Genomic DNA, 144179 nt, shown 5'->3' on the forward strand with positions numbered 1-144179 from the left:
TCTTACATACAAAACTCGATAGAGGTGTTTGACAAAGCAACACTTTAATCTGAGTTTGTACCCCACCCTGAGCAGAGGGGACCAGATGGGGGCAGGGAAGGGTAGCTGTGGAGACAATGGTTGTAGAGATTGGAGATATGGGTAGTTGCAAAGGAAGGTGCTAGCTGGAAACAGGTAAGACAGAGATAATGGGCAGATGGAACCAAATGGTTCGCAAATAGGAGAATGAGTAGGAAAAGTATGTGAGAGACAGGAAGATGGAATTCGATGTGAAGGGGGTCCCTCATTTATCTCGTTCCACTTTTCATTTCAAATCAATTCAAATTCAAGTTTATTGTCATTGGCATCCTACCTCAGGCTGTAAATGCCATTAAAATTAACATTTTAAGATTCAATATTCAAGGTTGCTTAATGTCATTCCTGTACGCAAGTGTGAAGGAGAACAAAATAATTGTCATTCCGGATCCAATGCTTTCCAAAAAGAAACACAAAGGACAAAGATCATAATAATATTTTTTTAAAACGCCCACAATGAATATAAATACTTAAGATAGAAAAAGGTGCTAGGCTGCACGTATGGTGACTGACAGTAAATAATAAAGGCTTGCTTGTGTTTATAATAAAGTAGTGTCGAGTTAGTGGATGGAGGTGTTGATCAGCCTTACCGCTTGGGGAAAGTAATTACCTTGAGTCTGGTGGTCCTGCTATTGATCCTCCTTGATGGGAATGTGACAAACAGTCCATGAGCAGGGTGGATGGGATCCTTCACGATGTTACTAGCTCTTTTCCGGCCCCTTTCTGTATATGTTTCCTTGATGGCAGGTAGGCTGGTGCTGGTGATGCACTGGGAAGTTTTGACTAGCTGTTGTAAAGCCTTCCTGTCTGATACTGTGCAGCTTTTGTCAGAAGCATAACAAAGAGAAATGTAAGGGGCGGTATGGCAGTGTAGCGGTTAGCGCAACACATTACAGCACCAACTGCAAGAGTGGGGTTCCATTCCCACTGCTGTCTGTAAGGAACCTGTAGGTTTTCCCCATGACTGTGTGCATCTCCTCCTGGTGTTCTGGTTTCCTCCCACAGTGAGTTGTCGGCATGCTGAGTTGGCACAGGAATCATCACAACACTTGTGGGGTTCCCAGCACAATCCTCACTGATCTGATTTGTCGCTGTCCTGTGGGTGTATCTTATCCTGATTTTGAAAGTCGCCTCCATCGTGATTGGTTAGTTTAGAAACTGCAGCTGCTTTCCCAATTGAATAGTTGCGTGGTGTCCAGTTTCAAATATTCTGGGTATATAGACAGCACATGTGAAAGGTTCTCTCTCTCTCTTTGTTTAAGGTAAGCAGTGCAAATGCTCTCTGCGGTACGCTCTGCTCGTGCTTTTAGCTAAGTATATTTGATGAATATTCAGCTTTGTAGTGTCTGTAACTTGGGGAACATGAATGTTTCGTCAAATTTTTACTGCTTGTGAATAAATGATTAATATACTTATTTGATGTCCATGCTTTCTGTCTCACTTGCCAAACCTGCAAACCTGATTCAACATAACATTTGCAAATGGCATATTTCACTGTATTTTTAATAAATTGAAATTAATATAAGTTATACATCACTTAAACAACAAAACAAACAAAATCAAAATAATGATGTTAAGGCAAGTTGAGGGAGAAAAAAGAAATGGGGTATAAGATAGTATTAGAGTTCTTTTCAAGTTAGTTCAAGAACATGATGACTGCTGTTGAACCTTGAGGTGTGAGTCTTCAGTCTCCTTGCTTATTTAATTATTTCATTACAATCACCCACGTGTTGAAAAAAGAGGTAAGGGGGAGAATTGCAGTGCCCAATTTAAGGACATTACACAAACAAATAAGCAAATCTTGGACCATATGAATTTCATTATAAAGCTTTTTATTTTGAAGATCTGAAAAGAGTGAAAAGAGAATGTGTTCTTCTTATAAATAAGAGAGGAGCAAAGGGCCTTTGGGTATTTAAGATTTTGTTTGTCCGATGTTCAGCTATTGACTGTTCAGCCTTGAATACATGACTATTTGACTCTTCTTATTTAATGCTCATTTTAGCAGAACAATATTACATAAACAGAAGGCTTCAGACAGAGCAGTACTTGAATGATCAGGAAAAGAAATGTCAATTTCTTAATTTTTAGTTTTATTGCCCTTGAGCTTAGATTTTATTATTTCAATTTCAAGTTCAGTTTATTGTCATTCAACTGTACACATGTACGGTTCAAATGAAATAACATTCCTCCACAGTGCATATCACACGGAAACATCCACACACAACACATAAAGTAATATTATCACAAACAAATTAATAATAAATAAGGTGCATTTACGATACAAGTTAAAAAGTGAACAGTATAACACTACTGGCTCTTCATACATGATGAGACCTGGGAGGTGGCAGGGAGCTCAGTAGCCTTACAGCCTGGGGGAACAAGCTGTTTCCCATCCTGTCATAGAGATTTTTGAACTGATGGGAGGAATTATAGACAATGCTCAGTGCATTGTCTACGTACCCAGTGTTCCAGATAAATATTTCTAATGGTTGGAAGAGAAACTCCAATAATCCTCTCAGCCGTCCTCACAATTCTTTGGAGGGATTTGCCATCAGATGCCTTGCAATTCCCATACCAAACGGTGATGCAGCTGGTCAGGACACTTTCAGACGTATTTCCCAGAAACATATATGCTTTCAGTGTGTAATAGAACAGGAAATATGCTGGAAATCATTCCCATCAAATCTCGGCTATTGTGTGCACCATTCAAGCTCCTTGAAAATGAGAGCTTTATCTTAGCATAGAAATTCAAGTGGGAACATCTAGAGTTCTTCGAGTTTGAAAATGAAGGAGATAAGTGCAACAGTGCTTGAGTTTAAACAGGTGTAAAGAATCAATTAATTTAAAATACCATTAGAAAGTTGAATACTTAGATTTATATGTGATTATCCATCAATCAATCAAATTTTTTTTCTTCCGTTTTATATCTGCTGCTAGCAAATTTCTCCAGGACTTTGGATAGAGAACCAATAAATGTTTTTTTTATTGATGAGAGGGCACTGATGTGTAATAAAGAGATACCATGTCCAGTAACAATAACTGTCAGGTAAAGCATTGATCTCAGTCCAGTCTCCATTCGGGCATGTGATGATTTATGAATATCTTTTCATCTATTGTTGTAGAAAACTGCTCTGTCCATAGTCAACTCATGCACAACCATCAACTCCTCTTCAATTGCATAAAACCAGATGAATCAAGCTTTTGGTCATTTTGCATTTTCCTGCAGACTTGTGTTAGAAATTACATTTACTCTGCTTTTTATGGGCACGATGCGTGCCTACAGAGGTGAGGTGTGGAGGTTTTGCTGGATGCTCGCTGTGCAGAACCCATTCTCTCCTTGGAATTACAGGGGTTGCAAAGAAAAGAGCCACCAGGACCATCACAGAGGCTGCTGAGCGAGCCTCCACATGTTTATGGATCAAGAGGTGTGACCTATGAACCAATGTTGCTGTGATACAAGCCAGGGCCTGATCAGCCCTGGATGGGTCGCCTGGGCAAGGGTTTCTGATTTTGAAAGACCCGAAACACCCGAAACCCCAGGTTGCGTCACTGATCATGTGTCCAGTGCATCCTAGGATGTATCTCAGTTTCACCCTCATTCAATTGTTATCTATCAAATCTTGGTTCCCTTTTCAAAGGTTACTTCAGAATACAGTGGATATAATCAAAAGATGACTTTGGAGAATTTTATTGGGTTTTAGTATTGTTAATGTGTTCGATGCACTGGAATGAATAATATGTCGCTGGAGAGAACACAACTGATATTGTGTAAAAGGGTTAACAATACTTTTACTAGTGTCCCAAATGGAGTACTCAGCGGTCCAGCAGCATCCGTGAAATGAGAAGTTTTCAAGTCTGAATACAGATGCTGGGCCTAAAGTGTTAATTGTTTTTTTTCTTTTTCTGGAATTTTAAACAGATCTTATACTGCAGTTATAAATAACACATATGGTCACAGTGCCTTTACACCTACTCGTAAGTTGTTTTTATCTCAGGAAATTAAGGTTGGGATATCTGTACAACATGCACACGTTGAATGAACAGAATAGAATGAAAGTCTTCTGCACTGATGTCACTTACATCAGAAAACAAAGCAGCCACAAATATGAACGGGGTCATTTAATCTAACCACATCCACCACAACTGTCTTGCCATCTCTGCGCATTTTGAGGTCAGTGAATCCAAATCAATTACACTGATGCATTTTTCTTTGTTCAAAATGCTTGTATAATCATTCGTTGCTCCAGGTTTTGCACTGAGCCTAAGCAAAATGGAACCAAACACTGCAAACAGAAAACTTGCATGTTGTGTATGACTTAAAATATATGGACTCAAAATGTAAAGACTTTGAAATCTTTGACGATGAATAGATAAATAGAGAAAAATCAAAGTGAAGACACAATTGAGTCTTTTCACTAATAATTCTCCAGGTGTAGCTCATGAAGTAGGTAGTGTGAAATAAAATGGTTCGGTGGAGATGGCCCTATTTATCAAAATCAGGTGGGCAGTGCCGGGCAATTCTGGATGCCATAAGGCAGCTGAACAGTAGTGAAAGCCTATAGATTCAAATGAATTTCTGCTTCTGTCTACACAAATGCTGCCTGACTGATTAGGTATTTAGTCTTATGTCAGATGCCCAACAACTGCATTGCTGTGGTTTTGTTTTACTCAATTAAGTTGTTCAGAGTCCACAGGCATTTTCCTTTGGCACATGCATTGCCTTCATTCACAAAAAGCTGCCTCGAGATACTGGACATGATGGACAGGTACAGCATTAAATGAGTCAGAGCTTCTTTCCAATCATGAAGCATTAGTCATCTTCCTATACTGCAAATAGACAGCTTTAGTAGACTCCCCATTAATGCTCCCCAATTCTTCCTTCACTACATTGGCGACTGCATTGGTGAACCCATGCTGAGCTCATTAACTTCATGAACTTTGCCTCCAATTTCCACACAGCCCTTAAATTAACTGGGTCCATTTCTGAAACCTCCCATTCCATTTTTGATCTCTCAGTCTTCTCTGGAAACAAAATGTCGACCGACATCTTTTATAAACCTACTGATTCCCATGGCTATTTTGACAATACCTCTTCTCAACTTGTCTCCCGTTAAAATGATATTCCCTTCTCTCAGTTCTTTCACCTCCAGCACTTCTGATTCTAGGAGATCAGAGCTGACCTCCTTCTTCAAAGAAAGGGGTTTCTCCTCCTCCACCATTGATGCTGCTCTCACTCTCATCTCCTCCATTTCCCAAACATCCGCACCTACCCCACTTTCCTGCCGCCTAAACAATGATAGAGTTCCTCTTGTCCTTACTTACCACTCCATGAACCTCCACATTCAACACACCATTCTCCACAACTTCCACCATTTGCAAAGGATCCTACCACCCAACACAACTTTACGTCCTCCCCCCACTCTCCACTTACTGCAGGGATCACTCCCACTGTGGTTCCCTTTTGTCTATCCCCATTAATCTCCCTCCTGGCACATAATCCTGCAAGCAGCCAAAGTGCTATACCTGCCCATATACTACCTCCCTCATCTCCATTCAGGACCTCATGAATATCAATTTCTCTTCTGGCAAAAAAAATGTATCCTTCCTTCTCCACTCTTATTCCATTTCCCACTCTGGGCCTCTTAACTCTTCTCTACCTGCCCATCACCACCCCCTGGTGCCCATCCTCCTTCCCTTCTCTTATGATCCACTCTCTTCTTCTATCAGATTCATTTATCTCCAACCCTTTACCTTTCCCACCCACCTGGCTTCACCTATCACCTTCTAGCTATCCTTCTTCCCTACTCCCAACCCCCACCCCACACCTATTTATTCTGGAATCTGCCCCTTTTTATTTCCAATCCTGAAGAAGGGTCGTGACCCAAAACATCGACTGTTTATTCATTTCCATGGATGCTGCCTGACCTGCTGAGTTCCTCCAGCATTTTGTGTATTTAGCTTTGGTAGTTTACCAGGACGTTTATGGAATGTAATGTCTAGCATCCCAACACAGTTCTAAATTTTCATGTGAATAGTGTCAATGGCTCTTTGCACAACTGGAGAGCCTTGAGTTCCTGAGAATCCAATTAGAAGCTACTTTCCTCCAATAGAAATTCAGTTCTCATTGAATGCAGAGTTCTCTTACTTCCCTAATAGAGCAGACAGCTACTAATTGTGAGACATTTCTATTATCCCCAGCAGCAGCATGGAAAAATCCAGGGGTGCAGAAAGTAACAGTGATTTTCACTTAGGTTGACATGAAGAAAGTAGTTCTGGCCCAGCTCTGCAAAGATATGCCTACAAGTTGCAATGATCTTCTGTTGGAGTTTCCATGGAGACACAATGCTCTTTGTTGAGGTAAGTGCAAAAGAACAGCACCCAAGGAGTGAAGTTGACATTCTCTTTTCTTCCTTCCCGCTCTTTTAACACAAAGGCATACTTAGGAGGCCTTTACCTCCATCTTCCTATGTTAAGGAGTGGAATCAGAGCCCACTGGTCAGGCAAGAACACATTTTTAGGTCAAAATGGTGACTTCCATAATTGCTGCATTATCTTAATATCAAACAGCTTGATTCTCCTAAACCAATTCTCCTTCCAATGAGTCACCAACAAATCAGCAAGTAATTGATATCCATTTAAACAGGGGTCTACCTGCTGTTAAATGCTGGTGTCTCGGTTGGAGTTGAATGAATGTGTTCACTGCATCACTGAGTTTTAGATAGGGCTCAGCAAGCTTGTGGTACTTGTGGATTAATTTTATTACTGTATCTGCCTACCTCCAGCATGCAAGGGTATCACACCCATTTTCACTTTTGCTAATTATAATGGTTTGCAGATAACATACTAGATGTGTGCGTGCGTGTGTGTGTGTGTGTCGTGCACATTTCTCACAAACCAGCACCTGAAGCTTCTAAGCCACACAAAACTGAGATTAATGGACAGGAATTGGTGTAGATTTACACAGAACATACAACGTACAGCTCTTTTAGCCCACAACCCTACCACCTGTTTTCCTGCCATTGATATTCCCCTACTCATGACACTCCAGTCTAAACCCTCCTAAGGAGCACTTAGCAAACCACCAAACATCCTAAACACCGAAGTGACTTTACCATACTTCCAACCATCTCTTGTAATTTCAGCAGCTTTTACACAGAACACATATTGAACCTGGAGTCATCCCACGATTTTATGATAGGATCCAATGAACATTCAAAAATAATATACCTCATGTTTGATCTGAATGTCTTCATGTTAAACAATTGTAAGCATTCACAACTAATAAAATCCGAACATGACTTCATATGAAAAGATAATGTTCAGTAATAAAACTAGAAAGGAAGATCTTTTGCACAGTGTTATTCAAACAAATTATTCCATATGCAGTGACGCATTACTCACTTTAATTCAGAAATTTGACCAAAAGCAGTTCAGAATTTGTTATGCACAAATAAATTATTTTTTTGAAAAATAAACTAAGTAAAATGTACTTTGTGGCAAAGACAAAACTACATAGTGTATGTTGGTCAACAATGTCTGATCTTGTGACTACTGATGAATGAAAACAACTAAGGTCATAAGATATATAGGAGCAGAATTAGGCCATCTGGCCTAGCGCAGCTGTTTTGCCATTTAATCATGGCTGATCCAATTTTCCACTCAGCTTTAATCTCCTGCTGCTCCCCATATCCCTTCATGCCCTGACCAATCAAGAATCTATCAACCTCTGGCTGAAATATACATCAGGACTTGGCCTCCACAGCTGCCTGTGGCAAAGAATCCGACCGATTCACCAACCGCTGCCTAAAGAAGAGTCATCCTCAGAAGTGGATAATCAGTCAGCCACGAAGAAAGCTGCAGATGCTGCAAATTCAAGCAACACACACAAAAATTGCTGGTGAACGCAGCAGGCCAGGCAGCATCTATAGGAAGAGGTATAGTCGACGTTTCAGGCCGGGACCCTTCGTCAGGACTAACTGAAAGAAGAGCTAGTAAGAGATTTAAACTTGTAGACAGCCTCAGTGTTCTTAGACCAGTCCAGTTTATTGTCAATTCGTATCCCCAGGTACTTGTAATCCTCCACCATGTCCACACTGACCCCCTGGATGGAAACAGGGGTCACCGGTACCTTAGCTCTCCTCAGGTCTACCACCAGCTCCTTAGTCTTTTTCACATTAAGCTGCAGATAATTCTGCTCACACCATGTGACAAAGTTTCCTGCCATAGCCCTGTACTCGACCTCATCTCCCTTGCTGACCCATCCAGCTATGGCAGAGTCATCCGAAAACTTCTGAAGATGACAAGACTCTGTGCAGTAGTTGAAGTCTGAGGTGTAAATGGTGAAGAGAAAGGGAGACAAGACAGTCCCCTGTGGAGCCCCAGTGCTGCTGATCACTCTGTCGGACACACAGGGTTGCAAGCACACGTACTGTGATCTGCCAGTCAGGTAATCAAGAATCCGTGACACCAGGGAAGCATCCACCTGCATCGCTGTCAGCTTCTCCCCCCGCAGAGCAGGGCGGATGGTGTTGAACGCACTGGAGAAGTCAAAAATCATGACCCCACAGAGCTTGCTGGCTTGTCCAGGTGGGCAAAGACACGGTTTAGCAGGTAGACGATGGCATCCTCAACTCCTAGTCGGGGCTGGTAGGCGAACTGGAGGGGATCTCTATTCCTAGTGGGGTGGCAGGAGGATGGGGTGAGAGCAGATGTGCGTGAAATGGGGGAGATGCGTTTTAGAGCAGAGTTGATGGTGGAGGAAGGGAAGCCTCTTTCTTTAAAAATGGAAGACATCTCCTTCATCCAGGAATGGAAAGGCTCATCCTGAGAGCAGATGCGGCGGAGACAGAGGAATTTTGAGAAGGGGATGGCATTTTTGCAAGAGACAGGGTGGGAAGAGAAATCATCCAGGTAACTGTGAGAGTCCGTAGGCTTATAGTAGACATCAGAGGAAAAGCTGTCTCCAGAGACAGAGACAGAAGGATCGAGAAAGGGAAGGGAGGTGTCGGAAACGGACCAGATAAACTTGAGGGCAGGGTGAAAGTTGGAGGCAAAGTTAATGAAGTCAACGAGCTCAGCATGCGTGCAGGAAGCACCGCCAATGCAGTTGTTGATGTAGCGAAGGAAAAGAGGGGGACAGATACCAGTATAGGCTTGGAACATGGATTGTTCCACAAAGCCTACAAAAAGGCAGGCATAGCTGGGACTCATACGGATGCCCATGGCTACACCTTTAATTTGGAGGAAGTGGGAGGAGCCAAAGGAGAAATTGTTAAGAGTAAAGACTAATTCCGCTAGACAGAGGAGAGTGGTGGTAGAGGGGAACTGGTTAGGTCTGGAATCCAAAAAGAAGTCGAGAGCTTTGAGACCTTCCTGGTGGGGGTTGGAGGTATATAGGGACAGAACATCCATGGTGAAAATAAAGCAGTGGGGGCCAGGGAACTTAAAATCATTGAAAAGATTCAAAGCGTGAGAAGTGTCATGAACATAGGTGGGAAGGGATTGAACAAGGGGGGATAAAACAGTGTTGAGGTATGCAGAAATGAGTTCAGTGGGGCAGGAGCAAGCTGAGACAATGGGTCTACCTGGGCAGGCAGGTTTGTGGATCTTGGGTAGGAGGTAGAAACTGGAAGTGCGGGGTGTGGGAACTATAAGGTTGGTAGCAGTAGATGGGAGATCCCCTGAGCGGATAAAGTCGGTGATGGTGTGGGAGACAATGGCCTGGTGCTCCTTAGTGGGGTCGTGATCGAGGGATAAAGAAAAGGAGGTATCCTCGAGTTGTCGCTGTGGCCCGGCAAGGTAGAGGTCAGTACACCAGACTACAACAGCACCCCGCTTATCGGCGGGTTTTATAGTAAGGTTAGGATTAGTGCGGAGGGAGTGGAGAGCAGAGCATTCAGGAGTGAGGCTGGAATTGGAACAAGGTGTGGTGAAGTCGGGACAATTGATGTCCCGTGGGCAGTTAGCAATAAGGAGATCCAGAGCAGGCAGAAGACCAGAGCGGAGTGTCCATGAAGAGGAGGAGGGTTGAAGACGGGAGAAGGTGTCATCGGTAGGAGTGGGAGAGTCCTTGCCAAAGCCATTTTTTATGTGAAGAATGGTTTATCCATCAGCCATTTTTTAATATGAAGAATGGTTTATTGTTATGGCGGTCAAAAGTTTTTAAGCATGAGGCCATTAGACTTGTTCTTGTTAATTGATTTTTTCTGGTGCTATTAGTATGCCACAATAACAGTTTGATTAAAAAGCACCTTCCTTCTTCTCAAAGCATTCTTCCAAAAGATTAATTACATTCAATCTTTCCTTATCAGCATTCCAAGAAAATATTAATTTTAGTGCTTTTTGAATTTCTGATGTAAGCCGAACTATGTTCTTGTCCCATATAATTGTTGCTGATTTCCCTGTGTTTATTATGTTTGAACAAATTCAGCTCTCTAACCCATTCAAAGCAACAATTTTTGCAATGGTTTGCAGTTGGGAAAAGCCAGTAAATGAGTGGACAGAATTTGGTTTGAACTGGAATGAGTAGGATGTGTTAAATTAACTTGACAGAGTATTTAACTTGGCAGAGTTTTAATTTTTAGACATTATTTTTGATTGGCTAATTGATGGCTAATGACGAGAACAAGATTAATCAGATTGTGCAAGTCGGACTCAGTGCAGTGAGAAGGCAGCTGAAAAGGACCTAGGGGGAATTGGCCCAAAATAGGATTTGACATTAAATGGTAATTAGCTTGAATGTATTTCCTGCTGCTTAAGTTTCTTGGTTTATTTGGTATACTAGCAAAGACGAAGTAAATATTGCGTGGTATTTGCTTTTGGATAGCACATACTTTTGTTGATAACTTTCAACTTTGAGGTGGCAAAGAGCTGTTGCAATAGCTGTTCATCCATTTTGTGCACTAAGTATTTTTCTGCTGGAGGACCCGCCTGATGACTGCTGGAAAGCTATAACCTTTTCAATAGTCAGATGACATTCTAGTCATGTCCTGAAGCATGCACAGAATTTCCCAATTTTTGTGAATTAAAAAAAAACACTTTGTAAGATTGTTGAAGATTTAACTATGCATGAAAATTAATCTAAAGAGACCAAAATAAGCATATATTTAACAATTATTTAGCCAATAAAAAGAAATGAGATTGAAGCAGAGTAGCTATTATGTATTAGAGTGGTCAGACTTTGGCACAGGCACAGGCTAGAACTTAAGCTTGAGAAGTTAGAGGCATAACAAGTGTAGGCAGGATGGTAGTTCGGGCAGTGTAATGGTCCTCCTGTGACATGTGGGATTTCAGGAAACCTCACAGTCTCCCTGATGACTACACTTGCAGGAAGTGCACCCGACTTCAGCTCCTGACTGGCAAGTTCAAGGAACTAGAGCTGGATCTGGATGCACTCAGGGCTATCCAGGAGACTGAAAACTTTATAGATGTGTCTTTCACTGAGGTACTCATACCCAGAATGCAGGCTTCAGATATAGATGGGTCACCACCAAGAAAAGTAAGGGTTCAATAAGCAGACAATGCAGGGTTCCCTGAGGCCATTACCCTCAGCAACAAGTATACTCCTTTGAATTCTGCTCTAGGAGATGACTTATCAAGGCACAGCGGCAGCAGCCAGACTAGTGGCACTGTAGCCAGCTCTGAGGCTCAGCGGGGAAGGATAAAGTCAGGCAGAGTGGTACTGACAGGAGACGTGATAGTTAGGGGGACAGACAGATTGTGAAAGAGAAGCTATGATGCTGTGCTGCCTCCCAAGTGCTAGGGTCTAGGATGTCTCAGAAAGGCTGCAGAAGTTTCTCAAGAGGGAGGGTGAGCAGCCGGGGATCATGGTGCTCATTGGACCAATAACATAGGTGGAACAGGGGAAGAGGTCTTACGCAGTGAGAAGAGTGAGTTAGGGAAGACTCTGAAAAGCAGGACCTCCAAGGTAGTAATTTCTGGAGTATTCCCAGTCCCATTTGCTAGTCAGGGCAAGAAAAGAATGATAGTATATATGAATCAGTGGTTGAGGAACTTGTGCAAGCATCAGAGGTTTAGATTTCTGGATCATTGGGATCTCTTCTGAGAAATATACAGCCTGTGAAAAAGAACAGGTTACAGCTGAACCCAAGGGAACCAATACTCTTGCTGGCAGGTTTGCAAGAACTGTTGGCTAGAGTTTGAACAAAGTTGGCAGGTGAATAAGAACCAAAGTGATATGGCTGAGGATGGGGCAGTTGGTATGCAAATCAATGTATACAAATCCACAGTGAAACTGAGAAAGCACAGACAGATGAGAGGGCAAAATTGCAGTCAGTGGGATGGGGTGAAGTGTAACGTGGGGGATAATCAAAAAGGTGATGAATACAGACTAAATATTTGAATGCATACAGTATATCAAATAAGGTAGATGATCTTGCAGCACAGCTAGAGATTGGCAGGTATGATGTTGTGGGTATCACTGAGACATGGCTGAAAGAAGATCATAGTTGGCAGCTAAACATCCAAGTATACACATTGTAACAAAAGGAAAGGCAGGTAGGCAGAGGGGGTGGTGAGGCTCTGTTGGTAAAAATTGAAATCAAATTCTCAGAAAAAAGTGACATCGGATCGGAAGATATAGAATCCTTGTGGGTAGAAGTAAGAAACTGAAAGAGTAAAAACACCCAGATGAGAGTTATGTACAGTCAGTCCAAACAGTAGGGTGTGAGATATAAATTTCCATGGGAAATAGAAAAGCCATGTAATAAGGCCAATAGTCATGGAGGCTTTCAATGTGCACATAGATTTGGAAAATCAGATTGATGCTGGATCCCAAGAGAGGGAATTTGTAGAATGCCTACGAGATGGCTTTTTAGAGGAGCTTGTGACAGAGTCCACTATGGGAAAGGCAATTCTAACTGACGGGAAAGCCAATTCTAACTTGGGTGTTGTGTAACAAACCAGATTTGATTGGGGAACTTAAGGTAAAGGAACTCTGAGGAGATAGTGATCATAATATGACAGAATTCACCCTGTAGTTTGAGAGGGAGAAGATAAAGTCAGAAGTATCAGTATTATAGTGGAGTAAAGGGAATTAAAGAGGCATGAGAGAGGAGCTGGCCAAAGTTGATTGAAAGGGAACACTAGCAGGGGTGATGGCAGAACAGAAATGGCTGGAGTTTCTGGGGGCAATTCCAAAGACCCTGGATAGATTCGGTGTCAAGATCTCTAAGGATCTAACCTGGTCCCAACATATCGATGTAGTCATAAAGAAGGCAAGACAGCGGCTATACTTTATTTGGAGTTTGAAGAGATTTGGCATGTCAACAAGTACACTCAAAAACTTCTATATTTGTACCGTGGAGAGCATTCTGACAGGCTGCATCACTGTCTGGTATGGAGGGGCTACTGTACAGGACAGAAAGAAGCTACAGAAGGTTATAAATCTAGTCAGCTCCATCCTGGGCACTAGCCTACAAAGTACCCAGGACATCTTTAGTGAGCGGTGTCTCAGAAAGGCAGCGTCCATTATTAAGGACCTCCAGCAACCAGGGCATGCCCTTTTCTCACTGTTACCATCAGGTAGTAGGTACAGAAGCCTGAAGGCACACACTCAGCGATTCAGGAATAGCTTCTTCCTCTCTGCTATCCAATTCCTAAATGGACATTGAAGCTTTGGACACTATCTGACTTTTTTAATATATAGTATTTCTGTTTTTGCACATTTTTAAATCCATTCAATATGCGTAACTGATTTACTTGTTTGTTTGTTAATTATTATGTTTTATTTTATTTATTATTTTTTCTCTCACCCTGCTAGATTATGTATTGCATTGAACCGCTGCTGCTATGTTAACAAATTTCACATCACATGCCAGTGATAATAAACATGATTCTGATTCTGATACATCCCAAGGATAAAGTATTATTCTAAAGAGATGACGAGGCAACCATAACTGACAATGAAAGTCAAAGACAGCATAAACATAAAGAGAGGGCATAAAATATAGCAAAAATTAGTGGGTAGTTGGAGAATTGGGAAGTTTTTAAAAACCAACAGAGGGCAGTTAAGAATCCAAAAGGAGAGAAAAGATAAAATATAAATACAAACTAGCCAATAATATTAATGAGGATTCCAAAAGTTTTTCAGATACATAAAGAGTAAAGTAGAGGATAGAGTGCATATTGGACCACTGGAAAATTATGATGGAGAGATAGTAATGTGGGACAAAGAAATAGTGGACAAACTTAATAAGTATTTTGTGTCATTTTTCACAGTGGAAGATGATAGAGTGGATTTCCTTTTGGGTAGATGATTTGTTAACACTTAAATGACTTTGGCCACCAGACTTCTATTTTAACTGTTTGACAAAAGACTGTGGATTGAGTCCACCACAATGGGCTTCCTAAAAGGTGTAAATACCAGATGTTTCTGGTGCCTGATGCTGCAGTTTTGAAGACAGTATTATCTATACATTATAAATATTAATTGTCTTCTATGTTAGCATGTAAAATTCCAAATAAATGTATTGTGGATTGAACTAAAGGCTGTGGATACCAACCCAGACAGGTTGGCGTCAGAAGGAAAGGATGAAATCCGAAGGTGTGATGTTTGTATGTAACTTCAAAAAGAAGCATTGTCTGTAACTTTTTAAAGTAGTGATTGCCTTTGTGTTTAGCATATAAATATCAAGCCCACATTTTGCTAGCAGACCTTTCTGCGGAAAGCGTCTCCATCCGTTAAGATGCCTACTATACGTTGTTGTGTCTAATAAAGAAGCTGCTTTGTATCTACCTGTAACTCTGTCCCTCTGGTAATTTCATCCATGCTACAACAGAAGATACTAGCAGTATGCCAGATAATTGAGAGTTCCAGGAGGCACAAGTGAGTGTAGTTGTTACTAAGGAGAAAGTGTTAAGGAAGTTGAAAGGTATGAAGGTAGATAAGTCATTTGGACCAGATGGACTACACCCCAGTGTTCTAAGAGGTAACTGAAAAGACTGTGGAGGCATTAGCAATGATGTCTCAAGAATCATTAGATTCTGCACTGGTTCGGAGGACAAGAACATTGCAAATGTCATTCCACTCTAAGAAGGGAGGGAGGCAGAAGGAAGGAAATTATAGGCCAATTAGTCTGACTTCAGTGGTTGGGAAGATTTGGAATCCATTTTCAAGAATGAGGTTTCAGAGTAGTTGAAGGCGCATGATAAAGTACGAAATACTGTCTGACAATTCTGTTGGAATGCTTTGAGGAAATAACAGGCAGGATAGACAAAGTAGAATCAGTGGATGTTGTGTGCTTGGATTTTCAGAAGACATTTGACATGGTGCCACACGTGAGACTGCTTTACCAGGTAACAGCCTATGGTATTACAGGAAAGATATTAGCATAGATAGCAGATTGGCTGGGGCGGCAGGGTAGCATCGTGGTTACCACAGCACTTTAGAGTACAGACAACCTGGGGTCAATTCCTGCCACTCCCTGAGAGGGTTTTGCATTCTCCCCGTGACCGTGTGGGTTTTTGGAAGAGGTTTCCTCTCACAGTCCAAAGATATACCAGTTGGTAAGTTAATTGGTTACTGTAAATTGTCCCATGATTAGGCAAGGATTATATCTGAGAATAGCAGGGTGGTGTGGCTTGAAGGGTAAGAAGGGCCTATTCTGCACTGTATCTCAATAAATAAATAAAAGTAAAGAGTCGGAATGAATGAGACCTATACTGGATGGCTGCTGGTGACAAATGGTGTTCAGCGGGATTCAGCATTGGGACCGATTCTTTTCATGTTATATGCAACGATTTGGATGATGGAATTGATGGTTTTGTGGCCAAGTTTGCAGATGATACCAAGATGCATGGAAGGACAGGTGGTGTTGAGAAAGCAGGGAGACTATGGAAGGACTTCAACAGATTGAGCAAATGGGCAAAGAAGTGGTAGATGGAATATAATGTAGAGAAGTATATGGTCATGCACTTTGGTAGAAGGAATAAGGCATAGACTATTTTCTAGACAAGGATAAAGCTTAAAAGTCAGAGAAGCAAAGAAACTTTGTAGTCCTTGTGCAGGATTCTCCCAAATCAATATAAAACCTAAAACTTTCACCAACATAAAGCTTCAACCTGAGTGTCTTATGTCTTTTCATAACTCCATCAAAGTGATCTTTGATCCTATAATATTACCCATCTGACACTTCCACCAGCTGTACAGTTCCACTTTTGAAGATAGTTGAAGTACGGTCACTTCTAGATTGAGAGTATTTGTCTCAAAAATCTACTTTGAGTGGACTTCGCAAATTCTGCCCCATCTAAGCGTAGTGCACTGAGGTAGTCCTATTCAATACTGGGAAAGATAAAATGCTCCAATACTTCTGCTTTTATATCTTTGAAGCATCATAGATCAAGAAGCAACTTTATTCACTGTATACATGTATTAGGAATTTGCTGCAATGTGTTGGCACCGCATGCCAACATTGAGCAATGATCAAGAATAAAGGATTATAAGGAATAAGTTAAAGGTTTAATTATGGATATGGAATAAAATGTACATAAATAGAGAAATATCAGCAAGTATTTAGAATGTAAGCATCATTATGAAAAGTGGTTCAATTTGTTTGCAGTGACTGAGGTAATAGAGGGGGGTGGGAGGGGCTAAGTACAATGATTGATCAGATACTGCCTGTGGAAAGAAACTTCTAAGAACATACAAAGTTTTTGTTTTAAAAACCCAGTAACACTTCTCAGAAGGGAGCTTTTGGAAAAAGCATGTTGCTGGGCAGGTAGTGTCCGCAATGGTTTTTCCTGCCTGGTTCCTTGTCCTGGACACATACAAGTCCAGTAGAGATGGTAGACTGCAGCCAGTGACTTTTTCTGCTGACCTGATGGTTCACTGTAGTGTTCGTACATTATGAGAGAACGTTGCACTGAACCAGCAGTAATGGCTGATGTGAGGATGCTCTCTATGATGGCAGGGTAGAATTTCACCAGTATGGTCTGGGGAAGATGACATCTTAACAAATGCCACAAACTGTACATCCTCTGCTAAACCTTTTTGTTAATGGAGAAAGACAGTTCTCCCACATGTGGTCCTGGAAAATAGTGAAGCCCAGGAACCTGATTGTTGAAACAATACTAACTGTAGAGTTGCTGATGATGAGTGGAAGGAGAAGAGACACGTTTCTCTTGAAGTTGATATGCATCTCCACTGCTTTGAGGGCATTCGGCTTCAAGTTGCTATGATTGCATCAGGGCACCAAGTAGCCTCTGGTGATTAGTCCAATGACAGTTGTGTTGTCCACAACCTTTATCAGTTTAACTGATGGATCACTGCAGTATAGAGAAAACAGGAGAGTGGAGAGAGCACATCCTGTGCTGACTGAGTGGGATGTGGAGATATGTTTGCCTAGTCTCATATACTGCCTCCTGTTCGAGAATAAATCTGCGATCCACTGGAAGTGGGACCTGACACATTAAGTTTGGAGAGTTTCTCTTGCAGAAGTTCAGGGATGGTAGTGCCAAAGGCTGAACTGAAAATGACAAAGTGAATCTTAACATAGGTAACGGGGAGGGGATCGAGGTGCTGTGGTATGAGATCCAGATGGACATTGACTTCACCATCCACAGATCTGTTGGCTCTTTGCAAACTGCAGGAGAACTAGAAAATTTTGAATTATGGATTTTGAGTAATTGCACAACCAGGCTTTCAAAGGTCTTCATTATAACCGATGTGAGTGCAACTGGCCTGCAGTCATTGAGTCCAGTGATGTTTGATTATTTGGGGACTGGGATAATATATTTCTTGAAATATGCTGAAACATTTCATAGTTTAGGAAACTAATTGGAAATATCTCCGATGACCATAGACAGCTGGCTAGCACAGTGTTTAAGGATATCGGGGAGACAGTCAGGGCGAGCGGCCTTCTTGGTATTTTGCTTCCCGAAAAGCCATCTTACCTCCTCTTCCTTGACAACAAAAGGTGTGGGCTGTTGCTTATGGTCTGGATGAATGTGCACTAGAGAAGGTCTTTGAAGTGTGTTCTGATTCAAATCTGCAGAAGAACTCATTTAACTGTTTTGGGGATGAATGGATCAATGAGCTACACCTGCCAATTCACCTTCACCCTCACCTCCATTAAGGGTCCCAAATAATCCTTCCTGATGAGGCAACACTTACTTGTGAATCTATTGGGGTCACCTATTGTATCTGGTGCTCCTGATGAGGCCTCCTCTGTATTGGACAGACCTAACATAAAATGGGGGACCACTTGGTCGAGAGCCTCTATTCCATCCACCAAAAGTGGAATTTCCCACTGACAAACCATTTTAATGATAAACCTCTGAAAGATGGGGTGAAGATGGTGGCGCGACGCAGCTTGCAGTAGCCACTCCAGTGAATGATATCTGTTATCTGTCAAGTAGGGTGCCGTGCACAATCCTGATTTGATGGAGACAGACTTGAGAGCATTGAGGAACATCTGGTGAAACTTCTGAAATGCCTTTTTCACTGCCGCTGTTACTGTGTGATCCAGAATCTCCGGAGGGGAAGGCCCCGAGTCCTCGGCTTTGCTTGTTGCTCAGCGGCCGGGATGGGGTCAAAGCTCTCAGCAGAGATGGTGTTTGATGCTCGGTGTCAGAGGGCTGGTCGGAGGCTCGAAGTTTTCGGACAGACTCAGAGTTGGCTGTGGTCGGGTGCTTCCTGGTGCTGCATCAGCAAGTTTGCGGCACTAGAGGTTCATGGCAGGGAGAGTTTCTCCCTTCTACCGTCTGCGTGAGAAGATGGAGCTATCGGGACTTGAGACTTTTTTACCGTGCCCATAGTTTGCTCTTTATCAAATTACGGTACTGCTTTGCACGGTTCTAACTATATGTTATAACTTTGTGGTTTTGTCAGTTTAGTCTTGGTTTGTCCTGTGTTTCTGTAATATCTTTCTGGAGGAACATTGTATCATTTTTTAATGTATGCATTTCTAAATGACAATAAACCAGGACTGAATGTCCTCATAATCTGATCTCATCTAATCTAATCTAATTCCTATCCCCATTCCTGTCAGTCCATGGCCTCCTCCTTTGCCATGATGAAACCACTGTCAGGGTGGACGATCAACACCACATATTCCATCCAGGTAATCTCCAACCAGATGGCATGAACATCAATTTCTCCTTCCGATAATCTTTTTTCTTTTCTCCTTTTCCCCTCCCTCTCTGTCTTCTTCTATTTCCCACTCTGGCCTCTTACCTCTTCTCCTCATATGGCCACCACCTCCTCCTTGTGTCCTTTCTTCATCCCTTACTCCCATAGTCCATGCTCCTCTCCTATTGGATTCCTTTTCCTCCAGTCCTTTACCTTCCCCTATCACCTTCTGGCTATTTCTCCTTCCCTCCACCCACCATTCTTTCCCCTTCCTTTCCAGTCCTGAAGAAGGGTCTTGGCCCAAAACATTGACAGTTTATTCATTTCCATAGGAGCTACCTGACCTGCTGAGTTCTTCCAGCATTTTGTGTGTGTTGAGCTGTTTTCCAGTTTGACTTGATATTGGTATTTGGCAGCTCTGATTGCTTTCTCCAGCTTTTGCTTGGTCTTTCTCAACTCTCCTTCATGTCCACTCCCAGAGATCTTCTCCGTTTTCTCCAGACACAGCTGTCCAAACTCTGAGTTGAGCCAGCACTTATTATTGATGAAACAGGTGATTGTTTCAGTGGGGATGTAGACACCTTCACAAAAGTTGATATAGGAGTTAACCGTGTCAATGTATTCATCAGTACTGTCGGCACAAGTTTTAAAGATGTTCTAATCAATGGAATCAATGCAGTCTCTTAGCATCTCCGACCATAATTTTACAACTTTATTAATGGGCTTCATCATTTTCAGTTTTTGCCTGTATGCAGGGACAAGCTGAAACATAGCATGGTCAGAATGTCCAAGGGGGCACGGGATGCAGCATGAGATTGGCATCTTTAATATCGGGTTGAATGAATGGTCCAGAATGTTACCTTTTCTTGTAGCGTATTTAATGTGTTGGTGAAAAGAGGTAAGTTCCTATTCTAAAGCAGCATTGTTAAAATTGCCCATGATAATAACAGCAGGCTTTTTCAGCCTCTGTAACTAGATCAGCAAGCATCATTGTGCCTCACGTGCTTTAGCTCCAGGGGGAATGTACATTAGATACCAGCCAAAATGATGAAAGTAAATTCTCGAGGAGAATAAAAGGGTTTGCAATTGAGAAATAGGTTTGCAATTGAGGAATACAGCTTCAATGTTAGCTGTATAAATCTGTTTAATAAATGTCACCTCTCTGCATCAACCTTGAATAATAATGAAGCGCACGCTACTGCCCTTAGTCTTTTCTCAGAGTTCAGGGATTTGAAGACGCGGTAGCTCCACAGTCAGGGATGGAATCGTTCAGCCATGTCTCTGTAATGCAATAGACTGCAGTGAGGGAGTAGCCTCTTTTGGTACTGATAAAAATTTCCAGTTTGTTAATATTCTTACTGATAAAATGAACAATGGGAAGAGATATTCCGGGTAGTGATGGCCTTAGTTCTCTTTTCCTGAATCCAACTAATACATAGCTCGCTTCCTCTGTCACCTGCTCCTCCATTTCGTAAAAGTCACATGGCAGGTGGTTTGCACGCAGGTGAGCAGAGTATTTAATAAATCAAAAACATAGGAGATTCCACAAACACTGGAAATCCCTAGTAACACACACACACAGTGCTGGAGGAACTTAGCAAGTAAGGCAGCATCTATGGAAAAGAATAAACAGTTGACATTTCGGACCAAGACTCTTCATTAGGATAAGTCAATCTGGGAATTGTGTAAAGGTGTCCAGACATTGATGGTGTATCACTGTATGTCAAATGTACAAAAGCACATCCTGAGAATAGGTGATCGATAAAGGATCACCGGATCACCTGAAACTTTAACTCAGTTTCTCTCCTGCTAGATGCTGCTTGTCTCAATGATTATTTCCTGCATTTATCATTCAGATTAGTTTCCAACAGTTTTTTAAACCTCCTCTTGTTTCATTTAAATTATGATACTTCACACTTTGGAAAGGGGACAGCAATCCATATCAGTTAAACAATGCCCATCTAGATAAGGTCTGAATTAAATTTAAATTGAATAGTTCATGTTTTGTTCCATAAACATTAGTGACTGAGTTCATGAGAAATTCAAAAGATAATGCACTCATGTTCTTTTTACCCGCCGGTGTCTGCCTATCAGTGGTAAACCTGCATTTGTGGTGCCTTAGCAAGGCGGCGTCCATGATTAAGGACCACCACCACCCAGGACCCGCCCTCTTCTCTTTGTTACCAACAGGACGGAGGTACCGAAGCCTAAAGGTGCACACTCAGTGATTTAGGAACAGCTTCTTCTCCTCTGCCATATGATTTCTAAATGGACATTGAAACCCATGAACACTACCTCATTACTTCTTTGTATTTCAGTTTTTTTAAAAAAACAAGTGGTGGTTTTTGTACTACTTATTTTAACTTAAATGTTTAATAAACATATATACTTATTGTAATTCTTTTCCTCTCTCTATTTATCATGCATTGTACTGCTGCCGTAAAATTAACAAATTTCATGACATATGCTGGTGATATTAAAAGCTGATTCTGATTCTGAAAATTAATATCAATGTTATACAACTGTGTTAACTTTAATTATCTCTGACGTGCATCTTCTGTTAGAAACCTAATATAAAAACTATGCTGAGAAGTAGACATATCACTATGCATTGACACAATAAGAGTTAGCAGGTCAAAGAAACTGTCATTCTGCTTTGCAAAGGGTGAATATTTGTTTCATTTTAGTACCTCACATGCTAGGATTTATTTCCTTTTACAACTCACAATTATGGGCCATATTTTTCAGACAAGTACCGAGATAATCGGGTTGTTAAAATTATATGTACAGTGTGTTTGTAGTAAAAAGAACAATCACATTGCAGTTGAAGTTGCAGATATGAACAACCTGTAGACTACATAACAGCATCACTCATTATCTTTTGACTTCTGAATGATGCAATAAAATATTATCAAAAATATGTGTGACAACTTGGCAGACCAATTGAAATTCGTGAATCTAATAGCTTTAATCATTTGGAGTAAATTATGACATTTATAGATCTCTCAGTGGGAGAGCATTTTGGAGGTAGTGATCAGAACTGTCTCCTTTACCATAGCGTTTGAGAGAGATAGGAGCAGACAATTTGGGAAAACATTTAATTGGGGTAGGTGGAAAATATGATGCTATTAGGCAGAAACTTGAGAGCATAAATAGCGAGCAGATGTTCTCAGGGAAATGAATGGCAGAAACGTGGCAAATGTTCAGGGATGTAGAAAATCTAGTTAGAAGAAAAGAAAGGCTTACGAAAGGTTCAAGAAACTAGGTACTGTTAGAGTTCTAGAATGAAATTAGTAGAGCTAGAAGGGGCCATGAGAAGGCCTTGATGAACAGTATTAAGGAGAACCCCAAGGCATTCTACAAGAGCAAGCGGATGAGCTGTGTGAGAATAGGACCAATCAGGCACAATGGTGGAAAAGTGTGCATGGAATCGGCGGTGGTAGCAGAGGTACATAATGAATACCTTGCTTCAGTATTCACCAGGGAAAAGGACCTTGGCAATTGTGGGGATGACTTACAGCGGACTGAAATGCTTGAGCATACAGGCATTAAGAAAGAGGATGTGCTGGAACTTTTGAAAAGCATTAAGACCATAAAACAAAGGAGCAGAAGGCGGGCATTTGGCCCATCGAGTCTGCTCCACCATTTTATCATGAGCAGATCCATAGAAACCATAGAAACTACAGCACAGAAACAGGCCTTTTGGCCCTTCTTGGCTGTGCCGAACCATTTTCTGCCTAGTCCCACTGACCTGCACACGGACCATATCCCTCCATACACCTCCCATCCATGTATCTGTCCAATTTATTCTTAAATGTTAAAAAAGAACCCGCATTTACCACCTCGTCTGGCAGCTCATTCCATACTCCCACCACTCTCCGTGTGAAGAAGCCCCCCCCCCAATGTTCCGTTTAAACTTTTCCCCCCTCACCCTAAACCCATGTCCTCTGGTTTTTTTCTCCCCTTGCCTCAGTGGAAAAATCTCCCCTCATTCTTCTACGCTCCAGGGAATAAAGTCCCAACCTATTCAACCTTTCTCTGTAACTGAGTTTCTCAAGTCCCGGCAACATCCTTGTAAACCTTCTCTGCATTCTTTCAACCTTATTTATATCCTTCTTGTAATTTGGTGACCAAAACTGAACACAATGCTCCAGATTCAGCCTCACCAATGCCTTATACAACCTCATCATAACATTCCAGCTCTTACACTCAATACTTTGATTAATAAAGGCCAATGTACCAAAAGCTCTCTTTACGACCCTATCTACCTGTGACGCCACTTTTAGGGAATTTTGTATCTGTATTCCCAGATCCCTCTGTTCCACTGCACTCCTCAGTGCCTTACCATTAACCCTGTATGTTCTACCTTGGTTTGTCCTTCCAATGTGCAATACCTCACAATTGTCAGTATTAAACTCCATCTGCCATTTTTCAGCCCATTTTTCCAGCTGGTCCAAGTCCCTCTGCAGGCTCTGAAAACCTTCCTCGTTGTCTACTACACCTCCAATCTTTGTATCATCAGCAAACTCGCTGATCCAATTTAGCACATTATCATACAGATCATTGATATAGATGACAAATAACAATGGACCCAGCACTGATCCCTGTGGCACACCACTAGTCACAGGCCTCCACTCAGAGAAGCAATTCTCTACCACCACTCTCTGGCTTCTTCCATCGAGCCAATGTCTAATCCAATTTACCACCTCTCCATGTATACCTAGCGACTGAATTTTCCTAACTAACCTCCCAACCTCCATTCTCCCATTTAGTCCCACTCCCCCACCTTCTCACCATAACCTTTGATGCCCTAGCTACTCAGATACCTATCAATCTCTGCCTTAAATACACCCAATGACTTGGCCTCCACTGCCACCCATGGAAACAAATTCCATAGATTCACCACCCTCTGGCTAAAAAATTTCTTCGCATCTCTGTTCTGAATGGGCACCCTTCAATCCTTAAGTCATGCCCTCTCGTACTAGACTCCCCCATCATGGGAAACAACTTTGCTGCATCCACTCTGTCCATGCCTTTCAACATTCGAAATGTTTCTATGAGGTCTCCCCTCATTTGTCTAAACTCCAAGGAACACAGTCCAAGAGTGGACAAACGTTGCTCATATGTTAACCCTCTAATTCCCGGAATCATTCTAGTGAATCTTGTCTGCACTCTTTCCAACGTCAGCTCATCCTTTCTTAAATAAGGAGACCAAAACTGCCCACAGTACTCCAAGTGAGGTCTCACCAGTGCCTTATAGAGCCTCAACATCACATCCCTTCTCCTATACTCTATTCCTCTAGAAATGAATGCCAACATTGAATTTGCCTTCTTCACCACTGACTCAACCTGGAGGTTAACCTTGAGGGTATCCTGTACGAGGACTCCCAAGTCTTGTTGCATCTCAGAACTTTGAATTCTCTCCTCATTTAAATAATAGTCTGCCCGTTTATTTCTTCTGCCAAAGTGCAAAATCATACACTTTCCAACATTGTATTTCATTTGCCACTTCTTTGCCCATTCTTCCAATCTATCCAAGTCTCTCTGCAGACTCTGTGTCTCCTAAGCACTACCGGCCCCTCCACATATCTTCATAACATCAGCAAACTTAGCCACAAAGCCATCTATTCTATAATCCAAATCGTTGATGTACAATGTAAAAAGAAGCGGCCCCAACACAGACCCCTGTGGAACACCACTGGTAAACCGGCAGCCAACCAGAATAGGATCCCTTTATTCCCACTCTCTGTTTCCTGCCAATCAGCCAACACCCTATCCCCGTAATTTCATCGGCTCTTATCTTGTTAAGTAGCCTTATGTGTGGCACCTTGTCAAAGGCCTTCTGAAATCCAAATATACAACATCCACTGCATCCCCCTTGTCTAGCCTACTTGTAATTTCCTCAAAAAATTGTAATAGGTTTGTCAGGCAGGATTTTCCTTTAAGGAATCCATGCTGAGTTCTGCCTATCTTGTCATATGCCTCCAGGTATTCCGTAACCTCATCCTTGACAATCGACTCCAACAACTTCCCAACCACCGATGTCAAGCCAGCAGGTCTATAATTTCCTTTTTGCTTCCTTGCCCCCTTCTTAAATAGCGGAGTGACATTTGCAATCTTCCAGTCCTCCAGAACCATGCCAGAATCTATCGACTTTTGAAAGATCACCGCTAATGCCTCCGCAATCTCCACAGCTACTTCCTTCAGAACACGAGGGTGCATTCCATCTGGTCCGGGAGATTTATCTACCTTTAGACTATTCAGCTTCCTGAGTACTTCCTCTGTCATAATTGTGACTGCGCACACTTCTCTTCCCTACCACCCTTGAGTGTCCGGTATACTGCTGATGTCTTCCTCATATACAACATACACTCGTTCAGTTCCTCTGCCATCTCCTTATCTCCCATTACAATTTCTCCAGCATCATTTTCTATTGGTCCTATATCTACTCTCACCTGTCTTTTACCCTTTATATACTTGAAAAAGTTTTTAGTATCCTCTTTGATATTATTTGCTAGCTTCCTTTCATAGTTAATCTTTTCCCTCTTAATGACCTTCTCAGTTTCTTTTTGTAAGCTTTTAAAAACTTCCCAATCCTCTGTCATCCCACTAATTTTTGCTTCCTTGTATGCCCTCTCCTTTGCTTTAACTTTGGCTTAGACTTCTCTTGTCAGCCACGGTTGCATCCTTCTTCCATTCGAAAATTTCTTCTTTTTTGGAATATACCTGTCTTGCACCTTCCTCACTTCTCGCATAAACTCCAGCCACTGCTGCTCTGCTGTCCTTCCCACCAGTGTCCCTTTCCAGTCAACTTTGACCAGTTCCTCTCTCATGCCACTGTAATTTCCTTTACTCCACTGAAATACCAACACATCAGATTTCGGCTTCTCTTTTTCAAAATTCACAGTGAACTCAATTACGTTATGATCACTGCCTCCTAGGGGTTCCTTCACCTCAATCTCTCTAATCACCTCCGGTTCATTACACAATACACAATCCAGTACAGTTGATCCCCTAATGGGCTCAACTACAAGCTGTTCTAAAAAGCCATCTCGCAGACATTCTACAAATTTTCTCTCTTGAGATCCAGTGCCAACCTGATTTTCCCAATCCACTCGCATGTTAAAATCCCCCACAATTATCATAACACTGCCCTTCTGACAAGCCTTTTCTATTTCCTGTTGTAATTTGTAGTCCACATCACTGCAGCTGTTTGGAGGCCTATATATAACTGCCATCAGGGTCCTTTTACCCCTGCGGTTTCTTAGCTCAACCTATAAAGATCCTGCACCTTCCGATCCATATCACCTCTTTCTAATGATTTAATATCATTTCTTACCAATAAAGCCACGCCTCCCCCTCTGCCTACCTTCCTATCCTTCCGATACACCGTGTATCCTTGGACGTTCAGCTCCCAGAGACATGCATCCTTTAGCCACGTTTCATTGATGGCCGCAATATCATACCTGCCAATTTGCAGGTGTACGACAAGATCATCCACCTTATTCCTTATGCTGCATGCATTTAAGTATAATACCTTAAGACCAGTATTTGGTACTTTTTGCTTTGATTTCACTGTAACTTTATTGCACTGCAACTCATCCCAATGGCTACAAATTTGCCCCATCACCTGCCTGTCTTTCCTGACATCTTTACTGCTCACTATCTTAGATTTATTTCTGTTTTCCTTTTCCTGCACTCTATCATTCTAGTTCCCATACCCCTGCCAAATTAGTTTAAACCATCCCTAACAGCTTTATTAAACCTTCCCGCCAGGATATTGGCCCCCTTCGGGTTCAGGTATAACCTGTCCATTTTGAACAGGTCATACTTCCCCCAGAAGAGAATTCAATGATCCAAGAATCTGAAGCCCTGCCCCCTGCACCAGTCTCTCAGCCACGCATTCATCTGCCTGATCCCACTATTCTTGCCCTTGCTAGCACGTGGCACAGGTAGCAAACCCGAGATTACTACCCAGGAGGTCCTGCTTCTCAGCTTCCTTCCGAACTCCCAGAAATCTCTCTTCAGGACCTCCTCCCTTGTCCTATGTATGCCATTGGTAACAACATGTACCAAGACAACTGGCTGCTCGCCCTCTCCTTTCAGAATATTCTGGACCCGATCCGAGACATCCCGTACCCTGGCACCTAGGAGGCAACACACTTTGTGGGTATCTCTATCAGGCTCACAGAATCTCCTGTCTGTTCCCCTGACTATGGAATTCCCTATGACTACTGCATTCCTCTTCTCCCTCCTTCCCTCCTGCACAACTGCACCAGGCTCAGTGCCAGAGACCCGGTCACCATGGACGTCCCCTGTCAGGTCATCCCCCTCAACAGCATCCAGAACAAGATATTTGTTGCTGAGGGGGACAGCCACAGGTTTGTTCTCCACTATCCAGGCATTTTCCTTCCCTCTCTTGACAGTCACCCAATTTTCTGACCCCTGTAGCCTAGGGATGAGTACCTCCCTGTAGCTCCTGTCTATCACCTCTTCGCTTTCCCTGATAAGCAGTAGGTCATCAAGCTGCAGCTCCAGATCCCTAACACGGTCTCTGAGGAGCTGCATCTCGGTGCACCTGGCGCAGATATGGCCATCAGGGAGGCTGGAAGTCTCCCAGGATTCCCACATCTGACACCCTGCACAAAGCACTAACCCTGTAGGCATGCTATCTAATTCTACAGCAACGAAACAGGAAAAATAAGTCTACTCACCCACTTACCTCGCCAAACAGATGAACTTTTAAAACCGTTAGCTGGTACCGTTAGCTGTGAGAGCCCTGCTGTTCCTGTCTGTCCGGCCGGCTCGTCAAGGGGGAAGAAAGAGAGTTGGTGCTTCGCTCTCGCCTCTTCCCGTTTACCGCCGAAGCCCGTTGAAGCCAAAGCCCTACACTCTGCTACCACTCACTCCACTGCCCGCTCCGAGAGCTGCCCGCTGTATAGGGTGCTCTCCTTTTTAAACTCTCCGCGCTGTCTTGTTACATCACGCGCCTGCGCAGTCTCGTCCTTCTTGCACTCGAAGAAGTTTTAAAAAAAATACCTTCCTTCAGAATTCAGCTCCCATGCCGCTCTGTTGTCCCGATCCAAAAGAAAGCCGTTGGAAGTAACCTTCCTTTTTAAACTCTCTGCGCTGTCCTGTTATGTCACGTGCCTGTGCAGTCTTGTCCTTCTTGCACTCAAAGAGGTTCTTTAAAAAAAAAACTGCCTTCCTTCAGAATTCAGCTCCCACGCCGCTCTGTTGTCCCGATCCATTAAGTCAGATAAGTCACCAGGTCCGGACAACATATACCCCAGGCTACTGTGGGAAGTGAGGGAGGAGATTGCTGAGCCCCTCGCAATGACCTATGCATCATCAATGAGGACAGGGGAAGTACCAAAGGATTGGAGGGTTGCAAATTTTGTTTCCTTGTTCAAGAAAGGGAGTGGAGATAACCCAGGAAATTAAAGACCAGTGAATCTTACTTCAGTGGATAAGTTGTTGGAGAAGATCCTGAGAGGCAGGATTTATGAGCAATTGGAGAGACATAATCTGATTAGGGATAGTCAGCATGGTTTTGTCAAGTGCCTTAGAAGCCTGACTGAATTCTTTGAGGATATAACAAAACTCATTGATGAAGGTAGAGCAGTGGATGTAGTGTATAACGATTTCAGTTAGGCATTTGATAAGGTTCCCTATGCAAGGCTTCAGGGATCAGTTCTGGGACTCCCTCTTCTTTCTGATTTTTATAAATAACCTGGATGTGGAACGGGAAGGGTGGGTTGGTAAGTTTGCTGATGATGCAAAAGTTGGTGGTGTTGTCGGAAGTCTGGAGGGTTGTCAGAGGTTACAGAGGGACATCAATAGGATGTAGATCTGGAGTGAGAAGTGGCAGATGGAGTTTGACCCAGATAAGTGTGTAGTGGTTCATTTTGGTAGGTCAAATTTGAAGACAGAATATAATATTGATGGTAAGACTCCTGGCTAGGTGGAGGAACAGAGAGATCTTGGGGTTCATGTCCAAAGGACACTCAAAGCTACTGCGCAGGTGACAGTGTTGTTAAGAAGGCCTTTGGTATGTTGGCCTTCATCAACTATGGTATTGAGTTCAAGAGCAGTGAGATAATGTTACAGCTATATACAGTACAGTGGCATGCAAAAGTTTGGGCACCCCTGGTCAAAATTTCTATTACTGTGAATAGCTAAGCAAGTAAAAGATGACCTAATTTCCAAAAGGTATAAAGTTAAAGATGACACATTTCTTTAATATTTTAAGCAAGATTACTTTTTTTATTTCCATCTTCTACAGTTTCAAAATAACAAAAAAAGGAAAAGGGCTCGAAGCAAAAGTTTGGGCACCCTGCATTAATTATCTGCATCCCTTTTAATTATATAGTTCCAGTAATATCTATAAACTGTAAATCATTTAATCATATCTGATGTATTGTCTGTTATTTGGGCAGGGTGGGGTACATCACACAGCATCCACACAAACTAATTACTCAGTTTGGTGGGGCTGAGGGCTGTTTACCTAGACGACAGCGAGCCCAGCGACCCTGAGGGTGGCAAGGGGGGCTACATTGTGTGGGCTTTTGTCCGGGATTGGGTCTACTGGTATGCTGTGTGGGTGCCCTGTTTAAATCTGTAATGTGTGTCTCTGTGGGTTATTTGCTGGTTATTGCTGTATGCGTTGTGGGTGAGGTCTTTGTTCGAGTTCGGGCTGGCATTGACGAGTTGGAGGTGGCACTCGGGGCTGTCCATGCTGTTGGGAGAGAGAGGAAAGAATGGTCTGATTTGGAGGTAGTGTCTGCGAATAAATGTTCTAGCTATGGCAGGCTCCGCCTGGCACTTGGGATAGTGTCCACCCCAAGAGGGGCGGAGGTGTGTGAGACGTGGGTGGTGCGGATCTCTCAGTTGTTAGATGAGTGGCAGTGCTCGGTTGAGGGAGAGCGACAGGGATTGGTTGAAAGTTTGATTAGGCGGGCTGGTGACGGTGTTAGAGCTGTCAGGTTCACTTACACCGTAGTGACAGCTGTCAGTTATTTGAAAGAGGGGGGAAAGTTTTCAGTGTGTCTTTTCTGGCTAGGAGGGAGGCTAAATTGCTTGCAGTGCCAGGGGGATCATTTCAGGGGATCAGCCCCTCCTTCAGTTGTTCAGCTGATCAGAGAGGTGTCGGGAAACTTAGTGGAGGCCCAGTGGGGGGAACGGCTTGCGGTCTCTAGGGAAGCACATTCCCAGCAATGTACCAATGAACTTCCGCAAGGAAAAAACCGTATTCCTGAAGGTTTAGAGGGACCACGCCCCAGGGTGTCGATATGGATAGAGGGACGCAATGCTAAAGCCATCCTCGACCCCGGGGCGCAGGTCAAGTTGTTGTACAGTTTGTTTTACAACCAGTGTCTGAAGCATTTATTCTTGACAACCACAAGGGCACCGGAGATTTTGGATACCAGTGCCAGTAGTTATCCAGAAGACAATGATTGGTTAATGACCCTGGAGTTCATGGAGGCATTGTCTGGGCACCCAGTGTGTTGAGTTGCTTCTGAGGACGTGTGTAGCAGCCTTGAGCTGGTACCGAATTTAAGCGAGACCCAGCAGTGGTACAGCCTGGGGAAAGTAGCTGAGGGTGAGACCCTCTTAGTAGATGCTCTGAACTACCACAAGGGAGGGGAGTTGACCGCTGAAGACACCTCAGTGAGAGAGACGTCGCGGCAACTGGACCCTGGCGCGATGGAAGGTGGAGGCAGCGTGTGTGCCTATTATGCGACGTGGTTTAATGTGCTGGATCTGAGGAGTGGATGTTGCCAGATCCCGAGGAGTGCGGCTGTCGAGCCGAAGACGGCCGTTATTAGTTCCCTAGGATTCTATCCGAGCCGAAAAGATGCCCAAGGGCATTTCCGGAGCCCCTGCATCCTTCCCGCGGGGCATGAGGAAGACCATGGGGGCAGTGAAGGTGTGTGGAGTTTTGACGTATGTGGATGACCGCCTAGAGCTTGGATTCGTCTGGGGGGACTATGAAGCGAGGCGAGTGGCTGATCCCGGGTGACAGAAGCGAAGTGTCAAATGTGGAGGAGTTTTTGGCCGGAGGAGTTTGGTGCAATGTGAGAAAATTGACCCGACATACCAGTTGAACTTCCTGGTGTTGGAACAGACTGTGGTGGACCTGGGGATGGAAACCTAGGTCGTCAATCTGAATGAGACACAGGGGAGAGAGGGGATTTGCACCGCTGAACTGAGTGCTCAGAAATGCCGGCCGGAGACTGAGTGCTGCACTTGTGGGACTACCATTACAGACTTGGAATTCATGCTCGTCAACGTGGAGAAGGAGCAACGGAATTCCGAGCCGATACTGCGGTCATGTGCTGATGAATTAATCCAGCGAGAAGAAACAATGACCCACCTTCGAAGGGATCAGCAGAAATTCAAGATATCGATTCAGAAAAGATTGGAAGACTTACAAATTGGGGAAGATCAAGGAAGTGTTCTGACTAGGGCCAACAGAAAACCAAGAGCCCAGGGAGGGGAGTTTGCCTACACTCCTGGGGAGGTGACGAAATGGAGGACAGATCTCAGCAAAGGGAGGCGGACACTTGAAAGGAACCTGAAGATGACTATCGCCAGTTTAAATGAAGTGGAAAAACTGAAAGTTGGTCTGGAAGACGTCATCAGGAAGAGTAAACTGGAGGCTGACCATCCTTTAACTGCTGCTTTTCAGGTCAGGGTGGAAGAAGCTGGTGGGGTAACTGCGTCCCAGATGGAGATGGCCAAGAACCCTGAGTCAGAACTGCTGAGACTGGCAAGAGTTGAAGGAGTCCCCGAAGAAGCTGACGTCTCGACCGCAGGAGGCTGAAGGGGTAGCCCCAGCTAAATGTTTCAGTTTGGAGAAACTCAAACAGCGACTACCGATTGAGGGAATGAGGACGAATACGGATACGAAGGATGATGTGCTGCACATGTGGTACATGCTGCCTTTCGCTAACTTCCCCGTGATTGAGGACAAGACCTTTGGTCCTTCTCCCACTGAGTCAGGTGTAGTGGGGAGGGCTAGCTGTGGGCAGTCTGAGTTACGGCAGGACCAGGAAGGAAAAGAAGCGGGGCCCCAGACACGGGACAGGGGGCTCTGAGCTGTAATGGTGGCCTGAGTGAGCGAGGAGTTGGCAAGCAGGCCCACGGTATTCCTAGCAACACACATCAAAGTTGCTGGTGAACGCAGCAGGCCAAGCAGCATCTACAGGAAGAGGCGCAGTCGACGTTTCAGGCCGAGACCCTTTGAAGGGTCTCGGCCTGAAACGTCGACTGCGCCTCTTCCTATAGATGCTGCTTGGCCTGCTGCGTTCACCAGCAACTTTGATGTGTGTTGCTTGAATTTCCAGCATCTGCAGAATTCCTGTTGTCCACGGTATTCCTAGTAGTGTCTGAGCCTTTTGGGATTAGATGAGGGGGTACAGAGGTCTTGGAGGGTTAAGAAGCTCCCAGATAGGTTGGCCTATGTAGCGCCCTTGGGACGGGCGTAAGGGCCATTGTTTGGGGAGCACTGTCACTGTGTATATCTGTGTATGTGTGTGTTGTGTGTCTGCAGGACTGGTTGGCAAGTTATTTAGAAGTCATAAGGACATGACTTTATTTTTGGGGGGGAGAGTGTAAGGGGGTTTTGTCTTTTATGTTACTGCGGAGGCTAATTAAAATGGCTTCTTTGTTCTGTTATACTTAGGAATGCTTCTTTGTTATGTTAAACGCTGAGAAAGTCCTTCCCGCTGGCAGTTTGTTTTGTATTCTCTATTGGTATGAGGACGAATGAACCAATTGGGATAGTTTTTATGCTTTTGGTGTATTTGAAGATACTGTATGTGCAGGGTTTTGGGGCAGAAGGCAGGAGAGAGGGACAGAGGATGAACCAGGTGCTGTGATGTCTGCTAATGAGGTTGGACCCCGAGGAGGGCGTTCGGCGAGGAGAGGAGACGGAGACGGACTCGTGTAGAGCGTCTGGTCGACCACCGTTGTTGGTGCTAGGCGGCCGGTCGAGGTGGTCCGAGGGGTCGAAGGAAGAAGAAGAAGGGTCTTGAGCTCCAACTTTGTTGTGGACAAAGAGATTGAACTTTGATAAGTGTGGCGCCTTTTATTTTCCTTTTATATTTTATTCTCTTTTAATTATATAGTTCCAGTAATATCTATAAACTGTAAATCATTTAATCATATCTGGTGTATTGTCTGTTATTTGGGCAGGGTGGGGTACATCACACAGCATCCACACAAACTAATTACCCAGTTTGGCGGGGCTGAGGGCAGTTTCCCTAGACAACAGCGAGCTGAGCGACCCTGAGGGTGGCCGGGTGGGGGGGGGGGCTACATTAGTAACACCCCCTTTGGCAAGTATCACAGCTTGCAAATGCTTTCTGTAGCCAGCTAAGAGTCTTTCAATTCTTTTTGGGGGATTTTCACCCATTCTTTCTTGCAAAAGCCTTCTAGTTCTGTGAGATTCTTGGGCCATCTTGCATGTACTGCTCTTTTGAGGTCTATCCACAGATTTTCAATGATGTTTGCGTCAGGGAACTGTGAGGGCCATGGCAAAACCTTCAGCTTGTGCCTCTTGAGGTAGTCCATTGTGGATTTTGAGGTATGTTTAGGATCATTATTCTGTTGTAGAAGCCATCCACTTTTCATCTTCAGCTTTTTTACAGACGGTGTGATGTTTGCTTCCAGAATTTGCTGGTATTTAATTGAATTCATTCTTCCCTCTACCAGTGAATTGTTCCCCGTGCCACTGGCTGCAACACAAGCCCAAAGCATGATCGATCCACTCCTGTGCTTAACAGTTGGAGAGGTGTTCTTTTCATGAAATTCGGCACCCTTTTTTCTCCAAACGTACCTTTGCTCATTGTGGCCAGAAAGTTCTATTTTAACTTCATCAGTCCACAGGACTTGTTTCCAAGTTGCATCATGCTTGTTTAGATGTTCCTTTGCGAACCTCTGATGCTGAATTTTGTGGTGAGGGCACAGGAAAGGTTTTCTTCTGATGACTCTTCCATGAAGGTCATATTTGTGCAGATGTCGCTGCACAGTAGAACAGTGCACCACCACTCCAGAGTCTGCTAAATCTTCCTGAAGGTCTTTTGCAGTCAAACAGGGGTTCTGATCTGCCTTTCTAGCAATCCTACGAGCAGTTCTCTCGGAAAGTTTCCTTGGTCTTCCAGACCTCAACTTGCCCTCCACCGTTCCTGTTAACTGCCATTTCTTAATTACGTTATGAACTGAGGAAACGGCTACCTGAAAACGCTTTGCTATCTTCTTATAGCAGACATCCCACCTCTCCCGGAAGTTCCAAGAGTCTCCCACATATTGATAGTGGCTCTCTGACACCCGCAAATTATATACAATATCCTGAAAATCCATTTTTTTTTGAGAGCAAGCGAGCAAGAGGTGGGGGAGAGAGAGAGAGAGACAGAGAGCGAGTGACAGACGTAGCGAGACAGTGACAGAGAGAGCATCCTGTTTGGTCACCCTATGTGCTAAGTAGACCTGTCAGTTTTCTCTGTGGGTAGGCTTTGCAGTCGACCTCTCTCTCTCTTTCATTGTCCATCAGTTCAGTTTAGTGTCCTGAAGCATCATGGCAGAGGGTTCCAAAAAAAGAAAATATAAAACGTACTTCACCCCAGACTACACTAAAGTGTACCCCTGCCTATTAGGGGTCAAAAATAATGACAGTGTTGCTCGCTGCACTGTTTGCAACAGTGACTTTTCTATTGCCCATGGTGGGTTAAATGACTGTAAAGGACATGTTAAGGTGAGTCCTGGATTATGTCTCAACTAATCTTGAAGGACTGGTGCCAAACTACAAAAGCTTGCCAGTTGATGAGTTCTGGGGGAAGTTGTGCAAAGTAAAATCTGTGAGCACAGGGCAGTTGAGATTCAAAGAGCTCTGCCAGTTGATGAAGCTGCTTTTGGTGCTGCCAAATTCTAATTGTGATGTAGAAAGGGCATTCAGCATAGTGTGTCACATTAAGACAGAATTCAGAAGTCAGCTGTCTCACAAAACACTTGTGAATCTGATGTCTTGCAAAATTAACAAATTCATTGACACAGACTGCGATGAGGTTGAGACTTCTGGTTCAAACCTCCCTGAAATGACGTTGAGACCTCCCTGAAATGAGGTTTTGCAGGGTGGGATCTCTGTTATAGCCTTCTCCTGTTTTGTGGGCATCATTTATTTTAAATTTCAGTGTGCTAGGCAGCTGCTTAGAGGAGCCCATGGCTGCTGATCGTTGAGACAAGGATTGAGGAGTCAAGGTATCTATAAAGCTTTGAAATTTGCATCACCTGGCCTTTCCTAACGATGATTGTGAATAAGCCATAGCCCTAACAAGCTAATTAAGGTCTGAGACCTTGGTAAAAGTTATCTAAGCGCTCAAATCTTTTGGCGTGCCCAGATTTTTCCATGGTGCTCCTTTCCTTTTTTTCACTCTAAAATTGTACAAAACAAAGATAAGTGTGAAGTGGTTCATTTTGATAGGTCAAATATGATGGCAGAATATAGTATTAATGGTAAGACTCTTGGCCGTGTTGAGGATCAGCAGGATCTTGGGGTCCGAGTCCATAGAACACTCAAAGCTGCTGCGCAGGTTGATTTTGTGGTTAAGAAGGCATATGGTGCATTGACCTTCATCAATCATGGGATTGAGATTAAGAGCCAAGAGGTAATGTTGCAGCTATATAGGACCCTGATCAAACTACACTTGGAGTACTGTAAACAACAGGAATTCTGCAGATGCTGGAAATTCAAGCAACACACATAAAAGTTGCTGGTGAACGCAGCAGGCCAGGCAGCATCTCTAGGAAGAGGTGCAGTCGACGTTTCAGACTGACGAAGGGTCTCGGCCTGAAACGTCGACTGCACCTCTTCCTTGGAGTACTGTGCTCAGTTCTGGTCGTCTCACTACAGGAAGGATGTGGAAACCATAGAAAGGGTGCAGAGGAGATTTACAAGGATGTTGCCTGGATTGGGGAGCATGTCTTATGAGAATAGGTTGAGGGAACTTGGTCTTTTCTCCCTGGAGCGATGGAGGATGAGAGGTGACCTGACAGAGGGAAGATGATGAGAGGTGTTGTTAGTGTGAATAGCCAGAGGCATTTTCTCAGGGCTGAAACGTTAACACAAGGGGGCATAGTATTTAGGTGCTTGAAAGTAGGTATGGTGGAATGTCAGAAGTGAGTTTTTCATACAGAGAGTGGTGGGTGTGTGGAATGTACTGCCAGCGGTGGGAGTAGAGGCAGATACTGTATAATAGGGTTTTTTTAAGAGACTCTTAAATAGGTACATGGAGCTTAGAAAAATAAGTGGCTATGCAGTAGGGAAATTCTGGGCAGTTTCTAAAGTAGGTTACATGGTTGGCACAACATTGTGGGCCAAAGGGCCTATAATGTGCTGTAGATTTCTATGTTCTATATTACCATAAAACAACAATAAAGTTGCCAGTTCTTCATTATTTTTAAGCAGTCTAAAGTCATACCCCATGTCATTTCCCTCACTTGAACAGAACATTTTCTCTTATCCTTCAAGCAATTTTTATTATGAATTTGGCCACTTCTGTTAAGTAAGTCAGCAGCTTAAGAGTACTTTATTAAACAACAAGAAGAATATGATACATGCTTATAATTCTTCCTCCATTCCGAAATTTAGTGGCAATTCATGTCAGCAATTGAAAATCTACCTAATGTTTTATTTTATCCTTTTGTTTTGTATCACCTTTTACTTAAGTTGGTAAATTGCACAGTGTGCCATGAAATGTAAGGCCATAAGACACTGTAGCTGAATTAGGCCATTCAGCCCATCGAGTCTGCTTCACCATTCCATCATGGTTGATTCATTATCCCTGTCAACCCTACTCTCCTGCCATCACCCTGTAACCTTTGAATTCCTTACTAATCAAGAATCTATCAACCTGCACTTTAAATATACCCAATGACTTAGCCCCCACAACTGTATGTTGCAATGAATTCCACAGATTCACCAGCCTAATATTTCAATTTTTAAAATTATTAGAGTATTGGCATAACACTATAAAGCCAAATGTAAGCTAGAATGAGCTGCCTGCACAAATTCTCAATCAGTGACTCTGAACTTCGAGTATGTCTGAAGAACAGTATAGGACTAAAAAATTATAGTGCTATTTGTCACCAGCCCCCCCCCCCCCCCGCCGCAATCATCTCAAATGTGGATACTCTCCACTGCAAGCAGACCATTAGAATCAGAATCGGAAAAGGTTTAATATCATATGTGTATATGTGTATATATATATAGTGCAAAAATAGAAATAAAAATGTAGTGAGATAGTGTTCATGGGTTCAATGTCTACTCAGAATTTGAATGGCAGAGAGGAAGAAGCTGTTCCTGAATCACTGGGTCTGTGCCTTCAGGCTTCTGGAGCTTCTTCCTGATGGTAGCAAGGAGAACAAGGCGTGACCTGGGCGATGGGAGTCCTTAATGATGGGCACCTCCTTTTTGAGGCATCGCTCCTTGAGCTGACTAAATTTACAACTCTCTGCAGCTGATTTCAATCCTTGCAGTAGCCCCCCGCCTCCCATACCAGGCGTTGAGGCAGTCAGTTAGAATGCTCTCTACAGTACATCTGTAGAAATTTGGGAATTTATTTGGTGACAAGCCAAATCTCCTCAAACTCCTAAGGAAATATAGCCACTACCGTGCCTTCTTTGTAGCTGCATCGATATATTGGGTCCAGGTTAGATCACAAGAGATGCTGACACCCAGGAACTTGAAATTCCTCGCTCTTTCCACTTCTGATCCCTCTATGAGGACTGGTATGTGTTCCCTTGTCTTACTCTTTCTGAAGTCCACAATCAGTTCTTTGCTCTTCCTGATGTTGAGTGCAAGGTTGTTGCTGTGACACCATTTAACTGGTTGATATATCTCACTTCTGTACGCCCTTTCGTCACCGTCTGAAATTCTGCCAATAATAGTTGTATCATCAGCAAATTTACAGATGCTATTTGAACTGTGCCTAGCAACACAGTCATAGGTGCAGAGAGAGTAGAGAAGTGAGCGAAGCACAAGCCCCCGAGGTTGTGCTGCTGTGTTTTCCATCCACAAGAGACATTCCAGCAATTTGATAAGGCTTCTTCTATGGCATTATCCTAAACCCGTCAGCTCCAGGTTTAGAGTCCTGACATCTCCAAACACCACTAATTTCATGATTCGCAATGGACATAGCAGTCCCTTGTTAAGACTCTATGAAAAGTGTGTGTTCACACTATAATGGTGAAGCTAATATAAACTGCATTTTTCGTTAAAATCTCAGAGAGAAATAGGGGCAGCTGCGGGGTTTAATTCCTCTTATTTTGTCAACTGTCTGACTTTAAATCATCCTTATTTATCTAAGTATCTCTTGTTAGCAGAATGAATTTTGACAGGTCATCTGTGACCTCAGTGCAACAAAATAAGGCATCAATTCACCAGAGTTGTGCATTTTACTTTACACAGGATGAATTGCCATTCTCCTGCAAGAGATGGAAGAACAGAGGAAGAAAGTCCCAAGATTACTGGGCAGCTAGTTACTCACACATCAGTCTTGTCAGCTTGGGAATGCTAGACCAGATAAGTAGTAACAACTCTCTCACACCGATGACTCCTCAGTCCTAAAGGTTGATGAGCCAATGTTAGGAACTGGATGGTTGGTCCCTCTTTTTTTTACTGGGTACTAGCACCCTCCTAAAGCACGAAACCAACACGTTCATCAGTAATCCTTAACATCTTCACTGCTCAAACATCAGGATTTCATTTGCATTGCCAGCAAGCAATCATTTACGTTCTCTCTTGCAAAAACAGAATCTGGAATATAATTCAGAACAAGAAATTCCATGACCTCATAAACTAAAGGGTTTGAACATCCTGAGTGCTTATGGTGCTCTTTGAGAAAAGTGAATCATAAGCTTTTGGAAGATCAATACTGTGTGAGTAACTACAAATTTGCTCCTGAAGGCCAAACCATTACCAGATATTTTCACTCTTTATCTCCTCCGGCTTGCCCAAGTTTAATTGTCAAAGGAATAACAGTTCACTTCTAACCAGCACTGCAGCTGCACCACACCCAGGAATAAAACATTGTGGTGAGGCACCTTCCATGTAACCTTGTGTATTTCTCCACACTTGTCTCCAGACCTGCTGAGCATTTCCAGAACTTTAAGTTTTTTCTTGCAAGTGCAATTCTTTTCACTCCATACATTTAAACAAACCAACAAAATCCCTTAAAAATAATACTGTGGGTTTTTTGCTTTGAGCAAAAGGAAAGTGGGACTGTAAGTCAAATCCCCATTCGGCTTTTCAGTGATGTCATAACTGATCTTTGACTTAATCTCAGATACCCTTTCCATTTCAGTTGCACCATATTCATTAATTTCATTGGTTAGCAAACAGTTATCGAGACTTAGGAGTAATAATTGAACATCATCAACTCTTTTTGCCGAAAGTAGATTCAGATTTCTATTTCCATTTGTGAAAGGAAACATTTTTAAGACTCCATCCCGAAAAGGCTTGGATCCAATGCTCGACTGGCTTCTTTGAATCTAATATATTTTTTCTATTTATATAACTAGCCTCACTGGAAACCAATCAAATTTCCTCTAAATTTTCTGAATGAGTCATGTCTAAATTTGTATAGTTTCTCATTGCGATATAACTTAAAATGCAGGTATCATGCTTGTAAATCTCCAATAGGTTGTTACAAGATCCGTATGTCCCTCAGAGATAGTGCTGAGAACCGAATACACACAATCAAGTACTCTACAACTCTTGTACTCAGTATTATTTATAATTATTGTTGTTATTACCGGCTGGTGGAATCAGCTTCAGACTTCGGAGTGAAGGCTCCAGAGTTTGAATCTAGCCGGCTCCCTTGCACGCTTTCCATCTGTGCTGGGTTGAGCGTCGAGTTAGCAACTCAGCCTCATAAAAATAAGAAAGCCTGCTAAAAAAAAACCGTCATGACAGCGTCCCGATGACTCCACTCAGAGCTAAGGGCTCGAAAAACAAATTGTTGTTATTACTTTGTATTTGCGCAGTTTGTCCTCTTTTGCACATTGGTTGTCTGTCTTTGCGTGTAGTTTTTCATTGATTCTATGGCATTTCTTTGTTCTACTGTGAATGTGTGCAAGAAAATGAATCTCAGGCTGACATACAGTTTATGCACTTTGATAATAAATTTACTTTGAAATTTGAAATGTCAGTATGGAAATTCCAGAAGTGATCTTCAAAGTTCAAAGTAAATTTGTTATCAAAGTACATATATGTCACCATATTCAACCCTGAGATTCATTTCCTTGCAGGCATACTCAATAAATCCAATAACTGTAATCAAATCAATGAAAGACTGCACCAATGGTGTGAATGAACAGTATGCAAAATACAACAAATCGTGCAAATACAAAAAGAAAGAAAAATAAGAAATAATAATAATAATACATAAATTAAGTATTAAATATTGAGAATATGAGTTGAAGAGTCCTTGAAAGTGAGTCCTAATATGTGAGAATAGATCAGTGACGTGGCAAGTGAAGTTGAGTGAAGTTATCCTTTCCGGTTCAAAAGCTTGAGGGGTAATACTGTTCCTGATCTGGGTGGTTTGAGTCCTGAGGCTCCTGTACCTTCTTTCTGATGGCAGCAGCAAGAAAAAAACATTGCATGGCTGGGGAGGATCTCTGATGTTGGATGCTACTTTCTTATGACAGCATTTCATGATGTGCTCAATGGTTAGGAGGGCTTTACGCATGATATACTGGGCCGAATATATTTCCTTTTATAGGATTTTCCTTTCAAAGGCAATGGTATTTCCATACTAGGCTGTGATACAGCCAGTCAATACACTCTCCACTACACATCTATAGAAGTTTGTCAAAGATTTAGATGCCAAATCTTCACAGACTCCAAAAGAAGTAGAGGTACTGCTGTGCTTTCTTCACAATTGCTCTTCCGTGCTGGGTGCAGAACAGATCCTCTGAAATAGTAACACCCAGGAGTTTAAAGTTGCTAACCCTTTACGCCTCTGAACCTCCAATGAGAACTAGCTCATGAAATACTGGATTCCCTCTTCTGAAGTCTACAATCAGTTCCTTGGTCTTACTGACATTGAGTAAGAGGTTCTTGTTTTGACTCCACTCAGCCACATATTCAATCTTCCTCCTGTATTTGATTCATCACCACATTTAATTCAGCTTATGACAATGGTGTTAACAGTAAACTTGAATATGGCATTGGATCTGTGCTTAGCTACACATTCATAGATGTGAAGCGAGTAGAGCAGGAGGGGACAGCACACAGCCTTAAGGTGCACCTGTGCTGATGGAGATCACGGGGAGATGTTGTCAATGTGAACTGAGTGGGGTCTGCAAGTGAGGATATTCAGGATCCAATTGCACAAGAAGCTATTGAGGCCAAGGTCTTGGAGCTTATTGTTGAGTTTCAAGGAGATGGTGGCATTGAATGTTGTGTTGTAGTTGATAAAAGCATCCTGATGTATGCACCTTTGCTGTCCAGATGTTCCAAGATTGAGTGAAGTGCCAATGAGATGGCATGTGCTCTGGACCTGCTACTCCGGTAGACAATCGGAGTGGATCAAAGTTGCATTTCAGGCAGAAGCTAATATGTTTCATCACCAGCCTCTCAAAACACTTGATGTGCCATTGACCTATTGTAGCGATAGGCAAATTGCAATGGGTCCAGGTCCTTGCTGAGGCAGGAGTTCAGTCTAGTCATGACCAATCTCTCAAAGCATTTCATCACTGTGGATGTAAGTGCAACTGGGCGATAGTCATCGAGGCAGGTTACCACACTTTTCTTGGGCACTGATATAATTGGAACCTGCTTGAAGTTACACACTGCTGAAGCAAGAGGTTAAAGATCTCAATGAACACAGCAGCTAGTTAGACAGCACAGGTCTTTGGTACATAGCCAGGTATCCCATCCTCATGAACTCAATAATCAGCTCCTTGGTCTTGCTGACATTGAGTGAGAGGATGTTGTGTCTCAATTCAGCCTGACTTTCAATCTCCTTCCTATATGCTACTTTGTCACCACCTTTGATTCGGCTTACAACAGAGGTGTCATCAGCAAACTTAAAAATGGCAATGGAGCTGTGCTTAGCCACGCTTCATAAAAGTAAAGCAAGGGCTTTTAACAGAAATAGTGGACACCCCATCCATTTATTTCTAGCTCGGAATTTGATCAGCTTTCTTATTTTTCTGGTCATGATCATTTGAGGATGTCCTTACATATAATTTTCAAGTTTCTTACTACATCCATCGCATTTAACTTCAGTTAACTTTTTGGTCTTTATTATTTGCCTTTTGAAGTTTATTTTCCACAGTGTTATCCCTTCAATCTTCTCAGCTTTGTGGTTTGCCTTCCTAACATAAAAAAGCTGCAGCTACAATGTAAGTGTTGCTCTGCTGTAAGACCACACACACGGTATGTATTTGAAGTGTCATCACTGTGTTTTTTCCCAGGCAGAGAAAATGAAGTTCTTCCCATGCATGTAAACATATTTGCCAAGGGTTCCTCTCATCCCCCATTAAATGCTTACAGTTAGCAGATTGAAAGAAAAAATTCTGAGGCAGCATTTAAAAAATAGTGTGTTTCTGGCTTTAATCATTATCACACTGGGAACCAAACTGATGTAAAATGATCTCCATTTGGGGATGTGTTTTCCTTCTGAAGATTTAAGTGACTTACTCCCTCAGAAATAAAAAAAAGATAGGCATTGTCCGATATGAACCATTATTTGGGAATATTTACACAAACTTTGATTTATAGAGAGACCTTGTTGTCCATGTCCTTAGTTCAGTGGAAGTGGCAGCACAAATTGATAAAGAAAATGTATAGCATGCTTGTCAACGTATTGATTTCAAGAGTGAGGAAGTTACGTTGCAGTTTTATAAAGCTCTGTAACTCAAAACATTCTGCAGACGCTGGAAATCTAATCCAATACACACCAAATGCAATGGAACTCAGAGGATCAGGAAGCATCAATGGAAATGAATTAACATTCGATGTTTAGGGCCTGATCCTGGTGAAGGGTCTCGACCTGAAATGTTGACTGTTTATTCATTTCCATGGATGCTGTTTGACCTACTGAGTTCCTCCAGCGTTTTGTGTGTGTTGTTATAAATTCTGGTTTGGCGACCTCAGCAGTACTGCATTCAGTTGTTTCTCCTTTACGGAAAGTACATATGTGGAAGCTTTGCAGAGGGTGCAAAAGAGGACGCTGCCCAGATTAGAGGGCATGTGTTATGAGGAGAGACTGCACAAACTTTGGTTGTTTCCTCTGCAGCAGCAGAGGCTGAGCGGAGACTGAAGAGAAGTTTATACAATGATGACAGTCGTTAACTGGTACATTTTTTTTCCCAGGCTGAAAATGTCCGATACAAGAAAGCACGGGTTTTAGGTGCGAGGGGTTAAAGTCAAAGGGTATGTGTAAAGCAAGTTTATTTTACACCGAGTAGTTGATGCCTGAAATCTGCTGCCAGAGGTGAGTATGTGATGTAGGAAAAATATAAAAGAGATATTGAGGAATCTCTTAGATAGGCACAGGTACATGCAGAGAATGCTTGGGGGGTGGGGGGGATGTTATTATCATTGTGTGGGAAGAAGGGACTAATTCAGTTAGGAGTTTGGTTAATTTGGCACCACATAGTTTGCAGAATGGCCTGTTCTTGTGCTGTACTGTGCTATGTTCTATGTTGTAAATACTTACTGAGATGTTCATGATCCACTTCAATCTTTTTCAGCCAGTTGGAAATTGTTATATTTTTAAGTGAACGAACACATTTCAATTTAACTAACTAATTAAATTACAGTTTCCTTTATGCCAATTATTTTTGACTTTGTATCAATAACGCAAAAGATACATAACTATGTGTTATCTAGATTGAATTTAAGCAAGATTTTGCACTTGCATGTTTTTGGTTTTGTAATGCCTTCATCATAAAGAAATTATTAAATTAAGTATTAGTATTTATCTTTGTTTAAACATTACCATTTACAACTGGCTAGAAAAAATATAACATTACAAATATAAAAGTGATGGTTTTTGTGAGTACTCACAAATGATAGTTCATTCCTCAAACTGGCAATTCTTTTCATTTGAAAGGAAACAGCAGTAGGTCACGGAAATCTTAAGAGTGCAAACTATATCTCCACATTTCCAAATTAGGTCAACACCTGGCATTATTTTATATCTGCTTGACTGCTGAAATAATAAGGATTAAAATCAGCTAAATATCTTTTGTGCATGACTGAGTCATTGCCAGTGAAATGTCAAAGACAATAAACATTTTTCTTCTTTAAAAAATGGGTTGGTTATTACAACCTGAGAAACACAAGATTAATCAGATTTGACCCAGTCAATAAGTGAACAAATTCTTCTGAGCCTAAGCACTCTACCCACGCATCAACCTACACAAATGATCAGCTGACTCATAGCCAACAATAAGAGTGCTGGTATTGCTACAGCTTATATTACTTCTGCAGAATACGTTTGCATAATAATTTTTTCCTACATCTTTCAGAACAATGAAGGCACTCCTCACTATTTCACAACTATTATAAACATAATAGTTAGACTTCTGAAACTCTCAAAATACAATTCCTATTTCAATTTTTCATTTCAAAAATATTTTGTAAAATAGCTGACAATATAATGCAACTACTAAAGACTTTTAGCTAAATAATGTACAGTACTTTAAAGAACAAAAATCATCACAAAAGATGGAAGGATGAAATATTCAACATTTCAAATTTAATTTTCATCTTCTAAGAGAAATATAAATTCAAATCTATACAAAATCATTGAAGTATTTAACAGATCTGGCACCATCTATGGAGGAAAAAGGCGGGAGGAGAGAGAGCAGCGCACCGTGCGTGCACAGCGCTCCGGTGAAAAATGATATTGTATCCATTAAATAGGGGCCGTGGACAATTCTGGTTTGATGGAGAGGGACGTGAATGCACAGAGGAACATCTGGAGAAATTTCTGAAATGCTCATTCGCTGCTGTCGTTACTGCGTGGTCAGGAATCTTTCGGAAGGTAGGCCTCAAAATCCCCGGCTTTGCCTGCTGTTGGTGACCGAGGTTGAGGTCGAATCGTTCGGACAGCGATGGCGCTCAGTACTTGGTGTCGGAGAGCTGATTAGAGCTCAAAGTTTTCGGATGATTCAGAGTCAGACTGTGGTCGACATGGCAGGGAGAGTTCTTCCTTCTCCCGTCTGCATGAGATGTGTGACATTTGAGAGACTTTGAACTTTTACTGTGATCATGGACTTCTTCATCAAGTTATGGTATTGTTGCACTGTTGTAACCATATGTTATAATTATGTGGTTTTGTCAGTTTTTTTCAGTGGTCTGTCCTGTATTTTGTGATATCACACCGAAGGAAATATTGTATCATTTCTTAAAGCATGCATTACTAAATGACAATAAAAGAGGACTACGTGTCTTCATATTCTAAAAAATGTACAGTTGACGGCTTAGGCCAAGCACGTTCAGTAGGACTGAAAGAGAAGAGGACAGAAGCCAGAATAAAAGGATAGGGGGAGTTTGTCATTGAGCCTACTAGGGGATCAGCTATACTGGATTGGGTGTTATGTAATGAACCGGAGGTGATCAGGGAGCTTAAGGTAAAAGAAACATTAGGAGGCAGTGATCACAATATGATTGAGTTCAACTTGAAATTTAAAAGGGAGAAAGTAAAGTCCAACGTAGCAGTACTTCAGTGGAGGAAAGAAAATTACAATGGTTTAAGAAGAGAGTTGGCCAAAGTAAATTGGAAGGAGATGCGGGCAGGAATGACAGCAGAGGAGCAATGGCTTGAGTTTCTGGGAATAATCAGGAAGGTGCAGGATAGATGTATTCCAAAAACAAAGATATACTCAGATGGCAAAATAATACAACTGTGGCTGACAAGGAAAGTCAAAGCTAATGTAAAAGCAAAAGAGAGAGTATGCAACAGAGCAAAAATTAGTGAGAACATAGATGATTGGAAAGCTTTTAAAGCCCTACAGAGAGCAACTAAGAGAATCATTAGGAGGGAAAAGATGAAATATGAAAGCAAGCTAGCAAGCAATATCAAAGTGGGCAATAAAATCTTCCTCAATTATATAAAAAATAAAAAGGAGATGAGAGTGGGTATAGGACTGTTAGAAATTGAGGCTAGAGAAATAATAATAGGGTACAAGGAAACGGCGGTGAACTAAATGAGTATTTCACATCAGTAAACAACAGGAATTCTGCAGATGCTGGAAATTCAAGCAACGCACATAAAAGTTGCTGGTGAACGCAGCAGGCCAGGCAGCATCTCTAGGAAGAGGTGCAGTCGACGTTTCAGACCGAGACCCTTCGTCAGGACTAACTGAAGGAAGAGTGAGTAAGGGATTTGAAAGTTGGAGGGGGAGGGGGAGATCCAAAATGATAGGAGAAGACAGGAGGGGGAAGGATGGAGCCAAGAGCTGGACAGGTGATAGGCAAAAGGGATACGAGAGGATCATGGGACAGGACGTCCGGGGAGAAAGACAAGGAGGTGGGGGGGGTCCCAGAGGATGGGCAAGGGGTATATTCAGAGGGACAGAGGGAGAAAAAGGAGAGTGAGAGAAAGAATGTGTGTATAAAAATAAGTAACAGATGGGGAATGAGGGGCCGGTGGGGAACCAGCGGAAGCCAGAGAAGTCGATGTTCATGCCATCAGGTTGGAGGCTACCCAGACGGAATATAAGGTGTTGTTCTTCCAAGCTGAGTGCGGCCCCATCTCTACTGCAGAGGAGGCCGTGGACAGACACGTCAGAATGGGAATGGGACGCGGAATCAAAATGTGTGGCCACTGGGAGATTCTGCTTTCTCCGGCGGACAGAGCGTAGGTGTTCAGCAAAGCGGTCTCCCAGTCTGCGTCGGGTCTCGCCAACATATACAAGGCCACACCGGGAGCACTGGACACAGTATATCACCCCAGCCGACTCACAGGTGAAGTGTTGCCTCACCTGGAAGGACCGTTTGGGGCCTTGAATGGTGGTAAGGGAGGAAGTGTAAAGGCATGTATAGCACTTGTTCCGCTTACACGGATAAGTGCCAGGAGGGAGATCAGTGGGGAGGGATGGGGGGGATGAATGGACAAGTGAGTTGCGTAGGGAGCGATCCCTGTGGAATGCAGCGGGGGTGGGGAGGGAAAGATGTGCTTAGTGGTGGGATCCCGTTGGAGGTGGCGGAAGTTACTGACAATAATATGTTGGACCCGGAGGCTGGTGGGGTGGTAGGTGAGGACCAGGGGAATCCTATTCCTAGTGGGGTGGCGGGAGGATGGAGTGAGAGCAGATGTACATGAAATGGGGGAGATGCGTTTAAGAGCAGAGTTGATAGTGGAGGAAGGGAAGCCCCTTTCTTTAAAAAAGGAAGACATCTCCCTCGTCCTAGAATGAAAAGCCTCATCCTGAGAGCAGATGCGGCGGAGACGGAGGAATTGCGAGAAGGGGATGGCGTTTTTGCAAGAGACAGGGTGAGACGAGGAATAGTCCAGATAGCTGTGAGAGTCAGTAGGCTTATAGTAGACATCAGTGGATAAGCTGTCTCCAGAGACAGAGACAGAAAGATCTAGAAAGGGGAGGGAGGTGTTGGAAATGGACCAGGTAAACTTGAGGGCAGGGTGAAAGCTGGAGGAAAAGTTAATAAAGTCAACGAGCTCTGCATGCGTGCAGGAAGCAGCGCCAATGCAGTCGTCGATGTAGCGAAGGAAAAGTGGGGGACAGATACCAGAATAGGCACGGAACATAGATTGTTCCACAAAGCCAACAAAAAGGCAGGCATAGCTAGGACCCATACGGGTGCCCATAGCTACACCTTTAGTTTGGAGGAAGTGGGAGGAGCCAAAGGAGAAATCATTAAGAGTAAGGACTAATTCCGCGAGACGGAGCAGAGTGGTGGTAGAGGGGAACTGATTAGGTCTGGAATCCAAAAAGAAGCGTAGAGCTTTGAGACCTTCCTGATGGGGGGTGGAAGTATATAGGGACTGGACATCCATTTCACATCAGTCTTCACTTTTTTGCACTGCAGACCGGTTTATTACTGACAATATTCCTGCGGACCAGCCAACAGGGGGGGGGGTAGGGTTGCTAACGGACAAGAGTAGCAGTCAAATACGTTGAGCTTACCCCTGGAAAGACTACAATGACCATGAAGCTTTGTGCGGGCACCAGCGCGCATGCGTGTATGTGCCGATTTTTTTCTACAGATCGTTTTTGGCGATTCTGTTCGATGGGGGCATGTTAATCACAACTGGAATATAGGTGATAAGAGGCTAATATACTCAATTACGTTTCTAAAAGGATTTATCTAACAAATTTAATATTAAGCATACAGCGCATATTTTCCTCGCATGAATATAGTGATAAGTCAATTATCAGGGGAGGACAGGAGAGCTTGAAGTAAGTGTTGAACGAACTTCCAGTAGAAGTGGTAGAGACAGGTTCAATATTATCATTTAAAGAAAAATTGGATAGGTATATGGACAGGAAAGGAATGGAGGGTTATGGGCTGAGTGCAGGTCGGCGGGACTAGGTTAGAGTAGCGTTCGGCAAGGACTAGAAGGGCAGAGATGGTCTGTTTCTGTTCTGGAATTGTTATATAGTTATATAGTTATACAGTATAAGTCACTTATAAGTCAATAGCATCATAACATTTTAAGTAACATTTGGATATTAAACACAGAGCACATATTTTCCTCGTACGAACATATGAAATCATTGCAACACACCAATATCGCTGAATCAGTGGGAGCCCTGGGCTTGTTTTCCTGCAACAACACTGCCCTATCGAGGGGTGATGGGAGACAGCGATACTCGAAGGGAGTTCCTTATGTCCAGTCTATTCCGCGATTTAGTTTCCGTTGCATTCATTGCAGAGATATGTTGGAAATGGAAGCAACGTTTTCAGTGCTTTCGTGGCTATCTCAGGATATTTAGCTTTGACTTTGATCCAGAATGCTGGCAGAGATGTTACGTCAAGCATATTTTTCAGCCCACCGTCATTTGCAAGCTCGAGGAGTTGGTCTCCTTCCTGCACTGACCTGGATGACGCACGGGTAATGACCTCACGTGCATTCAAGTTCAACAGTGGCCGTGGCAGGGAATGAGGAAAGATGCAGCTGACTCATATCGCCAAATCATATCATTTCCTCACGGCCCGGTAGCACATGCTTTGCGGCCCAGTACCGGTCCGCGGCCCGGTGGTTGGGGATCGCTGCTGTAGAAGACACTAGCAAAGTGCCAGATGTTGATGTGTATGAGGAAAGAGAAGTGAGTGCAGTTACTCTTACAATGGAGAAGTGCTCACTAAGTTGAAAGACCTAGGGGTATAAAAGTCACCCAGGTTAGATGAACTGCACCCTAGGAGTTTGAAGAAGTAGTGATAGAGATTGTGGAGGCATTTGTCATGATCTTTCAAAACTTATTGGACTCTGGCATCGTGCCAGAAGACTGGAAAATTGCAAGTGTCACTCCACTCCTCAAGAAAGATGGAAGGTAGCAGAAAGGAAATTATAGACGATGTTGGACACAATTGTTAAGGATGAGGTTATGGAGTACTTGGTGACACAGGACAAGATAGGACAAAGTCATTGTGGTCCCCTTCAGGGGAAATCTTACCTGAGGAACCTGTTGGAATTCTTTGAGGAGATTACGAGTAGGATAGATAAAGGGAATGCAGTGGCTGTTCTATATTTGGATTTTAAGAAGGCCTTTGACAAGGTGCCATGCATGAGGTTGTCTATATGTTAAGAGCCCAGGTATTACAGGAAAGTTACTGGCATGGTTAGAGACTTGGCTGACTGGTAGGAGGTAGTGAGTGGGAATAACAGGATCCTTTTCTGATTGGCTGCCAGTGACTAGTGGTGTTCCACAAGGGTCAGTGTTGGGACCTCCTCTTTTTACGCTGTATATAAATGATTTAGATGATGGAATAGATGGCTGTGCTGCCAAGTTTACAGATGATACCAGAATTGGTGGAGGGTCAGGTGGTGTTGAAGAAACAGGTAGGCTGCAGAAGAACTCAGACATTTTAGGAGAATGAGTAAGAAAGTAGCAAATGAAATATAATGTTGGAAAATGCATGGTCATGCACTTTGCTAGAAGAAATAAATGTACTGACTATTTTCTAAAAGGGGAGAAAATCCAAGAATCTGAGTTGCAAAAGGACTTAGGAGTCCTTATGCAGAACACCCTAAAGGTTAACTTGCAGGTTGAGTCAGTGGTGAAGAAGACAAATGCAATGTTAGCATTCATTCCAAGAGGTCTGGATTACAAGAGCAGGGAAGTGATAGTGAGGATTTATAAGGCACTGGCGAGGCCTCATCTCAAGTATTGTGAACAGTTTTGGACTTTTCATCTAAGAAACGATGTGCTGGCATTGGAAAGGGTTTAGAGGAGGTTCATAAGGATGATTCTGAGAATGAAAGGGTTATTATAAGCAGAAAATTTGATAGCTCTGGGTCTGTACTTGCTGGAATTTCGAAGGATGAGATGGGATCTCATTGAAATGTTTCAACTGTTCAAAGGCCTAGACAGAGTAACTGTGGAAAGGATGTTTCCCATGGTGGGGGAGTCTAGGACAAGAGGGCACAGCCTCAAGATGAAGGGGCATTCATTTAAAACGAGATGCAGAGAAATTTCTTTAACCAGAGGTTGGTGAATTTGTAGAATTTATTACCACAGGCAGCTGTGGAGGCCAGGTCGTTGGGTATATTTAAGGCAGAGCTAGAAGAGAGGAGGAGATAGCGATGCGACACAGCACACAACGGCCACTCCGGTGATGAATACCTGTTATCTGTCAAGTAGGGTGCCGTGCACAATTCTGATTTAATGGAGGCAGACGTGAGAGCACGGAAGAACATCTGGTGAAACTTCTGAAATGCCTGTTTTGCTGCCGCTGCTACTGTGTGATCCGAAATCTCCGGAGGGGAAGGCCCCGAGTCCTCAGCTTTGCTTGTTGCTCGGCGGCCGGGGCGGGGTCAAAGCGCTCGGCAGACATGGTGCTCGGTGCTCAATGTCGGAGGCTCGAAGTTTTCGGACAGACTCAGAGTCGGCTGTGGTCAGGTGCTTCCAGGATGCTGCATCAGCAAGTTTGCAGTGCTGGAGGTTCATGACAGGGAGAGTTTCTCCCTTTTACCGTTTGTGTGAGATGTTGGGGCTATCGGGACTTTGAGGCTTTTTTTTTTACCGTGCCCATTGTCTGCTCTTTATCAAATTACGGTATTGCTTTGCACTGTTGTAACTATATGTTATAATTATGTGTTTTTTGTCAGTTTTAGTCTTGGTCTGTCCTGTGTTTCTGTGATATCATTCTGGAGGAACATTGTATCATTTTTAATGCATGCATTTCTAAATGGCAATAAACGAGGACTGAGCGTCCTCATAATCTAATCTAATCTAATAGATTCTTGTTTGGACACAGCATCAAAGGTTACAGGAAGAAGGCTGGGGAGTGGGGCTGAGGAGGGGGAGAAAGATCAACCATGAATAAATGGTGGAAGAGACTTGATGGGCCAAATGGCCTAATTCTGCTCCAATGTCTTATGGGGAGAGGGAGTGGGAGGGGTAGGAGCCAATGAGTGATAGATGAATTCAGGAGAGAGGAGAAGGGGAAAAAAGAAATGATATGAGAGCCTGAAGCTGATAGGTTTAAGAGGCAAAGGACTAAAGGAAAAGGAATTTCATAGGAGAGGACGCTAGACTATGGAATAAAGAAGAGGGAAGAGGTTGAAGGTGATGGGAATGTCATGAAGGCAGAAGAGGAGAAAGAGAGGGTCAAAGGGCCATAAGGATAAGGGAAAACAAGGGACTAGGTGAACAGAAGTCTCTAACTTCCAGTAATGTGACCTCTTTACCCTTGGTCGCACCCTGTTACCAAAGCAATAATCCATAGCGTTCAGTTAAGTGAATAGGAAAAAGCCGGCAGATGCTGCAAATCTGAGATACAATAGTAACTGTTGAAAATATCCACAGGTCACACAGCACCTGCCAAGAAAGAAATAGAGTTTAAAATTTCACGTCAATAACCTTCCATCAATTCACAGGCAGGTGGAAGGAAGGAAGGAAGGAATGCCAGAAAATTTCCATTGTGTCATTCCTGCTTCTTCTAGCCCACCATGTAAAATAAAATGAAAGAAAAGATCTGATATTTTTTGTGCCTCTTCTGGTTCCAGTCACTTTTCCAGCTGGCTTTCTGCCAGAGAAAATTTCATGTCTCCCCTCTATTTAAAATAGCAGTGCCCCACTAAAGCCCAAATTGGAGATATTAATTAAGCCTGATCGATTGGCAAGTATATTAACCATCTGCTCAGAAGTTGTTGGGATCAGACTTCCAGGAAGGTTAAGAAATTTTAGCAGGCAAAGTTTGTAAGTCATCCTGCCCAGATGTCACTTGTTTGTAAGGTATCACCATCCATTGTGTTCCTCCTACTATTTCTTCTGATTAGAAAACCAAGCACTTTATTCATCTTAAATATTGTTTTTTGAGGGTATCAACATGAACAGAATGTCACAGGTGGCAGGAAGTACTGCTGGGTGCTGTAATCTGCCATTTACTGGCAAACTGATTCAGCGGGGGGATGGGAACTGGAGTGATAGGGCTGAGGATGGGGCAGTTGGTTTACAAGTAGATCGAGTGTGAAGTGAGACTGTGAGGAACAGCATCGGCTGAGTACATTGCATCATGGGTAAAACCCTCACCTCCATTAAGCATCCCTACATGAAGCGCTCCCACAGGAAAACAACATCCATTATCAGGGACCCCCACGATCCAGGCCAAACTCTCTTCTCGTTGCTCCCACCAGGAAGGAGATACAGGAGCCTCAGTGCCGACAGCACAAGATTCAGGAACCGTTGTTACCCCTCAACCAGGCTCTTAAACCAGAGTGGATAACTTCACTCAACTCACTCACCCCTCAGTTACTGAACTGTTCCCACAACCTATGGACTCACTTTCAGGGATGTTTCATCTCATTATCTCAATATTTATTGCTTATTTATTTATTCTTATTATTATTTCATTTTTTTCATTCCTTTTCCATTTGCAGTTTGTTGTCTTTTACTTGTTGGTTGTTTTTATAACCGGTTGGGTGCATTCTTTCATTGGTTCTATTGTGTCTCTTGTGTTTACTGTGAATGTCCACAAGAAAATGAATCTCGGGGTTGACATGGTTATGTACTGTACTTTGGCAATAAAGTTACTTTGAATTTTGAAGGATAGGAAGATGATAGGGCAAATTGCAATCAAAGGGATAAGTTGAAGTGTAGCACAAGGGCAAAATCATGAAGGGTGATGAATACAGGATGAATCAATCAAATTAAATTGTTTAATTGTCATTCAAACCATAAATGTTGACAGCCGAATGAGATAGCGTTCCTCCGGGGCCAAAGTGCAAAAACATACCCATACATTCAAAATAACAAGAAAGGGGAAAAACAACATAGTCAAGTAAGAAAACAAGTTTTAAGACCAAGTTCCTGAGTTGCAACCGGGGGGACACTGCTGCGTTGCCGCCTTTCTTTCTACCACACAATGGAGGCAGGCCAGCAGCAATCAATGCCCATCAGAGTTGTCCGCTCTGGTTTGCGACCACAAAACAAATGTTCAACAGTCACTTACAGTTTCACTGCATTCTGCCGTTGCGCCAACTTAAAGGCACCAACTCCGGCGCATTGGACCTGCTGTACAGGTAGCTATTGGAGCCAAGAATAGTCTTGCTATGTATAAAAACACATTTAACAAAGGAAAAAAGCAGCTTCAGTTGGCCGCCGAGAGGCCGCTGCATGCATACATGCTGCCATCTTAAGGAAGTCCCAAGCTCATGAAATTACTATATTTGAATGCACGCAGAGTGTGGAATATGGTAGATGATCTTGTAGCGCCGGTAGAGATTGACAGGTATGATGTTGTTGTCAGCACTGGGTCGTAGCTGAAAGTAGGTCATAGACACAAGCTTAACCTCCATGGAGACAAACTGTATCGAAATGACAGACAGGTAGGCTGAGGGGGTGAGTGGCGCTGTTGGTAAAATTAACTGAAATCCTTAGAAAGAGGTGACATAGATATAGAATCCTTGTTGGCAGAGTTAAGAAACTGCAAAGGTAAAAAGACCGTGGTGAGAGTTATATATAAGCCTCTGAACAGTAGCAGGGATGCAGGATATAAATTACAATGGGAGGTAGAAAAGGAATATAACAACAGGAATATTACTATAGTCCTGGGGGATTTCAATATGCAGGTAGATTGGGAAAATTAGGTTGGTGCTGGATCCCAGGAAAGGGGATTTATACAATACCTATGAGATGGCTTTTTAAAGTAGCTTGAGATTGAACCCACAGGGGAAAGGTTGTTTTATAATGAACCAGGTTGTGTGAAGTAGCTTGAAATAAAGGAACCCATAGGAGACAGTGATCATAACATGATAGGGTACGCCCTGCAGTTTGAGAGGGAGAAGATAAAGTCAAATGTATCAGTATCACCCAGGACATGCCCTTTTTGCATTGCTACCATCGAAGAGGAGGTACAGGTTTTATGTTTACTTATTGTAATTTATAGTTTTTATTATTATGTATTGCAATGTACTGCTGCCATAAAACAACAAATTTCACAGTACATGTTCATAAACCTGGTTCTGATTTTGAGGATTTCAGAGGCCGAGTATCTGCCTGAGAGCTCATAATGTAGCTTCTTATTGTTTTTCCAATATAATTGAGCACTCAAGGTTGTGAAAGAAATTTGCTACCTCGCGCACTGACGGCATCTCCAATGACAGTGAAGACTGTCCACTTCCTTCAGGTGTCCTGGATGCAGGGGAGGTTGGTGCCCATGGTGGAGCTGGCAGAGTTTACAACTTTCTGCAGCTTTTTCCGATCCTGTACAGCGGCCCCTGCATACTATTTGGTGATGCAACCAGTTGGAGTGCTCTCCATGGTACATCTAGAGTTTTTGGTGACATACCAAGTCTCCACAAACTCCTAATAAAATGCAGCCACTGTCGTGCCTTCTTTGTAATTGCATCAATATGTTGGGCCCAGGGCAAATCCTCAGAGATGCTGACACCCAGGAACTTGAAACTGCTCACCCTTTCCACTCCTGATTCCTTGATAAGGACAGGTGTTTGTTTCCTTGACTTCCCCTTCCTGAAGTCCAGAATCAATTCCTTGGTCTTCTCATACTCCTGATTGTTCTGGAGCCCAAATAGTTACTATACTTGTGTGTGAAAATCACAGCAGATCAGCAGTTTCTGAGATACTCAAACCGCCTTGTCTGGCACAAACGACCATTCCAGGGTGAAAGTCACTTAGATCACATTTCTTCCCTGTGGTGACTGGTCTGAACAACAACTGAACCTCTTGACCATGTCTGCATGCTTTTATGCATTGAGTTGCTGCCACGCGATCGGCTGATTGGATACTTGCATCAACGAGCAGGTGAGTTAATAAAGTGGTGTGTACATACGTATACTTGTTCTGTTATGGTTGCATTACTGGGAAGCTGGGTGGCCTTGAATAACACACACATGAGACGGACAGGTGTGGAACGAACCAGACGCGGTTTATTTGCTTGTAAGTCATCAATGCAGAATGCCCTCTCACATTACGTTCAGTACGTAACACACAGGGAAGCTTGGCATCAACCCAAAAGAGTCAAAGTATACATGAACACATGACATATCCCTGCCCACTTATTTTAAAGGTTTCTCTCCTTTGCCCACAATTGGAACTGCTGCCGAACTTTTAATTTTCGATGCAGTAGCCAACCAGCAACAAAACATTTGTTTAAACTTGGTAAAGAGGGTAGACTGCCTCTACTCCCAGAACTACTGCAACCCTGGGGATTACTCTGCCCCAGGTGCTGAGGGTTAGTCACTAAACCAGAGATTCAGTCTGTCTGGAGGCTGCTTTTCCCTCCGAGGGCACCAGTGACCTGGAGATGATGCCAAAGCCACTTTATCTCTTGGTGGTGTACGTACACATCTTGCTTTGGGTACTGCATTGTCATAGGGGGCAGCTCAAAAAGCATGGGTGATGGGGAGCTCTGGCTGTGGCATTTGACCTTAATGGAGTTTCTATAGTCGTCGTCTCAGAATCCTGTTCTATTTCTACAACTGTATCTGGATTGCTCTGTTTGTGTTGGTTTCCAGTAGACTCAGAAATGGGCAACAGCTGGTCAACATGCCCTCTCCAGATGTTGTGTTATTAGTTTCCACTGTGAAGAACACTGGACCAGTTTGTGCCACCACCGTCGCAGGCATCCGCTTTGTTTCAGGGATGTAGTTCTGGTCAACTACTCTCTCTCCTGCTGTGAAATCCTGTACCGCGTTTTGGCACGTCTCCCTGTGAGAGTTTTCTGTTCATTTAGCACAATCTGTTGTGTGTCTGAGCAGAGCCAGCGAAGCTGTCGTTCCGTCAGTGCAGTGGTCAGAGCCATTTTGATGGTGGTGCGAGGTGCGTCGCTGTATGTCAACAAGAAAGTGCTAAGACGCTGGTTGAGGAATCCACTCCCCACTGAAACCTTGAGGGCTTGTTCCATTGTTTGCACGAATCCTTCAGCAAGGCCATTCGTGGCTGGACGGTATGGTGCCCACTTGATGTGCCGACTAACGTTTGCTTCCACAAATGCCTTGAGCACGAGTTGTGGGCCTTTGTCACTCACAAGTTGGTGAGGAAGCCCAAAGCAGCTGAAGGTGGAACGTACCTCCTCAATGTACTTTTCAGATGCAGTCCTCTTCATGATGGCAACTTCAGGCCAGTTGCTGTGTGCGCCCACTACGACCAAGAACATGTGGCCTTCTACAGGTCCTACAAAACCTACGTGAATCCTCTGCCGTAGTTCTTCAGGCCATTCCCATGGAAGCAAAGGAACAAGTTGAAGAATGTTTCTCACCTGCTGACCACGTTGGCATGTTTTGGCCTTCTCTTCAATGGCTACATCCAGTCCTGGCCACCGGAGGTAGCTGCACGTGACTATGCCACAGTGTCCTGCATGTAGGTCGTCAAGAACGGTGGAGGAATGACAGCACAGTAGCCCCATAGAAAGCACCTTGCTTGGACGGCGAGCTTCTTCCATCGAGCCTGGTGAGGTTTCACTTCTCCGGTTGGCTCTCCATTCCATCCAGGAGTTACCACATCCACCACTTTAGCTGACCAGGGCTAGTACGTACCTGCTTCCAGACTTGCACTGCAGTTATCGGAGCTGTAGGTGCTTCCTTGAAATAAAAGATCTCTTTCAGTGATGGCTATGGAGCTGTAACAGCAAAAGGAAGTCTGGATAGTCCATCAGCATTCAAATGGTTCTCGGACCACCTGTAGTTTATATCATACTGTTGTACAGATCATAACAGAGCCCAATGTTGAATTTGACTAGAATCTGGGGAAGGACTGCCTGCCTGGGGGCCAAGAGGGTTGATGATACGTCAGTAATATACATCGCCAAACAAAGAAGAATTGCTGGAACTCCTTAACTCCAAAGACAATGATGAGGACTTCCCACTCAATCTGGGCACAGCGGCTTTCTGTCTTGCTTAATGTCCTTGACGTGAAAGCGATTGGACGCTCTTCAGCCGATGGCAATGACTGCTCCCACACCACAGGGTGATGTGTGACAGACCAACTGCATGGCTGATGACAGGTTGAAGTGTGTGAGTGCTTCAGATCATGACAGAAATGTTTTGGATGTTTTGAAAGCCCCTTCATGGAGACCTGTCCACTGCCAGGGTGTTATTTTATTTGAAAGCTCATGAAGTGGTTCCAGCATGTTAGCTGGTTAGGAACAAACTTTGCATAGTATGTTAGTAGTCCTAAGAAGAATCTTATTTGACCTACATCCTGTGGTGATAATGCCCCAATGATTGTTTTTACCTTTGATGGTGCCTTGTGAAGCCATGCGTCATCAATCACATGGCCCAAATATTAATCTGAAGGTCAAAATAATCCAAACTTACCCTTCTGGTCCCTTCCCCATATTCCTTGATCTTTGTAGCACCAAGTTTTGTAGGTGCTCATGCTCATTTTTCCCAGTACATAATGAGTAAGTTCCAGATAGCATTGCATCCCTGTCAACCTGCTCGGGACCTGCTCCATTGCTCCCCGGAAAATTGCGGGAGCCAAAGTAGCCTTTGGTACCTGAACATTCCTTCGTGAGTCACTACGGTCAACAGCTCTTGTGACTCCAGCTCCGCGTGCATCCGCAAGTATGCTTGACTCAAGTCATTGTAAATTGTCGCACGATTAGGCTAGGATTAAATTGCTGGGCAACATGGCTCGAAGGTTTGGAAGAGCCAATTCCACGCTGTCTCTCAATAAATAAATAAAAACACCAGTGTTCTTTCACTGAATGCCCAGTTTTTGCCACAATAGTAAAACTGATTGCCAATAGATGTCTGATTCTTAAAGTCAGTAGAAAGTTGATAAACTTGGGAAGATACACTTACTATCTGCGCTTCCTCAGCTGCCATCTCCATAGATGTACTAATCTCAATTGGTTCTGTCTTCACTAAGGAGGACATAAATAATCTTCCAGAAATAGTAGGGGACAGAGGGTCCAGTGAGATGGAGGAACTGAGCGAAATACATGTTAGTAGGGAAGTGGTGTTAGGTAAATTGAAGGGATTGAAGGCAGATAAATCCCCAGGGCCAGATGGTCTGCATCCTAGAGTGCTTAAGGAAGTAGCCCAAGAAATAGTGGATGCATTAGTGATAATTTTTCAAAACTTGTTAGATTCTGGACTAGTTCCTGAGGATTGGAGGGTGGCTAATGTAACCCTACTTTTTAAAAAAGGAGGGAGAGAGAAACCGGGGAATTAAAGACCGGTTAGCCTAACGTCGGTGGTGGGGAAACTGCTGGAGTCAGTTATCAAAGATGTGATAACAGCACTTTTGGAAAGCGGTGAAATGATCGGACAAAGTCAGCACGGATTTGTGAAAGGAAAATCATGTCTGACGAATCTCATAGAATTTTTTGAGGATGTAACTAGTAGAGTGGATAGGGGAGAACCAGTGGATGTGGTATATTTGGATTTTCAAAAGGCTTTTGACAAGGTCCCACACAGGAGATTAGTGTGCAAACATAAAGCACACGGTATTGGGGATAAGGTATTGATGTGGATAGAGAATTGGTTAGCAGACAGGAAGCAAAGGGTGGGAATAAACGGGACCTTTTCAGAATGGCAGGCGGTGCCTAGTGGGGTACCGCAAGGCTCAGTGCTGGGACCCCAGTTGTTTACAATATATATTAATGACTTGGATGAGGGAATTAAATGCAGCATCTCCAAGTTTGCGGATGACACGAAGCTGGGTGGCAGTGTTAGCTGTGAGGAGGATGCTAAGAGGATGCAGAGTGACTTGGATAGGTTGGGTGAGTGGGCAGATTTATGGCGGATGCAATTTAATGTGGATAAGTGTGAAGTTATCCACTTTGGTGGCAAAAATAGGAAAACAGATTATTATCTGAATGGTGGCTGATTAGGAAAAGGGGAGGTGCAATGAGACCTGGGTGTCATTATACACCAGTCATTGAAAGTGGGCATGCAGGTACAGCAGGCGGTGAAAAAGGCGAATGGTATGCTGGCATTTATAGCAAGAGGATTCGAGTACAGGAGCAGGGAGGTACTACTGCAGTTGTACAAGGCCTTGGTGAGACCACACCTGGAGTATTGTGTGCAGTTTTGGACCCCTAATCTGAGGAAAGACATCCTTGCCATAGAGGGAATACAAAGAAGGTTCACCAGATTGATTCCTGGGATGGCAGGACTTTCATATGAAGAAAGACTGGATGAACTGGGCTTGTACACGTTGGAATTTAGAAGATTGAGGGAGGATCTGATTGAAACGTATAAAATCCTAAAGGGATTGGACAGGCTAGATGCAGGAAGATTGTTCCCGATCTTGGGGAAGTCCAGAACGAGGGGTCACAGTTTGAGGATAAAGGGGAAGCCTTTTAGGACCGAGATTAGGAAAAACTTCTTCACACAGAGAGTGGTGAATCTGTGGAATTCCCTGCCACAGGAAACAGTTGAGGCCAGTTCATTGGCTATATTTAAGAGGGAGTTAGATATGGCCCCTGTGGCTACAGGGGTCAGGGGGTATGGAGGGAAGGCTGGGGCGGGGTTCTGAGTTGGATGATCAGCCATGATCATAATAAATGGCGGTGCAGGCTCAAAGGGCCGAATGGCCTACTCCTGCACCTATTTTCTATGTTTCTATGTTTCTATGTATACTGAACAGAAGGATTCAACTCAGCAACTGGAGAATAAGACTGGCTCTCCTCCAACTTGATTCCAAACAAATCCACATGTAGTCAAGGAGCTCTCGACCCGCACAGTACACAGCTTCTTGTTACGCAAACCTGATTTCCTGTTGGTTGTCCACACTATTTATGAGCTGTATACCTGCGATAGACCAAGCCAATTTGTTTGAAGACTATTGTCACCTCAGTGTTCTGTTGAAAAATGTTGGACACAGCAAACTGGCTCAGAATGAATGAACGTACAGGTATCCTGCATGCACAGAACTGATAACAAGAATCTTCTAATGATAATCGTACACTGTTTGTGTGTCTGATGGTCTTTTCTGATTTTGACCAATTTGGGATTCATATTGAATCTATTGCATGACCTGAGCGTAGCCTGTCCGAGGATCTACTGGTGGGTTTGCTTCTGGGCCTGGCCAAATGGTCATTCACGGGTCTAGGTGGCGGACAGTCAAGGGCCTTGGCAGGGCTAACTGTCTACCCCTCTTCTGGGGATACATTCATGACTGGGTGTCCTTGCAAAAAACGCATGAGGTAATGATGGGTGCAGTGGGGAATTTCCGGGAATGGTGGGCACCCCAGGGAATTCACTGTTTCATAGACAGTAATAGTATACAGCCTGCTCTTTACTCATTCAAGGTAATGGAATGGCTTCTTCTCTTCTCTAAGCATCAGGCAACCTCTGTGTGAAGATTGATGTTACTGCTATGTAATCTGCAAATTTACAGCAGATACCTGTGTGTAACATTCACTCAAACACTGTGTGATCCATTTAGTAATTTTCAGTAGAGTTATCATTGAATTGCTCAGGAAATGCAACTAGTCAATTTATCAGCACTGATATATGTTCAAATCTACTTTGAATAGAATCAGAATAAATCAGCTCAGTAAAAATTAACCCACGCCAGGAGATATTTTAAGTGGAACATCAAAGAAAAGAAAAGAGAGCTCGTAATTACAGATAACGATAAAAGGTAGACAACACTCTTTAGCCAGAGGGTGGTGAATTTGTGGAATTTGTTACCACAGGCAGCTGTAGAGCCTAGGTCGTTGCGTGTATTTAAAGCAGAGCTTGACAGGTTTTTGATTGGACACGACATCAAAGGTTATGGGGAGAAGGCCAGGCACTGGGGCTGAGGAGGGCATAAAAGGATAAGCCATGATTGAACGTTGGAGCAGACTCAATGGGCCAAATGACTTAATTCTGCTCCTATGTCTTATGGTCTAAGTCTATCAAATGGGGAAAGGTCTTGATAGAGTGGATGAGGAGAAGATGTTTCCTATGGTGGGATACTCTAAGACTAGAGGACGTAGCCTCAGAATAGAAAGGTGTCCTTTTAGAACAGAGATGAGGAGGAATTTCTTTAGCCAAAGTGTGATGAATCTGTGGAATTTATTCCCACAGGTAGCTATGGAGGCCAAGTCTATGTGTATATTTAAGGCAGAGGTTGATATATTGTTGATTGGTCAGGGCACTTGTAATTTGTGCTTTCAAGCTTTAACTTCTGACCAGATGAAATAAACTTTGTTTTAAGAGTTTTGCAACAATATTGCCGTGATAAGTGTGGCCAAAAGTGATTAAATAGTATTTGAAATATGATAATTCTTTTGATGAAACAATTCAAGTGTCTTCCATGGAAATGCAGTTGTGATTGAAGCATAAAGATGAATGACAATTGATGAGCCTGATTACCTCTGGTTTTGCAGACACTTTTTAAGAGATTAAGTGGGATGAGGTGATTATCAGGTACTTTGCACTTGTTTTGTGCAGAAGAAAGGTGAATCAAATGATTTTTTTGTAATCATATGATTTCATTGTAAACTACAACCAGCAAGACTTTGATGTGTTTGATTAAGGCTACGTCCACACTACGCCGGATAATTTTGAAAATGCTGGTTTCGAGAAAAAATGATAGGCATCCACACTAAGCATTTTTCAAAATATCTCTGTCCACGTTAGACGGGTATTTGGGCGAAACTCCTCCTACTGGGCATGCGCAGGACACACAGAAAACAAGCGTAGAGGAAACGGTATACTTGGTGCGCGTTTGTCCAGTTACAGAGTAGAAAAACTTAAAAGGAATTGCTCTTGGCTCTCGTGCAGGAGGACTTAAAACTAAAAAAAAACAAATACTGGAGCGTATGGAGGCAACTGACAGGGAGTTCACGGACAGTATGACCCGGCTGACGACAAACATTGAAAAACTGACTAACTTTGTTGCATTAATAAAGCACCTTGTTAAATGTATAAAACATGTCTGCATCAGTGTTATCTTGTATTTCCATACAATGTTACATTAGGCTGTTACGCATCTATTGTCAGAGAAGTACTTGCATAAATAGGTAAAGCACCTTCATACAAGCAAGGACAGAAAATAGGGCAAAGTGAGTATACTTGTTTATTCAGTAAGCTATGGGTCAAAGTATTTGGTGAGTACATTTCTAACTCTTCTGGCTTCAGTCTCATTGCCGTCTGTTCTGAAATTGTTAGGTTCTGTGAAGCGCAGAATCAAATATCACTGTGATGATTGTACGCTCTAGTATCAATTCTTTGGCAACAATAAAGTAGTAATAAGAATAATAATAAGAAAACAATGAAATGCCACACTGTCGCCATCTGTTCTGGCACGTCGTGACAGCGGTTTTAAAAAGCTGCATTTACCCCGTACACACCGTAACAGATATTAGGTGTTTTCAGATTTATTCACTCTGGATACTGTTTCTGAAAATCTCAGTTTTTGGGGGCTGAAAACGCCATTTCAGTGTGGACGGAAGGTCAAAACGAAGAGAAAAAGCTTTGTTTTCAAAATTATCCGGCGTAATGTGGACATAGCCTAAGTGGACAAGTTCACTACCACACAATGTAGAACATAACTGTCATTTACTTTGTTTTCCTATTCATTTTTAAAAGTCTTCATATTGTTGATACAGTGAGCACATTTTGCCCATCCCAAATTGCTCTTGAAAATGTGGTGATGTACTGCCTTCCGAAAATACTCTCACTGTGCACAGGATAAGAAATTCCAGGTGTTAGTCCAGTGATAGTGAAGGAATAGTGACATATTTTCAAGGCAGGATAGTGATCATAGCTTTCTCATTCTGGATTTATTAAATTGCTATAATTTAAATTCTCCAAATGCAAACGAAGGTATTTGAACTTGTGAAACTCAGTCAATGGTCCAGACATCCGTCATGTAACTTTTCCACAATACAAACATTTCCTTAGCATTCTGCATCTCTTCCATCATTTATACATGGGTTCTTGACTACATCCACTGCAGCTCCAAAGCATTTCCTCAGTTGGAGATACAAGCTTGGCACTAATTGGCACCAGCCAGGTTCAATAGCTGCCAGCTACTCACAAGGTTGTACTTCATGGTTATACGCTTAAATAATAAGCAGTTCATAAAAGATCAGTTTTATGAATTTGCCCAAAGCCTCCAACAATGATTGACACAAGTATGTATTAATTGTGTATAAAACCCCTGCAGTATTCCTTTAGTATTTGGGATAACAAAATGGTTAATTGTATGTGAAAATCTGATCTGCATTATAATGACTTGCATTGTTATAACCATCCTGAAATTATTGTTATTTTCGGTCACTGAGATATAGAACCCGCTTTTACAAATAATTTTTGATTGTTCCAATTCCTCTGACAATAAACCAGGATAATTGACCTATTATATTGTAAAAGATCGATATTAACTATTGATGTGAGACTTACTGTCAGGCAAAGCTTGCCTTCTCTACATTTTACTTAGATATTTTACAGAAAGTAATTCATTCATTTGGAGTTTAAAAGCAGGAAATATGCAAGGTAAAATGGACAACATTAATTCAGTTATAAAATACTCAGTGACTTTTCCTTTCATAAATCTACTTTCGCTAATTTGAAGAGAAAGATTAGTGGTGTTTCAAGTAATTGCGTTGCTGTCATTTTAAATTGGAGCACCAGGTGAAATACCTAAATCACACTGGAATGTTACCAAATGTTTAATCTTCAATGTAGTAATTCCCAAAGAAAATGTTTATTTCAATACATCATTTTACACAAATTCTTTAGCAAAAATAAACATGGTTAATGACAGCTTTCAAGATGATAATGTATTTGGAAATATTTTCAAACTTGAAATGAATGAATCTTTGCTAATTTAAATTCTTTTGAAAAGAAAATCTATTTGAATTAATAGAGGATTTTTTTTTTTGTATTCACTTGTTGAGCAGTAATTATTGCCTGGTTAGAATACAGAAATATTTAACAAATAGGATTACATGGTTTCAATAAAACCAGCTGAATTTTTGTCCACTAGCTTCAATTGAAGGAAATGGAATGCTAAATTTTGAAAGTAAAGCAAGCATGCCATTAAATCATTGTTTCTTCTGAATTCCTTCTGCCTTATTATCTCAGTTAAAGATCTTACTTTCCTACTTGACTCACTAAGAGAACACTAACTAATGCTACAATATGTATGTGTAGACAAGTTTCTAGAACCATCTGTTATTTTAATGAAAATGGATTAATAAAGCAATGTAATAAAGCACCACAAGTAAGATTATATCAATATATATGCAGCCATAAAAAGGAAATTATGCAGGAGTTTTGATAATGATGTGTTTGATGACAAGTTGTTCACACAATCCCAACTGGAATGGCTTCCAATTGATTTCAGCATGCATTGTCGTCTTCCACTCATGACTGCATGGCTCGTTCTGTCAATTAAAAAACCTCCTGTCATCCAAAAGCATGAGGAAACATTACATAAGGCATCGCGCACTCCAGAAAACCAGCATTCAAATCTAAATGTTGCAATGACCCTGTCCTACAAGGCACTACAAATGCACTGATCATCATGACAGTGTGCAGATGAGTATCTGGCTCACCAAAATATGTGGATAAATGAGAATCCAGAAGCCAACCACTCTTCCATAATGATCGGGAGAGTGCAAACCATTCTGTAGAATTTCTTTCAATCTCTTCATCTTGAGGCGGTTGGCTCACAAATAGAGAAAGCTTGGAGAGGGAGGATAGGCAGGTGATAGAGAAGGGACGCTCACAGACTAATGGTTTGAGATGTGTCTATTTTAATGCAAGGAGTATCATGAACAAAGCAGATGAGTTTAGAGCGTGGATCAATACTTGGAGCTATGATGTTGTGGCCATTACGGAGACTTGGATGGCTCGGGGCAGGAATAGTTACTTCGAGTGCCAGGCTTTAGATGTTTCAGAAAGGACAGGGAGGGAGGCAAAAGAGGTGGGGGCATGGTACTGCTGATCAGAGATAGTGTCACGGCTGCAGAGAAGGAGGAAGTCATGGAGGGATTGTCTACGGAGTCTCTGTGGGTGGAAGTTAGGAACAGGAAAGGGTCAATAACTCTACTGGGTGTTTTTTATAGACCACCTAATAGTAACAGGGGCATCGAGGAGCAGATAGGGCGACAGATTCTGGAAAGATGAAATAATAACAGTGTTGTTGAGGTGGGAGATTTTGATTTCCCAGATATCGATTGACATCTCTCTAGAGCGAAGGGTTTAGATGGGGTGGAATTTGTTAGGTGTGTTCAGGAAGGTTTCTTGACACAATATGTAGATAAGCCTACAAGAGGAGAGGCTGTACTTGATCTGGTATTGGGAAATGAACCTGGTCAGATGTCAGATCTTTCAGTGGGAGAGCATTTTGGAGATAATGATCACATTTCTATCTCCTTTACCATAGCATTGGAGAGGGATAGGAAAAGACAAGTTAGGGAAAGATTTAATTGGAGTAAGGGGAAATATGAGGCTATCAGGCAAGAACTTGGAAGCATAAATTGGGAACAGATGTTCTCAGGGAAATGTACAGAAGAAATGTGGCAAATGTTTCCGTGATATTTGCATGAAGTTCTGCATAGGTACATTCCAATGAGACAGGGAAAGGCAGGTAGGGTACAGGAACCGTGGTGCACAAGGGCTGTTGAAAATTTAGTCAAGAAGAAAAGAAAAGCTTATGAAAGGTTCAAAAAACTAGGTAATGATAGAGATCTAGAAGATTATAAGGCTAGCAGGAAGGAGCTTAAGAAAGAAATTAGGTGAGCCAGAAGGAGCCATGAGAAGGCCTTGGCAAAGAGGATTAAGGAAAACCCCAAGACCGTCTACAAGTATGTGAAGAGCAAGAGGATAAGACGTGAGAGAATGGGACCAATCAAGTGTGACAGTGGAAAAGTGTGTATGGAACTGGAGGAGATAGCAGAGGTACTTAATGAGTACTTTGCTCCAGTATTCACTATGGAAAAGGATCTTGTTGATTGTAGGGATGACTTACAGCAGACTGATATTAAGAAAGAGGATGTGCTGGAGCTTTTGGAACGCATCAAGTTGGATAAGTCACCGGGACCGGATGAGATGTACCCCAGGCTACTGTGGGGAGCAAGGGAGGAGATTGCTGAGCCTCTGGCGCTGATCTTTGCATCAGCTATGGGGATGGGAGAGGTTCCTTAGGATTGTAGGGTTGTGGATGTTGTTCCCTTATTCAAGAAAGGGAGTAGAGATAGCCCAACAAATTATAGACCAGTGAGTCTTACTTCAGTGGTTGGTAAGTTGATGGAGAAGATCCTGAGAGGCAGGATTTATGAACATTTGGTGAGGCATAATATGATTAGGAATAGTCAGCATGGCTTTGTCAAGGGCAAGTCGTGCCTTACGAGCCTGATTGAATTTTTTGAGGATGTGACTAAACACATTAATGAAGGTAGAGCAGTAGATGTAGTGTATATGGATTTTAGCAAGGCACTTGATAAGGTACCCCATGCAAGGCTTATTGAGAAAGTAAGGACACATGGGATCCAAGGGGACATTGCTTTTTGGATCCAGAACTGGCTTGCCCACAGAAGGCAAAGTGTGGTTATAGACAGCTCATATTCTGCATGGAGGCCAGTGACCAGTGGTGTTCCTCAGGGGTCTGTTCTGGGACCGTTACTCTTCGTGATTTTTATAAATGACCTGGATGAGGAAGTGGAGGGATGGGTTAGTAAATCTGCTGATGACACAAAGGTTGAGGGTGTTGTGGATCGTGTGGAGGGCTGTCAGAGGTTACAGCGGAACATCAATAGGATGCAAAACTGGGCTGAGAAGTGGCAGATGGAGTTCAATCCAGATAAGTGTGAGGCGGTTCATTTTGGTAGGTCATATATGATGACAGAATTTAGTAATAATGGACAGACTCCTGGCAGTGTGGAGGATCAGAGGGATCTTGGGGTCTGAGTCCATAGTACACTCAAGGCTGCTGCGCAGGTTGACTCTGTGGTTCAGAAAGCATATGGAGCATTGGCCTTCATCAATCGTGGGATTGAGTTTAGTAGCTATATAGGACCCTGGTCAGACCCCACTTGGAGTATTGTGCTCAGTTCCAGTCACCTCACTATAGGAAGGATGTGGAAACCATAGAAAGAGTGCAGAGGAGATTTATGAGGATATTGCCTGGATTGCGAGAATGCCTTATGAAAATAGGTTGAGTGAACTCGGCCTTTTCTCCTTGGGCAACGGAGGATGAGAGGTGATCTGATAGAGGTGTATAAGATGATGAGAGGCATGGATCGTGTGGATAGTCAGACGTTTTTTCCCAGAGCTGAAATGGCTAGCATAAGAGGGCACGGATTTAATGTGCTTGGAAGTAGGTACAGAGCAGATGTCAGGGGTAAGTTTTTTTTACGCAGAGAGACGTGAGTACGTGAATGGGCTGCTGGTGACAGTGATGGAGGTGGATACATAGAAACAGAGAAAACCTACAGCACAATACTGGCCCTTCGCCCACAAAGTTGTGCCAAACATGTCCCTAACTTAGAAATTACTCAGCTTACCTAAAGCCCTTTATTTTTCTAAGCTCCATGTACCTATCCAAAAGTCTCTTAAAAGACCCTATCATATCTGCCTCCACCACCATTGCCAGCAGTCCATTCCACGCACTCACCACTCTCTGAGTAATAAACTTACCCCTGACATCTCCTCTGTACCTACTCCACAGCACCTTAAACCTGTGTCCTCTTGTGGCAACCACTTCAGCCCTGGGAAAAAGCCTCTGACTATCCACATGATCAATGCCTCTCATCATCTTATACACCTCTATCAGGTCACCTCTCATCCTCCGTCGCTCCAAGGAGGAAAGGCCAAGTTCACTCAGCCTATTCTCATAAGACCTGCTCCCCAATCCAGGCAACATCTTTGTAAATCTCCTCTGCACCCTTTCTATGGCTTCCACATCCTTCCTGTGGTGAAGTGACCAGAACTGAGCACAGTACTCCAAGTGTGGTCTGACCAGGGTCCTATATAGCTGCAACATTACCTCTTGGCTCCTAAATTCAAATCCATGATTGATGAAGGCCAATACATCGTACGCCTTCTTAACTACAGAATCAACCTGCGCAGCTGCTTTGAGCATCCCATGGACTCAGCCCCCAAGATCCCTCTGATCCTCCACACTGCCAAGAGTCTTACCACTAACACTATATTCTGCCATCATATTTTACCTACCAAAATGAACCACTTCACACTTATCTGGGTTGCACTCCATCTGCCATTTCTCAGCCCAGTTTTGCATCCTATCAATATCCTGCTGTAACCTCTGACAGCCCTCCACACGATCCACAACACCCCCAACCTTTGTGTCATCAGCAAACTTACTAACCCATCGTTCCACTTGCTCACCCAGGTCATTTATAAAAATCACGAAGAGTAAGGGTCCCAGAACAGATCCCTGAGGCACTCCATTGGTGACCGACCTCCATGCAGAAATGACCTGTCTACAATCACTCTTTGCCTTCTGTGGGCAAGCCAGTTCTGGATCCAAAAAGCAATGTCCCCTTGGATCCCATGCTTCCTCACTTTCTCAATAAGCCTGGCATGGGGTACCTTATCAAATGCCTTGCTGAAATCCATAGACACTACAGCTACTGCTCTTCCTTCATCAATGTGTTTAGTCACATCCTCCAAAAATTCAATCAGGCTCGTAAGGCATGACCTGCCCTTGACAAAGCCATGCTGACTATTCCTAATCATATTATACCTCTCCAAATGTTCATTAATCCTGCCTCTCAGGATCTTCTCCAACAACTTACCAACCACTGAGGTAAGACTCACTGGTCTATAATTTCCTGGGCTATCTCTACTCCCTTTCTTGAATAAAGGAACAACATCCGCAACCCTCCAATCCTCTGGAACCTCTCCTGTCCCCATTGATGATGCTAAGATCATCACCAGAAGCTCGGCAATCTCCTTCCTCACCTCCCACAGTAGTCTGGGGTACACCTCATCCGATCCCAGTGACTTATCCAACTTGATGCTTTCCGAAAGCTCCAGCACATCCTCTTTTTTAATACCTACATGCTCAAGCTTTTCATACGATAGGGTCCTTTAAGAGACTGTTGGACAGATACATAGAGTTCAGAAAAATAGTGGGCTATGAGTAACCCTAGGTAACTTCTAAGTTAGGGACATGTTCGGCACAGCTTTTGGGCTGAGAAGCCTGTATTGTGCTGCAGACTTTCTATTTTTATTTCCTTGAGCAATTATCTCTGTTCTGCCCCACAACCTTGACCAACAAAAAAAAAACACACACACAAAGCCACCAACTTAAAACTTAAAATATTGCAATTTAAAATTTTGCGTCAAAAAGACATCATCAAAAAATGAGTAGCTGTCGGAACTTCATTAAAAAGTCAGGAAGTATGCATTGATACTATGGGTTGAGATCCTTTCATCTGGACTGAAGGATTTTGACCCAAAATGTTGACTGTCCATTTCCCTTCACCAATGTTGTCTGGCCCTTTGGTTTACTCCAGTAGCTCAATTTTTGCTTCAGATTCCAGCATCTACAATCTCTTGTATCTCTAAAGAAGTCCTCAAACTTGTCATTAAATTGATTGCCAAGGGCTCCAAACATCCAGAAGAATTTCCTGCCATGTAGTTTATCATCGGGAACTATTAATAAATATCCCTTTCACCTCGTAATTCAGATTACTGAAAAAAAAAATCAAATTATTACTCATTGTAATTTACTAAAACTGGGAATTAAAACTTAGTTTTTTGTTCTTTTGATTCTTTATTCGTAATTGTTATTTCCTTAACTGTTACTGCCAAATGTACACTGTGCATTAAATAAGGAGTGATTTATTGATCTATATATAATATTTTGCTTTTGCAAGTGTTCATACAACGCCATTAATGGGATACTGTCACTGATAAGTTGTTCATCCCCACAGTGCAAATTTTGTGAAATCCTGAAAATTCAAATTTATAAAAAGTAAGACAATTTACGTAAAAAAAATGAATGAATGGTAGTTGTCAAAATTATTAGCAAATAAAAATTGAATTCTGAGTTTTATTATAAGGATGTGGATTTCATTCCAGCCATGTGGAGACAAGCAGAAAGGGCCCAGGAACAATTAGGGGAAAAAAGAATTTTTTTATCAGCAGTGAAATTTTAGCAGTGCAAAACTATAGTCAAAATTGAAAATATTTAAGGGTGAGTTGTGGTGCCGGAGTGAGTGAACTGAAGAAGACTAAGATCAATGTTTATTTAAAGGAGAAAAGAAAATTACAGTGCAAGTGGAGGAGGTTAGGATGAGTTATATTTATATGCTTGAGGACTTATTTGCACTGGATAATTGCTTTAATGAGGATGAAAACAGCAGAAACTTTTGCATCTTATATATATATAAAAAAATAAAAACATGCATTTCTGTTCATTAGCCATTGATAGATACAATTACGGGTTTCAAACCGTCTTGATTTCAATCAGAGTATATCAAAATGGGAAATCTTATCCTGAATGCTGCTGTGGCCAGGGAGGGACATAATGCCATTTCACAACTTCACTATGTTGATTCGCTCACTATTCACAGTGTCCATCCTCTCTAATGATCAGAAAAAATAAGTCTTAAGGGAATGAAAACAATGAAAAATATAGAAAATCCAAGATGTGAAAGAGCAATAGAATGAAGGAGAAAAAAAGAAGCACAAACTGCAAAGAATGGAGCTTAGGTGAGTAACAATACAAAGGAAGTAAGGTAAAAAGATAAACATAAACTGGGGAGGGTGGGGAAAGGTGGCAGCAATATTACAAAGAGAGGAAGGGATGAGAATTGGGGCATGAAAAATTCAAGCATAATGTAAAAAGGTAAATAGACAATACCAGAAGAAGAAAGAGGGAAAGAGCAACACAGACTGTGAGTGTGAGGATGTTCCAGCTTACTTGTAAAGTGTAGTGTGGAACAATATGTATTATTGTTCAATAAGTCCAACTGCTTCGCTACCTTTCTGAAGTTGAATTTTCACTGAAGTGTGGGAGTTACTGAGATTAATTTGGCTTTGTTTAGTTTTATAATTTGTACATCATCTCATTTTAGTTATTTTGTTTAGTTTTAACTTTGTACCTCCCTCTGCAATTGGATCCTCGACTTCCTAAACGGAAGACCACAATCTGTGTGGATTGGTGATAATATCTCCTCCTAGCTGATGATCAACACTAGTACCCACTGCTCTACTCTCTCTATATCCATGACTGTGTTGCTAGGCATAGCTCAAATACCATCTATAAAATCGTATTTGTAAGTAGGACGCTGTGCACAATTCTGATTTGATGGAGACGGACATAAGAAGCACAGAGGAACATCTGGAGAAATTTCTGAAATGCCCGGTTCGCTGCCGCTGCTACTGTGCAATCGAGAATCTCCGGAGGGAAGGCCCCAAAATTCCCGGCTTTGCCTGCTGCTGGCGACCGAGGCTGGGGTCAAAGCGTTCGGCAAAGATGATGCTCGGTACTCAGTGTCAGAGGGCTAATCAGAGCTCAAAGTTTTTTAGATGACTCAGAGTCGGACTGTGGTTGGGCATGGCAGGGAGAGTTTTCCTCCTTCTCGCATCTGCGTGAGATGTGGGACTTTTGAGAGACTTTGAACTTTTTTACTGTGCCCGTGACCTGTTCTACATCAAGTTATGGTATTGTTGCACTGTTGTAACTATATGTTATAATTATGTGGTTTTTATTAGTTTTTCAGTCTGGGTCTGTCCTGTGTTTCTGTGATATCACACCGGAGGAATATTGTATCATTTCTTAATGCATGCATTATTAAATGACAATAAAAGAGGACTGCATGTCCTCATAATCTAATCTAATCTAAAAATTTTGCTGATGATACAACCATTATTGGTAGAATCTTTGATGGAGATGAGAGGGTGTACAGGAGCGAGATATACCAACTAGTGGAGTGGTGACGCAGCAACAACCCGGCACTCAACGTCAGTAAGATGAAAGGGCTGATTGTGGACTTCAGGAAGGGTAAGACAAAGGAACACATACCAATCCTCATAGAGGGATCAGAAGTGAGCAGTTTCAAGTCCCTGGGTGTCAGTATCTTTGAGGACCTAACCTGGTCCCAACATACAGATGCAGATATAAAGAAGGCAAGACACCAACTATACTCATTTAAAGAGATTTGGTATGTCAACAAAAACAATTAAAAACTTCTATAGATGTACTGTGGAGAGCATTCTGACAGGCTGCATCACTGTCTGGTATGGTTGGGGAGGGCAGGGGTGCTACTGCACAGGACTGAAAGAAGCTGCAGAGGGTTGTAAATTTAGTTGACTCCATCTTAGGTACTAGCCTACAAATTACCCAAGACATCTTCAAGGAGCGGTGTCTCAGAAAGGCAGCGTCCATTATTAAGGACACCCAGCACCCAGGGCATACCTGTTTCCCACTGTTACCATCAGGTAGGAGATACAGAAGCCTGAAGGCACACACTCAGCAATTCAGAAACAGCTTCTTCCCCTCTGCCATCCAATTTCTTAATGGACATTGAACCCGTGAACACCACCTCATTTTCTTAATATATATTACTTCTGTTGTTGCACGATTCTTAATCTATTCAATATACATATACTGTAATTTATTTATTTATTTATTTTCTATATTATGTATTGCATTGAACTGCTGCTGCTAAGTTAACAAATTTCCCGATAATGCCGGTGATAATAAATCTGATTTTGAAAATATATACAACTGTACATAAAATATAGAAAAAATAGCTGCTGACCGCAGTAATGTTATTGAATCAAGGGATTCAGTCATCTTCATTGTGGTAGATACTGTAGAGTTATCAATAGCACTGGTTTGGCTTAAACATACTATAGTTAACCTTCAATCTTCCTCCTTTTGTGTTCATTATTCAGCTTATGAAACATATAATTAATGTTACCACAAACTAAAAAGAGACTCAGAACTTAGTGATAACTGGACACGCAGCTAAGGCAAGTGTAGTAATAGTTCATAATCTGACAAAATATGTGAAGTGGTTAAATGTCACATGTCATCATTATCATACTATCATGTTATGTCAAAATGGAGTTAGCATATTATGCTCAACAAACCTGCAGTCTCAATGACATGATATCTGTGACTCAAAAGTTATCTACAGTTTTGCTTGCCAGACATGCACATTTTCTGTGACGGTAGAACATTATGCTAAATGATTCTCTGTATCATGAGAGGTCACGGCCTTTGCTTAAGCAGCAAGAGAAAGCTATCGTTTGCATTGGCCATCAGCCGAGTCTCATCACATGTCATGTCACTGGAGGCCACTAAGACCCAAAGATTCCTGAGAGGATTGTAGCCCTTACTGAAATACAGGAAGGTAGCTAGTCACCCTCCATCTGGGCAAATTATATCAGGTAACTATTTTCTGAGATATGCTCTCACTTTCTGTTCCAATTTATTTCTTGCTTCTCCTTTCTATTGTTAAAATATTGATTTTGGAAGTTTGGTTGATCGTCGAGCTTGGCAAAATGTTTGAGGACGTTTTGGCTCCAATCGAGAAGCCATCATCAGTGTGCAGTTGATGGTGTTGTCTCTTCAGAATGCCAGCTTCTTCAGGATCTGAATGGATATTGATTAGACATTGTGACCAGGTTAGCTGGTTGAAAACACTGTGAACAGTTTAACAGTAGAAGATTCAGACTGGCTAGCTTTGAGGGAGGTCTGTTGCCCAGATCCCAAGATTATTGGCAATTTGTTGATTGTTAACATTGTTGTTTCTCTTTTCTGCATAGGTCGTCAGTTCTCTTTACTTCTCGATGTCAGTCTACAGGAAAGCAACATACACCGATCAAATTCTGAACTTCAATAGCAATCACCTAAAGTGTCACAAACAAAGCTGTGAAGATCTTATTCAAGAGGATTGAGTCTCATTGCAACACAACAGGCACAAAACTGGAAGAAGAAAAGCGCCTCTTTAAGATCTTTCAAAAGAATGGATATCTAAGAAGCTTAATCCGAATGTAGTTCAAGGTCAGAAACCTGAATATCCAAACTACACGAACGATGAATAAACTATTTGTATTACCGTACATAAAGAATGTTTGGAAGTGACAGCAAGACTGCTTCAGCAACACGATATCATAATTGCTCACAAACCGACTGCAACTTTGAGGAGGAATCTATCAAAACTCAAAGCACAACAAAATGTGACTGATAGAAAAAATGTGATTTACAAAATCCAGTGTAATGACTGCAACGAGTACTACATTGGTCAAATAGGAGAAAACTATCGCCCAGTCTACACAAGGATCAGCTAGTGAGCAGAAGGCATGGCCCATTCTTGCTAGTATCAGCTCATGAAGACAGTCCAGCCATAGACTTGACTCAAGCAAGAACAAGAAAAGAATGAGAATTTCTTGAACCGTGGTCTCTACAGAAGGTTCCATCCACAGAGCCACCGACATAGATCTGATATATGAACCCCCATTGTGAAAAGAGAAAACAATACCCTCAACTGAGCCCTGATGATGGCTTCTCGATTGGAGCCAAAACGTCTGCAAGCATTTTACCAAGCTTGGCAAACAACCAAACTTCCAAATAGCCAACTTGAGCTACCAATGGTCGGTGGTTGGCATCCATCTGTCTCGAAGGATGATGGGTGATGATGGTTGCAATCACCAGCCTGAGTGAAAAGTATGGAGATCCTGAGATGCCCAGTTGTCAAGATCCCCCTCTTGAGCTCACCAGTGTAGTCCAAAGGAAAGCTTATGAGGCAATATGTTTGGCATCAGCATGTCTGCAGGAGCTGCCAGAAGAATATTCAATGACATCCAGCCACTCCGAATTTGCTGTCTGGTTTACACTCTTAGCCTTCATCTCTCCCGAGGCTGCCCAAAGACAACGGGGCTATTTACCCATAGCTGGGGATCTGGTTCCCGAGCACCAGGACTTGTCCATACACTGGTAGGCCTGCATGCTAAGTGTGCAGGGGCCAGACCTCCTCCGCGTCCTCTGTAGTTCAGCCCGAGTCTGAAAGAAGTTCTATTTCCGTGTGTCGCCAGCGAGGAGGCACTACATGACGATTGCTGTTGGAGAGGTTACGTACTGGCAGGGAGAAACTTACACATTCAGCTCTCCTTTTCACAAATTAGCCAGTGGTGGAAGTTGAAAGTGAGAGTGACAAGCACTACCCACTACACGCTACACAACCACACTAGACGCATCACAACAACCATTTAGACACCTGAGCTACCAATATTTCACAATATTTCATAGTGATTTTGGGCTGAACCCTATCACTGACATCGTCTCTCTGTTCTCTTCACCTCCTAACTTAAAGCATGATTGTTTTATCATTGTTCTGGCTCTGATGAAGGGACATTGACCTGAAACGTTTCTCTCCGGATGGATGCTGTGTAACTGTCTGAATTCTTCCAGTGTTTACTTGTTTTAAGATAGCTGGGCTGTTCGTTCATTTTCAGTGCTCAACTCCATTCACACTCCTTTAACAATGAAGCAACCCACGCTTGGCAACGACATGATTTGGACAGCTTCCAGATTTTGGCTGGCAAGTGCAAGACAACACTTGTACTGCATAAATGACTGATAATGACCAGTTATATCACAAAAGGTCCCAGCCAGCTCATTTCTGATCTCCAATGACACTATCATTGTTAATTTTCTCACCAGCAGATGGAGGGGATGGTTAGCTGGCAATGAACAGTCACTTTCAGGCCCATTCAAAGACTCTCTACCATCTACAAAGCTGACATCAGGAATATGAGGGGAAATTCATTCAGCGGCGTGGGTGCAAGTTCAAAGGTTCAAAGGTTTAAAGGTTCATTTATTATCCCTATACAACTCTGAAACTTGTCTTCTCCAGATAGCCACAAAACAAAGAAAGAACATAAAAGCCATTCAGAGGGAAACATCAAACTCACTCCCCCCACACAAAAAACTAATACAACGTCAACCCCCAGACACCTTGCCCTCGCACAACAAAACAGGAAAGGAAAAAGGAAATGAAAAACAAAGCCACAAGTTTGAAAAAAGTCCACAATCCATAAATGAAATAGTCCGATCCATAAATGCAGAACTACTATGCCATCCTACACTATCGCTGATATTCATCAAAAGAGAGGGACACCACACGAGGCAGAGAGGCCTACCTGCCTACCACAGTAAGCCACACAGCAATAGGACGCTCACAGGCTCCTTCTCTGGCAGAAATCTAAAGGCAGGCATCCAGTGCTGAAACTCTAGGTCACCTTCTGAATTCGCCTCTATCTCAATCTTCCTCAGTGCTTTAAACAGCAAGATGAAATTGAACATCAGCTCGCCCCATCTCGAAGTTTCTTTGCATCGAGGCCATCTGAGTACGTGCTCGCTTCCCAGAATCTTCTCAAAGACTGCAAAGCACTGTACCGCTCAAACAATCTCCAAACTGTAAATCGCAGGCCATGACAGTCCCAGAAACACATTTAACGTGAAGAACAGACATAAAAGAAATATAAAAATATATTTTTATTTGCCATCTGGAAGAAGTCAACCGAGGGAGCATTGTACACTGATGCCACCTTGACCGTTCAAGGTTAATTTTCAATTAACAATAGCATTCTTAAATGCCATGATCCAACAGAACAAAAACTTGCCCAAAGTTTGCAACCTCCACACCTCTTCAGTTTAACTACAACACATGCAATTTTCAAGATGCATGCTGGCAACTCATTAATTTTATCGTGAGAGTATCTTTTTACTAAAAACTTCATATATAGGACAGCAATGATTTGGAAATACTATCATCTTCAAATCAAATACCATACCAACTAGAAATTATATAGTGGCTTGGATTATACTTGATCTACCTGATGCTTGAGCTGGTGGCCTCCACCCTCCACCCTGTGAATTTTCCACAGTCACACTTTTTAAAGAGGCGAGGGACTGATCAAGCTGGAGATTAGGCTGCCATCGCCATCCTATGAAGAAGAGTGGGTCAAAGGTGATGACCAGACCTCAACAGGTACAGTACTGCGCAAAAGTCTCAGGCACATATATATAGCCAGGGTTCCTAAGACGTCTGCATGATACTGTAGTAATTTTTTTGTATTGCACTGTACTGCTGCAGCAAAAAGAAAACAAATTTCATAATATATGAGAGTGATGATAAACCTGATTCTGACATGGATCCTTATTGTGGACTGAGAGTGGGAAGAGAGCAGGGAGAAGGCAATCTTGGTTGGGAAAAGGGGAAAGGAGAGGGGAGGGAGCAGAAAGCACCAGAGAGACATTGTGTAAAGATCAATGAACCAGTTGCTTCGAATCAAATCATCTTGCCTGATGTCTCAAGGCTGTGTGTCTGCACACATTCCACCCCCCCACCACCCCTGACACTCCTTCCCTGCCACTTGTCCCACACCACTCCCATGGCACTCCATTCTCACCACTCCCAACGTCCTGTGCTCCCGCCAGATTTACAAACTCCACATTGACAGATGGAGTACTGTGCAAAAGACTTACAAACCTTAGCTATCTATATGTGCCAAAGACTTTTGAATAATTCTGTACATCTAAAGCCCCCTCTCCCCTCTTGAGTTTCTGAGCATAAATCCCACAAATGTGTTTTCACAGTGGCAATTTCACAATACCAGACTGAGCTAGCTGGCAAAGCTGGCACACAGATTGAACACTTGTGACTGTCTGTCACTCACAAAAATTCAAAAAGGGTCAGTGCATGATTAGAAATCATGTAAAATGGTTTAAAATTTAAAACCAAAAGTAATTAAAGTATTTAAAACTTTAGAAAGCAGATTAATATTAAATCAATAACTGTAAATTATCAGGAAAAAAATCTCTCTTCCCCACCTTGCAGCCACTGCTCTCTACTGAAATCATTCAAATTACTGAACTAGTTCACCAATATCTATACATTTAAAAAACTAAAAGCAAGAATGAAAGCTTAAAATTTTCTGGAAGCATTAAAAATTAATTAAAATTAATTGAAATATAAATAAACCTCAGCTTTTCAGTCAAGGCTCAGCTCCCCATTCGAATGAATGCACTGCATATGCCAGTCATTCCAGATGCAAAGCTAACCTCTCAGTATTCTGCCCCTATTCTCAATAATTTCTCCAGAGGACTATGTGGTCATGTATGCTAGCACCTCATCTCCATCTTAGCTCTGGCTTCTATTTTACAGCTAAGTGCAGAAATGCAAGATGAATTTAGCCACAAGGAGGATATTACCAGTGGTCCTCCATGGAAATATAAGGCGAATGCCTTAAGGGGGTTTCGACTTTTATGTTACTGCGGAGGCTAATTAAAATGGCGTCTTTGTTACGTTAATGTGGGGAATGTGGCTTTTTTGTGTTAAACGCTGAGAACGTTTACGCTAGCAACTTGTTTTGGTTTAGAGGGTGATAAGAGAGTATTATTAACCAATTGGGATAGTTGTTATGGTTTTGGTGTATTTGAAGATACTGTATGCGCAGGGTTTTGGGGCAGAAGGCGGGAGAGCGAGACAGAGGATGGACGAGGTGCTGTGATGTCCGCTAGCGGGGTCGGACCCCGAGGAGGGCGTTCAGAGAGGAAACGGAGACGGAGACGGACTCGTGTGGAGCATCTGGTCGACCACTGTTGGTGGTCCCAGGAGGTCAGTCGAGGTAGTCCGAGGGGTCGCAGGGTGAAGAAGAAGGTCCTTGAGCTCCAATGGTTTTGTGCATGAAGAGATTGGACTTTGATAATTGTGGCACCTTGTATTTTCCTTTTATATTTTATTCTCTTTTAATTATATAGTTCCAGTAATATCTATAAACTGTAAATCATTTAATTGCATCTGGTGTATTGTCTGTTATTTGGGCGGGGTGGGGTACATCACACAGCATCCACACAAACGAATTATCCAGTTTGGCGGGGCCGAGGCTGTTTCCCTAGACAACAGCGAGCCGAGCGACCCTGAGGGTGGCCAGCGGGGGCTACATTTAATTGCTAAAATGAGAAAATCTGCTGATGCTGGAAATTCAAGCAACACACACAAAATGCTGGTGGAACACAGCAGGCCAGGCAGCATCTATAGGAAGAAGTACGGTTGACGTTTCGGGTCAAGACCCTTCGTCAGGACTAATGGAAAAAAGAGCAAGTAAGAGATTTGAGAGTGGGAGGGGGAGGGGGAGACCCGAAATGATAGGAGAAGATAGGAGGGGGAGGGATGAAGCCAAGAGCTGGGAAGTTGATTGGCAAAAGGGATGCAAGGCTGGAGAAGAGGGAGTATCATGGGACGGAGGGCCTTAGAAGAAAGAAAGGGGGAGGGGAGCACCAATAGAAGATGGAGAACAGGCGAGGACTTATTGTGAGAGGGAAAGAGAGGAAAAAAAATAAAACAATAAATAATAAATAGGGATGGGGTAAGAAGGGGAGGAGGGGCATTAATGGAAGTTAGAGAAATCAATGTTCATGCCATCAGGTTGGAGGCTACCCAGACAGAATATAAGGTGTTGTTCCTCCAACCTGAGTGTGGCTTCATCTTAACAGTGGAGAAGGCTGTGGATTGACATATCAGAATGGGAATGGGACGTAGAATTAAAATGTGTGGCCACTGGGAGATCCTGCTTCCTCTAGCGGACAGAGCGTAGGTGTTCAGCGAAGCGGTCTCCCAATCCGCATCAGGTCTCACCAATATATAGAAGGTTACACCAGCAGCACTGGACGCAGTATATCACACCAGCAGGCTCACAGGTGAAGTGTCGCCTCAGCTGGAAGGACTGTCTGGGGCCCTGAATGGTGGTGAGGGAGGAAGTGTAAGGGCAGGTGTAGCACTTGTTCTGCTTACAAGGATAAGTGCCAGGAGGGAGATCGGTGGGAAGGGATGGGGGGTACGAATGGACAAGGGAGTCGCATAGGGAGCGATCCCTGCAGAAAGCAGAAAGAGGTGGGGAGGGAAAGATGTGCTTAGGGGTGGGATCCCGTTGGAGATGGCGGAAGTTACGGAGAATTATATGTTGGATACGGAGGCTGGTGGGGTGGTAGGTGAGGACAAGAGGAACCCTATCCCTAGCGTTGTGGTGGGAGGATGGGGTGAGAGCAGATATGCAAGAAATGGAAGAGATGCCTTTGAAGGCAGAGTTGATGGTGGAGGAAGGGAAGCCCCTTTCTTTAAAAAAAGGAAGACATCTCCTTCGTCCTGGAATGAAAAGCCTCATTTTGAGAGCAGATGCAGCGGAGATGGAGGAATTGAGAGAAGGGGATTGCATTTTTACAAGTAACAGGGTGGGAAGAGGAATAATCCAGGTAGCTGTGAGAGTCCATGGGCTTATGTTAGACATCAGTAGATAAGCTGTCTCCAGAGATAGAGACACAAGATCAAGGAAGGGGAGGGAGGTGTCAGAAATGGACCAGGTAAATTTGAGGGCAGGGTGGAAGTTGGAGGCAAGGTTGATGAAGTCAATGAGCTCAGCATGTGTGCAGGAAGCAGTACCAATACAGTCGTCGATGTAGCAAAGGAAAAGTGGGGGACGGATACCAGTATGGGCTTCGAACATAGACTGTTCCACATAGCCAGCAAAAAAGCAGGCATAGCTGGGACCCATACAGGTGCCCATGGCTACACCTTTAGTTTGAAGGAGAAATTATTAAGAGTAAAGACCAATTCCGCTAGAAGGAGGAGAGTGGTGGTAGAGGGGAACTGGTTGGGTCCAGAATCCAAAAAGAAACAGAGAGCTTTGGGACTTTCCTGATGGGGGATGGAGGTATATAGGGACTGGGCTTCCATGGTGAAAGTAAGACGATGGGGGCCAGGGAACTTGAAATCATTGAAAAAATCCAGAGCGTGAGAAGTGTCACAAACATAGGTAGGAAGGGATTGAACAAGGGCGGATAAAACAGTGTCAAGGTATGCAGAAACGAGTTTGGTGGGGCAGGAGCAAACTGAAACTATAGGTCTGTCAGGACAGGCAGATTTGTGGATCTCGGGTAGGAGGTAGAAACGGGAAGTGCGGGGTGTGGGAACTATGAGGTTGGTGGCAGTGGATGGGAGATCCCCAGAGCTGATAAGGTCACTGATGGTGTGGGAGACAATGGCCTGGTGCTTCTTAGTGGGGTCATGTTCAAGGGGTAAATAAGAGGAGGTATCAGCGAGTTGTCGCTGTGCCTTGGCAAGGTCGAGGTCAGTACACCAGACTACGACAGTGCCCTCCTTATCAACGGGTTTGAAGGTAAGGTTAGGATTGGTGTGGAGAGCAGAGTGTTCGGAAGGAGTGAGGTAGGTTACCCTGTTACTTGTAAAAATGCCATCCCCTTCTCTCAATTCTTCCGTCTCCACCACATCTGCTCTCAGAATGAGGCTTTTCATTCCAGGACAAAGGAGATGTCTTCCTTCTCTGCCCTCAAATGCATCTCTCCAATTTCACGCACAACTGCTCTCACCCCATCCTCCAGCCTCCCCACTAGGGATAGGGCTCCTTTTGTCCTCACCTACTACTTCACCAGCCTCCGTGTCCAACATATAATTCTCCCTAACTTCCATCACCTCTAACGGGATCCCACCACCAAGCACATCTTTTCCTCCCCCAACTTTCTGCTTTCCGCAGGGATCACTCCCTATGCGACTCCCTTGTCCATTCGTTCCCCCCCCCCAATCCCTTCCCACCGATCTCCCTCCTGGCACTTATCCTTGTAAGCGGAACAAGTGCTACATATGCACTTACACTTCCTCCCGCACCACCATTCAGGGCCGCAGACAGTCCTTCCAGGCGAGGCGACACTTCACCTGTGAGTCTGCTGGTGTGATACACTGTGTCCGGTGCTCCTGGTGTGGCCTTTTATATATTGGTGAGACCTGACACAAATTGGGAGACCTCTTCGCTGAACACCTACGCTCTGTCTGCCAGAGGAAGCAGGATCTCCCAGTGGCCACACATTTTAATTCCACATCCCATTCCCATTCTGATATGTCAATCCATGGCCTTCTCTACTGTTAAGATGAAGCCACACTCAGGTTGGAGGAACACCTTGTATTCTGTCTGGGTAGCCTCCAACCTGATGGCATGAACATTGATTTCTCTAACTTCCAGTAATGCCCCTCCTCCCCTTTTTACCCCATCCCTATTTATTAATTATGTATTTATTTTTCCCTCTCTTTCCCTCTCACAATAACTCCTCGCCTGTTCTCCATCTTCCTCTGGTGCTCCCCTCCCCCTTTCTTTCTTCCGAGGCCTTCCATCCCATGGTACTCCCCCTTCTCCAGCCTTGTATCCCTTTTGCCAATCAACTTCCCATCTCTTGGCTTCATCCCTCCCCCTCCTGTCTTCTCCTATCATTTCGGGTCTCCCCCACCCCCACCCACTTTCAAATCTCTTACTTTAAATGCTAACTCTTTTTTTCCCACAGATGCTGCCTGACACACTGAGTGTTTCTATAATTTTATTATTAAATCTCTTAATTTAGATTATTCTTTGGAGAATGGTAGTTAAAATATGGATATTTTTGGGACTCCCACATCACATTCATCCATAGCTCAAATTTTCAATAGAGTCTCCATTATTGTTACGTATTTGCCAATTAGGACAGAAGGAGAGGAAACAGGCTGGTGAACCTTATTATTATGCACATAATAACAATAAACCAAACATATCTACCAAATTACCTTTGTAGTTATAAAGGTCTAGGACCACCACACAAGAATCTGTCAACTTTCTCAGAGATTAGATTAGATGCTTTCAGTAATTCAGTTCTTCTCAACAAAGAGGATTGAATACAAGGGAGAAAGGCAGTTAATTTTCCTCTAAGAAATTATACTTGATATAATTTCATTTAAATATATATTAAATGATGCAAGGCTGTGGTACTGAATGGCATTCCAGGGTGAGTACTCAGGATGTACGCAGCACAACTGGCACGTGTGTTTACAGACATTTTTAATCTCTTCCTCTCCCAGTGTAGAGAGCTCTCCTGCTTCAAATTATCCACCATCAACCCTGTACCAAAAAATACCAAGGTAACATGCCTGAACGACTGGCGTTCTGTCTCACTCACCTCAATAATAAGCAAATGCTTTGAGAGGCTGGTCAAGGATCTGCAGCTTGCTACCACCCAAACTGGACCCCCTACAATTCGCCTACCAACACAACCAATCAACAGATGGCGCAATAGCCACTGCTCTACGTACCATCCTTACTCATCTGGAGAAGAAGGATGCTAATGTGAGAATGCTGTTCTTGGATTATAGTTCAGCATTCAAAACCATATTTCCATCTAGGCTCGACAGGAAGCTCAGAGACCTCGGCCTTGACCCTGTCTTCTGGAGCTGGTACCTGGACTTTTTGTCAGATTGCTGGCAGATGGTAAGAGTGGGCTCCCTCACCACCACCCCCTGACTCTCAACACAAGAGCCCCTCAGAGCTGTGCTCTAAATCCTCTCCTTTACTCCCTGTATGCCCATGGCTGTGTTGCCACCCACAGTTCTAATATGCCAATTAAATTTGCCGATAACATTATGTTGATTGGCCGAATCGCAAACAATAACAAGGTGGCCTACAGAGAAGTCATCTCTCTGACACAGTGGTGTCAAGAAAACAACCTCTCCCTCAACATTGCAAAAATTAAAGGAGCTGGTTGTGGATTACAGAAGGAATGGAGATGGGCTAACCCCTATTGACATCAATGAATCTGGGGTTGAGAGAGTAAACTGCTTTAAGTTCCTCAGTATCTACATCATCGAGGACCTCATGTGGTCTGTACACACCAGCTGTGTGGTGAAAAAGGCACAACAGCGTCTCTTTCACGTCAGATGGTTGAGGAAATTTGGTATGGGGCCCCCAAATCCAAAGCACTTTCTACAGGGGCACAATTGAGAGCATCCTGACTGGCTGTATCACTGCCTGGTATGGAAACTGTACCTCCCTTAATCACAGGCCTCTGCAGAGAGTGATGCAGACAGCCAGCACATCTGTAGTTGTGAATTTCCCATGATTCAGGATATTTACAAAGACACGTAAAAGCGCCCGAAGCATCATTGGGGACCTGAGTCACCCCAACCACAATCTATTCCAGCTGCTACCATCCAGGAAATGGTACCGCAGCATAAAATCCAGGAGCAACAGGCTCCGGAACAGCTTCTTCCACCAAGCCATCAGACTGATTAACTCATGCTGGTTTGAGTTTATTTCTATGATACATTGACTGTTCTATTTATTATAAATTATTATAAATTACTATGATTGCCCATTGCACATTTAGACAGACACTCCTCATGTATGTGAAGGATGCAAGAAATAAAGTGAATTCAATTCAATTCAATTCAATTATTGACATTTACATATTTTAATTTTTAAAGTTATATTTGATTTTAACATTTTTTATGTAAAAAAGATTAGAGCTTTTTAAAAATTTCATGTTTGTTTTTAAATAGTTTTAAATGAGTGGATGTATATCAGAGACACTCTCAAACAGTATGGCCGCTTTGACAGCCTATTCAGCCTGGATTTGTGACTTAGCCACTGCGAAGCATGTTGAGTGGATAGTCTATGGCTTTATTCGATAGGTTCTCAAAAGGAAATCCATTCAAATGAAGACCAGTGGGTAAGTAGCAAATGCATCCCGGATCAGCACTCAAGGAATTCCAGATCTGCATGTTCGGAGAGCCAAAGAAGTGTCATCATCCTGGGCAACAACTGATCAAACTCACTGCATCTGTACGGAACCTCATCTGTAAAATCCTGCTGCTTCAATGCTGCATAATTGCAAAAAGTGATGAAAATTACCTCTTCCCTCATTTGACTTTCCAAAAACATCACCAGAGAGACCCACATTTTAAGTTAACGAGTGGCGATTTTTTAGCTGCAAGTAAGTTTGGAATGAATAGTTTTCAAACCCGTATTTCAGACTCTTAAAAAGAGTCTTTTTTTTGTAAATGTTTTAAGATGCTACAATGTGCGAATCAATCAACAAACTGCATATCAGTACTGTTCTGTTGCTGTGACTTCTGACAGTCGCAAAGGGCCATTAATCATAATGGAGCTGAAAAACAACAACAGTATTCCTTTGCAATAATAATGGACTCTATTGTAGCAGAGAACTTTGGATGGAGGACCAATGACCTCTCATGTTCACTCGCACGTTTTCAATTTCCCAGTTCCCAATGAACAGCTTCTGTTCTGTAGAAGCTGAAAGTGCTCTCTGAGCTGACAGCACTCCAGCAGTGGCAGAGCGATCAGAAGATATATTTGATAAGGAATATATTCTGCATGTATTGGCATGGCTATTTTAGATCATTCATTGCCCAACAATAAACTACAACTAACATATCACAGAAGGAGGTCTTTCAACCCATACTGGCTCCATGCGAGAGCAGCCCAGTCTGTGCCATTTCCCTGCCCTTCCCTCAATTAGGTATCCAACTCTCTTTTGAATGAAGCAATTGAATCAACCTAGCAATGCATTCTACACCTAATTACCTCAGCAACAACCATCTGTTACATTTTTTAAGCTTTTTGCCATGTTAGTTATAAAACCTTGAAATATTAGTTGATGAATACATTGTATATTTGTACAAATATTACCTTCTGATATTTAGTAAAGGCTTTAACTTGTTTAATATTTAAAGAAAAATATACCATATTGTACCATATAGCCTACTGTATAGTATGGGACTATTTTATGTCGTAGTAACATGTTATTGAGCATGTGCTATTAGGCGCGTATTGATCTGTATATATGTATTTAGTTCAGATTCCGTACGTAAAAAGCCCTGTTAACTTAGCTCTAGACTCTAGCATTCTTATTTATAGTTTTGTTGTGTAACCCGGTCACATACACAACAAATTGGCGATGAGGTTAATGAACCTGCATCGTATCAGAACACCGTGTTTTAATTGATAACGGCACTCAGAAGAGGCAGGGTGAGGCCGTGAGTCTGAAAAGGAGTGGGAGTTCAGCCAGAGTCGGGAATGGCGGGAGACTGAAAGACACAGTCGGAGCCGTGGCGAGACCACAGCCGGTGCTGAACCCCAGGGATGAGGGTCTGCCAGCCTCAGAAAGGAGATTTAAAAAAAAGGAGCGACACACGCATCTAGCCAGACCACGCTCGTGACGCTAGCAAAAACAAAGGTCATGTGAGTCAAAAAGAAAACAAAGGACTGGGGCTAAATTCACATAACAAAGTTAAATTTACACAACAAGGATGGCATTAATTGGAACCATTACAGCATTTGACAGTGGCATTGAAGACTGAGCGACTTATGTTGGAAGTATAGAGTTATATTGTGATGCTAACAATGTTAATAAAGAAAAGAAAGCCAACATCTTACCTAGGCTATGTCCACACTAGACCGGATAATTTTGAAAATGCTGATTTCGCGTAAAAACGATAGGCGTCCACACCAGGCATTTTTGAAAATACCTCCGTCCACATTAAAACAGGTATTTGGGCGAATCTCCTCCTACTGGGCATGCGCAGGACACATCTACAAAAAACAAGCGAAGAGGAAACAGTATACTATTTCCGTTTCTGTGGCGGCATTGTGCTATTTCCATTGGTCAAAAACTACAGTACCTACAACAACAGCGAAAGAAAGTTTTCAACAATGAGGAATACAACAAGGATTACAAAGAAAACCTCCGCTGGAAAAAGCAGCTATTCACGTAGACAATAAAGTAAACAACACACACATGAAACTGTCTGCCATTGTTGTTGTGGTGTTGGAGGTTGTGTTCAAGAAAACAATGAAATGCCGCGATGCCGCCACCATCTGTTCCGGCAGGTCATGACAGCGGTTTTAAAAAGCTCCGGTTACCCCGTACACACTACACCGCCCAACCAGCGTTTTCAGATTTACACACTCTGGAGAGCGTTTTAGGAAAGCTCCACTTTCGGGGGAGGAAAACGCGATTTCATTGTGGACAGAGGGTCAAAACAAAGAGAAAAAGCTTCGGTTACAAATTTATCCGGTCTAGTGTGGGTGTAGCCTTAGTGTAATGGATGCGAAAACATACAGCCTGCTACAGAGCTTGTTAACACCTGAAAAGCCAGCTGACAAAACTTTCAAGCAAATAGCAGACACTCTCCAACAGCATTTAAACCCCAAACTGCTGGTCATTGCTGAAAGAATTAAATTCCATAAACGGAATCAGCGCAAAGATGAAAGCATTTCTGAATATTGTGCAGAATTGCGCAAATTATCAGAACATTGTCAATTTGGAGCTGGTCTATCAGACACATTGAGGGACAGGTTAGTGTGTGGCATGCACTGTGAAACCACACAGAAGAAGCTCCTGTGTGAAAAAGACCTTACATTCGAGAAAGCACTAAACATCTCAATATCATTAGAAACAGCCACACGAGGTACTTCACAGATACAACAAAAATCTCTGGATTATGCTACAAATAAAATGTCAATGTGCAGAAATGAAGGAAAGAAATGTTACTGTTGTGGGAACAGGTCACATGACCCTGATGGTTGTTGGTTTAAAGATAAAGAATGCCGAAACTATGGCAAACAGGGCCACATTGGTAGAGTATGCAAAGCTAGTAAACAGCAGGAAAAGGGCAAAATACGGAGAAACAAGAAACCCCAGAAAGGAAAACACAACAATGTGCACAAAATGAAAGAAAGCAATTCTGATGAAAATGACTCAGTCGAAAGTGAATTGTCTTGTCTGCCACTTCACAGTGTGGAAGAGACAGATGATCGAAGAGTAATATGAATCACTCCACAAGTGGCAGGCGTGAGACTGAAAATGGAGTTGGACACAGGCTCAGCATTAACAGTGATCTCTGTACGCGACTACAAATGACTGTTCTCGCACATACCTCTGAAACGAACTAAACTACTCCTAAAGACCTACACAAGACAGTGCGTCCCAAAGGTAAAATTAAAGTGACGGTGACCCACGGAGGTAAAACACAGCAACTGAACCTCTATGTACTGAAAAATGGAGGACCACCGTTGCTGGGACATGAATGGCTCAGGAAAATCCAGTTGGACTGGCACACCATCAAGGCACTAGTTGTGTCAGTAAAGGAGGACAGCAAGGCTACATCTGACAGACTGTCACAAATACTTGCTGACTCTGAGGAAGTGTTCATGAAAGGAATAGGAACACTTCGGGGCATGAAAGCAAAGATTGAGATTGAGGAAAATGTATGTCCAAAATTTCACAAAGCCAGGCCAGTGCCATATGCAATCCGTCCTACAGTAGAGGCAGAGCTGAAAAATCTGGAGTAGACTGGGGTCCTGTCAAAGGTGGATTGGAGTGAATGGGCCACGCCTATTGTTCCAGTGATGAAGAAAACCTCCAGCACAAAACCAGGAAAACCAAGCAAGGTGCACATATGTGGTGACTTTAAAGTGACTGTTAACTCAGTTCTCCGCAGTATCCTCTACCTCATGTTGAGGACATCTTTCTTCCCTGTCAGGAGGGGAACATTCCACAAAAATTGATTTGACCCAGGCTTACCTTCAAATGGAAACCAAGGAAGCATCCAAGAAATACCTGACAATAAATACACACAAAGGACTTTACCAGTACAACAGGTTGGCGTTTGGGATAGCATCAGCTCCTGCAATCTGGCAAAGGGCAATGGACCAGGTTCTGCAGCAGATTCCAGGGACTCAGTGTTACCTGGATGACATCAGTGTCACCAGCAAAGATGACGACGAACTTCTTTCTAACCTAAAACAAGTGCTCACCAGTTACGAGAATATGGACTCAGAGCTAATCGACAGAAATGAGAGTTTTTTTAAAAAGGAAATTTCATACTGTGGGCATGTGATCAACAAGGATGGCTTACACATGTCTCAAGACAAGATAGAAGCGGTGCTTATGGCACCACCACCTGAAAATGTGTCTCAGCTGAGAGCATATCCTGGACTAGTGAACTATTACCACAAGTTCTTGCCTAACCTATCCACAGTCCTACACCCACTATATGCATTATTACAGACAGGGACATATTGGAAGTGGACTGAGAGCTGTGAGAAAGCATTTCAGGAAACTAAAAGACTCATAACTTCAGACGGGGTGCTTGCGCACTTTGATCCCTCCTTACCTATCCGACTAGCTTGTGATGCCTCGCCCCATGGGATAGGAGCTATGTTATCGCACAAGTTTCCAGATGGCTCCAAAAGACCAATAGCCTTTGCCTCAAGGACGCTAACTTCAGCTGAATGCAACTACGCACAGATTGACAGAGTGGCCCTAAGCCTCATGTGGGGAGTCAAGAAATTCAGTCACTACCTGTATGGCCAAAAGTTTACTCTGTTGACTGACCATCAGCCTCTTGTGTCAATCTTCAACCCAAGAAAAGGTATTCCAGTGATGACAGCACAAAGGCTACAGCAATGGTTTCTTTTCTAAGGAGGTCACAGGTACGACATTGAACACAAGGGGACCAAGCAACATGGCAACGTAGATATGGTTTGTCATGTTTACCACTACCCACTTCTGAGGTAACTATGCAAATGGATTCAGCAGAGATCTTTCACACGACAATAGTTGAACAATTACCAGTAACAAACAGCCTTATTGAAAGGGAAACATGCAATGACCCTACATTGTCAAAAGTGTATGACATCACAGTAAAGGGGTGGCCAGTACGGGGTAACACACTGTTTCCAGCCTTCTCAACGAGGGAGGAGCAGTTGTCAGTGTGTAGGGAACACTAATGTGCGGTTCACGAGTTGTGATCCCTCCCAAGCTACGCACCAGAGTGCTGGAGGAACTGCATGAGGGGCACCTGGGTACCGTGAAGATGAAAAGTCTTGCCTGCACCGGTGTGTGGTGGCTAGGAATCGATAAACAGATTGAGGACTTGACCAAGAACTGTTCTGGATGTCAAAAGATTCAGAACACACCACCACAAGCCCCTTTCCATCTGTGGGAGTGGCCCTCATCACCATGGCAGCGAGTGCACATCGACTTTGCTGGACCATTCATGGACTCTATCTTTTTAATAGCCATTGATGCACATTGCAAATGACCAGAGGTCATCAAAATGAAGACAGCCACATCGGACAAGACCATTACAGTGCTGAGGACCATGTTCGCCAGGAATGGCATACCAGAGCAAATCTGCACAGAAAATGGATGACAATTTGTCTCTGAAGAATTCCAAAGTTTTGTGAAGAACAATGGAATCAAACACTTTACATCGGCTCCTTACCATCCATCCACAAATGGCTTGGCAGAAAGATTTGTACAAATATTCAAGAAAGCCCTCAAGGCAAGGGACAGTGACAATCGATCACTACAACACAAGGTAGACAGCTTCCTCCTTGCCTATCGTAATGCAGTACATGTAACCACTAACCAGACTCCAGCGATGATGTTTCTGAACAGGAACCTGAGGTCCCGCATGGATCTTCTCAAACCAAATGTACGGCATGATGTAGAGAACAGACAGCTCAAACACTTGAATGTTAAGTCAACACGGAACTTCAATGTGCGACGGTCAGTCCTTGCACGGGATTACCGGACTGAGAAGTGGCAGCTGGGTAAAATTTCCGCCATAGATGGGCCACTGATGTATAGAGTACAGGTGGGAGAGAATGTCTGGAGATGTCATGTGGATCAAATCCTGGATGCTCAGATGAAAAACTCAACAACACCTTGCCCCAACTCCCATGACATAGAAGCATGTCATGTGGATCAAATCCTGATTGCTCAGGTGGAAAACACAACAACATCTTGCCCTGACTCCCTGGACTTAGAAGCAAACACTCCTGTTGTGACCACATCAGCCTCGCCCACAGATAAGCCTGTCATCAGTGCTGAGGACCCACCTGATGTACCTGTGGAGACTAATTCCCCAAATCAAGCATTGCAGGGCAGACGTTACCTGGAGAGGCAGAGAAGGGCCCCCCAGAGACTTCAGTTATAATAATTATTATTATTATTACGTTACTTTGTTATAATTTCATATTATTACATTACTAAACAGTTGGTGGGCGCTTGTATATTAAGGGTACACATACATTATTTGTTTAGCGTAGTGCCCCTGTTAACTTAAAAAAACAGATGATACATTTTTAATAAAAGGGGAGGAGTTCACCACATAGCCTACTGTATAATATGGGACTATTTTATGTCGTAGCAACACGTTATTGAGCATTCGCTATTAGGCGCGTATTGATGTGTATATATGTGTCAGTTCGGGTTCCTAAGTAAAAAGCCCTGTTAACTTAGCTCCAGTCTCTAGCGTTTTTATTTATAGTTTTTTTGTGTAACCCGGCCACATACACAACAAATCTAAACTTTCTAACTGAAGATGATGACAACAATAACATTGTCTGCATAGTGGTTACACATAATGAACTCCACAAAGCTTCCACTATTAATCAGCATTAGTTGCATTTAGTGAGTTGCCTTTGTAATATGTGCCTGTAATTAAGAACTCATTAGTTTGTGAGCAAGAGAAACAATTCTCGTGCAAAGCGTTCAAGCTGCATTTCAATGGAAATTGAATTTTGACTTAAAGAGATTTAGTATTAAACATTGCTGGAACGAAAGTCAAACATATGCTGTTCCACTATAGCAAATATAAGCATGAAATACTGCTCCTTAGGAAGCCCCCCGGTGGAAGAGCAGAGCAGGCTGCACAGAAGGAACAATATATAAGGCATTGAGCTGGGAAAGGAGACTGTGTTGCATTTGGTTGTTTCATGGGATTGCAGATCCATGCTACTCATATGTTTTGCTCACAATTTGATAAGAAATTAATACTTGATCAAATTAGTGAATGTTACACCACCATTATTATCTTAAAAAGTCGTTGGGTATAGCATTCGCCATGAATTGTTTTAGACTTGAAATTTACCAATTTTAACAATTCTACAACAATCTGAATTAGCAGGCTTCAGTTTGGACCTGAAACACTTCCTATTCATGAATCCTAAGTGTAAGCTTAAACAATCCTTTCTATAGAATTGAGTTATGTGAAAATTATACATCAACAACTGTAACACATTGTAGAATAAACACTTCAGTGTTAGAGCATGTAGCCTTGATATTTCTGAGTTCTCAACAAAGACTCTCAGCTTCAAGATAAGTGGTGCATAAGAGACAACAAAACAGGAGATCACTGAGTCCCGATAGAGTACACATATCAGGCCCATTCCCTACCTCCTTATTTTTCCTGAAGTCCAACAACTTATAATATTTCACATGCCCATTGTCATTGCTCCCATTCTTTTGCAACTTGTATTCATTAAGCCACGAGCTACTATAGCCAATGTATCTACGACATGTACATGGGAGGACAGATCAAAAATATTGAACCCTTGAAACTACTTGGAGAAATCACTGTGAAAATTTTTGTCACAAAATGCACACAACAAATGGAAAAGCGAATTCAGTCTTCCGCAAATTCAGAACACCTATTGGCCTTTCACAAACTTTTTTGTCCCTTCCAATTCACTCAGAGCACCATATCAAAAGTGTTAAGTGAATAATATTGGTTGGAGTGTCCTGAAGAAGTATTCTAAAATAATCATTCCAAGAAACTGTTCTTTTCAAGAAGTCCACTGCCCCCCATTATGTCCTGTGCTATCATGGTATTGTAATTAGAAATGGAGGAAAGATCTTCAAAATGGCATTGAACTGCCTTGTGTGTTGTGTAGGAGAGCAAAAATGTCATAGGTTCTTCTACATCCAGCAAAGGGGGAATGTTTTAGACTGAATTTCAAAAAGGTATGGAAATAAAGTCCTTTTTAAAGAAAAATACTTTGAAAAATAAATATCATTCACAAATTCAAAGGTTATTCTTCATGTGCTACCAGGCCACTTCAGAATGAATTTACATCATCAGCTAGTGAGAGTTCCAAAACCATCACTATAGCACCACATTGTTTTAATAACATGTTTCTGCACATGAAAATCTATCCTACTTCGAGCCTAACTCCTTGTCAGTAGTGCTAGTGATTTGCTCTCTTTGATTCCTGAGTTAGCGTAGTATGTGTGGGCATTTTATTGCACAATCTGATCATTCAAAAGAACCTTATCCCTCCCCACTCTCCCTCTTGCCCCAGAAGTATACATAAACATCTTTAATATTCTTCTAATCTATGCATCCAAATTTAAATATTTCCAGTGTATGTACTGTTACGAGAATACACATAAAATTAAGATGTTTGCTGGCCTGGGCTAGCATCAGTGGCATCAGCAGTTGGTCTGCCACCTGCCCTCAGGGGAAGGAGAGATAAGGAACAATGGAGCAGCGTCTGGAGATGTGTAATGAAGGGATGTGGGAGGAAGAGCTGTCTGGAGCGGCTCCCCCCTTTGAACCCTGAACTGTTTGAAGTGATGGACAGGCGATACCCCAGCAGGGGGATAAAAAGGCACAGGTTCGCTAAGACAGACACACACGCCACCCGAGGTAACGAGACCCTGGAAGCGGTGCGCTTCTCACGAGTGGGTGAGAAGTCCCAGACAACGACAAGGGTGGAAAGGTACGATCAGCGGGAACCCGGTGTGTGTCCGCCCTTGCCTGGGTGCCGGGTTCACTGCAGAGGATCGACCGCATCTGGAGGAGGGGTCACAGTCAGTGACCTCAGGTGACATCACCAAGGACCCGCCCAAAAGCTGTTTGTGAGCCATCTTGCTGGTCTGTGAGTGAAGCCGTTCTGAATGATGAGTTGTTCCTATTCTATCTCTCTCTTCCCCCACGTTGTCCACCGCCATGGCAACGATTACTGCGAACTGAACTACTAAACTGGACTGAACTTTGAGTCATTTTGAAATTGGTCATTTACCCCTAGACAACGATAGAGCTTGATTGATGCTGTTATCTTAATTCTGTGCACATGTGCGTTTATCATCGCTGAACTGTTGCATTTATTATCCTTTCGATTAATGTGTTGCTTGTTTCTTTAATAAAACTTTCTTAGTCCTAGTACTCCAGACTCCAACTGAGTGATCCATTTCTGCTGGTTTGGCAACCCAGTTACGGGGTACGTAACAGTACATTCTTAAATATTCATTAATCTTATGCTATTAGATTGTGCAATATTTGCTTTAATTGTAGGAAATCACAGTTACTATAATTCCAGTCTTTTAAGTAATGCAGGTCATTTCCCAAATTAAATCTTTGTAGCTCCATCTTCAAGCACATTGCTTGTATCCCCAGGTAATCTGAGTTAGCCTCAGTACCTGAATAAAATAATTTAATTGCGCTACACTAAACAATTGTGTTTCACGACAACAAATGTTCAGATGTTGATGTCTTACATATCACAGGTCTTCTGCTACTGGAATCCATCAAACAGACCTAACTGAGCATTTTCTAAAAAAGTTGAATAGTCCATTTGAACAAATCACTGCATCCGGGTTGAAGGTGAAAACTTAACCCAGTGTTTTGAAGTTACTAGATGATTACTAATGGCAAACACACAAGCTTTCATGGCCTTCTTCAGCCCTCTGCAATAAAGGTGACATTAACCTTTTCATTTAACTAGTGGTCTAAGAGGCATAGTTTACTCAATTATGCCACCAATGGTGATTTCCAGTCCAGTGTCAGAAGATATCAGTGAATGTTGCAACCCATTTGATCCTCCCTTTCAATCTATCTTTGCATTCAATCATGTAACATTATACCTAATCCACTTCAGGGATTACAACTTCTTATAGTTTGTAATATGTTATGCAGTCTGTTGGAATACTTAGTCCATGAATTCGATATATGTTGCACTATTTACTTTGGAAAATGCCAAACATCAACAGGAGATCTCATTTAGTCTATTTTTAGTGATCAAAAATCAATTGCCATGGGAATATGATGTAGCGAGAGTCTTGAGCCAGTCTGAAGCCAAAGAATTGTTTTTTTTAAAACTATGTAGATCATTGCATGTAAAGGCATGAAGTAGGCTAAAAGCATTATCAGACCTGGTCAATTTTAAATGCATGGCCATGAGTTATGAATTGAATTCAGCTTCCTGCCTGAAAGAGTGGCAATAACATCAAATGGAGCAGATGTTACTACAGGTACTGGGCAAGAGATGATCACACTGATGACTTAAGGAAATGGATCACAGTGCTTGCAGGAGAGATTTAGAAGATGCAGGCTTTTGAATTGGCTGAAGGGGGATAGTGCCATTTTTTCCTTCTTCAGCCAAGAGGAGCACACTTCCCGCCCTAAATAAATGCCCTGAAAAGAAACTTATTGACTTCCTGGCTACCCTCCTATATTATACTAGTTCTACTTGATCACTTTGAATGCTGATACGCTCAAGTCTTTCTAAAATAATCTTGCAATGTTAGTTGGTTGCTACTTCCAGGTTTAATACTGACAAAGTTAAAATATCATTGGATAAGGTTGTCGGGCTGCTGGAGCAGGGATCCAGTCACAAAGCCAGTACTGTGCACACAGTGATATTAATTAAGTAACAAATCCCGAGGTGCAAACAAAGTCAGCGTCAAAGTTCCGGTAGAGATCAAAACATCCAGAGAAATCCAAAAACCAGAAAACAGACAAAGTACAGATATGAATGCTGGAAAGGCTCAGGAAAATTCACTGGCACAATCTGGCAACAAACAGGTGAAAACACAGGACTGAAATACACTGAGCGATAAACAGAGAGGGTGATGATAGGTGGAGCACAATGAGACACAGGGGGCAGCAATACAGGTAATAATGAGAAACAGGTGAGAGACAAAGTACTCGGTAATACAAGGGCCGGGGTAGAGCAGGAGCGGGGACAGGAGCACATGGCAATATAAAACCACAGACTGACAGCTAGGGGGAAACACACAAAAAGACAGTTCAATTGGAGGTACTGACAAAGGTAATATGGCCTTTTGATTTCTTCACGCGGGAGAGTAGTAAAATTCCCCTAAGGATATGTCTTGAGAATCGAGCAGTGGTATAGCACAGTATGGCACAGGAGGAGAATTCCCTGATTAAAACAGATATGGGGGTGAATTGATCGAGATCCCCATCTTTTGCCACTTTAAATTCAGAATGACAGGATCACCATCACGTTTCCTTTATTCCTATCATTTTCAGATGAGAAATCGGATTTAGGAGTTCAAAAGACCAAGGCCTCACTTTCAAATCACTACTATGTTTCCATCTGTCATGCATCCCACCTGCTACTAAAGCTCACAGAGGTAAAATAAAGACTTAATTCTATGTTTTCAGAAATTCAACAATTCAAAGTACATTTATAATCTAAGAATCTATTCAGAATACAGCTCTGAGATTTGTCTTCCTGCAGGCAGCCACATAACAAAGAAATACCATAGAATCCGTTCAATAAAACATCAAACAGGCCACACCCAAATAAAGAACAAATTGAGCAAACAACATCAGACCTCAAACCAGGAATCCAGTAGCACTTAGTTTAGTTCTGTTCAGGGCCGTGGCTCTATCTCACTGCCGGCCACAGAGCCACTCCACCCCAGTATGTATCGAACACCGGATCAAACCGCTCAGAGTATACAGAAAGAGTAACTGGAATCCAGAAACACATCCAACATGAACCTCAAAGTCCCCAAAATGAGTCCACAGTCCTGCCAATTAATTGCTCCAACATGGCTCCCAAGACTCCTATGCTTTGCTTTGACAGCAGCTAGCAAGAGGAAGACCAGTCAAATGCAGGCAGGTGGTGCCGAACACCTACCCATCCTCTGTTCTTGTCCTCATCAGCTTCAACCGTTCTCAACACCTCATTCAGAGAGAAGCAACAGAGTTGATCATGGGCTGCACACTCCACTCCATCTGGAATTCCTCACCTTGGAATTCTTAGCACTTTAGATTAATTTATGTTAACAAAATTTTATTGATTTGTCCCTTTTTCCAATGACTTTGTTTTCTTTGTTTGAATATTCTTTGTTTAATTATGTAACATCATATTTAACAATTTTTGTGTGTCTCTGAATATCAGAGATAATCAAAATTAGAGCCTCCCAGCACTGACTTGAAATTAAGTTCCTGTTGCAATCTTGCTTCCTGCTCTGTGGCCATTCTGAGGGCAGAACCTCAATGGGTCACAGCCAAGGATCTGTTCACCTCTGAGATCTCACAACACCAATCAGATACCTCCTCAATGTGGAAGGTTACTTAGTTCCACTGTCTGCATCAGTCCAGGTAAGAGTGGAATTACAGATGTTGTTAGGTTCAGAAGAATTCAGCTCAACATTTGAATGAGATCCATTTGAAAGGTGTTAAATTCTGTGTGCATGGGTTTCGCCATTCCTGAAACTGGCCTGCAAAAAACAAAGCAAGGGCCTGAACATTTCACAGATGAAGATGACTCCCGAAACTGCCTTTGAGATAAAGTTTGAAAGTTTGAAGTTCAAGTAAATTTATTATCTAAGTTGTACGTGTCACTATATACTACCCAGGGATTAATTTGCTTGCAGGCATTCTCAGTAGAACAAAGAAATACAATATTTCAGAGTAAACTTAGCTCCAGTTGAGGCTAAGTCTATTAACTTGGCAGCTTTGGAGCTTGGAAACAATACTCTGCAGATCTCATGGGCCACATCTTCAAGAGCCACTGTTCATGCTGTAATGTTTGAGGAGGTCTAACATGAACAATGGTCAGAGTCTCAGGAACAGTGGCTTCCAGGTTTGCAGGAGGGAATGGGTAGCGGGGAGCTTCAGGGTGTTGAAATCCTCAGTTGTATCGCAAGGACAGACTGGTCAACTTTATTGATATGTCAAAACACAAATGTCTGGGAATCTCAAAGGCCCCTGTACAGTGGTGATAATAGACAATTGTATTCCTCTGGAACAAGTAGATCTGTGTTCATATTTCATTAGTTTCAGTCAAAATCATTAATGTCTAACAACTTTGTCAGAGGATCCAGCCAGAACTCCACTGGAGGCATTTGTGGGATTTCAGAGATGGCAGTAGACAAATGGACAAAGCTAGAAGTGAAAGACTCATGTGTCCAGAGGGGTAAGTGCATCCACTCAATAGGTTGTCTGGTTGCAGCTCTGTTCACCATCACACGTCGCAGAAAATTTGCTTTAGCAGTTAAGACACCCACAATAATCCCCTTGTATCCATTCTGTGTTTCTGTTTCATCAATGAGTAGCTGGTCTGCATTAAAAGATGTTTTTTTTCCCCCAGACTTCTGGACTGCTGTCCTGCTGCTTTAATTTTGTGACGCCCTCAAAGCAGCAAACTGGTGGCAAATTGAAAGAGCATTTCACAGACCCAGAGCTATCTAACTGGGACAGAGTATTATGTTCTGTATAACATTGTGCATCAGGCAGGCTTGGGTCAATATGGGGCAATAAAGACAGGAAAGAAGATGACAATAATGCAAGCAGCTGAAGATGAAGTCAATGTTGTTGTTCTGGAATGCAAGTGATATTAAATGACAAAGTCAATCACACAGAATGATGATAATGGATGTTAAAGCTGAAATAAAGTTTGATGCTGGAAATCTAGATTTTTCTGCCAAGTAATCCCTTTTGCGATCTACTTTAACACAGACTTCTCTCTTTCTGAAATCTTTTCTGCACTTTAGAACGTGTCTACTTTTCCAGCTCTTTTGCAACATGCATTATCCCTGTTTCTTTCTACAGATGCTACTTGGCCTGTTGTCTATTGGCAGCATTTTCTGTTCTTATTTCAGATTTCCAACATTCGCAGTGCTTTCCCTTTATTTTGAAATACCACTTGTGAAGGAAACAATATTCAGTTAAGAGATTAATGATTCCAAGAAAATCTGAAGTTACTTATTTATCTTGATGTTCAGATCTGGACCATTTTCTTGCTTGTTAAAATGACAGGAGAGAAAAACATGGCATTAACGCAGAAATAAATTTCTAAATATGATCAGACTGAATTCAATTTAGAAACTTCTGTGATTACACAAAACTATAATCCACTTTGGGTGAATAATTTTATCAGTTGCTTTTGTCACTCATGATTCCTTGAATTAAATTTGGATGGTTGGGAACAAGATTGCAGGAATTAAATTCAATCTTTGCATTGGAAAATAAGAAAAGTTTTCTTTTGTGTTGTTCTGGAAATAATTATACCTTCTTTTTAAAATGATCTAAAGCATGAAGTAATGCAAGAGTAGCTATTGGACAACTTTGTTTGAACTCCAATTATGTATAATGGAATTTAGTACTATGGAGCCCTCTTCAGATCATGTTTTGCCATAAAAGCATATGATATTAGGTAATATTATATATATATATAAGTTTGCTGATGACACCACAATTGTAGGCCGTATCTCGGGTAATGATGAGTTTGCGTACAGAGAGGAAATTAAGAACCTGGTGGCATGGTGCAAAGACAATAACCTATCCCTCAATGTCAGCAAGACAAAGGAATTGGTTATTGACTTCAGAAGGAATAGCGGACCATTTACATTGGCGGTGCACAAGTGGAACAGGTCAAAAGCTTTTAAGTTCCTCGGGGTCAATATCACAAATGACCTGACTTGGTCCAACCAAGCAAAGTCCACTGCCAAGAAGGCCCACCAGCACCTTTACTTCCTGAGAAAGCTAAAGAAATTTGGCCTATCCTCTAAAACCCTCACTAATTTTTATAGATCCACTGTAGAAAGCATTCTTCTAGGGTGCATCACAACCTGGTATGGAAGTTGTCCTGTCCAAGACCGGAAGAAGCTGCAGAAGATCGTGAACACTGCCCAGCACATCACACAAACCAATCTTCCGTCCTTGGACTCACTTTACACTGCACTCTATCGGAGCAGTACTGCCAGGATAATCAAGGACACGACCCACCCAGCCAACACACTTTTCATCCCTCTTCCCTCCGGGAGAAGGCTCAGGAGCTTGAAGACTTGTACAGCCAGATTTGGGAACAGCTTCTTTCCAACTGTGATAAGACTGCTGAACGGATCCTGACCCGGATCTGGGCCGTATCCTCCAAATATCCGGACCTGCCTCTCGGTTTTTTTGCACTACCTTACTTTCCCTTTTCTATTTTCTAGTTATGATTTATAATTTAAATTTTTAATATTTACTATCAATTTGTTCTCCAGGGAGTGGGAAGCGCAGAATCAAATATTGCTGTGATGATTGTGTGCTCTAGTATCAATTGTTTGGTGACAATAATGTATTGACCTTAGCAGACTCTTGGAATATTTGCCAATGCCACATTTAATAAATCCTTACTTTAATAAGTTTATAATAAGCATCATACGCACATGCAATAAACGCATAACATTGCTTTCAGTTCTTACTCTCAGGCCTTTTTAATGAAAAGCCAAACTGTAAAATTTCAGGGTACTTTGCACAAATGATCTACTGTTTGCCTACATAAATTTGCTTCTCCAGGCTTTCCACTTTCCACTAATCTTCTACCAAAGCACCAGCAGGAAATTGGAACTACTCTGAAATAATTTGGACAAAATTAGTTCATTGTTGTACTTAGTGAAAATGATTAGCAAGTATTTGTTCCAAAAGTCAATAAAGCGAGTTCAGGCATTTAGAAAAGAACAAAGAATTCTTTGAGCTTCTTTTTCTTTTAATTATCTGAGAAATTTGCTAAAAAGATGTTTCACAATTTTGAACTTGCTTGCAAGTAAAATTATTCAATTTATGAGTTTCAACTGAATCTATGTAACTTAGAAACCATAACGAGCCAACAACTAATTCCGCTCCTTGTAGGCGTGGATTCATTAGGATGAAAAATAAAGAACAAAGAATATCAAAAGCAAAAGGAAAATCCACCAGAAGAATAAATCTGCACTGCAAGTATCTTTCCAAAATTGCTTTAATCACACAAGAAACCCAGCTACTTCATCAAAGCCACGTGGTTAACATTCCCTGTCTACTTCATCCAAATTCCATGTGTACCTGCTGCCGAAGAATAATTGCCATTATGGTTTTGGTGTTGGAATTTATTGAAACATTTTGGGCCCTTTTACTGAAGTTTGATGCTGTGTTGTCCACAAAACAATCCATTCAGTACTTTGGAGCTTTAGTCAATGATCTGCTGCTTTGCTCATCTCTGCTGAAACGATTACTTTGCACAATGGCATGGCTGCCACTGGAAATCCATTATCAAGCTATCAGCAGAAGAGGAATGAGTAGATGAAAGCAATGGATTCTAAGTCCTTGCAGTATATTATGATCAATTCACTAGAAACTGTACAACAAGGAAGTCTGCTTCGATCATTTGTGTCTCACAAGGCAGCCCTTCTTTCCCAAGAGATTCTCAAAGAAATTTGTCAACCAAAGATCTGTGGCTGCATTTCCACCAGGGGAATGCTGCTAGCTGTAGCATTCAAGGTCATTACTGCTTTGAATTTCTTTGAATCTCAGTCATTCTAAACAGCAGTAGATGATCTTTGCTAGAGCATTCAGCTTGCTGTATCAAGATAATCACTGATGTGCATTATGGAAAGCTGCAAAATGCATATATTTCCCAATGGAAATAGACAAAAAAGAGTGAACTATTCAGTTCTGTGTACTAGTAGGGTTCCCACAGGTGCAGGAAGCAATTGGCAGAACAAATTGCAACTCAGAGCCCCATGTGACAACCCAGTCAATTTTAAGAACAGGAATGTATTTTATTCTATCCAAGTGCCTTTAGAGTGAGATGCTAATTATGTCATCCAGCAATGAATGACTTTTACCTAGGAAACGGCCATAATGCCTGCTTTTTATGTAACAATAAAACATGGCAGTTAGCCCGACTTGGAACAATTTAATCAGATGGTTGGTTGATCTGTGGTTATGGATTTTACAGATGAAGGGGTCAAGCAGAAATCGTGTGGCATTTGCCAATAGAGTGTTATTGTGTGTTTATATAGTACATTTAACTTAGAGGAAGGTCCCAAAATGCTCTTCACAAGCTGCAATAAAGCACATGCTAAAAAAAAACTAACACAATAAAGGAGAAATTTGGATTTGTGATAGCACATTGGCTGAAGACTTAAGTTTTAAGGAGGAATTCAAAAAAGAGTGTGATGTAAAGACAAAGGAGTTAAATCAGATATTAATACAATTATTGAGATGACTCATGGGGATAATGGTAGCGAAGGGAGAAAATTAGGAAACTGTGATTCCTGTGGACTCTGAGAACAAAATAACTGCCCATCTATGTCATATGTGTCCTTTTCACTGAGAATTAATTTGTCTTTTCCGGTTCACACCATCTCCTAACTCATGCAGATCAAAAACGTTGATTCTGAAAGCACCCATTGCTTATTTTTTTTCTTTTTTTTCCCCACTTCTTATCCATGTACTCTGAAGCACTGACTCCAACTGGTTCCAGCAATTTCCCTACAAATGAACCCAGTTTTGTTTGGTCCTGGAATTTTTGTCCAATTTAGAGATGTTTGAGGAACTATAGTAAACTGAGCAAAGCAGTGTGATGTTCATTTTCTGCCAATAGAAAACCAACTTAATTTGGAGCATTGAGGACATTACAAGATTGTACAGTCTTTTGCAGAAACCAACAGAATAACTTGGAGGAAGCAGTGTTCACCACATCAATAACAGTTACATAATGCAGCAAAAGATCGTTATATTTTATAACTGACCAAGATAAACCAAGCACTGCTTGTCAAGCAATTCCTGCAGGAGTAATGAAGATATGACTCAGTTTTCAATAATGCATCTGATTCACTATATATTAGAATTCATATTGCTGTTGCACCATGCTCAGCTCAAAAGTGATCATTTTAAATATACCTCCACGTAACTGCAAATTATAAACTTGCGTTTTAGCAGCACAAATGAACTGACTGAAAAGAGAACATAAATCTGCCAATGTTAGCTCCAGATAAAAAGGAAGCTTTGGAACATACAAATGACAAACAGTGATAGATGGGAAAGAAGAGGTGATATGTCAGGACCAGGTAATGGGAAACTTGGGTTATTTCAGTCTCATGGTATAGCAGAGGTAACTTCACGAACAGGTTTAAAAACTACATCTGATTGTGCTGGTGTTGAAATAATTAAGTATGTTTTTTTTTAAATAAATGGAGCCAAGAGGTGACAAAGGCCAGTTATTCAGATGAGCAGCCATCTCCTTCTCACTATTTCTAGCACAGTATCCTTTGTACTTGAGTGTCCAGGAATTCACATTTGGACACAAAACCATATGACATAGGAGCAGAATTAGGCCATTTGGCCCATTGAATCTGCTCCATCATTCAATCATGGTTGATTTATTATCCCTCTCAACTCTATTCATCTGCCTTCTCCCCAGAACCTTAGACGCCCTTACAAGTCAAGAACCTGTCAACCTTCTTTTTGAGTATATCCAATGACCTGGGATTCAGAACCATGTGTGGAATGATTTTCACAGATTCACCACTCTCTGGCTAAAGAAATTCCTCTACATCCTTGTTCTAAATGGACATTCCTCTATTCAAGCTGCATCCTCTGGACCTAGACTCCCACATTATAGGAAACATCCTTTCCACATCCACTCTATGAAAGCCTTTCAATATTCGATAGATTCCAATGAGATCTCTCCTCATTCTTCTAAACTCCAGGGAGTACAGACCTAGGGCTGTATGAGATGCTCCTCATATGTTAATCCTTTCATTCCCAGAATCATTCAGAATCAGAATCAGAATCGGGTTTATTATCACCAGCATGAGACGTGAAATTTGTTAACCTAGCAGCAGCAGCAGCAGCAGTTCAATGCAATACATAACCTAGCAGAGAAATAATAATAATAATTAATAACATTTAGAAAATAATAATAAATAAGTAAATCAATTACAGTATATGTATATTGAATTGATTTTTAAAAAGCATGAAAAAACAGAAATACTGTGTGAAACTCCTCAGCATCCTCTCCAATGCCAGCACAAATTTTCTCAGATAAGGGATTCAAAACTGCTCACAGTACTCCTAAATTCTTAAGTGTTATTATTTCGGATGACCTGTCCCAGCTTCAGCAATTACAAGGAAGTGCCTCTACTTCCTTTGGAATTGGCAAAGATTCAGCATAACATCTAAAAATTTGACAAACTTCTATAAATGTGTAGTGGTGAGTATATTGACTGGCTGTATCACAGCTTGGTATGGAAACACCAATGCCCTTGAACGGAAAATCCTACAAAATTAGTGGATATGGCCCAGTCCATTACTGATAAAGCCCTCCCATCCACTGAGCACATCTACATGAAACGCTGTGGTAGGAAAGCAGCCTCCATCATCAGGGACCTCCACCACACAGGACATTCACTCTTTTCACTGCACCATCAAGAAGCTGGTACAGGAGCCTCAGGACTCGCACCACTAAGTTCAGGAATAGTTACTTCTCCTCAACCATAAGGCACTTGAACCAAAGGAGATAACTTTACTCAACTTTACTTACCCCATCATTGAAATGTTCCCACAACCAATGGACTCACTTTCAAGAATTCTTCATCCAATGTTCTTAATATTTATGGTCATTTATTTATTCTTATTTCTTCTTTTGCATTTGCACAGTTTTTTGTCTTCTGCATGCTGGCTGAACACCCCTACTGGGTAGTCTTTTCTTAAAAACATTCTGGTTATTATTCTATAGGTTTATTGAGTATGCCCACAAGAAAATAAATCTCGGGGTTGTATAAGGTGACATATATGCACTTTGTCAATAAATTTTCTTTGAAATTTGAGGTGCAGTCTGACCAATGTCTCATAAAAGAAACACACACAAAATGCTGGAGGAACTCAGCAGGTCAGGTAGCATCCATGGAAATGAATAAACAGAAAAATGTTTCAGGCCAAGACCCTTCTTTAGGACTGGAAAGGAAGGGGGAAGATGCCGGAATAAAAAAGATGAGTGGAGGTGAAGGAGGATAGCTAGAAGGTGATGGGCAAAGCAAGGTGGATAGGAAAGGTAAAGGACTGGAGAGAAAGGAATCTGATAGGAGAGGGAGAGTGGACCATAGGAGAAAGGGCAGGAGGAAGGAACTGGGGGGAGGGCGATGTGATAGACAGGTGAGAAGAAGTAAGAGGTCAGAGTGGAGAAAAGAAGAAGAGGGGAGGGAGAGAGATGGAGAAATCAATATTCATGCCATCAGGTTGGACACTACCATGATGGAATATAAGGTGTTGCTCTGCCAACCTGAGAGTGGCCACATCATAGTACAAGAGGAGGCCATGGACCCACATGTCAGAACTGGAATGGGGATTAAAATCTTAGCCACCGGGAAGTTCCACTTCTGGTGGATGGAATTGAGGTGCTCGATGCAGCAGTCCCCCAATTTATGACAGCTCTCACCAATGTAGAGGAGGCTGCATCAGGAACACAGGACACAATAAATAACCTCAGCAGATTTGCCTCACCTAGAAGGACTGCTAAGAGCCCTAAATGATGGTGAGGGAGAACATGAATGGACAGGTGTTGCACTTTGGCCATGTGCAGTGATAAGTGCTGAAAGGGAGATTAGTTGGGAGGGACAAATGGACGAGGGAATCATGGAGAGAGCGATCCCTGTGGAAAGTGGAGAGAGGAGTTGAGGTAAAGATGTGGTTTGAGGTCAGATTTGTTTGGAGATGGTGGAAGCTGTGGAGAATAATGAGTTGGATGCAGAGGCTCATGTGATGGTTGGTAAAGACAAGAGGAACTCTATCAGTATTAAAATAGAGGGAAGATGGGGTGAGTGTGGCTGTTTGGGAAATGGAGGAGACGTGGAAGAGGGAAGTATTACATCCTTGCTTTTATATTCCAGTCCTTTCAAAATGAATGCTAGCATTTGCCTTCCATACCAAGGAATCAGCCTGCAAGCTAACCTTTAGGGAATCCTGCACGAGGACTCCCAAGTCCCTTTGCCTAATTTCCTTATGTTCTCCCCATTTAGCAAATAGTCTATGTCTTTATTCCTTCTACCAAAATGCATGATCATGCACCTTCCTACAATATATTCCATCTGCCAGTTCTTTGCCATATTCATAGTAAGCCTAAGTCCTTCTGCAGACTCCTGCTTCGTCAGCATGACCTCCAGCTATCCTCATATTGTCTGCAATCTTGGCCACAGAGCCATTAATTCCATCATCCAAATCATTGCCATATAACATGAAAAAAATTGTCCTAACACAAATCCCTGCCGAACACCTCTAGTCACCACAGCCAACCAGTAAAGGCCCCTTTTATTCACACTCTTTGCTTCCTGCAGTCTGCTAATCTTTTATCAATACGAGTATCTTTCCTGTAACGTGTATCACCTTGTTAAAGGCCTTTCTGAAAACCTAAGTAACTAACATCCGCTGACTCTCTTTTGCCTATCCTGCCTGTTATTTCCTCAAAGAATTCCAACAGATTTGTTAGGCAAGATTTCACCTTAAGGAAATCATGCTGACTTAGGCATATTTTATCATGTGCCTCCAAGTACCCTGAAACCCCATCCTTAATAATGAACTGCAAGACCTTCCCAGCCACTGAAGTCAGGCTAACTGGCCTGTAACTGCCTCTCTTTTGCGTTCCTCCCTTCTTAAAGAGTGGAGTAACATTTACAATTTCCCAGTCCTCTGGAACCATTCCAGAATCTAGTGATTCTTGAAAGATTCAAAGACATTTTCAATCTCTCACTGCTAGTCATAAGTTCCTACCTGCTTCAAAAGGGCAACCTTTATACCAGTGCCCAAGAAGAGCAGTGTGAGCTGCCTTAATGATAATTGTCCAGTAGCACTCACATTTATGTTGATGAAATGCTTTGGGAGGTTAGTTATGGCTAAACTCAGCTCCTGTCACAGCAAGAACCTGGGCCCATTGTAATTTTCCTATCACCGCAATAGGTTTATGCCAGACACAATCTCAATGGCTCTCCATGCGGCTTTGGATCGCAGAGACAATACAAATACCTATGTCAGGATGCTGTTTATTGACTATAGCTCATCCTTTATCACCATTATTCCTGCAGTTGTGATTGAAAAGTTACAGAATCTGGGCCTCTGTACCTCCCTCTGCAAGTGGATACTCGACTTCCTAACTGGAAGACCACAATCTGTGCAGATTGGAAATAACATCTCCACCACGCTGACAATCAACACAGGCATACCACAGGGATGTGTGCTTAGCCCACTGCACTATTCTCTCTACACCCATAGCTCTGTGGCTAGGCACAGCTCAGATGCCATCTATAAGTTTGCTGATGGTACAGCGCTTGTTGGCAGAATCTCATATGTTAACGAGAGGGTGTACAGGAATGAGGTACACCAGTTAGTTGAGTGGTGTCACAGCAACAACCTTGCACTCAACGTCAGCAAGGCCAAAGAGCTGACTGGGGACTTCAGGAAGGGTAAGATAAGGGACAACACATCAGTCTGCACAGAGGGATCAAAAATGTAGAGAGTGAGCAGTCTGAAGTTTCTGGGTGTCAATATCTCTGAGGACCTAACCTGGACCCAACATCGATGCAGCTATAAAAAAGTTAAGACAGCAGCTATATTTCATTAAGGGTTTGAGGAAATTTGATTTGTCACGTAAAGCACTCAAAAACTTCTACAGATGTGGCCGTTCCCGTCAATAATAAGTATACCATTTTGGATACTGTTGGTGGGGACGAGCTACCAGGAACAAGTTGCAATGGTTGCATCTCTGGCACCGAGACTGGACCCTCAGCTCAGAAGGGAAGGAGGGAAAAGAGGAGAGCAGTAGTGATAGGGGATTCGATAGTTAGGGGGACAGATAAGAGGTTCTGTGGGAGAGATGGGGAATCCCAGATGGTCTGTTGCCTCCCTGGTGCCAGGGTCCGCGATATCTCGGATCGAGTTCTCAGTATTCTCAAGAGGGAGGGTGAGGAGCCAGATATCGTGGTCCATGTAGGGACCAATGACATGGATAGGAAGTAGGAGGAGGTCCTGCAAAGAGAGTTTAGGGAGTTAGGTACAAAGTTGAAGGACAGGACCTCCAGGGTACAGTCTCAGGATTGCTACCCATGCCACGTGCTAGTGAGGCTAGAAATAGGAAGATAATGCAGCTAAATACGTGGCTAAGGAGTTGGTTCAGGAGGGAGGGCTTCATGTTTCTAGGCAATTGGGTCTTGTTCCAGGGAAGGTGGGACCAGTTCTAACGGGACGGGTTGCACCTGAATTGGAGGGGGACTAACATCCTTGCGGGAAGGTTTGTTAGTGTTGCTCTGGCGGGTTTAAACTAGATTTGCAGGGGGAGGGGAACCAGAGTGTTAGAGCAGATAGTGAGGTGGAGGAGGATAAAGGTCATGTGAGAACTGCAAGTATAGTGCATGGAGTAAAGCCAGATCTAACATATAAAGAGGCTTTGAGGAAAGAGAAGCAGAATAAAGGGTATAAAGGTAGTAAGGTAGAAGGGTTAAAGTGCGTGTACTTCAATGCAAGAAGCATCAGGAACAAAGGTGAGGAACTGAGAGCTTGGATACATACATGGAATTATGATGTAGGGCCATTACAGAGACTTAGCTGGCACCAGGGCAGGAATGGGTTCTCAATATTGCTGGATTTCAGTACTTTAAAAGGGATGGGAGGAGGGGTGGCATTACTGGTCAGGAATACTATTACAGCTACAGAAAGGGTGGGTAATGTAGCAGGATCCTCTTTTAAGTCAGTATGGGTGGAAGTCAGGAACAGGAAGGGAACAGTTACTCTATTGGGGGTATTCTATAAGCCCCCTGGTAGCAGCAGAGATACCGAGGAGCAGATTGGGAGGCAGATTTTGGAAAGGTGCAAAAATAACAGGGTTGTTATCATGGGTGACTTTAACTTCCCTAATATTGATTGGCACCTGATTAGTTCCAATGGTTTCGATGGGGCAGGGTTTGTTCAGTGTGTCCAGGACGGATTCCTGACACAATATGTTGACAGGCCTTTCTGGACATTTTTTCATTTTTCTTTTTATCATGTTTAATTACATTAAGAGTTTGGGAGGCTCAGTATACTTGTATTATCTGTAGTTTATATTTGCATATGCTAATTACCAATAATATAATCCCAATCTCTTTGTACTAGTATTGTTGTTATGTTATGTTATGTTTATGAATTTGAAAATTAATTAAAAGATTGAAAAAGAAAAAGTATGTTGACAGGCCAACTAGGGGGAATGCCATACGAGATCTAGTATCACGTAACGAACCGGGTCAGGTCACAGATCTCTCAGTGGGTGAGCATCTGGGGGACAGTGACCACCGCTCCCTGGCCTTTAGCATTATCATGGAAAAGGATAGAATCAGAGAGGACAGGAACATTTTAATTGGGGAAGGGCAAATTATAAGGCTATAAGGCTAGAACTTGCAGGTGTGAATTGGGATGATGTTTTTGCAGGGAAATGTACTATGGACATGTGGTCGACGTTTAGGGATCTCTTGCAGGATGTTAGGGATAAATTTGTCCTGGTGAGGAAGATAAAGAATGGTAGGGTGAAGGAACCATGGGTGACAAGTGAGGTGGAAAACCTAGTCAGGTGGAAGAAAGCAGCATACGTGAGCTTTAGGAAGCAAGGATCAGATGGGTCTATTGAGGAATATAGGGTAGCAAGAAAGGAGCTTAAGAAGGGGCTGAGGAGAGCAAGAAAGGGGCATGAGAAGGCCTTGGCGAGTAGGGTAAAGGAAAACCCCAAGGCATTCTTCAATTATGTGAACAACAAAAGGATGACAGGAGTGAAGGTAGGACTGATTAGAGATAAAGGTGGGAAGATGTGCCTGGAGGCTGTGGAAGTGAGCAAGGTCCTCAATGAATACTTCTATTCGGTATTCACCAATTAGAGGGAACTTGATGACAGTGAGGACAATATGAGTGAGGTTGATTTTCTAGAGCATGTTGATATTAAGGGAGAGGAGGTTTTGGAGTTGTTAAAATACATTAAGACAGATAAGTCCGCGGGACCTGACGGAATATTCCCCAGGCTGCTCCACGAGGCGAGAGAAGAGATTGCTGAGCCTCTGGCTAGGATCTTTATGTCCTCGTTGTCCACGGGAATGGTACCAGAGGATTGGAGGGAGGCGAATGTTGTCCCCTTGTTCAAAAAAGGTAGTAGGGATAGTCGGGGTAATTATAGACCAGTGAGCCTTACGTCTCTGGTGGGAAAGCTGTTGGAAATGATTTTTAGAGGTAGGATCTGTGGGCAATTAAAGAATCATGGTCTGATCAGGGACAGTCAGCATGGCTTTGTGAAGGGCAGATCGTGTCTAACAAGCCTGATAGAATTCTTTGAGGAGGTGACCAGGCATATAGATGAGGGTAGTGCAGTGGATGTGATCTATATGGATTTTAGTAAGGCATTTGACAAGATTCCACACGGCAGGCTTATTCAGAAAGTCAGAAGGCATGGGATCCAGGGAAGTTTGGCCAGGTGGATTCAGAATTGGCGTGCCTGCAGAAAGCAGAGGGTCATGGTGGAGGGAGTACATTTGGACTGGAGGGTTGTGACTACTGGTGTCCCACAAGGATTGGTTCTGAGACCTCTACCTTTCGTGATTTTTATTAATGACCTAGATGTGGGGTTAGAAGGTGGGTGGGCAAGTTTGCAGATGACGCAATGGTTGGTGGTGTTGTGGATAGTGTACAAGATTGTTAAAGATTGCAGAGAGACATCGATAGGATGCAGAAATGGGCTGAGAAGTGGCAGATGGGGTTCAACCCGGAGAAGTGTGAGGTGGTACACTTTGGAAGGACGAACTCCAAGGCAGAGTACAAAGTAAATGGCAGGATACTTGGTAGTGTGGAGGAGCAGAGGGATCTGGGGGTACATGTCCACAGATCCCTGAAAGTTGCCTCACAGGTAGATAGGGTATTTAAGAAAGCTTATGGGGTGTTAGCTTTTATAAGTCGAGGGATAGAGTTTAAGAATCGCGAGGTAATAATGCAGCTCTATAAAACTCTGGTTAGGCCACACTTGGAGTACTGTGTCCAGTTCTGGTTGCCTCACTATAGGAAGGATGTGGAAGCATTGGAAAGGGTACAGAGGAGATTTACCAGGATGTTGCCTAGTTTAGAGAGTATGCATTATGATCAGAGATTAAGGGAGCTAGGGCTTTACTCTTTGAAGAGAAGGAGGATGAGAGGAGACATGATAGAGGTGTACAAGATATTAAGGGAAGTAGACAGAGTGGACAGCCAGCGCCTCTTCCCCAGGGCACCACTGCTCAATACAAGAGGACATGGCTTTAAGGTAAGGGGTGGGAAGTTCAAGGGGGATAATAGAGGAAGGTTTTTTACTCAGAGAGTGGTTGGTGCGTGGAATGCACTGCCTGAGTCAGTGGTGGAGGCAGATACACTAGTGAAATTTAAGAGACTACTAGACAGGTATATGGAGGAATTTAAGGTGGGCGGTTATAGGGGAGGCAGGGTTTGAGGGTCGGCACAACATTGTGGGCCGAAGGGCCTGTAATGTGCTGCACTATTCTATGTTCTATGTTCTATGCACCGTGGAAAGCATTCTGACTGGCTGCATCACTGTCTGGCATGGAGGTGGCTACTGCACAGGATCAAAATAAGTTGCAGAAAGTTGTAAAATAAGTCAGCTCCATCATGGGTACTAGCTCCACAGTCTTCAAGACATCTTCACGGAGCAGTGCCCCAGGAAGGCAATATCCATCATTAAGGACCCCAGCCACCCAGGACATGCCGTCTTCTCATTGTTATCATCAGGAAGGAGGTACAGGAGCCTGAAGGCACACACTCAGTGATTCAGGAACAGCTTCTTCCCCTCTGCCATCCAATTGCTAAATGGACATTGAACCCATGAACACTACCTCAATACCTAGTTTTTATTTCTGTTTTTGCACTACTATTTTAATTTAACTATTTAATATACATATTTATAATGACTATAATTCAGTTTTTTTCTATATTTATCATGTATTGCAATATACTGCAGCCGCAAAGTTAACAATTTTCATGACATAGGCCAGTGATATTAAACCTGATTCTGATTCTGATCACTACTGCTTCCGTAATCTCTTCAGCCAGCCCTTTTAAGTGTAGTCCATTTGGTTCAGGTGACTTATTTATCTTCAAGCCTTTCAGCTTCCCAAGCACCTTCTCCTTAGTGATAGTAACTACATTCACTTCTACCCTGCGACACCCTCAATTTTCTGGCATACTGCTGGTGTCTTCCACAGTGAAGACTGATGCAAGATACTTATTAAGTTCATCCACCATTTTTCTTTGTCCCTCATTAGCACCTCTCCAGTGTCACAGCCCTGTGGTCTGATATCCACTCTTGGCTCTCTAACACTCCCATTCCCATACCCTGCCAAATTAGTTTAAACCTTCCCCAACAGCACTAGCAAACCTGCCTGCAGTGATATCGGTCCCTCTTGAGTTCAGGTGTAACCCATGCTTTTTGTACAATTCAAACCTTCTCCAGAAGATATCTCAATGATCTGAAACCCCACCTCCTGCACCTATTCCACAGCAATCCATTAATTTCCAAATTATTCTATTCTTACTCTCACTGGAACCTGGCACAGGCAGCAATCCAGAGATTACTAAACCTGAGGTCCTGCTTTTCAGTTTTTGACCTAACTCCCTCTATTCTCTCTTTAGGATTTCCTCTCCTTTCCTACCCATGTCATTGGTACCACTTCTGTCTGGCTGTTCACCCTCTTGTTTTGGAATGCAAGACTCCCCTGACCTTGGCACCTGGAAGGCAACATATCATCTGGGTGTCTCTTTCACATCCACAAAAATCTCCTGTCTGTTCCTCTAACTATGGATTGCCCCATCACTACTGCACCGCTCTTCTCCTCCCTTCACTTCTGAGGCACGGAGCCAGACTCAGTGCCAGAGACCCAGTTGATACGGCTTCCCTCAGTAAGTCATTCTCACCCTCCCTCCAACAGTATCCAAAGCACTGTACTTGTTATTGGTGCCACAGAAGCCATTTTCCCCATTGTATTATGAGCAAAGCTGAGAAATTAGAAGGTGGAGTAGCCAATATTAACTGAGGACAGACCTTAAGGGCTCAGTTTTCAAAAGAAGCATCACTTCAAACTATGAACACAGACAACACACAGTTTTTCTTTGATGGCTAGGAGGAGTTCATTTCTTGACAAGAAAAATTGGCAAGGAAAATATAAGGAACTGGGACAAATAGGTTTGAAAATCAATGGAGATAGATCTAGTGAGGAATATGATTCAATGAATTTATAAATACATGAACTTGACTGGGGTTAGAAATTGTATCACGTACTAATAGCTTGGCAGAATTGGTAGTAGAAGATGATATCTCTTCATTGTGGAAAATATACATTTTTTTAAGATTCTCACAACACCGGCATCTGAGCGAAGGAGGCGCTGGTCTATCTCCCCTTTACAGTGTAGGAGAATGACACTCTAAACATTGTTCTAGGGTTAACTACAACTGGTCAAGGTGAAATTCCTGGAAGACTTTGAAGAAATTGTCAAAATCACAAACTTCTCAATTGCATAGTGCCTAATTAACTCTCAATTGGTAAATTATACAGGAACTAGAATGAGGCAGGCATCTGGTGTAAATCTTAATGCTGTTTCCTTGGGATGAGAACAAAGTATGAGCAAATCCAGAGGCCAGCAAAGAAAATTAGGCCATTCATGCCCTCTTTTAAAAAAGAAACATCGATGCTGTTCCTTACTTTGGAAATATGTCCCACAACTGCATACGTGCTAAACAATCCCATAAAGAGTACTTTTACTCAAGCTCAACATCTAAAACTGTAATAGGCTGAGGAACAAAGCTGCCTTCTAGGAAAATCAAAACAGTCAATGAGTGATTTAATTACATTCTTCTCATGGGTAAAACAGACTGAGTGAAGATTAACTAAAGTCCAATTTATCTTTACCAATAATTTACCATAATTATGAGTTGTCTTTGATTTCAAAATAAAACATGAATACACGGTAATTTGATTCTTTTACATGATGCATTCAAATGCACCAACTATGATATCTGATTGTATGATTTCTGATTTGCGTGGCTAATAAAATTCTTAACAGTTCCATGGCAAGACTGACATTTAAAATCATTGTTATTTTCCATTAATTACTAAATAGCTCATTAAGCCCAAGAATATAATAAAATCCTCATCAGGTGATACATGAGTAATGTACTTTATAATATAATATTAAGATTAGATTTGGTTTGTCTACTTAAAACATGATTATAATCATGATATTGTGATAGTGTTTCAATCCAAAATATTAATGTCTCTCTCAGAGAAACATCAGATATTAACAGTTTTGCATCACGTCATTATAAATTATATGTGTCACTGATAGTACTGATTGCCGCAGTAAAACCACTGTGTAAAATTTAGTAGTGTGATCTGCTCACAAGCTGTGATCTGCAGCTACAAGCTTACTTGAATTAAGAAAATAAGTGTTGAAATACAAATATAAAATATGCAAAACAGTGACCATTGTGGCTATAGAGAAGATTACAGTATAAAAATAAAGAAAAGAAATATAAAACGACATGATTAATCAAATCAACTTCAAAATTACCGTCAGTTTCAACTGTGACATCTATTCAAATAGTTGTAAAAATGCATTTTTTCAAGGGCATTGATGTTCATTATTTGTACTTATTCATGACCTGCTGCAAGTTGTTGTTCCACGCAAGCAAGCACTGTCCACTAATACTCTATAGATGTATATTAAGGTAATTGAGTTTGAGATTATGGCTCCTGGCAAAATAGGTGCTTAAGTGGAAAATATATTATACTGCAAGGTTAAGAATTGTAAACAATTGTATGTGCCTCTCATAATGGAACCTGCCACCTGACTGCCTGACACAAGAGCTACTGAATCCTTTGAGCAATAGTCATCTCATTCTTACTATTTCTAGTACTGCATCATTCAGCCCGAGTCCAGGAACTCATATTCAGGCATAATTGGTGAGTCATAGAGTCATAGAACAGCACAGAGACAGGCCTTTCAGCCCATTTAATCCATGCTGAGACAGAGGCTTTTACCCTGACTTATCACAAGCAGAATTAAAATTTCAAAGTAAATTTATTATCAAAATATATATATGTCACCATATACAACCCTGAGATTCATTTTCTTGTGGGTATTCACATAAAGAACAAACAAAATAATATTGTTAAATAAATAAATAAATACTATTGAGAACATGAGATGAAGAGTGCTTGAAAGTAAATCCATAGGTTGTGGGAACAGTTCCATGCTGGGGTGAGTGAAGTTATCGCCTTTGATCCAAAAGCTTGATGGTTGACTGTTCCTGAACCGGGTGGTGTTTGTGAATTTGGTTCTCTTTTTCACTAACACATAACTGATTGAGGTGCATTTTAAAAAAGCAGAAAAAATCTGTTATAATCCAATGATCTAATCATGGCTCTTCAGACTGCATGAAGAAGAAATTGAAGCTAAATAAGTGAAAGACTTGTTTCTTGAGAAGACTTACATGTTACATCTGTATTCTCCTTCTTTGTAGAGCTCTCATGATGGAAAATTGCTGTTTAAATTTCTGAAATAAAACATAACTTCTTTGGGAAAACTAGTAGATGGATGAGGAAGACAGGACAATAAATAGCGTCAAAGTGAAAAAGTCTCCAGTTGCTCACAACCACCTTCTAGTGAATAAGTAAAAGTGATCTTCTGAATGGAAAACAGCTGTTGATTAACATCAGAAAAAGGGGGAAAGATGATGATGAGAGTGACAGGACAGAAAGCAGGCACAGGAACAATGAGAAAGAAGACATGATGGAGTTAGGATAAAGGTAAAAGTATTTGGATGGATGACCATCACTGGGTTCTGGCAAACTAGCAACAGAGGAGCTGAAGGCAGTGTAAACAGGGCCAACGAACTTAACCTGTTCTTTAACAGATTTGACACTGGGGCCCCTGCCCATCCCCCACATGAGTCATCTGTTGTCGGCCCCCAACCAACATATATTCCACTCTCCCCTACTACCCCTCCTCACAGTCCCCCACCCTGCTGTCATGACTATACCCCTCCCCGACACGAAACCACCACGGTGGGCTTCACAGCTGAACAGGTGAGAAGACAGCTGAAACGTCTCAACCCAAGCAAAGCTGCAGGACCGAATGGTTTCAGTACCAGGGTGCTCAAAGCCTGTGCCCCTCAGCTATGTGGAGTACTTTGCCATGTCTTCAACCTGAGCCTGAGGCTCCAGAGGGTTCCTGTGCTGTGGAAGACGTCCTGCCTCGTCCCTGTGCTGAAGACGACGTGCCCCAGCGGCCTCAATGACCGGTGGCATTGACCTCCCACATCACGAAGACCCTGGACAGGCTTGTTCTGGAGCTGCTCCAGCCTATGGTTAGGCCACACTTAGATCCCCTCCAGTTCGCCTACCAGCCCTGAATAGGAGTTGAGGATGCCATCATCTTCCTGCTGAACCGTGTCTACGTCCACCTGGACAAGCCAGCGAGCACTGTGAGGGTCATGTTTTTTGAATTCTCCAGTGCGTTCAACACCATCCGCCCTGCTCTGCTGGGGGAGAAGCTGACAGCGATGCAGGTGGATGCCTTCCTGGTGTCATGGATTCTTGATTACCTGACTGGCAGACCACAGTACGTGTGCTTACAACACTGTGTGTCCGACAGAGTGATCAGCAGCACTGGGGCTCCACAGGGGACTGTCTTGTATCCCTTTCTCTTCACCATTTACACCTCGGACTTCAACTATTGCATAGAGTCTTCTCATCTTCAGAAGTTTTCTGATGACTCTGCCATAGTTGGATGCATCAACAAGGGAGATGAGGCTGAGTACAGGGCTACGGTAGGAAACTTTGTCACATCGTGTGAGCAGAATTATCTGCAGCTTAATGTGAAAAAGACTAAGGAGCTGGTGGTAGACCTGAGGAGAGCTAAGGTACCGGTGACCCCTGTTTCCAACCAGGGGGTCAGTGTGGACATGGTGGAGGATTACAAATACCTGGGGATACGAATTGAAAATAAACTGGACTGGTCAAAGAACACTGAGGCTGTCTACAAGAAGGGACAGAGCCGTCTCTATTTCCTGAGGAGACTGAGGTCCTTTAACATCTGCCGGACGATGCTGAGGCTGTTCTACGAGTCTGTGGTGGCCAGTGCGATCATGTTTGCTGTTGTGCGCTAGGGCAGCAGGCTGAAGGTAGCAGACACCAACAGAATCAACAAACTCATTCGTAAGGCCAGTGATGTTGTGGGGATGGAACTGGACTCTCACAGTGGTGTCTGAAAAGAGAATGCTGTCCAAGTTGCATGCCATCTTGGACAATGTCTCCCAGCCACTACATAATGCACCGGTTGGGCACAGGAGTACATTCAGCCAGAGACTCATTCCACCGAGATGCAACACAGAGCGTCATAGGAAGTCATTCCTGCCTGTGGCCATCAAACTTTACAACTCCTCCCTTGGAGGGTCAGACACCCTGAGCCGATAGGCTGGTCCTGGATTTATTTCCTGGCATAATTTACATATTACTATTTAACTATTTATAGTTTTATTACTATTTATTATTTATGGTGCAACTGTAACGAAAACCAATTTCCCCTGGGATCAAAAAAGTATGACTATGACTATGACTATGAATTGGAAAGGCTCATCAAGAGTCACAGTTTCCCCATAATTGCAAGTTGAAATGCAGCCTGTAGAAACTTCTTTCCCTATTGCACCAAGCTATGCAAGTCATTACCTCTCAACCAAAACAGTAGTGAATGAGAGAGAAAGAATAGGACAGAATGGAACACGGAGGCAACTCAAGACAATTAGAAGAGTTCAGGTATAGAAGATGAAGAGGATTGACAAAAGGAGGAACACCAGCAGAGTAATGACTAAGGCAGTGACTATATGTTGTATTTTAATATATATTTAAAATGTATATTAAATTACAGAATGTATTCACTGCCATAGATATCATAGAAAAGCAAATACTAATACACAAAAAAATTTCAAACCAGTTGTTTTTGTTAATATTCCCATTATAAAATCATTACTTTCCAGTTATAATGGAAGCTACCATTATAAGCATGCTTTAACATTATTATATCCTCTTGGTCCTGATGATGGTGGTGTACAGATCAACTTTGTACCCCCTTGTTGCACGGTCTGCACTGTAAAGGTATTCCTGTGTTCCGACAATCTCTACTGCCCTGCATTCTAAATTGTCTCATGTTATTAGCCATTAAAGGATCTCAGGACAGATTTACAAGTTTGTTACAGTTATAGAAATTACAAGAACAAGTGCATAACTCGTTTGAGGGCTGAATAAATGAACTAAATGAGATGGTTAAATACTTCTTTATGTGATGGATGCAGATGAATTGTTTCCCTTGGCAAGGAAATGAAAACAAGAAGACATAATCTTATGATTAGAATTCGATGGGTGAAATCAGGAAACAGCAGTGAAAATCTAGAACACATTCCTGTCTAAAGATTATGTCAATTTACATTACTCAAATTTAATTAAGCAAACACACTGAGGAATGTGGGTCAAAAATGGGCGAATAGATCTTTGGCACCATTTATGGATAATTTAGTTGAATGTGGTAATGAGCTGAATTGCAGCTGAATGTCCTTCTCCTGCTTCTTTATTAGTATGGGTGCTGTGCCATTTCATCCACAAGGATATGGATGAACAGTATACTGGGCCATTAGTAGTAGTGAAGGTCATTATCTCATTAACTTTCATGCCATTGTATACTCCCATGCATAAAGGACAATATGCATCAACCCCTTCTGTGAGCTGTGCTCTATTAAAGGCTGTCCTCTAAGCCTGGTTTAGCAACAAACCAGCTGACATACTCCTCATCAGTGATCAACACCTGCATCAGAAACAGCATAAATTATCCTCAATCAGTAGCTCTTCCAAGACATTTAAAAATCACACTGTTACTTGTGCATTCACCTTTGACCCATGTCTTGACCAAAGAGAGTTGCTATTACTGAATGTTCTGATGACAAATCGCCTCAACAAAAAAATAACACATTGTGTATAGATTGCGCGTTTTTAGTCTAAGGCTGAGCTGATCAGAAAAAGGACAACAGGGAGAATGTAAAGCCTAAGTAGTGTGTTGCATGTTGCATCCCTGCATCACACTTCTATGAATGGGATTTTCCTGATAAATTTGAATGAAGTGTTTCACGTCATGGAAGAGCAGGATGAAGTTCAGGAACTTTTGAAGTCACTGTAGGTAAAGGCATCTTGCTGCAGCCAAGACTTATCTTTTGCATATCCATAAGTAGTTTACATACCAAAAGTTCCCTTTGTACATCCATAAGTTGTCTGCGTACCAAGGGTTAATAGATATACTTCTACTACAGAATGCCACTGTAGTTTGCCATGATCTGGACTAGATATTCACACCTTCCACGTGCATTTCAGGTAGCTCTCCGAAGGCACATGGAGGTTGAGATGTCAGACATGGATCACAAGCTGCATCATTTCACAGTAAGTGAAGATACAGAGCAACAGTCATGATCTTTCACACAGATAATCAGTATAACATATGATAATGCAAATTTTCCCACGTAAGTGAGCTCCTTCACTTCGATGAATGAAAAGTGAGTGAAATTCTTCCAGCAACCTCATCTGAAGTAATTAATCAGGAAGGTGACAAAAATGAGCTAAGTAACCGTTTCACTGTTCAGATATTCTCAATATTTATCTTTCTTTGTATCAAAACTTATGGCATCAAGTGTGAAAAGCATCATAACTATTCACCCCAGGACTTTTTTTTGTATGCTCAGCATTCTGGCTTAGTCCATACTTGTCCTCCTGGGTTTCTGTTAGTGAAGATCTATTGATTGCTTCTGTGCCTGCCTTTTATCACTGAGCTGACAAACAAAGGGAGCCAGAAATACTCAGCCACAATTGGTGCATGGTGTTTATCGACTACTGAAACATTATGATGAATTTCTTATTTCTTACAGTCTATGGAAGAACCATATCTTAGTTCACCTTTAACTTCTGTGAAGACACTTGGCTTTAATAACAAAATATTTAAACATAAATATTTTTTCCTACATCAGTAACCTTCAAATGTGTGAGCTTTACTGCCTATTCTTCTGCTAAGATATGTATTCAGAAATCATCATCTTCTACTTGGCACACTTATAATCAGTTACCTGTTGTTTCTTGGTTACCTTTTTTGTAAAGGAAAATATAGATTTTATGTGGTTTAATTTTGGACAACAGCTATTTTCATTTTGTTGTAGAATAAATGAACAGCAATCTACAAGGTAGAGCATGAATGAGTTGTGCAGATTTAGTGCTTGTTGCGTAGATGCTTAATATAAAATGTGGATAAATTTCTCCCTTGAGTGCTGTGCAAAATTTCTAAAATCACTTTGTCACTTAAGCATCTATTGTTGAAACAATAATTATCAGCTTTGGATAGTTGCTTAGCCTACTGATGACGATCAGAAAACACAATATGCTAACTCCTTTTCTGTGCAGACATCAAGTCAAGACCAAGCAGAAACAGATACTGAACTGCCAATATCGTACAAGAGGTAGCACCTATTACCACTTATAGTATAGTATGTGATAATATAGATCTGTTGGCATAAGTGCTGTTGGAACATACCACACACCATAACACTGAAGGAAAGCTCATAAGGCTTAACAGATCAGTTAAGAACAGAACAAATGGCATTGACATCCTTCTTCCATGCCTATCAGCTGTAATTTTGCAAATTATGTCTGCAGATTTGGCTCTAAAATGTAAGATCAAATTATTTAGGATGCTTAAAATTTGAAGTAAAAACTGAAAATATTGAAAATATTCAATAGGTTCTATTGAAAGGACATTGTTCTATACGTTAACTCTGTTGTTCCTCCACAAATGTTGATTGGCCTTTGATTTAATCTTTTAAAGGTTTTGCCTTATTTGTTTTCCACTAACTTCTCATTATCTGTCATTAACTTTAACCTTTTACTCACTGTCCATTCAGAAATCCACAGCCCAAGGAGAAAAGCTGTTCTGAAATGTTGAGTGGGTTTCTTGTACCTCCTCCTTGATGGTAGCAATAAGAAGAGGGCATGTCCTGGGTGATGGGGATCCTTAATGATGGATACCACCTTTTGACAGTGTCTTTGCCACTAGGGAGGCTATGATGGAGCTGGCTGAGTTTACAACTTTTTGCAGCTATCTCCTGCGCATTGGCCCATCCAAACCAGAGAGTGATGCAATCAGTTAGAATTCTCTCCATGGTACATCAATAGAAATTTGCAAGAGTCTCTGGTGACATAACAAGTCTCCTACTCCTAATGAATAATAGCCACTGTCATGCCCTCTTTGTAATTGCATCAATATGTTGGGCTCTGGATAGATCTTCAGAGATGTTGACACCCAGAAACTTGAAACTGCTCACCCTTTCCACTTCCGATCCCTCAATGATCCCTCAACTTCCCCTTCCTGAAGTCAACAATCAGTTCCTTTGTCTTACTGATGTCAAGTGCAAGGGTGTTGTTGCGACACCACTCAACCAGCCAATCTGTCTTGTTCCTGTACGCCTTCTCATCACCATCTGAAATTCTGCCAACAATAGTCGCGTCATAGGGAAATTTATAGATGCAATTTGAGCTGTGCGTAGCCACAGTGTCATGGGTGTAGAGAGGGTAGAGCACTCTATTAAGTACGTATCCTTGATATGTGACAGTGTTGATTCTCAGTGAGGAGATGTTATTTCACATCCACACTGACTGTGGGCTAACAGTGAGGAAGTCAAGTTCCATTGCAGAGAGAGGTGCAGAGGCCATGGTTTAGGAGCTTGTTGATTAGAACTGAGGGTATGATTGTGTTAAACGCTGAGCTGTAATCAATAAACAGCAACTTGATGTAGGTGTTGCTATTGTCCAGGTGATTCAAAGCAGAGTGGAAAGCAAGTGAGATTACATCCGCTGTAGACCCATTGTGGTGATAGACAAATTGCAGCAGGCCCAGGTCCTTACTTAGGCAGGAGTTGATTCTGGCCATGACTAACCTCACGATACACTTCATCACTGTAGGTGTGTGTGCAGCGGAGTGATAGTCATTGAGCCAGCTCACCCTGCTCTTCTAGGGGACTGGTATGATTGTCACCATTTTGAAGCAGGTTGGAAACTCTGAATGCACCAGTGAGCATCTAAAGATATCCTTGAATATTCACACTAATTGTTTGGCACAGGTTTTCAATGCCCTACCAGGTAGACCATCAGGGCCTGATGCCTTGCAAGGATCCACCCTCTTGAAAGATGTTCTGACGTCAGCCTTGGAAACAGAGATCACAGTGTCACTGGATGTTACAGCAATTCGCACAGGTGTAGTTATATTCTCCCTTTCAAAGCATGCATAAAAGGCATTGAGCTCATCTGCCCTTCATTGCTTTGTAGGTAGTAATAGCCTACAAATACTGCCAGCGCTGACGTGCATCGATTCTGTCTCTAACCTCAATCAGTATTATTTTTTCGCTCTTAAAATAACCTTCTTTAGTTCATACCTAGATTCCTTGTATAGTTCTGAATCACCAGCCTTGAATGGCATAGATCTAGTCCTCAGAAGATTATGAATCTCATGGTTCATTCCTGGCTTTTGGTTTGCATATGTCCAATAAGTTCTCAAGGTACAAACTCATCCATGCAGGTCTTGATGAAGTCAGTGACATTTGTGGCATATTCATTCAGATTCAAAGATGAAGCCCTAAATATTGTCCAGTCCACTGACTCAAAGCAGTCCCGTAAGTGTTCCTCCACCTCCCTTGACTATACCTTCTTGGCCCTCACCACTAGTGCTGTGGTCTTTAATCTCTGCCTACATGCCAGAGTAGAAGTACAGTCAGGTGATTGGACTTTCCAAAGTGTGGGCATGGGATGGTACATTAGCATTCTTGATGGTGTTATAACTGTGGTTAAGTGTGTTGGTTCCTCAGGTTCCACAGGTGATATGTTGGTGGTAGTTGTTCAGAGACATCTTCAAGCTGGCCTGGTTGAAATCACCCATAATGATAGGGAAGGCATCTGGGCACACTGTATCATGACTGTATCATAACTCATTGTGGTGCATAGATATGGCAGTATTGTCTCAATCATACTCATCTGACCTGGAACATCTAGTGATCAAATGTCATCCATTTTATCTGCTGCGGGAGTTTTTGTAAATTCCACCTAAGGCCAACGTCGGGAGAGGCACTGGATGAGCTAAGTTCCATGATACAATGATAGGGAAGGCATCTGGGCACACTGTATCATGACTGTATCATAACTCATTGTGGTGCATAGATATGGCCCCTGCAGTCCCTGATGTCCTTTGATACTGCTGTCTTGCTCTGAGGTCTCCAGTTTTATTTTCCAAAGATTGTACATTCACCAGCAGGATACTCAGGAGTGAGGGGCGGGGGGCGGGGGTGATTCTCAGGCTGCTGCATTTCAATCATACGTGTAGAGTGGCTCATCCTCTGTACTTACGTTTCCTTAAAGGGAAACTGCACTCACAATCAGAGTCTGCAGGCCAGGATCTGCTCATTTTGAGTATCAATAGATTTTTAAAATGTCTTAAAACGATGCTGCTTACTGAAGCACCGATGTCTGTGGCTGTGGATTTCAGCTGTAGTACTGCTCAGCAGGAAGATTTGATGATTCCCATCAGAGCTGCTCACAGAGCCACTTATAGGCACCATCTTGTCTCTGAATGGACAATGAACCCATGAATACCATCTCAACTTTTTTCTCTCTCTTTGCACTAATTATTTAAATTGTATATACTTCTTGTGATTTATAGGTTTTATGATTATTATTATTATATATTGCAATGCACTAGGAACAAATTTCATAACAGTGATATTAGATATTAGTGATATTAAACCTGATTCTGATTACTCAGCATTGCTCTGTGGCTCAGGCTGCACTCTCTTTGCAAAATGAGTATCCAATTTCTTCCACAGCATACATCTGTCTGTTTAATTTAAGAATGTTAAAATATTTGCCTTTGATGAGGATAATTTTTCAGCTTGAGGGCAGACTGTGCATAATTTATGAGTTGCTTAATGGCTGTGTACTGAAAATTTCACCTTATGAACCATTGTGTACAGAACTATAATGCCTTGATCTACAAATCATAATACAGATTGTACACTTTGGAAACCATACGTGTTAATCTTCTGATCCGAAGCAAAGCAACAAAAGCTTAAATGTAGACAATTTCATGTTTTGTGCTCAAACGCCTATTGCAAACTCTCACCTCCAGTTTTAAGACATTTTAGCTTTCTTATTGCACATTTTTTGGGATGGTAAATGTTATTTGCATATCTCATTTTCTTATACGCTCTCACTCCTGGCACACTTAATGGTAACCAGCCTCAGCATATTTTTTTTGTGAATGGATTCCTTTATATGTCATTTCACATGTAAGTGATGATACTGTGCAATTGTTTTCATGAACTATTTTTCCTTTTCTATTTATAACATCTCTGAAAGGTTAGTATCAGGTTGTCCAGATCAGGGAGTATTCATTCTAATAATCTCTACATTGATTGCCTCCTTTATATAGAGAGTTATCACCAACAGAAACTCTGCTATGAAATACTCCAATGAAATGGTAACTGGTTTCTGTACAAGCCTTCTGGGTAAAATAGTCTACTTGCTGATCCAATATTTGCTACGTTCACAGCTGGAAGAATGAATTGCCAACTTTTATATCAGCTAAGTAGCTCCTTGCAGGTTTGAAAACTATTTAACAACCATTATATACGGACTTCTGGATTGGTATATTTCTTCTGTTCTTACATATTAAATTACTTATACATACTGTATGCAATTTGAAAACCAGCTCAAAACTGTCAGTTGAAAATGAATGTACCTTCCATTTTCCCGTAAGAAAATATAGCTCTGTGGGTAGATTTTTGTGATGGTGTAAAATGGATGACAATGTTTGAATGTTACATTACATTGCTAATTTTTTTTACTGTCATTTAAGTCAATTGTCAATACATTCATTTAATATCTTCCCTGTTTATTCGAAGTCAAGCTTCTTTGCCCAAATAGTTTTCCCTTTGTTTTTGCCTGATCTATGGTTTACTTCCAGACTATGACAATATCTTGATTATCTGACTGGCTGTTGACCAATATAGGAGTAAAAACCAGAATGCAAGTTAAGAAATGAAAGGACTTTTTTCTGTCCAGTATCAAATTTGCTGTGTTTTTTCCTCTTTATAATTGCTTTATATCATTACTGTATATGAATGTTTATTTAAGCAGTTAAATGGCACTATATATAAAGACATTGTGTCAGCTTCTCATTTATGTTAACTCAGTTTAAAAGGGTGCCAGGCTCATTATCTCTTTAAGGTCCCTATGAATTCATTGGCTTAGCTGTTTAATATTGGATCTAATGCAGAAACAGGCAAAGACAAGCCCAAAAGAATCAATATCAGCTAATAGTATGTTCAACCCTCTAAAACATTTTTATTAGCAATGTAATGATGGGACTTGCTCTTAAAATAATATTCAGATGAAAGATTTTTGAGAAGAATTAAAAATGGAAATCTCCACCTTTTCTATTGTACCTTTAGCAGACTTTTTGCTAAGAAAATAATTTACAGATTGTTTTCGAAGCCCAGTGTTTCACTGTAATGATGGGGATATGAAGAGAGTGGAAATTATGATACGAGCTTGAACATTGGACTACCAAAAAATCATCTAATATTCAATTCATTACTTTTTTTGAGTAATCAAAATTGTGAAAGCATAGATTTAAAAATTTTAACTAGATTTGTGATGAGGATTTAAGTATAAAATTAACAAGCCTCAGGCAAGACTTGAAATTGGAAGTTATTTGGTGCAGAGTCATGGATATTCGAAATAGACTTCCAGATAAAGCAGTTAATATTGTGTTGATTAAAAGTTATAGAAAGAATTAAATGATTATTGGACAAAGAGTACTTTTGAGAGTTACTTAGATAAGAATGAAAGAAATGATTGAAAGCAGAATGCTACATGATGCCTCTTTAACTGCTGAGCTAATGGAGCTTGGGACAGAGGATGACATGCTTCTACTCAAGTTTAATGGGTCTCCAGGTGTCTAATGAAGGCATTGTGGGAACTGTAGTTCTTTAACAGATGGGCTAGAAACAGGGCTCTTCGTGATCTGTGAATCAGAATCAAGTTTATCATCACTGTCTTATATGACTTAAAATTAGTTATTTTGCAGCAGCAGTACAATGCAAAGACATAAAATTATGATAAATTACAAAATAAATAAATAGTGTAAAACCCAAGGAATAAGAAGCTAGTAACCAACACAAACAACAGGAATTCTGCAGATGCTGGAAATTCAAGCAACACACATCAAAGTTACTGGTGAACGCAGCAGGCCAGGTAGCATCTCTAGAAAGAGGTACAGTCGACGTTTCAGGCCGAGACCCTTCGTCAGGATGAGTGTTGCTAATAAGAGGCTAGTGTTTATGGACCATTAGGAAATCTGATGGTGGAGCGGAAGAAGCAGTTGAGCAGAAAAAGCAGCCTCCTATGCCTCCTCCTCCATAGATGTAGCAAGAAGAGGGCATATCCTGGATGGTGAGGGTCCTAGTGATGGATGCCACCTTTTCGAGGCACTGCCTCTTGAAGAAGTCCTTGATGATGGGGTGGGTTTTGCCTGTGATGGAGCTGTCTGAGTTTTCAACCCTCTGCAGCCTCTTGTGAACCTGTTCCTTTCAGCCCCTGTACAATGTTGTGATACAACCAGCGAGAATGCTCTCCATCATACGTCAAGAGACATTTGCAAGAGTCATTGCTGACATATCAGATCTCTTCAAGCTCCTAACAAAGCAGAGCTGCCGGCATGCCTTCTTCATGATTGCATCAATGCATTGGGCCCAGGTGGAGCTAGTAACCAACACAAACATCTTTGGAGATGTTGCTACCTATGAAATTAAAGCTGCTCACATTTTCCACCTCTGGCTCCTCAATGAGGACTGGTGTGTATCTTCTCCTGATTTCCCCTTCCTGAAGTCCGCAAACATTTCCTTGGTCTTGCTGACATTGAGTGTGAGTTGTGGTTGAGATACCATTCATCCAGCAGATGTATCTCACTCGTGTACACCTCCTCATCACCATGGGAAGACACACAGTCCTCTTTTATTGTCATTTAGTAATGCATGCAATAAGAAATGATACAATATTTCCTCCGGTGTGATATCACAAAACACAGGACAAACCAAGACTGAAAAAACTGACAAAACCACATAATTATAACATATAGTTACAGCAGTGCAACAATACCATAACTTGATGAAGAAGTCCATGAGCACAGTAAAAGTTCAAAGTCTCTCAAATGTCCCACATCTCACGCAGATGGGAGAAGGAAGAACTCTCCCTGCTATGCCGACCACAGTCCGACTTTGAGTCATCCGAAAACTTCGAGCTCTGATCAGCTCTCCGACACCAAGTACTAAGCGCCATCTCTGTCCGAACGATTCGACTTCAATCTCGGTCGCCAACGGCAGGCAAAGCCGGGGATTTTGAGGCCTACCCTCCAAAAGATTCCCGACCACACAGTAACGACAGCAGTGAACGAGTGTTTCAGAAATTTCTTCAGATGTTCCTCTGTACTTTCACATTGCTCTCTATCAAATCAGAATTGTCCACGGCCCCTATTTAACGGATACAATATCATTTTTCACCGGAGGGCTGCGCACGCACGGTGCACTGCTCTCTCTCCTCCCACTTAAAATCTGAGATTTTAACAACAATGGTGTTGTTCTCTTTGAACTTATTGGTGACATCTGAGCTTAGCTTAGCCACTGTCAAGAGCAGTGGGCTAAGCATGCATAATTGAGGTGCAGCTGTTTTGATTATCAGCAAGGAGGAGGTGTTATTACCAATCCATAATGACAATTGTCTCCCAATGAGGAAGGTCAGGATTCAGTTACAGAGGCCCAAGTTTGGAAGTTTGGCAATTAATACTGAGAGAATGATGGTATTTAATGCCAAAAAAGTGGTTGACAAGCAACAAGGCCTCTGTTCATGAACCATCTTAATGGTGTTCTGATAGCTTCTGATGATGAGGGACATTTGGAGATCATTGAAGAAACACATTGTTCAAAAATACTTTAACAAATTCAAGTTGCTCATTTCATATAAATTGCTGTTAAATAATTTGTAACATAAATATACAGAAAACTGAAAACAAGCTTAGCTTTTAAATGACTGATGTTGAATGAGGGAAAATTACACTAAAGACAAGTAAATAATTGTAGACAGTGTTGTTTTAAGGCTAGCAATGAGTGCTGTTGATAAAATATTCAGTCTGTGCAATTCATCAGAGCCCATTACAACATGTATATTTACCAAGTACAAATGAGTTAACAAGCAAAATTTGGTTCAAAATAAGTAAATTTCCATTGTAAATGTTATAGATATGCAGGGCATTTGTATTATTCATCATTTAAAACAACACTGGAAAAGCTGTTCTTCAAGAAATATCTTTGTGACATATATAATTATTCCATTTTACAGAAGCATTTAGCTGAATCTGCAAATGTATAGGAATAAAGGAAAACTGATAATGAGAAGAAATTCTTTGGAAGATAACACTAAGTTTCTGAGGAGATCTTCACCACCATTGTACGTATGTCAGCATATTTGTTTCAATAAGCTTCAGTGGAACGAAATGTGCATGAGATAAATGCAGCTAGCAGCTAATAGTCTTGCACTAAATTAGAAAGATATGCTCACTCACACTTTCATTCTCCACCCACCCCCCTCCCCCTCCCCCAATCTACAGAAGTTAATTGTTGACTGTCAGCACAGGCCTACAACCCACTTCCATACAGAGCAAATCTGAGGCTCTTCAAATTCTTTGCCACCTTCACAATTGGGTTCTTTTCTGGCCACAGCAGGTGACTTCTACGTTAATCCACAACTCACCATTACTTAAAAAAATGGTTGGAATAAATATGGCCTCAATTTGTATATTTCCCTATGAAATCAGAAAAGTACTTTCATTTCCAACCTGTCTGAAGAAGAACCAGTGAAACACCAGTGTCCAGTGACTAGTTTCAATTTTATGTACAGCTGATGTGTTAACAACCACCTTCCCTTCAAAAGAATGACCAATATACAGACACGTTGACTATTTGACTATCTACCATACCAGTGTAATGCTACAAAGCATTTAATGTGATGAATCTTTGGTGATAAGAGTGCACAATGGCTTCCAGATACAAAGGTGAAGAGAAACAAATATAATGAAATACATGGTCATGCAAGTTGCACCAGTATACAGGTACTATTAATGCTTCTCAAGTTCAAGTTCAAATTCAGTTTATTGTCATTAACTGTACACATATATACTGCAAACAAAACAATGTTCCTCTGGACCAAAGTGCACAACAAAGTATGTACCTATTTAAATGAAATACAGAACAAATGAGACCATTACCAATATGACTACAGTACTATAAACTGTGTATCAGTTCCTAACAGTTATTGATAGAGGAATTCATACACTGTACACTGCTGTGTTGTCCTTATTGACTGTAAATTAAAAGAAAACAGCTCGGACACCTAGTGCAGATAATGGCCTGCCATCATACAATATATTTGATGGTTGCATCTTCAAAATCGTCACTTTTATTGTAACATTCAAAATGATAGTTGATGCCTTCAAATTCTTCAAAGTTTCTAACTTGTTGAAGTAGTAAAATCATTTCATTTTCACTCATGGTCATTTCTGGCTTGAAACTGAGGTGAGCACAATGGCTCTGAATTGTCTTACTGATTATTTCTCACCAACTATCAGTGGCAAAATTCATTGCTTTTTGAAGACAAACTTATGCAACTGACACTTTTTAAAAACTGTTTGTTCTAAACATGGCATTAGTTTCTAACAGCCACACAAGTGCATGCGACTGACACTAGTTAAAAACTGTTTGGCCTGTGAGGGGATCCTGGAGTGCCCCTATTAACTGTTTGAAGAGAGGGAGAGAGGGTTATTTATCACCAATGGCTTGTTTTGAAAAGAGAGAGAGAGACGAAGATTAACGGTTGAACTGTCCCGTTAGGACACAGGAGGTAACTTTGGATTTCTACTTTGGAGATAACACCGAGCAGCTCAAAGGTTGCTATGGTGACCGACAGCACATTATTGATGTTACTTTCAAGGACAGATCTTACAGACAATGGAAGGAGGGACTCTTTGAATGACAGGTGATGCTCAGCACGGTGAGATAAATAGGAGGCCAGATGATACAGACCTCAGACACATGATCTGGACACTGAATGAGCATTGTTGTGCCCGCAGAGAAAGTGGGTTTTGGAGGATCGATCCAATTCCTCTACCAGTGAAGGAGAAGGGGTTGACTGGTGGGGAGTTGTCTATGTGTCCACCCTTGCCAGGGTGATAGCTCCACCACAGGAAAACCGGTCCCCTTGTTAAAGTCACAGTCGGTGACTTGTGAAGGGTTTTGGAGGACGACGAGAAGATCGATGGCAACAGCTCACCTGAAGACTCAACTCACGCGCTCGCTCGCTCTCTCTCTCTCTCTCTCTCTCGCTATTGCTACTCAACGAAATACCATGAACCGAACTGAACTGAACTTTACTCATCATTGTAAGACCGTATCTTTTTACCCCTAGACTTAAAGAAGCTTGGTTTTTCATATACATATATTTCCACACTTGCTGATATACTTACTTATATATATAATCATTGCTAACCTGTTTGATTTATTTACATTTATATTACTGTATTGCATAGTTACTAATAAATATTATTAGTTTATAGCAGTACTAGAATCCAAAGTGTTTTCCATCTCTGCTGGTTCTTTATTCCCGTCACGGGATTCATGACAGGCCACAGCCTCCTTTCCCAATTAAGCAGCAGAGTGTCCCAAATAAACAAAGGGAATCCGGACTATATTCTCAATTAGTTTTTGCTCTTTAAGAGTTGTCACAAGTAAGTGGCTGCCCTGATTAACCAATGATGCAATTAATTGGAATCCACTGTATAATAAACATGTAAAGATTTTTTGACAATACAAAAATATTTAACATAGAAACATTTTGCTGCAGGGATTACAATCAACATATATAAAATTAGTTATTAAGAGCAGTGTTTGCTGAATAGTAATTAGTTAAAAACTCACTTGCAACAATAAAGGGACATGACTTCCAGGGCAATACACACAAAAATGCTGAGGAACTTAGCAGGTCAGCAGCATCTATGGAAAGGAACTCAGGCTTCTTTGTAACAGCACTTGTTTACAAAAAAAAATCTGGTATTTTTTTAAATTTGCAAACATTCAGCAAATTTCTCCCAGTTCCACTGGAAAAATACACAGCTTATGGATTGGAAGTTGCATTATTAACTGTGTATCTATGATTTCCAAGCTGAATTACTGTATATATATATATATACACACACACAGTGGCCACTTTCCTAGGTACCTCCTGTTCCTAATAAAGTGGCCACTGGGTGTATCCCCGTGACCCACTGCTGCTGTAGCCCATCCACTTCAAGGTTTGAACTGATGTGTGTTCAGAGATGCTTTTCTGCACATCACTGTTGTGACATGATTATTTGAGCTTGATCATTTGCCTTTTTGTCACCTTGAGGCAGTCTGGCCATTCTCTGCAGAACTCTCTTATTAACAAGGTGTTTTTACCCTCATAACTATTACTCACTGGGTTATTTTGGTTTCCTTTTTGCATCATTCTCTGTAAACTCTAGAGACTGTTGTCTGTGAAAATCCCAGGAGATCAGCGGTTTGAGATACTCAAATCACCCCATCTGGCACCAACAAGTATTCCATGATCAAAGTCACTTAGAACACATCTTTTCCCCATTCTGATGCTGAGTTTGAACAACAATGGAACCCCTTGATCATGTCTGCATGCTTTCATACATTAAGTTGCTGCCACCTGATTGGCTGATTACATATTTGATTAATGAGCACCTTATAAACTGGTCACAGATTGCATGTGCTGAAATTGGGTGATACTTTCACTTTCCAAGTGTAATGTCAATATTTCCACAATCCCAAATACAAGCCAAAAATTGCATTTATAATTTAGGTAGCATATTTTGTGTAATTGTGAAACTTTTCTCTCTGTTGTGTTAGTGTATTGGAAAATTGCTCACTTCATAGAAAAGATGAATAAATGCAATACAATACATCCGATTCTTCATGTTCATTTTTGCATTTTATTTCAAAGTCTTGTTCTAAATTAATGTAGCATAACCTTTGTTTTAGTGTGTCATTTTGTTAGACCTTTTATTTATCATTTGGATTTTGATGTTTGCACTCAGAGGCCATCAGAAGAAATGGTTCAGACATTAGTTGTATGGAATGCTTTTGTGTAATTGTTTCTGCAGAATGATTTAATTCACCCTCAAATTTTAAATTCATTTGGAGAATCTTTATCCTGATAGCAATCAGATAAGACAACTTTATGTGCTATAGCAACCAATCAGGCAAAATAACTTGGAAGATAAAATACACAAGAATGCAGGTAAATTGTTTCCTTTCATGTGCAATTTGATGCTTAGTCGAGTGTGCAAATTCACAATCGCTAATTACTTAAATGAAAGACCAAACCTAAAAGACACAATCAGGCTACTGCACATCAAAACAAATTTCATACACATTAGATGCTTACATTGATAATTGTCACCTTGGATCAGGTGGTCTTACTCCTGTGACAGAAGGCTGCAAGTTCAGTTCCCAATCTGTAATTTGACTCTGTCTCTGCATGAATTGCAGTCCAATGTTGAAGAAGCATTCTTTTGTTTGAGCTGCTGTCCTTTCAAAGAGGTTTGTTCAATAGAATTGCCAATCTTATCCATAGATAAGCATAACACCTGTACATGAAGAGAAACTGTTTTTTTTCCCTTGCCAAGCTTGGAGCAAAAACATACCATTGGAAAAGAATAGAGGCAGCATCTCTCTGCAATTGTCTATGGGCTACCTACCATGGAACTCTGATGTTGATTTTGAAAGGGAAATATCTATTCTTCTCTTGAAACGCCTTTCACCATGATGATCACGAATTGCTGGAGGAGAGGGGAAGGGAAACCCATCTGTTTCTTTTCTTGAAATTTACTTTACAAAAGGTATTCTGACTCACAGTTCGCTGAATGAGCAGAAAAGGTTTCATCATGTAAGCATTTCTCAAATTGATTACTTGGAAAGTGAAAGGTAACCTTTACTTTCTTTTAGTGAATCAAGGATATATCCAGATGAGCGGAAGAGTTACTTTTGAAGGCAAAGTGTTTTTTTAACAAAGATGAGATGTAGACATCCTTAGAAATACTCTTGTTTGCTGCTTATTGCCTTTGAGTCAGTATAAGTGAGTCATCTTTTAAAGCAATGATTTGAAGGTAACTTGAATGTAATTCCTGGGATTATAGACCGGTGAGTCTCACATCAGTTGTAAACTATTGGAAATGAATCTTAGAAAAGATTTACAAGCATTTGAAACATAGACTGATTAGGGATAGTCTTCATGGCTTCGTGAGGGCCAAGTCACGTCTCACAAGCTTGACTGAATTCTTCGAGGTAGTGACTAAACAGATTGATGAAGGTACAGTGGTAGATATGGTGTGTGTGGATTTTAATAAGGTATTGAACAAGTTTCCCCATTGTAGGCTCATTCAGAAAGTCAGGAGGCATAGGATCCGGGGAAACAAAGCTGTGTGGATTCAGAATTGGCTTGCCCATCAAGGCAGAGGATGATAGTAGATGGTGCATCTTCTATCTGGGGATTGGCGCCAAGTGAGGTTCCACAAGGGCCTGTTCTGGAAACCTTGTACTTTGTGATTTTTACAGATGGCTTGGATGAAGAAGTGGAAGGGTGAATTAAGGCAGATCTCACAAAGGATGGTGGTAATGTGAAATGTGTAGAAGGTAGATATAGTTGTGAATGAGACATTGATAAGATGAAGAGCTGGGTTGAGAGGTGGCAGATAGAGTTCAACTGAGAAAAGTATAAAGTGATACACTTTGGAAGATTGAATTTGAAGGCAGGGTACAGAGTTAATGGCAGGATTCTTAGCAGTGTGGAGGAACAGTAGGATCTTAGGATCTGTGATCATAAATCCCTTAAAGTTGCTGTGTAGTTGATATGGTGATTAAGAAGACATATGGTGTATTCCTCAATACTGCAGAAAAAGAATGAGGAGTCAGAGTAAGAGGTGACTCCTCATCTTTTTCTCTCCAGTCCTACTGAAGGGTCTTAGCCTGAAATGTCAACTGTACACTTTTGCACAGGTGCTGCCTGGCCTGCTGAGTTCCTCTGATATTTTGTGTACGTTGCTCGGATTTCCAGCATCAGCAGGTTTTCTCTTGTTAGTGTTAAGAGATGTGCAGTAATGTTACAGCTCTTTAAAACCCTAGTTAGACCACACTTGGAATATTGTGTCCAGTTCTGGTCACCTCACTGTAGGAAGGATGCTGGAAACTTTAGAAAGAGTGCAGAGTACATTTACCAGGATGCTGTCTAGATTAGAGAGCTTGTCATATGAGGATAAGTTGAGTGAGCTAGGGCTTTTCTCTTTGGAGCGAAAGAAGGTGAGAGGTGACTTGATACAGGTGTATAAGATGATAAGAGGCATAGAGGGAATGGACAACCAGCACCTTTTCCCAGGGCAGAAATGGCTAATATGGGAGAGTATAATTTTAAGGAGATTAGAGGAAAGTATAAGGGGGATGTCAGAGGTAGATGTTTGACGCAAAGAGTGGTAAGTGTGTGGGTCACTCTGCCAGGGTTGATGGTGGAGGCAGATACACTGAAGAGATTTAAGAGACTCTTAAATAGATACCTGAATTAAAGATTGATGGAGTGCAATGTGGGAGGGAAGGCTTGGCGTACTGTAGGTTAAAAGGTTGGCACAACAGTATGGGCGAAAGGGCCTGTACTGTACTGTTCAATGTTCTGCGTATTCCCACAAAGTGGTTACCAGGTCAAATCTATGATTAAAACCTACCTATAACCATATAACAATTACAGCACGGAAACAGGCCATCTCGGCTCTTCTAGTCTGTGCTGAACTCTTACCCTCACCTAGTCCCACTGACCTGCACTCAGCCCATAACCCTCCATTCCTTTCCTGTCCATATATCTATCCAATTTAACTTTAAGCGACAACATCGAACCTGCCTCAACCACTTCTGCTGGAAGCTCGATCCACACAGCTACCACTCTCTGAGTAAAGAAGTTCCCTCTCATGTTACCCCTAAACTTTTGCCCTTTAACTCTCAACTCATCTCCTCTTGTTTGAATCTCCCCCACTCTCAATGGAAAAAGCCTATCCATGTCAACTCTATCTATCCCCCCCATAATTTTAAATACCTCTATCAAGTCCCCCCTCAACCTTCTACGCTACCTAATATGAAGGACAGTGATAGATTTTCAATTCAGGATGACATATGATGTGAAAGTAGAATTAATGGAATTCCCAGCTTTAGCTTCTAGATCCTGGAGGTTATGAATTTGGGAGGTGTTCTTGAAGATGTCTGGTGAATTTCTCCTGTGCATTGTAAACACCAGTGCTATGGTGATAGAAGGAGGGAAATGATTTTGTGGATGGGTTCAAGATATCTGCGTTGCCTTGGATGTTCTTGAGTTGTTTGAGTTGAATGCTTCTGAATAAGTGGAGGACATTTCATTATGTACCTAATGGTTGTGGAGATGAGCCATGGCATTTCATGAAATAGGCAGCAGAATATTTATATCCATACAACAGCTGGAAATTAGTGCTTAATATTATTACTTTTCACCCTCAATTGTCTTCAAAGCAGTTCAAATCAAACATTCACAATTCTTTGTTGTGACACTATTGAATCCAAATATGTTGATTTAACCTTTAGCTCCTGCCTAGTACATTGTGCTCAATTCTTTTTCAAGGATTACAATCTCAAAATCCTTAAGAATTTTTAAAAAGCCTCACCTGGATAACCGCTTGAGGATTTTAAATACTGAGCAAGATACCTTCTCACTTTTTTCTTCTCAGTTTTCGCAGAGTCTACTTTTAGCTTTGATGTTGGATAGTTATCAAACAGAGAGTCCTTTGTACCTTCCCTCTCCCCACCCACCCCAAATACCTGCGACATTTCCAGGAGTACATGAATATAATTGAATTGCACACAGTACCTCAGATTGGCCAAACATTACATATTGAATAGACTCAATATTCCACCCTGTGATTTGTTTCCTATTCTATATAATGAAACCAGCTATATTTTGATCTATGCACTTATCTTAGTGGAAGATTTTGATTTTCTTTCTAGCAGTATACTCAGTTTTCACTGAACTGAAGTCTAAAGCCATACAGCTTGTATTTCAAAAATTGTTTTTCTTTCCATAGTTGCATTATTTTGTACCACATAACAGCAAACTTCACTTCATATTTTTGTCTGAAGGTTTGCAGAAAGCATGAAACTCATGCAGCACTGAAGGGAGTTGTTTTCAGAGCTACATTGTACTGTTCTCTGGTATGCATGAATAGAGGATTGGTCAACCAATAGAAAGCAGAGAGTTGGGATACATGTTGTTTCTCTGGTTGACAATCAGTGGTGAGTGGTGTGCTGCAGGGGTCGGTGCTGGGCCCACAACTGTTCTCTGTACAGGGTACTGGTGAGGCTGCATCTGGAAGAGGGGACCGAGTGTAGCGTATCTAAGTCTGATTGAGTGGAAAAGCAAATTGTGCAGGGGATACAGAGAGTCTGCAGAGAGATATAGATAGGTTAAGAGAGTTGGCAAAGGTCTGGTAGATGGAGTACAATGTTGGTAAATGCGAGGTCATCCACTTTGTAAGGAAAAATGGAAGAGTAGATTATTATTTAAATGGTAAAAGATTGCAGCATGCTACTGTGCAGAGGGACTGGGAGTGCTTGTGCATGAAACACAAAATGTTGGTTTGCAGGGGTAGCAGGCTATCAAGAAGGCAAGTGGAACGTTGGCCTTCATTGCTAGAGGGATTGAATTTAAGACCAGGGAGTTTATGCTGCAACTGTACAGGGTACTGGTGAGGCCGCATCTGAAGTATTGCATGCAGTTCTAGTCTCCTTACTTGAGGGGGGATATAAACACGAGGAATTCTGCAGATGCTGGAAATTCAAGCAAAACACATCAAATTTGCTGGTGAACGCAGCAGGCCAGGCAGCACCTCTAGGAAGAGGTACAGTCGAAGTTTCGGTCCGAGAGTCCTGACGAAGGGTCTTGGCCCGAAACGTCGACTGTACCTCTTCTTAGAGATGCTGCCTGGCCTGCTGCGTTCACCTGCAACTTTGATGTTGAGGGAGGATATTCTGGCTTTGGAGGTGGTGCAGAGGAGGTTCACCAGGTTGATTCCAGAGATGAGGGGGTTAATCTTTGAGGAGAGATTGAGTCGCCTGGGACTGTACTCACTGGAATTCAGAGGACAGCTTATAGAAACATATAAAATTATGAAAGGGATAGATAAGGTAGTGGCAGGAAAGTTGTTTCCATTGGTAGGTGAGACTAGAACTAGGGGACATAGGCTCAAGATTTGGAGGAGTAAACTTAGGATGGAGATGAGGAGGAACTGCTATTCCCAAAGAGTGGTGAATTTGTGGGATTCTCTGCCTAATGAAGCAGTGGAGGCTACCTCGGTAAATATATTTAAGGCAAGGATGGATAAATCTTTGCATAGTAGGGAAAAGGCAGGTAGGTGGAGATGAGTCCATGGTCAGATTAGCCATGATTTTATTGAACGGTGGAGCAGGCTCAATGGGTCATATGGCTTACTCCTGCTCCTATTTCTTGTATTCTTATGTTCTATGCAAAAGAAGTCACTTTTCCCCTAGAGGTACTCCATGTATAAAGCTGAATAAGACAGAGGATTTGTTGGAATCTGGGGAATCAAGCTGGTATGACCAATAGTCCATGTACAATATCAAAGAAAGGTTCATAATCTCACTGCACACACACGCATTAATGCAACATTTCTAATATGAAGGTACCTTCCAACCTTCATTTGAACCTATTCTATACCAAAGCAGTTTTTTTCACTAGTGGTTTCTTTTTGACATCCTTATGAATTTTTCCTCAAATAGACTTTCAATCTCTATTTCCTGAGACCTTTTAAAGAATACAGCTTAAGGCAACTAGGATGGAAAAAAACAGCAAGTCATCAAAGAATGAAGAACTGAAAGGCTTGATCTGAGCCTGGAAGGGCAAAATCACTCAAAGCTTATTCATGCACTCATTTGCCATCCAATTCAAACTAATCTGACAGCATATCACAAAAAGCCTTGATCATTCTGCCATCAGAAGAATTATTTTTCTTTGGGTAAATAGCACTAAACAGAATCAGGGTAAGGGTTTGTTTTATTCACCCACCTTTGATTTTAGCGCTGTATTTGGGAGGAGTGTGGTGGCTGCCCTAAATGTGTGATAAATAAATGAGAAGAGTAGGAACAAACTCACTTGATGTAACTGATAATTTCAGGGTTCCTTCAGAGATTACTGCAGGTCAGAAAAGATGCTTTTAGTAATTGCAGTGTTTATGGCTTTTTTTTTACCTCATGGACACTAGTGTGAATGAGTTAATAGATGGACCATTTTTGATCAAGCTCACCATCTTCTCCCTCCCTATAACTGGATTTAGATTTTATTGCCTTTGGTCTCACTGTGATAATGTAACTCATAAGAAAGAAAATGAACCTTTTCCACTTCTGTAATTGTTTCATTTAGATCTTAGAATATGGGGATACTTGCAAAAAGACAGGTTGTTTATTTATTACTAAAATAAAAATATATAATTTTATCATGTACGGCATTTTTACATTTACGTCATTAATGTTTATTCTTTATGATGTAAATGGAATGAGCAGATGCCAGATTTGAGTATAAGATGCGCTGAGAGGGAGTAATCGCTCCTTCCAGGTGCACTGGCAGCACAGTGTTTGCTGCACCCTTTGCATCAGATAGACACAAAGCCACAGGTGCTTACTGGCAGATAGTTCCAAATACTTCTTGCTGATCTAAAATTTAAAAAGGGCAATTGCTGGCAATGATCTGAGCAACCTGAGTGATCAATTTGTGCTGCATACTGTTTCAACTATTTTAGATTAAACAGCAAATTTCAACGTGTTTTCTGTTGGCTACTTATTCCCTTAGTCTCCACTTTGTTCCAGCCATTGAATAATAATTAGTAACATGAAAGTTCAGATGTAACTTGAACAATCGCTTCATGTTGTTTTGTGAAGATTTGACCTTTGTGAGGAAGGCATATTTTCAGACACAGTGCCTTTGAAAGGGGTTATACTACTGCCACACTCTAGTAGAAAGACTTAATTATATACAGTGCTGAGTTGTTCTCCCAAAGCATTGCATATAGGGCATCAAGGCCAAATACAGTCTTCAAGTCAATTAAATAGCAGGGGATAATTAGATCAGGACATGCTGGCAAAAATTGCCTCTGGTGTTTCACAAAGGAATGCCAGGTTTTGTCATAGATGTCTACCTAGATATTGCAATAGCAATTATTCAGTTAAGTAATATTGGCATTCCCTATTGATGGATAAGAGCACTTACTCCTGACATCTTAATAAACAGTGGCATGCAAAAGTTTGGGCACCCCTGGTCAAAATTTCTGTTACTGTGAATAGCTAAGCGAGTAAAAGATGAACTGATTTCCAAAAGGCATAAAGTAAAAGATGACACATTTCTTTAATATTTTAAGCAAGAAAACTTTTTTATTTCTATCTTTTCCAGTTTCAAAATAGCAAAAAGGAAAAGGGTCCGAAGCAAAGTTTGGGCACCCTGCATGGTCAGTACTTAGTAACACCCCCTTTGGCAAGTATCACAGCTTGTAAATGCTTTTTATAGCCAGATAAGAGTCTTCCAATTCTTGTTTGGGGGATTTTTGCCCATTCTTCCTTGCAAAAAGCTTCTAGTTCTGTGAAATTCTTGGGCTGTCTTGCATGCACTGCTCTTTTGAGGCCTATCCACAGATTCTCGATGATGTTTAGGTCAGGGGACTGAGGGCCATGGCAAAACCTTCAGCTTGTGCCTCTTGAGGTAGTCCATTGTGGATTTTGAGGTGTGTTTAGGATCATTATCCTGTTGCAGAAGCCATCCTCTTTTCATCTTCGGCTTTTTTACAGACGGTATGATGTTTGCTTCCAGAATTTGCTGGTATTTAACTGAATTCATTCTTCCCTCTACCAGTAAATGTTCCCCGTGCCACTGGCTGCAACATGATCGATCCACCCCTGTGCTTAACAGTTGGAGAGGTGTTCTTTTCATGAAATTCAGCACCCCTTTTTCTCCAAACATACCTTTGCTCATTGCGGCCAAAAATTTCTATTTCAACTCCACAGGACTTGTTTCCAAAATGCATCAACCTTGTTTAGATGTTCCTTTGAACCTTTTGAATAGAACTTTTTGGCCTCAATGAGCAAAGGTATGTTTGGAGAAAAAGGGGTGCTGAATTTCATGAAAAGAACCCCTCTCCAACTGTTAAGCACGGGGGTGGATCGATCATGCTTTGGGCTTGTGTTGCAGCCAGTGGCACGGGGAACATTTACTGGTAGAGGGAAGAATGAATTCAATTAAATACCAGCAAATTCTGGAAGCAAATTTCACACCATCTGTAAAAAAGCTGAAGAAGAAAAGAGGATGGCTTCTACAACAGGATAATGATCCTAAACACACCTCAAAATCCACAATGGACTACCTTAAGAGGTGCAAGCTGAAGGTTTTTCCATGGTCCTCACAGTCCCCTGACCTAAATATCATTGAGAATCTGTGGAGAGACCTCAAAAGAGCAGTGCATGCAAGACGGCCCAAGAATCTCACAGAACTAGAAGCCTTTTGCAAGGAAGAATGGGCAAAAATCCCCCAAACAAGAATTGAAAGACGCTTAGCTGGCTACAGAAAGCATTTACAAGCTGTGATACTTGCCAAAGGGGGTGTTACTAAGTACTGACCATGCAGGGTGCCCAAACTTTTGCTTTGGGCCCTTTACCTTTGTTGTTATTTTGAAACTGTAAAAGATGGAAATAAAAAAGTTTTCTTGCTTAAAATATTAAAGAAATGTGTCATCTTTAACTTTATGCCTTTTGGAAATCAGTTCATCATTTACGAGCTTAGCTATTCACAGTAACAGAAATTTTGACCAGGGGTGACCAAACTTTTGCATGCCACTGTACAATATGACATGGTGGTGTACGCATTGCCATTTTTCTACAGGAATTGAGTAAAACTGTGCTTCTAGATTTTGTCTTTTTGAATTTCTCTGAATGTGGACTGAGAATATATTAGCAAGACTTGGCTAAACATCAATCATTCAGCTGCTTTGTTTCACCATGGATGGATATAGCAAGTTTGGATCAGATTCACTCGGATTAATCAATAATTAAAAGTGGTGCTTGGTCACAATTTCCAATTGTGTTGCAGCTATAGGTGACATTGTCAGAGTAATTTTGTAAGACTCATTAACTTCTATAGCATCCAATTTAACATTGCATAACTGTCAATCAACTGATCCTCAACTATTGCAAAATCAGAGACCAAATCCTAACTGTATCCACCAGATGGCAATCAAATCAACTTCTTTGAGATTGGTGGAATACTTGGTGAATGGTACTAAAAGTATATTCTCTAAGGTGCTTGCAAACAATGATAATACAGGAAAAGATACAGAAAAGTCTGTGAAGAAGGCACTCAGAAAGCTGATTGTAAATCCACTGTTTTAGCATACATTATTACCGCTCTGATATTAATTACAGCAGATGTTAACAAACAAGAGAAAATCTGCAGATGCTGGAAATCCAAGAAACACACACAAAGTGCTGGACGAGCTTAGCAGGCCAGGCAGCATCTACAGAAAAGAGTAGTCGACACTTCGGGCCGAGATCCTTCATCAGGATTGAGGAAAAAAAGATGAGTAGTCAGAGTAAGAAGGTGGTGGGGAGGAGAGGAAGGAACACAATGTGATAGATGAAACCTGGAGGGAGGAGGGGTGAAGTAAAGAACTGGGAAGTTGCTAGGTGAAAGAGATACAGGGCTGGAGAAGAGGCAGTCTGATAGGAGAGGCCCGAAGGCCATGGAAGAAAGAAGAGGGGGAGGAGCACGGGGGGGCGGAGATGTGATAGGCAGGTAAGGAGATATGGTGAGAGAAGAAAAATGGGAATGAGGAATGGTGAATAGAGAGGTGGGGCCACATTACCAGAAGTACGAGAAATCAATATTCATGCCATCAGGTCGGAGGGTACCTAGATGGAATGTAAGGTGTTAGCCTCCAACCTGAGTGGGGCCTCATCACAACAGCAGAGGAAGCCATGGACTGACATGTCGGAATGGGAATGGGAAGTGGATTAAAATGTGTGGCAGATTCCTCTTTTTCTGGTGGATGGAGTGTTGGCGTCCGGAAAGCGGTCTCCCAATTTACTTTGGGTCTCATTAGTGTTCTCACTTATACGAGAATACTGTTCTTGGAATACATTGCAGAATTCAACACCGTAATTCCCTTCAGGCTCAGAGACCTTGGCCTTCACCCTGCCTCGTGTAGCTGGATCCTAGACTACCATTCAGATCGCCGGCAGGTGATAGAGTGGGCTTCCTCACCTCCGCCCCTCTGACCCTCAACAAGGTGCTCCTCAGGGCTCTTTCCTAAGCCCTCTCCTTTACTCTCTGGACGTCCATGACAGTGTCGCCACCCACAGCTCCAATCTGCTAATTAAATTTGCTGACGATACTACATTGATTGGTCTAATCTCAAATAATAATGAGGCAGCCTATAAGAGGAAGTCATCATGCTGACACTGTAGTGTCAAGAAAACAGCCTCTCTCTCGATGTCGTAAAAACAATGGAGCTGGTTGTGGACTACATGAGGAATGGAGACAGGCTAATCCCTATTGACATCAATGGATCTGGGGTTGAGAGGGTGAACAGCTTTAAGTTCCTCAGCATACACATCACTGAGGATCTCACGTGGTCTGTACATACCAGCTATGTGGTGAAAAAAGCACAACAGCACCTCTTTCACCTCAGACGGTTGAAGAAGTTTGTTATGGGCCCCCAAATCTTAGAACTTCCTACAGGGGCACAATTAAGAGGATCCTAACTGGCTGCATCACTGCCTGGTATGGGAACTGTACTTCCCTCAATCACAGGACTCTGCAGAGAGTGGTGCAGACAGCCCAGTGCATCTATAGATGTGAACTTCCCACTATTCAGGACATTTACAAAGACAGGATCATTGGTGACCCAAGTCACCCCAACCACAAACTGCTACCTTCTGGGGAACAGCACTGCAACATAAAAGCCAGGACCAGCAGGCTCCAGGACAGCATCTTCCACCAGGCCATCAGACTGATGAATTCATGCGGATACAATTGTTTTTTTATGTTAAATAGACTGTCGTAATACTATTTATTACAAATTACTATAAATTGCACATTGCACATTTAGACGGAGACGTAACGTAAATATTTTTACTCCTCACGTATATGAAGGATATAAGTAATAAAGTAAATTCAATTCAATATTCAGGAGGCCACACCGGGAGCACCAGATACAGTAGATGATCCCAACAGGTGTAGGGGCAGGTGTAGCACTTATTCTGCTTGCAGGGATAAGTGCCATGAGGGAGATCGGTGGGAAGGGACAAATAGACAAGGGAGTCGCGTAGAGAGCAATCCGTTA

Source organism: Mobula hypostoma, chromosome 6, assembly GCF_963921235.1.
Source record: "Mobula hypostoma chromosome 6, sMobHyp1.1, whole genome shotgun sequence".
NCBI lineage: Eukaryota > Metazoa > Chordata > Chondrichthyes > Myliobatiformes > Myliobatidae > Mobula > Mobula hypostoma.